Source organism: Tachypleus tridentatus, chromosome 7 (assembly GCF_004210375.1).
Source record: "Tachypleus tridentatus isolate NWPU-2018 chromosome 7, ASM421037v1, whole genome shotgun sequence".
In the NCBI taxonomy this organism is placed as follows: Eukaryota; Metazoa; Arthropoda; class Merostomata; order Xiphosura; family Limulidae; genus Tachypleus; species Tachypleus tridentatus.
The window spans coordinates 93,671,585-93,798,555 of record NC_134831.1 but is presented as its reverse complement, the minus strand read 5'-3'; the positions used below and the strand labels follow the sequence as shown (position 1 = coordinate 93,798,555).

Here is a 126,971-nt window from a genome sequence, read left to right as displayed (position 1 = left end):
CATAACCTGTCTAAAACAGTAAGCTAGCTAAACTCGAACACTAATAACACAAATATAGGAAAGTTCTGTCAATTAGGCCTAATCAGCGCACATTCATTAGACTAAAACATTTAATTTAAATATGACAAATTTAATTTTAATTGTAAATTAATGTCTTTTGTTAAGTTGCTCACAATAGGTTCAACACAGTAAGTTCTGTAAACTTAGACATGCCTTAATTTTAGTTTTTTGTTGACTTATTTTACACTTAAATGTAATTTTCTGAATAGATCAGTATGTTCCATAACATGTATCATTACTGCCGTTTGTATAGCACCTAAAAATTACCCTAAAATATTACCTAAATCAGTGATGTCGAGAAACCCCACTTGTAGAGAAAAATATATGTGTAAAAACAACGGTTTGACCTTCTTCGGTCATCGTCAGGTTCACAAACGAGCCGTTTTTACATATATATATTACCGAAATCAGTTTTTTTTTAATAAGATGGATCACAAGGATGCTCATAGTACATTTTATAGCTTTGACTTTATATTTTCACTGATGAAAAATGGTGCATATGACCCTGACTATCTTGAACACTAAAGTAATTTTTTGTTGTTATTCAAGACCTATATGTTCCACCATATTAAAGGAAGCTAACTCAAAGTGAACTTAGATTTTCAAATTCAGTTGAAAGTTCTGAAAATAGCAAAATCGTTAAAGTTTACTTAACAGAAGATATGTGTCAAAGTAGACATTTAGTAGCCAGCTTGTTTCAGACCGATACTTGAAGACACCTGGAATCTATATATTTGAATATATATAACTCACAAAAGAAACAAAAACTCTTATCACCAGGATGTTTTGAGAGGTCAACTGTTCTTCTTTCTGGACTATTGGTTTTAGTTTTATTTAACTTCGCAGTTTTCTTGAGCTTGAATGTTTACTGTGAGCAGAGAGATCGCAATACTTCCTATAAGTTCTGATTTACGGTGTGCGACCTGAAGGTCCTAGTACTTCCTACAAGTTATAAAGTGGTTTATAGTAAGTTGGCTGACGGTTCTAGTATTTCTTACGAGTTAGGAAGTGATTTATAGTAAGTAGGCTGAAGGCCCGAGCACTTCCCGTGAGTTCTGATGAAGTGATTTAGAGAGACTGATGAACGTTTCTGTGAAAGCCATTGCTACTTTCTCTGTCCTGACAGAAGACATCAAAGTGTCTTACATAGATTTTAGTCTCATACAGACTATTATGAGAGCCATTGAATGAACATAGAATATAATGGGTTTTATTCACCCAGCATTTGTAAAAGTTTCCCATTTCCATATATCTGTAAAGTAAAATAGGTTGATTGTTGCCTAAAGGGAAAAGAAGAGGTTACATCTCAAACCCAGATGAAGCAAACGGACGAACAGGATCACATTTTTTATACGTTGTTTTCATCGAGGAAGGTACTACAAAGATCCTAGACTCAATTTGATACTGGGAGATACTGTATCAATGGAGACAGAATAATACAAAACGGTACATACGTGGTAAATGGAGAGACAAAGAACAGAGTTCAGAGGTTGTGGTTGAATCCACACTAAACTTTAGTAGTACCAAAGATAGTTAAGTAATGCATGAAGAAGTCGTGAGATTTCAATATAATAGGTACTTTAGGAATCCTAGGCTACAATCTGTTAAACCTTCAGTAGGGTAGGTTAAAAGAGCCAATAGGAAAAGTCAACCAAACTATATTGTATAACATAAAAGTTGACGTCAAAGAAAGAGCAAACAAAATGGTATGAAAAATAAAAATTGAATATAGACGTAGGAGACACCAAAGAAGCTGACATAAAGTCCATCATAACTAGCGAGTAGCCGAAGATTTGTATTTGAAAGGTTAAGGTGAGTCAGAATGCCTTCGTAATGTTATTGTTTATTAATACAATGAACTTGATGGAAAAGTTACACACACATGGTGCAATATGACTACAACTTACTGTGACTTGTGGTGAAATAATTCTAGAACGATACTAGTGGCATATGGCAAAAACTTTGGTATGATTTTTATGCATATACCTGTGTGATACTAGTGACATGCAGTGAAAACTATTTATACGCATATATGTAGTATCATAGAAGTAGCAATATAGATAGCAAGCTACTGATAGATATGCTCCGTTTGTACCATTACAAATGGCTAAACAAAAAGCCGTGCAGATGTGTTGACTTATACGACTAGTTATGACAAAAAGACAGAAAGTTTTCGAAAAGTGCTAGTTTACACGACCAGGAATGACTACTGATAGAAAGCTTTTGAAATGTGCTGGTTTACAAGACTAGGAAAGACAATATAGACAGAAAGCTCTTAAAAGATGTTGGTTTACATGTCTAGGAATTACTATATACGTAGAAAGGTGTTAGTTTACAATAGGGATTACAATATATATACACTGCAGGCCAAAATCTTAAGGCCAAAGAACATAAAGAAAAAATATGCATTTTGCGTTGTAAGACTCAACCACTTATTTGAGTAGAGTTTCGAAAGATGAAAATAACAAAAGGGAAAATAAAAACAAAAACAAAACATTTTTGGCATTTAATAGGGAAAATGTGAACACTATGAAATTAGCCTAAATACTAGCTGGTCAGAAGTGTAAGACCATACTGAAGTGAAGCGTTAATCGGTAAATACGTAACAAAATTTAGTCATTTGTGTTCAAGCATTAGCGTTCTCAACGTCTCCCACTGACATCTCCTGTGTTACATTGAGTAAAAACATGGTAAAGGCTAAACAGTTGACAGAGTTTAAACGTGGCAGAATTGTCGAGCTGCAAAAGCAAGGTCTCTCTCAACGTGTCATCGCTGGTGAAATTGGGCATAGTAAAACTGCTGTTGCAAATTTCTTAAACGTCCCTGAGGGATACGGAACGAGAATTTTAAGTGGTCGGCCCAAGAAAATTTCACCGGCGTTGAGCAGGAGGATTCGACGGGTTGTCCGACAAGATACCAGCCGATTGTCGAAGCAGATTAAGGTCCTTACGGATGCAGAATGCAGCTGAAAAACAATAAGACGGCGGCGTCTATGAGAGAAAGGCTTTAAAAACCGTAAACGTCTTCAAAGGCCACGCTTCCTTCCACACCACGAAACAGCTCGGTTAAACGTTGCTGAAAAGCACCAGACATAAGACGTAGAAGAGTGGACGAAAAAATTTAACCTGAATGGTCCAGATGGCTTCCAACATCACTGGCAGAATAAGGATATCGCACCGAATACATTTTCTACATGACACAGTGGAGGAGGTTTCATTATGATCTGGGGTACTTTCTCCTTCCATGGAACAATGGAGCTTCAGGTTATACAGGGGCGTCAAACAGCAGCTGGTTACATTGGCATGTTGGAGAGAGCATCCTTATTGACTGAAGTCCCTCGCTTGTGTGGAAATGACTGGATCTTTGAGCAGGATAACGCTGTAATCCACAATACCCGCAGGACAAAGGACTTTTCATGGTGAATAACGTGATTCTTTGGGACCATCCAGCGTGTGCGCCCGAACTGAATCTCATTGAAAATGTTTGGGGGTGGATAGCAAGGGAAGTCTATAGAAATGGACGTCAATTCCAAACAGTGCATGATCTTTGTGAAGTCATCTTCACCACTTGGAATAACATTCCAGCCAGCCTTCTGCAAACGCTTATGTCAACCATGCAAAAGCGAATGTTTGAAGTTATTCGCAATGACGGCCGTGCAACTCACTACTGAGACCTCTTGTTGGGCATTTCCTACCCTGTTTAGGACTTCTTTTTAGTATGGTCTTAAACTTTTGACCAGCTAGTATTTAGGCTAATTTCATAGCGTTCACATTTTCCCTATTAAATTCTAAAAAAAAAAATATTTTCCCTTTTCTTATTTTCATCTTTCAAAGCTCCATTCAAATAAGTGGTTGAGTCTTACAACGCAAAATGCATATTTTTTCTTTATGTTCATTGGCCTTAAGATTTTGGTCAGCAGTGTATGTAAAAATATGTTGGTTTACACGACTAGTAAAGTTGATAAAGAGTGTTGGCTTACATGTTTAGACAATGGGTGACATGAATTAGTTATAGTTTGATGAAAAAAGAAGTTATTACCGGTTATTTGAAGGACAGATGTTTGTTGATTAGAAGTTTAGTTGTTGTGGTCGAGTTTCATACTAAATGAAATGACTTGCTTCCGGTAGAGTTACCATCAATTGAAATAATATGTTTCTAATATACTCTCCACTAATTGAAATAACAGTCGAGTGGAGACCCCATCAACAGGAATGACTTATCTCCGGTAAAGTCCCCACCGACTGGAATGGTTTGTATTGTTTGACGACGTGCTAAAATCGATAGAATTATCCAGATTTTCCGGAGTAGTTACAGTGTATTTGTAGCAGAACTTTACTTTTGGTCATACAGATAGCTAATGACGTCACAGATATTATGTCAAAGGGAACGTTAATTTTAATAAAGAATTTCGTGTTAGTCAGAAAACGTTCGTGAAATACTTAAATTTTGTATTTTATATATTGTGTTCGTTGAATACGATTTTTTTCTGACTCTGACATGTTATGAAATATATTTATGTTTGTGTAATAAGATGATATCTAACACATACTCTTAACTCGATGTGTTTTTATATAGTTTTTACTTTACTGTTTTAATTACCAGTAAACTGGTAAAGTAACCAACTTACCCTGTGAAATAGACTTTTCTAATTACCTCTATCTCTCATACGTAACAGCAATATGTTGTTATATTTTGAAAGATACAAAGCTTATATACAACTTGTAAAATTAACAAACTATACTGAACCCAATTTAATTACGTACATATGTAGGACATGCGATTTTAAACAAATTCGCCCTCAGTAACTTCTTGTCAAAACGAAGTTAACATCGTGTATGATAAGAGTAATTTGTCACACACAAGTTAAGAAAAACAATGAATAAAAAAACGACTAAGATAAATTTATGTTAAAATTCTAAACTAAGGTGTAAATAATCTAATGTACGATCACCAATCATTACCAATCAACTATAAATCCATATTATCCTTTGACAGCTGAACCAAATACTCTCAACTATAAATCCATATCATCCTTTGATAGCTGAACTAAATACTGTCAACTATAAATCCATATTATCCTTTGATAGCTGAACCAAATACTGTCAACTATAAATCTATATTATCCTTTGATAGTTGAACCGAATACTGTCAACTATAAATCCATATTATTCTTTGATAGCTGAACCAAATACTGTCAACTATAAATCCATATTATCCTTTGATAGCTGAACCAAATACTGTCAACTACAAATCCATATTAACCTTTGATAGCTGAACCGAATACTGTCAACTATAAATCCATATTATCCTTTGATAGCTAAACCGAATACTGTTAACTATAAATCCATATTATCCTTTGATAGCTGAACCGAATACTGTCAACTATAAATCCATATTATCCTTTGATAGCTGAACAGAATACTGTCAACTATAAATCCATATTAACCTTTGATAGCTGAACCGAATACTGTCAACTATAAATCTATATTAACCTTTGATAGCTGAACCGAATACTGCCAACTATAAATCTATATTAACCTTTGATAGCTGAACCGAATACTGTCAACTATAAATCCATATTATCCTTTGATAGCTGAACCGAATACTGTCAACTATAAATCCATATTATCCTTTGATAGCTGAACCGAATACTGTCAACTATAAATCCATATTATCCTTTGATAGCTGAACAGAATACTGTCAACTATAAATCCATATTATCCTTTGATAGCTGAACCGAATACTGTCAACTATAAATCTATATTAACCTTTGATAGCTGAACCGAATACTGCCAACTATAAATCTATATTAACCTTTGATAGCTGAACCGAATACTGTCAACTATAAATCCATATTATCCTTTGATAGCTGAACAGAATACTGTCAACTATAAATCCATATTAACCTTTGATAGCTGAACAGAATACTGTCAACTATAAATCCATATTAACCTTTGATCGCTGAACCGAATACTGTCAACTATAAATCTATATTAACCTTTGATAGCTGGACCGAATACTGTCAACTATAAATCCATATTATCCTTTGATAGCTGAACCGAATACTTGGTTCTTTGTTTAATAATTAAAATATTTCTTTTCGCAACAATTTTTGTTTCAGTAGAGTTTAAGAAACTAAATGAACAGTTTCAGTAAGTCAAGTAAACTAAGTTATTCTATTTAGGTGTAAGATTACCAAGAAAGAAACGTAGCTGTGATGAGTAAACTAAACAAACACCTGTTGATCATACAATAAACTATGTTATCAGTATTGTACAGTTATGTAAGGTAAAACCATATTGTTATAGTAGTATGATCTGTACTACTAAGTGTAAGTCCACGGATTCACAAAGGTAAAATCAGGGGTTCGATTCCCTTCAGTGGGCTCAGCAGATAATACGATGTGGCTTTGCTGTAAGAAAAACACGCCCAAACACACGCATAACAATATGGTAATGCCACGTACAGTAAAACCAGAAGTATATTTGATATGACAAGATTAACGATCACCTCGATTGAAACTAGTAGTCCAGGTGACCGTGTTTGGTTCTGATCATTTAACTGATACTAAATAACACAGTTTATCATAACGTCATGTGAGCTAGCATTGATGTAGTACCCATTTTCACTATAACAGCTCTAGCTAGAACGATACTAGTATCCTGTTCTCAGTAACAGTGAAAGACTTATTAATACAATACGCCACCAAGTGATCATATTTTCTCTTCAAGATAACTCTCCAAGTATTTATTACTATACATGTATCTGTATAGTTTGATCTTTATGCTCGCGTACCATAAATGACTTTTAGTAAATATTTTCAGGTATTTATTACTCTATATATATGTATGTAATTTTTAACCATCGTATTTTTCTTCAAGGCTAGATACATGAACAGTTCGATGACGCATAGTGACACGGTTTAGCTTGACACCTTATCTAACGAGTATCTTTATGCTTTCGTTATCAACGAAGGTTAAGGAAAAGGTTTCTCAAGACGGCTGGTATGGGTATTAAAACTTTTATTAAAATAAAGTAGAAAATAACGTTTCGACCTTCTTAGGTTATCTTCAGGGTAACAAAGACTCTACTTTATTTTAATACCAGCAGTCTTGAGATACATTTTCCTTCAAATGAAGTTTCTCGTTATTACGAAGGCTCAGGAAATGTTGAACTGAACTTAAATCTTTATATTATAGACATTTCTATGACACTTTTACATTTTTTTTAAACACACAAAGAAGTGGAAAACTTTCTGGCTTTTTTAAACATTAAGTTTACTGTTGAACATTAGGAAGGTAATAGTTAGGAAGGCAAAATTTGTTCGCTGTATTGTTCTATAATAAACCTACATTTAAAGGATTACACAATCGTTTTGCTTTACAAAGGAAGTCTGATTTAAATATTAGTCGTGTCTGTTAGTTAGCGAGCACTAGCGTATGGACTCACATTGAGTTGAATAGTATTAAATAACGACTTTGTAAATACGTTTTCTCTTTAAGTCTGTGTGAAAAGGTTACCCACAATTCCTTGGGAAAAAGTAATGACCGCTGTACTCTAATTTTCGATGCGCAAAAGAAGGTTACCGTGTTTCTTTAGCTTGTGGGTAAACTATCATATAACTCAGGAATGAAATTAATAAAATTTATTCATAGAAATTATCCCCAGTTATAAGTTAATTGCTTCTGTAAAACAAATTAAGATAAGTTATTCCATTAAGAATAGAACTTACTTCATGTAAAAGTCCTCTCTTAAGTTCCAACCTTGAGTACTTTGGGTTCCACCGCCAGGGGGCTTCATCTGAGATATAAACACAAGTCATCTTTAGTATATCGAAGTTCTCTAATACAATATTAATATACAGAAACACTAGTGTTTTTCAATGTTCTCTTACATATTATTAACGTAAATAAGCACAGGTGTTTTTCAGTGTTCTCTTACACAGTATTAACGTAAAGAAACACAGTTTTCAGTGTTCTCTTACACAGTATTAACGTAAAGAAACACATTTTTCAGTGTTCTCTTACACAGTATTAATATACAGAAACCCAAAAGTTTTTCAGTGTTCTTTTGCACAGTATTAACATACAGAAATATAAATTTTTTCAGAGTTCTCTTACACAGTATTAACATACAAAAACATTAGTGTTTTTCAATGTTCTCTAATACAGTAATAACGTCTGAAGTAGTCCAAATAAAAAAAAATGTTGCGTATTTCTTTATGAATATTCACCACGATTTATTAGTCTACATCTCCATATTAAGAAATACACAGCTTATGTCGCGCACGTTTTATTTGGTAAGCTTGCAAATCGTAAACCTTTAAAAAAAACGACTTAACTAATATTTCACGGTCGAGTAAAAGAAGAAATTGGAAAATACGAGTTGCACTAGTTTTCAAACAGCGTTACACAATATGTACCTTTTATCCGTTATTAAATTTACACATAGATGATCCAGAAAACGTAAAATATACAGGTTACGACACCGTCTTACAAGTTTGCAGAAATAAAAACGAAACAGTTATAAACGTAGGCCTAGCGTGTGTACAAAAGGTGGCTACGCCTTTTTTTTTTATTGTCACGCAAAAGTTTTCCCTATTCGACAGTTGTGCTATTGCAGCAATAAATTCGCAATTACTAATATTAATTTCGTAATTTATACATGTGATTTTAATAATCTGCTCAATCAGCCGTTAACTATTAACTATTAACTATCAGACCGCTAATTAGAAGTCAGAAGTTAACCAAAATGCTATTATTTTCATCCGAATGGTATTACTTTCATTTTGTTTTTTATAACTCAGGTCGCACACGTTTGTTTATCATTACAACCGAGTCCTATGCTTCGAATAAGATTAGTTGAAAAATAGAGGTTCAGAGGTTTAAAACCTAATCAACATAATTTTGTTTATTAATGATTGCTTATAATAATATTTTTAATGTAAGATATTTTAATGAATTAAGTACAAACATGGATGTACGGAGAAAATTACAATCATTTTTTTTCTAACTTCACATAAGTTATTTAGAAATTATGATTTAGCCTAACACTTACATGGCTGTTTAGCATCATCGTTAGTTTTCCATCATGTCTGGAACAACTTTCCTATTAACCAATGTGCACTGCGACGTAAGGCCTAGAACTAGAATGGTTAGAAAACTATTCTTACGGCCATCATTTCAATGAGTTACTTGGATATGAAATTATAGAAGCCTTATAACGCAAAATAATTCAATATATTATTATTTCATACGAAATTAGAAGCCTTATAACGCAAAATAATTCAATATATTATTATTTCATACGAACTCAGATATTGTTAATGAAAATATATGCAGTACTTATTCGTCAAAAATTTATATCATTTTTGTCAGCGAAGGACAAAATAACTGGTAGTAAGATTTTATGATCGAAAAATAAATCCTATATTTAGAACTAAATTTTTAAAATCCTGTATTTAAAACTTAACTCTCACTTAACTCGTTTCTAGTTTAACACGTAAAAAAAACAACAAAAACAACAACAAAAACTGTTAAAATTGAATGGAAAAAAGCTATAGTCTGTATTCAGTGTGAGTTAACCCTGATTTTTGGAGAATTAACTTAATTTAAAAAATATCAAGTAAACAGAAGAAACATGTTTAAGTGTAGTGAGACTCTATCTTTATAGAAGACAAATCTTACTTTTTAACTTCATTTATGATCCCTGACCTCAACGCCGTCGAACACCTCTGAGATGAATTGGAACGCCGACGGCGAGCCAGGCATTCTTGTCCGACCTTACTTATGCTCTTCTGGCTGAATGGGAGCAAATCCCTACAGCCATGTTCCAAAATCTAGTGAAAAGCCTTCCCAGAAGAGTGAAGACTATTGTAACAATAAAGGGGGAATCAACTACATATTAATACCCATGATTAGGGGACCAACTACATATTAATACTCATGATTAGGGGACCGACTACATATTAATACCCATGATTTTGTAATAAAGTGCTCAACAAGTACATACGTAGGGGTGTGATGGTCTGGTGTCTGTATACTTTTGGCCACGTAGCGTATATTATGTATAGGGTAAATTATACTTACCAAATGTGGTGTTAAATCTAACAATATCATGAGTTCAAAATGGCTAAAAGCTGGTCTGGCATGCCCAGGTGATTATGATGCGCGACGCGTAATTTAAGGGTCGCGGGGTCTAATCCTCGTCACACCAAACAAATTAGGAACGGCTAGCACAGATATCCCTTGTGTAACTTTATTCAAAACAAATAAACAAGCTTATAAAGTTTAAAAATACTGTACATTTTAACGTCATTTTAATTGACTTAAATGTATTTCTTCGGTTTGCTGATTCAAGTCAGTCGACGAAACTGCAGTGCACAGAAGAGGGTATACGCATTCAAGCAGTGTATTTAAACTTCTAGTCTACGTATCCATGTACGTATTTAAAGAAATGTCAAAGGAAAGTGCACTACATATAGCTTGTTTACTGCGTCAGTTAATAGTAGAACGCTAGTGTAACATTTGAATTTGTCAGTGAAGCATGAACTTTTCTGTAACGAAAAAATAACATTTTCGAAAAGTTGCAACGCGGACGACCGACAGATGTCAGTTTACACATGTTAGCTCTAGTTAATTAGGATTAATAAAATTATTTGAGAAGTGTTGAAATCTAGCATAAGTGTTTAGGCTCAATGTTCATAGTGGTGAGTTTGAATCTAATAAAATAACTGCACCTACCTCTGTTATTCGCATACCTCGTCAGCGTGTTTAAAGCGTAGGCTTAGTTTAAAAGGTGATTGTTTTAGAATACATTATCTAGAATTTCTATATGAGAGAAGCGAAACTAAAAGAAAACGTTCTAATGTGATGCATAATATAACACAGCAACGTCTCTGTTTCACTTTTTTCAATAAAACAACAGTTTCTCTTTCCCTAATATCTATGGGTCGTTTTGTCAATCTAAACAAAAATGGATAAATAAAAGGTCTGTTAACTAACAGTTTACATTTATAGTAACACGTTCTCACTTCTATATATCAGTTTTCATAAGCATATGCCATGATTTACCCTGTACTCTCCAATTACATGTATTATTACTCACCCTGTACTCTTTCATTACTTGTACCATTATCCACTCTGTACTCCAACATTACATGTACAACTGCCCACCCTGTCCTCCAATAATACATGTACTATTATTCACTCTGTACTCCCTTATTACATGTATCATTACCCACCCTGTACTCTCACATTACATTTACCATATCCACCCTGTACTCTCACATTACATGTATCATTATTCACCCTGTACTCTCACATTACATGTACAATTGTCCACCCTGTACTCTCACATTAGATGTACAACTATCCACCCTGTACTCTTACATTAGATGTACAACTATTCACCCTGTACTCTCACATTACATGTACAACTATTCATCCTGTACTCTCACATTACATGTACAACTATTCACCCTGTACTCTCACATTACATGTACAACTATTCACCCTGTACTCTCACATTACATGTACAACTATTCACCCTGTACTCTCACATTACATGTACAACTATTCACCCTGTACTCTCACATAACGTATCATTATCCATCCTGTACTCACATTACATGTACAATTGTCCACCCTGTACTCTCACGTTAGATGTACAACTATCCACCCTGTACTCTTACATTACATGTACAACTATTCACCCTGTACTCTTACATTAGATGTACAACTATTCACCCTGTACTCTCACATTACATTATTCACCCTGTACTATCACATTACATGTACATTATTCACCCTGTACTCTTACGTTGTGTACTCTCTCACATTACATGTACAACTATTCACCCTGTACTCTCACATTACATGTACAACTATTCACCCTGTACTCTCACATTACATGTACAACTATTCACCCTGTACTCTCACATTACATGTACAACTATTCACCCTGTACTCTCACATTACATGTATCATTATTCACCCTGTACTCTCACATTACATGTACAACTATTCACCCTGTACTCTCACATTACATGTACAACTATTCACCCTGTAATTTCTTACATTACATGTACAACTATTCACCCTGTACTCTCACGTTAGTGTACAACTATTCACCCTGTACTCTCACATTACGTGTACAACTATTATTCCCCTGTACTCTCACATTACATGTACAATTATTCACCCTGTGCTCTCACGTTACATGTACATGTTATTCGCCCTGTACTCTCACGTTATGTACAACTATTCACCCTGTACTCTCACGTTACATGTACAACTATTCACCCTGTACTCTCACATTACATGTACATTATTCACCCTGTAATCTTGCATGTTTCATTATTCATGTACATTGCGTGACGTCGACTATTCACCCTGTATCTCACATTACATGTACAACTATTCACCCTGTACTCTTACGTTACATGTACCTATTCACCCTGTACTCTTACATTACATGTACAACTATTCACCCTGTACTCTCACATTACATGTATCATTATTCACCCTGTACTCTCACATTACATGTATCATTATTCACCCTGTACTCTCACATTACATGTATCATTACTCACCCTTCACATTACATGTATCATTATTCACCCTGTTGCTCTCACGTTACGTGTACAACTATTCACCCTGTAATCTCTTACATGTATCACATTACATGTACAACTATTCGCCCTGTACTCTCACATTACATGTACAACTATTCACCCTGTACTCTCACATTACATGTACAACTATTCACCCTGTACTCTTACATTACATGTACAACTATTCACCCTGTACTCTCACATTACATGTATCATTATTCACCCTGTATCTCACACCCTGTACTCTCACATTACATGTATCATTATTCACCCTGTACTCTCACATTACATGTACAACTATTCACCCTGTACTCTCACATTACATGTATCATTATTCACCCTGTACTCACATTACATGTACAATTATCCACCCTGTACTCTCACGTTAGATGTACAACTATCCACCCTGTACTCTTACATTAGATGTACAACTATCCACCCTGTACTCTTACATTAGATGTACAACTATCCACCCTGTACTCTTACATTAGATGTACAACTATCCACCCTGTACTCTTACATTAGATGTACAACTATTCACCCTGTACTCTCACATTACATTTATCATTATTCACCCTGTACTCACATTACATGTACAATTATCCACCCTGTACTCTCACATTACATGTACCATTATCTACCTTGTACTCTCACATTTATCATTTATTTAAAAATAAATAGATCAGAATAACTACCTAGTCGTTGTTTTAACGTATTACCAATGTTTCATCTAAACTGTGCTTCATTGAAATATACATTTATTGAAAACAGAGTCACCAAAATGTTACGTTGCCGCAAAAACGAGCTCTGCACGTAGGGACTGAGAGTGTTGTATAGGAACAACAGTCATATCCAACCATTAGAGGAGACCAATGCTGATGACTAATTGACATCCCTTTGACCCTCTCAGTGGAAATCAGGAATGGCCATAAGGAATCCTCCATTGTGGTGATTTGGAAGATGTTGAAATAAAAAAGGGTAAATATGAGTTTCAACTATTTATGCCTTTGTCGATGTTTGTGTGATATGCGCCCAGTTCTTTGTTTAATTTCATTTCTTAACATTTTCAAAGCAAATAAAGACGAACATTTTTTAATTGAATAAAACTTAATACAGGAAAATATTGTATCAAAATTATCTCTAAAATCCGAAACAACTAAAGACACGTTTAAAAAGCATAAAATAAAAACATGAGTTTCGACAACAGTTGTAGGGATTATTAGTTGATGACACCATAATTTGTTGGCATTATCAACTGTTGGCGTCATCAACTGTTGACATTGTTAGTTGTGGACATCATTAGCTGTTGAAGAAACTAGTCAACACATGTTTTTATCAATAAGTGTTTTATGATTTATAACATCTGTTATTCCAATATTTAACAAAGAGCAACAAATGAAATGGTTTGTCCACCTCAGTAGAATGAGACAACGAGCGACAATATAACGAAACAACGGGTACAAGGCAAGGGGAAGACCAGGAATGAGGTGGGGTCAAGACATCATAGATAACATTAAACACCACAGAATCGCCTTTAGAGAAACTCTGGGTGTAACACATCAAAATTCGATGCTTTTCCCCTCTACAACTCACGGTAGACAGAGGAAGGAAAAGGAAGTTTAACACAATTGTCTTTAAAATAAATTGTAGTTTACTGTTATGAAAAAGCAGAAAAGGTATTAGATTTTGATTAAAACAGATAGAGTATTTTTATTACACTATTTATCCATTTGATATAAGGATGATTGACTCGCAATCTGAGAGTCGCGGGTTCGAATCCCCATCACTTCAAAATGCTTTCTCTCTCAGCTGTTGGAACGTTAAAATATTACGCTCAATCCCACTATTCGTTGGTAAAAGAGTAACCCAAGAGTTGGCGGTGGGTGGTGATGACTAGCTGCCTTCCACCTGGTCTTACACTGCTAAGTTAGGGATGGCTAGCGCAAATAGCCCTAATCAAACAAATAAACTAGCAATGTTATACCGCTTCTAAAACAGTAAAAACTAACATTAGTAAACTGTGGCAGTTCTCTTAGATGTCTCAGTGTTTTACATTCACCTTTTATCTTCTGATACCTACATGTGGAACACGTACACCAGATTCACCATTTCAATACGTAGTTGAGCAAACTCACGCTCCACTGGCAGTCGATTTTGGGTAACCAGTTATTGAAATAACTGTAAATCGAGTACCAACCACAGAGGCGAATGAACGAGGACAAAGCGTTATGGGTGGATAGATAATCCCCAGGGGGCTCAACACGCAACTATCATACTGTAGTCACGTGTCAAAGTCCTCAGAAGTGAGGTCTCTATTTGAGCCTGAGTAGCGATAACGAAGTAAAAAACCAAAATTAATGGATGATGTGAACAAAAACGACCTAATTATACGTTGTGGGTGTTTTAACGGCATATCCATCCTTACGTTTGTCAAGAAGAGAAACGAAGTTTGTCTTCTTTAGCTCAATTTCCAAGCAAAAATAAATGCATTCGCGCTGTCTCCTGTTGGTTCAATATATGTCTGGGAACACATTAGAGAGAATAATAAAGTTTCGATAGTTGCGGTGGGCATCACACAGACAAACCAATTCAAACAAAATGACAGTTTGAGTATATTATATTACAGTAATTTTGAATAACAAATCGACTAGTCACGTGTGGATCAGCTTGAGCCACCAGGACTTTCCAGAAAAAATAGCACTTTCTGCTACACACATATGCAGATCGTAAAGGTATATTCAAATTAAGGATATAAATCAGACAGCTTTGCTAACAAGGCAACAGGGAAAGTTCTATTCCCCCTGAGAACATAGTAGATAATGAAAAGTGGATTTATTTTAAAACATAGTTCACAAACAATTTATTGTAGTTCGTGTGTCCAGTGATCTCAGGATTTCTTAAAATTATTCTGTACTATATTATGCATTGACTGGATTTTTATACTGTTTAATATGTCCAGTTCATCCACTAGCAACTTCTTAACTATTAAACATAAATACAGACAGTACTGTTGACCTTTACAGAAGACATTGGTCACTGATCCAGTAACAGCTACTGAACAATTAAACATGAATACAGACAGTATTGTTGACCTTTACAAAAGACATTGTACACTGATTCAGTAACACCATTCGTAACTAGAAGAAACTATAAATATAGTGACAGTGTGGAGCAACTGGTTACGAATATAATAAACCCAACTTGAATAAACATCCTTGATCACGTATGTAACAAGCATCTTTAAACCAATAAAATGTCGATAGGTACGTCACGTGATCTGGTTCCCAGAAGAGATAAGCCTACTTATTTTTCTATATAAAAAGTTCATCGGTGCTTTAATATGAAATCAATTACATAAAGTCCAATGCCGTGCACTTTCCATCAATTGATAAATAACGTGTCCAGCGGAGCTGGTCAGTTCACGTACACATCATGGTCTTGGTAACTCGGAATTGCCACGCCTTTAGAATCGTCCATCAATCACGAAACTGCAATAAGTAGCTGTCACTCAATTCTTCTACCTGTCGCCTGACGGGAATGTTTAGCACTAGGTTCCTACTCTGTTGATAAATATATTTAGGCCAGTTTTCTTAATCTGTTAATAAAGTTAAAGTATTTAAATATCAAGATATTTTAAAAAGTTTCGATAAATTATTACTTTAAAAAACGTATTGCACATAAAAATATTGTTTCCACATTTTTCTTTTTATTTATTTCTCGAAATGGTTTGTTCAGTTTGACCAAGATAGTTTTCAGTCAATACAAGGAATGGTAACATTTTTGTTGTGTTTGTTTGTTTCTGTGTATATCATGATGTTTTTCATACAGAACTGTCTTCTTTAACTTGTAATTTGTTTATCATACAAGATTGACTTCCTTAACGTGTAGATTGTCTATCGTACAGGATTGACTTACTTAAGTTGTGTATTGTTTGTCATACAGGGTAGACTTGCTTAACTGGTAGCTTGTTTGTCATACAGGATTGACTTCCTTAACTTGTAGCTTGTTTGTCATACAGGATTGACTTGCTTAACTGATAGCTCTTTTATCATGCAGGATTAACTTCCTCGGCTTGTAGACCGTTTGTCTTACAGGACTGACTTCCTTAACTTACAGTTTATTTGTCATACAGAATTGACTTCCTTTCCTTGTAGACTGTTTGCCATACAGGGTTGACATCAGTCTTTGTGTCATAGTTTAAACAACACATGTCTCCATGATACTGTTCAGTTGATCTCACGTGTTATATGTTAAAATCGTATCTTGTATACAGAAAGCATACCTGTTTTTTAAAACTACACTAATGATCGTTGTTTTTTTCTCCATGAAACTTTTATCACTTAGATTTTCCCCCATAACTCAGTAGTAAACTTGCATGGACACTGCTACAACCTGGGGTTTGATTCTCTTTGTTGGACAGACCGTAGATAGTCCCCATGAATGTAAAACTAACAAACGTATAGATGTTTGGGGTAGCCCCAACAAAACGTGTTGTTAATCGTTTTGACTTTCGTATTTGTGAAGAACGATATGTCTCCAACGACATCTTTAATTTATTTATCTATATAATAGCAAAATAAACACATATAAACGATAGTATAATTTTACCAGTTCAGACTTTTGGTGTTTGTTTTTCACAATCGATGCTAAATAAGCTTACATGTTTAAATATTTTTTATATATTTATTTATGTAGATTGTTTGTTTTGTTTTTTTAATTTCGCACAAAGCTACTCGAGGGCTATCTGCGCTAGCCGTCCCTAATTTAGCAGTGTAAGACTAGAGGGAAGGCAGCTAGTCATCACCACCCACCGCCAACTCTTGGGCTACTCTTTTACCAACGAATAGTGGGATTGACCGTCACATTATAACACCCTCACGGCTGAAAGGGCAAGCATGTTTGGCGCGACTGGGATGCAAACCCGCGACCCTCGGATTACGAGTCGCACGCCTTAACACGCTTGGCCATGCTGGGCCTTTTTATGTAGATATATATATATATGTTATGTAGTATATATTGGTTTTATGTAAATATTTGAATGTTTGTATAACTTAAAACTTGGACCGGCATGGCCAGGTGGGTTAAGACATTCGACTCGTAATCTGAGGGTTGCGGTTTCGAATCTCCCTCACACCAAATATGCTCGCCCTTTCAGCCGTGAGGGCGTTATAATGTGACGGTCAATCCACTATTCTTTGATAAAAGAGTAGCCCAAGAGATGGCAGTGGGTGGTGATGACTAGCTGCCTTCCCTCTAGTCTTACACTGCTAAATTAGAGACGGCTAGCGCAGATAGCCCTCGAGTAGCTTTGCGCGAAACTTAAAAACAAAACAAACTTAAAACAGTCCATAACTTCTATATTTGTTTTGCGGTAAACTGATGACATAGTTGTATTATTTAATATGCCAAAATATCAAAGGTTAATTCAGCTTATGTTGTTAACAGTTGTGAAAAGTATCTAACAGTCAGAATTAGCTGAACAGGGTAGATATATTAGAACAGTAATTTACAACTGCCCATAAAATCTCTGGCTGACTAAATCAGAAGAGTCGTTGATTTCCCCATTGGTAAGAAATGTCAGGTTCTAGTGAGGAATGACTTACTCACAAGGCCTTGAGGGACGAGGTTCGGCCATTTTTACAGTGGATTAGCCAATACCAGGAGCAGCCAGTGCTGTGATTAATAAACTCCATAACCTGGTTTGTAAGAATAACTGGCGAACATACGTATTAAGGCATATGATGGGAATATACGCAATTTTTCTGTTATTTCTCGTTATGCGATCAGCTAACCAGCTCTGATTTCAGGTCCATACAGTAGATTATGGTGCGTATTTACATTGTAGCTCTTTTATCACGAGTGTCATTTGGCTCGTGGATGATTTTATTAAAAACCAGCACAAATCCTTCTGGATCCATCATTATCATTTTCAACTTCCTAGGCCAGAAAGTCATTATAATATGTCAATAGAACCATTTAGAAATCTATCCAATCACTAATGAGCCATGCCATCAAATTTAAATCCAGAAAGAATATATTTTCCCATCAGGAATCCGTGGAACTCCAACCGGAAAATAGAATTTTCCTGTAAAAATACATTTAACTAATAGAAAATTTTAAATGTTAAAGAAAATAGTACTTGGTATAAAAGGAAAAACAAGCTTAGTTAATTATAAGATATAAAGAGAGAATTTAATTAGGGAAAATAGTAAATTTTAACTTTAAACAAACATCTATATTTCTATCTTAATATTACTTATCGTATCTCTGTTGATATATCCATCTATGCGTTTATACAATGAAGTAAAATGTGTGTAATTTAAAGACGTTTGGGGTTTGGTTTTGTTGTCAATTAAAACAACAATACATCTGAAGTGTCACTCAAAATTTCCCGATACATTGAATACGTCTTATTAAAGAACCATTTTATTTAACTATTAAAAATGAATCTAACGTAAAACATATCTAATTCTCTGAAAAGATTTTTAGCTGTTTTTTTAAGACAACAAAAGTTGTTAACCTACATAACCTGGTGGTTAGGGCACCTGATTTCTAATCTGCGAGTCACTAAACTAAAACTCGTCACTTACATTAAACAAACAGTACTCAAGAACTATCTGACGACATCATTTTCACACTACACTATTAGACAGGACCTGACGACATCATTTTCACACTACACTATTAGACAGGACTTGACGAAATCATTTTCACACTACACTGTTAGACAGGACCTGACGACATCATTTTCACACTACACTGTTAGACAGGACCTGACGACATCATTTTCACACTACACTGTTAGACAGGACCTGACGACATCATTTTCACACTACACTATTAGACAGGACCTGACAACATCATTTTCACACTACACTATTAAACAGGACCTGACGACATCATTTTCACACTACACTGTTAGACAGGACCTGACAACATCATTTTCACACTACACTATTAGACAGGACCTGACGACATCATTTTCACACTACACTATTAGACAGAACCTGACGACATCATTTTCACACTACATTGTTAGACAGGACCTGACGACATCATTTTCACACTACACTGTTAGACAGGACCTGACGACATCATTTTCACACTACTCTGTTAGACAAAAACTGACGACATCATTTTCACACTACACTATTAGACAGGACCTGACGACATCATTTTCACTCTACACTGTTAGACAGGACCTGACGACATCATTTTCACACTACACTGTTAGACAGGACCTGACGACATCATTTTCACACTATACTATTAGACAGGACCTGACGATATCATTTTCACACTACACTATTAGACAGGACCTGGCGACATCATTTTCACACTACACTATTAGACAGGAACTGACGACATCATTTTCACACTACACTATTAGACAGGGTCTGACAACATCATTTTCACACTACACTATTAGACAGGACCTGACGACATCATTTTCACACTACAATATTAGACAGGACCTGACGACATCATTTTCACACTACACTATTAGACAGGAACTGACAACATCATTTTCACACTACAATATTAGACAGGACCTGACGACATCATTTTCACACTACACTATTAGACAGGAACTGACAACATCATTTTCACACTACACTATTAGACAGGACCTGACGACATCATTTTCACACTACAATATTAGACAGGACCTGACGACATCATTTTCACACTACACTATTAGACAGGAACTGACAACATCATTTCACACTACACTATTAGACAGGACCTGACGACATCATTTTCACACTACAATATTAGACAGGACCTGACGACATCATTTTCACACTACACTATTAGACAGGAACTGACAACATCATTTTCACACTATACTATTAGACAGGACCTGACAACATCATTTTCACACTACACTATTAGACAGGACCTGACGACATCATTTTCACACTACAATATTAGACAGGACCTGACGACATCATTTTCACACTACACTATTAGACAGAACCTGACGACATCATTTTCACACTACACTATTAAACAGGTTCTAAGAGGGTTTCAAGCTATATTTATTCCTACAAAAGACCATTTTAAGGGGGGACCTTTATCTAGTCAGTTTTAACTTTTTAGAGTAGGTAACACAAACTGGAGTATTTTCGACGTTTCGTAAATAAAATAAGTCCTATCTCCAACTTGATAACACTCTCATTTAATTTATTTTTCGACGTTTCGGTTTTGCAACTTTATCCAAGGTTATAGTTTCTTACGAGAACCAATCAGTCTAGTCAACAGCTGTGAACCTTGATAAAGGAGAACCGAGAGCAGTTTGTACTTAAACGAGTGAATGACCAGGCACGATCAAGTGGTTAGGGCGCTTGACTCGTGCGTTCGAACCCTCGTCACGCAATACATGTTCGCCCTATCAGCTGTAGGAGCATTATAATGTGGCTGTCAATCCCACTGCTTACGTTGGGCATTTAAGAGACACCTTTTAATGTCAGAACAGTTTGGAAAAAGAAGCCCAAGAGCTCGCGGTGGGTTGTGATGACCAGCTGCCTTCCCTCTAGTCTTACACTGCTAAATTAGGAACAGCTACTGCACATAGCCCTCATATAGTTTGGCGAAAAATTAAAAACAAACAAAGTTAAACGAGATGCAGATATGATTGGAAGGTATATTTTAAGTACTGTCTGTGAAAGTGTTGTATGTTTACGCATTTTGTGAATCGTTCTTCTGTTTATCACGGTTGAAGGTCTGTAGTTTTCGTATCTATTCTTGAGCTTATGAAATCAGTGATTACGTTCTTTCATTTTGTTATAATTTTTGTCCGAGTAACTTTAATACTTTATTAATATTCATGATTTATGAGATAAGGAATGAACAAACCTCATTAAAAGATTTGTTTCTTATAGAATTACAAATCTTAACTCGTGTTTGCTCAGAAATAGTTGGAGTATCCTATGCAGACGTTAATACGTTTATTTTCCTATAACAACTTAAAAACATATATTTTATAAATTAGTTTTGACGGCTTCATATATTCAAATTTCAAATTCCGCGCAACGTAAAGTTACTTCATTCTGCATTATATATACTTTAGAAACCTGTTGTTTTTTTATGTTTTTGTTTTTATACGAGATTACGTTGGTTGTATGTTGTCATCTAGCTTTCGCCATTGCTGGCGCCACTTTTAACTCTGACTATCGTGAACTTTAGCCATGGAGGACACCATATTTAGATTTGATCATAGTGGACTTTCGCTGTCGAGGACACCATTTCTAGTTTTGTTCATCGTGTTAATTTCTTAACTTTCTTTCTACGGAGAAAATAATACATTGGGCATTTAAGAGAAACCTTTTAATGTCAAAACAGTTTGGAATGTCTTTGGGAAGTTATGTTATTTATCATTAGATGGCAGAGCCGATTTAGTTATCACATCTGGGTTTGGTTAATGAGCATTGTTAACTTTTATCTGATGTGACTATTATGCCAGGAATAACTTAAAGATTTGCATACCCGGATGTAAAGCAATAGTCCAAGGTTCAGTATACCGATATGCAATCTTCGTATTATGTTTGTGACACCCAACCCTGTTTTTTGAGCAGTCATGTGGCATGTTGGGTACTACCAATTGGTTACCCTTCCTCTGGTCAGCACATTTTAATAGTTGTATCTAGACCTCAAGAGTTTCTGACCATTTAGTCAATATGTTCCATAAAGTTCTGACCAGGTTAGAAATTCTAGCATCATAGTAAGCATGTTTAAAGTTTAATAAAACAGTTACTCACTTTAACTATAAACGATTAATGTTACACGACAAATTCTTTGTACGAAATGATTTGTTTAATGTATCAGATATGATTTCAAAATCGTTTCCATACTAAAGTAGATGATACATGTCATCAGATTATTTCTGTATTTAATTATACATAAAACTATCATATAACACTGTCTTTAGTTAATAGCACACAAAGTCATGTTATATCACTATCTTTATTAGTACAGCATTAAACGTTTAACAGAAAGCCACGCCTGGCATAGCCAAGTGATTAGGGCGCTCGACTCGTAATGTGAGGGTCGTGGGTTCAAAATCCTCGTAACATCAAACATGTTCACCCTTTCAGGTGTGGGAGCGTTATAATGTTACGGTCAATCCCACTATTCGTCGGTAAAAGAATAACCCAAGAGTTAGCGGTGGGTGGTGATGACCATCTGCCTTCCTTTTAGTCTTACATTGCTAAATTAGGAAAAGCTATCGCAGATAGCCTTCATGTGTCTTGGCACAAGATACAAAACAAAAAAATTAACAGAAATCCACTATCCAAAGCCATTATATAAGACCATGTAAGCTTACATCGCTCAAATTGGTTACCGTGTTATAAATCACAAAATGTTAAGATACGACCAAACTAACACGATGGTCAGTAGGGGTTGAAAGGTGATGGGTCAAAACAAAACTCTTTTCTACAAACTTTACAGCAAAATATTTTCCTCACTTCGATATAACATCCCATTGAATCACTATACAATGTTGTCGATTAAGGACATGCAAATGTGGTAGTTTCTAGATCTAATGTATCATAACTTATTCTAAGAAGTTATTTTTTCAGTGATCATGTTTTTGAAATTTAAATGAAGGGTTAAATCTCATTACGTTTTCGGGTATGAAAATATCATAACGATACGTACAATAAAACTTTTGATTGGATGTAACACTCAATGGAATTCGTTCATCTTACGTCGTAAAATCAAATTTACATTACAGTTAAAAATAATGTTAACATGACATGTTAAAAAACAGTTGGTGTTAAAAAATTTCATGAATGTTTTATAATTAGTAGCACGTTACAAAATATATTTCTTTCACATAACACGCCTAAGAAACAGGATTAATATTTTTTATAACGCTGAACCTAAAAAAATAGAATCCATTTATTTTCTAACACGAGACTACAAAATAGAGCCTGTTTCGTTTGATACATATACATCAACAGTCTATAAAATAGTCTATTACATATGATGTCTATATAACACGAAACTAGCCAATGAACAAATCACGTGATCAGGATTTCACAAATGTTAAACGCGCTAAGTTTCCTATGCATATTAAATAAGAGATGAATCCACTGAGTAAAATCTGACTGTTGAATATTGTGCAGAAGTAATACAGTGAACTGGTCAATGGTTGAGACAGGTCTTGATAAGTGGATATCAAATAACCACGCATTTACAGTTATCGACTTATCACGTGCATCTGTCTCTCACTCTCTGTCATCATCAGACGCCTAATGGACATATTTTCCTTTATTATGACCGTAGAATTTGTTTGTTTACTTTTCAGTTTATAATGTTTTAAATTGGGTTTCGAGTTTTTAGTTCATCAGAGTTCTGCCAAGGCTACAGTTATACAATAAGAAATAGTTGGACGACAGTCAGTTTACTCAAGCAGTAAAAAATAATTGAGTAATAGCCTTTTTTACTCGTACAGGTGATAAGAAATTAACGATTGCTGACGGCTGAAAACCGAGTTGATATAATGTTCCAACATGAATGGTTCCTCTTTGGTAAGTAAGTTAAATGGCCAAGTCAAACACAGCTACGATATAGGGTTCGAAACCCTTTCAGCCGTAGAGTCGTCATAACGTGATAATCAATCCTATTTTCCGCTAGTGACAGAGTTGACAGTGGGTGGTCTGGAATTAGCTGTCTTACCTCTGGTCTATCACTTCTAAATGAGGAGTGGGGTGGTTAGTGTGAATAACCTTTGTGCAGCTTTGCACGAAATTCAACAAAACAAACATTCAGTCCTATGATTCATAGATATTTATATACATATATCCCCTATATTTTTGAACAACTATCAGAGGGATTTGTTTGTTTTTAGTCAAACACAAACCTACCCAATAGCCTATGTGTGCTGTGCCTTCCACAGGTATCAAAACCCGAATTCTAGCATGATACATCAACAGTCTTATCGCTGTGCTACTGAAAGGTTTATCAGAAGGAGGGTAGTCAGTCATCAGAGCCGATACCGCGAGCTTCGTTTATAAATACGTCATCCAAATAACGGGATTGACTGCCACTTTTATATTACACAGCTGAAAGTACGGGTCATGCCCAGTAATCGTAGCTTAAATCATGAATTTTCCAATACGTCATACCAAGCTTTTTAATCAAAGAAATGAAAGACTTTCACAATAGGTTGAAGGTATTTCATCTCTAAATTATGGTGTATGTGTTACGTACATAGAGTTAACCAGTTATTGGATTAGTTATAAGAATTGTTCTTCTTTTCATCATATTTATACACTGTTGTTTTTAATAATCAGAAATTTTGTATGACTGACCAAGAAATGATGGCGAAAAGCCATCTCCATAAGGGCTTTGTTTAGCCTCATTAACCGTATAACGGTCTATATATATATTTGTTTTGTTTGTTTGTTTTTGAATTTCGCACAAAGCTACTCAAGAGCTAACTGTGCTAGCCGTCCCTAATTTAGCAGTGTAAGACTAGAGGGAAGGCAGCTAGTCATCACCACCCACCGCCAACTCTTAGGCTACTCTTTTACCAACGAATAGTGGGATTGACCGTCACATTATAACATCCCCACGGCTGAAAGGGCGAGCATGTTTGGCGCAACGGGAATGCGAACCCGCGACCCTCAGATTACGAGTCGCACGCCTTAACACGATTGGCCATGCCGGGCCTACACATTCTGATGGGTTAATCATTAGGTCACAGCTTAATACGTGGGAGCCGGACCAAAACAAAGTTATTATTACAAATTCGTTCATTTATTTCCTGATACAGGTTTGTAGTTTATTTAAAACAAGTGCTTCTTCAGGCCAAGAAAAGTAAAAATTCTAATCCTAGCGTTAGAATATCATTAAGAGAAAAAAAAAAATCCTTCTCCATTTTCTACTGCCTTATTCCCGTCCCTGACAGCAGAGACATCTGGTGGCATAAAAAACAGTTGGTACGCGCTCTCCTGAAGTACTTTCTGGCGCGACTGATATTTCCTAAAATGTTGAATGCTGATGTGATGTTCTAAGTGTTTCTGTCATTGACCCTATACCCCCAATCTCTGTGGGTATGCTTCCATATTATTGACTTATTACTTATAAACCCTTCAATATGTCTCTATTAATTATAAGTATTAATATATAAGTAAAATTTCAAAACGTTTTTACACAAATCTAATTGGACATTCAGACCAGATGAAACTATTAGCATAAAATCCAGTTTGCCAGCATAGAAACAGTGTATTAACACAAATAGTTAACAAGTAACTTGAGTTTGTTTGTTTGTTTATTGAAATTCGCGCAAAGCTACTCAAGGGCTATCTGTGCTAGCCGTCCCTAATTTAGCAGTGTAAGACGAGAGGAAAGGCAGCTAGTCATCACCACTCACCGCCAACTCTTGGGTTACTCTTTTACCAACGACTAGTGGGGTTGACCGTCACATTATAACGCTCCAACTCCTAATCCGAGGGTTACGGGTTCGAATCTCTGTCACATCAAACGTGATCGCCCTTTTAGCCATGGGGCGTTATAATGTAACGTTCAATCCCACTGTTCGTTGGTAAAAAAGTAACAGAAGAGTTGGCGGTGGGTGGTGATGACTAACTGCCTTCCTTCTAGTCTTACGCTCTAAATTAGGGACGGCTAGCGCAGATAGCCCTCGTGTAGCTTTGTGCGAATTAAAAAAACAAAACAAAATCATTTGCAATCCATCACTCTCAGTTGAACAGCGGAAAGTCTACGAAATTCTACAATTTGAGTTTCAATTCATGTGGTGGGCAAAGCACAGATAGCCCACTGTGTAGCTTTTAATACAAACATCATTTCTAAATATTTCTAAATCGTAATTAGATTTTGAGTTATTTTCTATTTTATTTCTATTTATCTATAAATGTATAATTTTTTCTACAAATGTTGTAAATTGTTATAGATATCTGTATAATTGTGTTCCCCTTTTGGTACTCATTAACGCAATGTTAGCCGTAAGTGTTTACTTTTTCAATTAATATGATAATGTATGAAATAACTTCACGAAAGACGCTTCAAAATACAATTAATGATTAACTTGCATGCGATTCGTATCAGGAAATATCCCACCATAGAACGTGCAGTCATGCTTGCTGTCTCTCAGTACGTGGGTTACCTGGTTTCTAGTATTTTACGTCCACAGACGTACCTCTGCGCCATTAAGGGGCCTCAATACATGGGATTGGCATCAACTATCAACTAGAGACGATCAACTGTCAGAATGCGTTTCGCTTAATACTAGAATTCATTAGTTGGACTGGACGATACGAAACAAAAGAGAGAAACAGTTATTTATTCAGTATAATGTTATAAATGTTACAGTCTGAACTCATAAAGCTGACGAAGCATTAGAAACCAATAGGTCTAAGATTTGTACCAAAAAACGTAAAACTACATTTTTAAAACCCCACATTTCTCTTAATTTGTCCATTACAGTTTCTAAATCAAAGGCATGTAAAAATAATATGTCGTGTCTACCTTTTATTAAATACAAGTTATTGCCAACAGACCTTTAGTTCACAATCAGATAGTGTCTCTAAATGGTGCGTGTTTGTTTGTTTTTGAATTTCCCTCAAACATCTATGAGGATTATCTGCGTTAGCTGTCCGTAATTTAGCAGTGTAAGACCAGAGGAAAGGCAGCTAGTCATCATAATCCACCGCTAACTCTTGGGCTACTCTTTTACCAACGAATAGTGGGAGTAACCGTTACATTATAACGCCCCCATGATTGAAAGGGTGAGTATGTTTGGTGTGACGGGGATGCAAACCCGCGACCCTCAGATTACGAGTCGCACGCCCTAACACGCTTGGCCTTGCCGGGCCTACACAGTCTGATGGGTTAATCATTAGGTCACAGCTAATACGTGGGAGCCGAACCAAAACAAAGTTATTATTACAAATTCGTTCATTTATTTCCTGATACAGGTTTGTAGTTTATTTAAAACAAGTGCTTCTTCAGGCCAAGAAAAGTAAAAATTCTAACCCTAGCGTTAGAATATCATTGAGAGAAAAAAAAAATCCTTCTCCATTTTCTAGTGCCTTATTCCCGTCCCTGACAGCAGAAACATCTGGTGGCATGAAAAACAGTTGGCACGCGCTCTCCTGAAGTACTTTCTGGCGCGACTGATGTTTCATAAAATGCTGAATGCTGATGTGATGTTCTTGGTGTTTGTTTCTGTCATTGACCCTATACTCCCAATCTCTGTGGGTCTGCTGCCATATTATTGACTTATTACTTATAAACTCTTTAACATGTCTATATTAATTAGGTTTCTCAATATATAAGTAAAATTTCAAAACGTTTTTACACAAGTCTAATTGGACATTCAGACCAGATGAAACTATTAGCATAAAATCCAGTTTGTCAGCATAGAAACAATGTATTAACACAAATAGTTAACAAGTAACTTGTGTTTGTTTGTTTGTTTGTTTTTTTTTGAAATTCGCGCAAAGCTACTCGAGGGCTATCTGTGCAGCCGTCCTTAATTTAGCAGCGTAAGACTGGAGGGAAGGCAGCTAGTCATCACATTCACCGCCAACTCTTGGGCTACTCTTTTGCCAACGACTAGTGAGGTTGACCGTCACATTATAACGCTCCAACTCCTAATCCGAGAGTTACGGGTTCGAATCCCTGTCACATCAAATATGCTCGCCCCTTTTAGCCATGGGGCGTTATAATGTTACGTTCAATCCCACTGTTCGTTAGTAAAAGAGTAGCCGAAGAGTTGGCGGTGGGTGGTGATGACTAAGTGCTTTGTCCAGCAGCCCCCATCTGAGATGTAGCGACTTTGTCTCTTGAATTTTAAAATTATCTACATTACGACTTTCACTGACATGAAAGTGTTAATTTTTCTGTACCTTTAAATTAAATATTTGTTTTCATATGCCGTCACCCCTAACTACCCAAATACATGTCTACAAATAGAAAGAAATATAAAATATAGAAACACTATTGATAACAAAACACGATAGTTATGCTGAACGACAATACTCTATAACTAAATAGTAGATAAAACCTGTCACGTTTAAAAGGTATCAGCACAAAGTTTACATGGTAACAGTCTATTCGATAATAAACTTCAATACATGATTAAAATTATCTTTGGTGTTTCATGTTACACGCAATAAGGAAACCCAGAGATAAGTTAAAATCAATCTTCTATTTTAATTTAAGACTTACTAAAAACTATGCATTGATAAGTATATTGTAAAGACGTAATAAAATTACCTTTATCAAACTGAATAACATTTTGATAATAACGTGGATATAAATCACCTACAAGAAACTCTCAAGTTCATAAGATTTGCATAAAAATATATATCCTGCCACCTATTGAGAAAGTAAATAATTATTTTATATATTTTTAGGGAACTTAATATTTTATTTCATACTGAACTTATTCCCATGAACAATATCAAACGTAAATGTATAATGAGAATCACGGGCGTAGATCCTGAGGGGATGGGGGATACATCCCCTTTAATTTTAGGTGGGGGGTATGGTGCATACAATCACCCCCCGTACAGTTTGGTTTGCTGAATTGTTTTATAGTATCACAGGCCTACAAATTGTATGTATGTTCTTGTGATTACCGTGTTCTTACCAATCGAATTACATAATTAGGCCTAGATGTAGGCTTTTTCAGTAGCCGAAATGCACATCTTTAATATAGGCGTGCTTCTAAGCTTTTCGATCTAAGCGATAGTTCGTAAGTGTTAGTCAGTGGGCCTAAGTATACATGCAAGTATCGTGGCAACAAGATTACTCTGTGACTGCATGTTTACAGCTTTCAGGTTCACGTAATCAGAGACTACCAATTTGCAAATTGAACAGTTCACGTAAGTGGTTGGAAAAATCATCCCCTCCATCGGGTGTAAAAAATCTACACCCCTGATGAAAATATATCACCAGATTAAGTCATATACAGCGAAAATTAGAAATTCCTGTTTCTTTGCTTATCAGTGAAAGTGATAATGCCAGCCGTTCTGAGGACACAATATTATTTGGACGACAATAAAACCAAAAGAAAAAAAAAACTAGATGTTTCGATAGCTTTGCACTATTAACAGGAGGAATTAAAAAAAAAAAATTGGCCTAGCATGGCCAAACAGCGTAAGGCGTGCGACTCGTAATCCGCGGGTTCGCGCCCGCGTCACGCTAAACATGCTCGCCCTCCCATCCGTGGGGGTGTATATGTGACGGTCAATCCCACTATTCGTTGGTAAAAAGAGTAGCCCAAGAGTTGGCGGTGGGTGGTGATGACTAGCTGCCTTCCCTCTAGTCTTACACTGCTAAATTAGGGACGGCTAGCACAGATAGCCCTCGAGTAGCTTTGTGCGAAATTCCCAAACAAACAAACAAAACAAAAAGGAATAAAATTCTACATGTAGTTTTATAAAGAAAAGGTGAAATCAATGGGGGGTGATAGTAGTATATATACATAAGAAATCAATATTTCTTTCCAAAACTGCGCATTACCACCAGCTAACCCTATAACATTATTTAACAAATAATTATTTATTTACAATACAACATTTCTATTAATTATGTAATAGTCAATTCACTTTGAGTGACAGGTTTGTTTAAAATTACTAACATTTCTTGTGTAGTTCAGTTGTTAAATGGCTGTTCGTAAGTTTCCCTTAGAAAAATTCCAATAAAATATAATAACTTGATAAAAAAACAACAACAACGAACAGGGAGATTGATGTGTAATCTTGTCACCTGACTGTAATACCTTTCAGGTTTTGTATATTCTGTGTTTACGCTTTCCCTAAAATTCGTAAGTTAAACAATAGTTTTAGATTTATCGCGCGTTCGAATCTCCGTCACACCAAACATGCTTGCTCTCCCAGCCGTGGAGGCGTTATAATGTGACGGTCAATCCTACTGTTCGTTGGTAAAATAGTAGCTCAAGAATTGGCGGTAAGTGGTGATGACTAGCTGCCTTCCTTCTAGACTAAATTAGGGACGGCTAGCACAGATAGCCCTCGTATAGCTTTGGCTAATTTAAAAAGAAACCATACGGAGAAGTACACTAAGAGGGTGTTTTTTTTTTGTTTTTTTCTACAGCACTGATGAGTAGGCAACAAAACTAAAATTATTTTGTCAAGAAAGTCGGGTGAATTCTTAATATTAGCTCACCAGATTGCGTATCGAAACATCCGAAGTTCGAGACGTGATTCCACTAAACAAGGCATTTTAAGCTGTGGGTCTTTCACAGTAGTGAGTTCTAATCCTTTTATTATGTTCAAAGAGACGTCCCCCTCTGATACAGCGGTAAGTCTATGGATTTACAACGCTAAAGTCTGGGTTTCGATTCCCCTCGGTGGACTCAGCAGATAGCCTAATGCGATTTTGCTATAAGAAAACACACACACGTGTTCAAAGAGCTGACCAAAACCATCTTCTTGTGGGACAGCGACAAGTCTAAGGGTTCGATTCCTCGTAATGAATACAGCAAAAAATCCAGTGTGGCTTTAATATAAACACAGTAACAACTGTCTCACACAGATTAATAATTCAAAACTACGATTGGCTATGCCTGAACTTATCTCGTGATTTAATCCAAGCACATATAAGACGCCGTTTAGTTTAAAATTTCATTTTCAGTTCCAAGCCCTTTGATAATATTCAGTATTTATAAATGTGTTTTGTTCATTATTATTTTAATTTTGGTACAGTTTTCTGTACTCGGTTACAAATATTAGACGAACAGAATGTGCTCACTTTTGAACTGCGAACTGCACTACATGGCCAAAACTATGTGGATGTCCATTCTAACTAGTGGGTTCGGCTATTTCAACTACATCCATTGCTAACAGGTGCATAACATCAAGCATACAGTCATGCACCATAACCATCATGCACCATAACCACACATTGTCAGTCATGCTGCGACGTTGACTTTTCTTCTGCCGTTGCATCTTTACGGAGTTGTAACCGTTTTGCATCGTGTGCCGTTAATTTCGTGTTCTTTATTCGTGTGTAGTCAAGATTTTGTGCTTTGTAGTTGTTGTTTTTCTCTCTTATTTCTGTGCGTAACCAAACAGTAGGTCGCCATGGCTATGGCCATCCGGCCCTATTCTTCTCGGCCGCGGTCCATCCGCTTTGTGGTGCCCGCGGCCTCGCTACCCTCGGCAGTGATAGACGCCTTGAACACCGACTTGGGGGGTAGCCACGTGGAGTGTTTACAACACTTTGGAAACGGGCGTTACGTGACGACGCTGCTGTCGTCCACACATGCCCAAAGGGGATGGACAAAGGGGGCTTTCCCTTTGGAGACCAGCGTGTGACCATGGAACCAACAGGTCAAAACAATGGAGATGGTGCTTTTAAGGTGGTCCAGCCTTCCCTAGCTGGTGTGGATGTGGTTCAGGGCTCTGAGGGCGTTGTTGGTGTTGTGGGTAATCTGACTTTTTCCCCTGTCGGCGTTGTTGACCCCACCCCGACGATCTCCACCTAGCTCGCAAGATTACCTTGTTGTCTTTCCCAGTCTCCCTAGCCTTTCGGGACAGGGAAGGAGAGTGACTCTGCAGACCTTTGAATCTCCCAGACTTCACTCTGGGTGTATCTACTGGGCAGAGGCGGTGGACGGATTCTGGCAGCTACAGCTGCGAAGTGGGGTTGAAGTTGGGTGGTCTCAAGAGGCAGCCTGGTCCCCCCTGCACAGTCAGTTCAACTGAAGCAGCAGCGACACTGATTTCCCCTCATCTGAACTGGTCGATGGGTTTCTCTTGCATTACACTTAATATTCGGAGGATGCGTGGCGTTGCAAAGCAATCCTACGCAGTTTCCTTCTTCAACTGCTTTGCGGTTGATGCCATATTCTTGCAGGAGACCCATTTTGCCTCTAGGAGGGACAACTTTTCGTTTTCTTCCCTTTTTCCAGTCCGTGCTTTCTGGTCGTTTGGCATGACGCGTGCGCGTGGTGTGAGGACCCTTCTTCACCCTCAATTTAATGGTACCATCCTCGCATCACATAGTAATGCTGAACAGCAGGTTGTATGCGTTGATGTTATCACTGGGGATCGTAAGATTCGGCTTGTTAATGTCTATTGCCTGGTCAGCCTTCTTCTCGGGCTTAGACAGGTGTTTCAAAACGCAGGTAACTTCAACTATGTACTGGATCCTCACCTTGACAAGATTGCAGGCAGTCCTATTTCTGGTAATTAGTGTACAGGATCTCTGCACGCGGTGTTGTCGGATTACGAATTTTTCGATGTCTGGTGCACACTCTACGAGTCTGCTTTTGTGGGGTGGCCCGGCATGGCCAAGCGTGTTAAGGCGTGCGACTCGTAATCTGAGGGTCGCGGGTTCGCATCCCCGTCGCGCCAAACATGCTCGCCCTCCCATCCGTGGGGGCGTTATAATGTGACGGTCAATCCCACTTTTCGTTGGTAAAAGAGTAGTCCAAGAGTTGGCGGTGGGTGGTGATGACTAGCTGCCTTCCCTCTAGTCTTACACTGCTAAATTAGGGACGGCTAGCACAGATAGCCCTCGAGTAGCTTTGTGCGAAATTCCAAAACAAACAAACAAACAAACAAGCTTTTGTGGCGATGTTGACTGGTCAGGTAATTTCTTGTCGCCTAAACAGGTTTTATGATACACCTGGCCTTAAGCAGAGCCTTGACAGGGCTGCAGTTCACTAGGTTGGCGATTTTGTTTGTTTGTTTGTTTGTTTTGGAATTTCGCACAAAACTACTATCTGTGCTCGCTGTCCCTAATTTAGCAGTGTAAGACTAGAGGGGAGGCAGCTAGTCATCACTACCCACCGCCAACTCTTGGACTACTCTTTTACCAACGAATAGTGGGATTGACCGTCACATTATAACGCCCCCCACGGCTGAAAAGGCGAGCATGTTTGGCGCGACGGAGATGCAAATCCGCGACCCTCAGATTACGAGTCGCACGCCTCAACACGCTTGGCCATGCCGGGCCTCAGGTTGGTGATGTCTCGTTTTATTTGTCTGACCATCGGGCACTTAGTGCCACATTCCAGGACTTTGTCACTCTTTCTTAAGATCCTATAGTGTGAACGCTCTACGTCTTCCTCTTTACCGATAATGAGGTGGGATACAAATTGATTGCCTTGGTCCAGGAACTGTGTTCTGTTGACGGATCCTGTTTGGCGGGAAGTCTGTACCTCCTTGTTGGCAAACTGCCATGAGGCATCGTGATCTCGCTCCCTGGCCTTGCGAGGCAAGCAAAACATGACTTTACTGCATAAAAGACTGATGAATCACTGGGTCCTCGTGTACATTGAGAACCTTTGTAGAGAAATAGATTTGCAATATTCTAAACTATTCCATGCATCGAGCGTTTCTAATGTAATAGAATCTCTCGACCTCCGAAATGTTACTAGAGTTTCACTGTACAAGGCACAGGAGATGGTCAAGACCAGACACATCTCTAGTCTGTTGTTGGAGAACAGTCAATCATCTTCTGTGATCATGACGTTCTAGATGCGTGCCTCGGCTTTTAACGCCGTTTGTATTCGGCTTCACCAGTGGACGAGGGGTTGTGGCAGGACATCACTCGGCTTTTGCCTTCCCTCGATCCTTCTTTTCACTGTCAGATGGTGAAACCCATCAGCTTGTATGAATGTTGGTTAGCCATTCGATGTATGCTGCTTGGAAAGTGTCCTGGGCCGGATGGACTGCCACTGGAATTTTATCGCCAAGTGTAGCATTTTGTCAGACCCTTCTTTGTCAGACTTTTTAACAGTTGTTTGACTGGGAGATTTATGCTGCCTGGTACGCTGGATGGGCTCATTACACTTATATGGAAGGATCCCAAACAGTCTGAAGATCTTTCCTCCTGGCATCCCTATCTCTCTTGAATGTGAATACAAAGATTATTTCAAAAGCCCTCTGTTTCCATTTAGGTGCAGTTATGCCTCATTTCGTTCACTGTACTCAGATGTTTGGCGTGCAGGGTAAAAGCATACAACAAAATCTGGTGCTTCTCAGGGACCTGTTCCATTACATTATAGACAAGGATAACTCTGCTATATTTGCTATTCTCTATCAGAGCAAAGCCTTTGATCGTGTTTACCACAAATTTTTGTGGTTTTTTTGGAGAGATGTGGCTTTTCTTTTGTTTCTGTCCAGCATGTGCAAGCCTTGTACGCGACTGATTCGACCAAGCTTTTGATTAACATATGTCTGACAGCTTCCTTTCCAATCTTACAAGGGGTTCATCAGGGCTGTTCTTTGTTTCTTTCACTTTATGTGTTGGTGATCGAGTGCCTGCTCTTTTATCTGTATCACTCAGTGTTAGTACATGACCTCCATTTGCCGGTGGGTGTGGATGCCTAGTATGTTTCCCATGCAGATGATGTGAACCTGTTCCTTGATAATTCAACTTCCCTGGATTCAGTGCTGGCCATTGTCCATCGTTACTCTCAGTGCTGTCCGGATCAACTACGCCAATTTCGGGCTGGGTGTTTGGGCAAACGGGCCTCACTGCTGCCTCCCTGTTTGGACTGTATAGGACCTCTTCCCCAATCACTTGTTTTCGAATTTGTTTCCTTGCGAGTCCTGAAGTTGCCTGGGGGAGGTGGTGCATGATTACCGTTACTGCTGATTTGTTTGGCAAAGCAGAGATCGTGAGGAGGAGGATACTCCCCTTGGTCTGGTACCTTGGGCTATTCTTCCTTTAGATGATCGCACTGCATGGGCTATCGAGCGCCATGTCTTTACCTTCCTGTGGGATGGGAGGCCTAAGGCTGTATCTCGGCTTTCCTTGATCCTCTCACCCATGGGACCTTGCAGGGGCATCCTATGTGTCTGTAACCGATGTCTTTCTCTTTTACTATCGATCACCTTTTGCTGTTTGTCTTTTGGAGAGTTATCCCTGTTACCACCTCACTCGATTCTTGGTTGGCACAGGGCGCTGGTTCTTTGGTGTTCCGCCGAGCCTGCAAATAACAATGTGTTTTGACTCTCCTTCTTGGTATGTGGACGCTACTGCGGCGATTCGGCGATGCCGTGTTGCTTCTAATGATGTCTCAACGGACTTTTGTTCACTCTACAGCTTGCTGGTCCCTGAATATGTCCACAGAATTGAGCAATACTATCCTGCTCTTCCATGAGACGTTATATGGGGCCACATTGTGCTGCGTCATGTTGATAGCTGCGTCCAAGCTTTCAACTGGGGCCCAGCATGGCCAAGCGTGTTAAGGCGTGCGACTCGTAACACGAGGGTAGCGGGTTCGAATCCCGGTCGCACAAAACATACTCGCCATTTCAGTCGTGTGGGCATTATAATGTGATGGTCAATCCCACTAGTCGTTGGTAAAGGAGTAACCCAAGAGTTGGCGGTGGGTGGTGATGACTAGCTGCCTTCCCTCTAGTCTTAAACTACTAAATTAGGGACGGCTAGCACAGATAACCCTCGAGTAGCTTTGTGCGAAACTCAAAAAACAAAAAGACAAACAATCCTTCCAGTATACTCTAATAGTCTTCAAGTAGTCATCTGGATTGTTTGAAACTAATTTGCTTTCGAACGGGCACTGGTGTCGTACTTCAAGATTCTGAATGTGGCCAGGTATAGGCTGTTATTCCGTTTTGGGGCAGATTATCAGCTGCTGAGCCCTAAGGACTTTTACCATCGATGATGGCCAGACGTCTCGCCTCTCTGTGCGCTGGTGGGGTGTCGAGTCGAGGGCGGGTTCTGAGCCACCCTATCTCAACTTCTGCTTTCAGTTGTAGTGTTTGTTTTTGTATTTTGTAATCATTTTGTGTAATTTTATTATTTTGTTTCTTTCTGTTTTCTTTAATTATTAACAGCCGTGTATATATCTAGATATATGTTTTTAATTCTTGTGCCATGTTAATTTTGTATATATTAAATGTTTTTAGCTTGTTAAATTTGTATGTATTTGTATGTATGTATATATTTTCTACATTTATTTAGTATCACTGTTCCTTTTTGATTTTCTATTTTATTTTATTATGTTTGCATTATTTCCTTTTGTTTTAACTTCTTATACATGGTATATATATGTAACGTGTTTTTTCTCGCAGAGTAAATATGCAAGGTGTATTTTTAAAACTCGTCAATTTTTTTAATGTTATTATTGTTGTAAATAAATTCAAAATTGAAGAGCTCAGTGACTTTCAACGTGGCACTGTCACAGGATGACACCTTTCCCAAAAGTCAGTTCGTCAAATTTATGCCCTGCTGGAGATGCCCCGGTCAACTGCAAGTGCTGTTATTGTGAAATGGAAATGTCTATGTGCAACAACAGCTTAACCACGAAGCGGTAGGTCACTCGAGCTCGCAGCACGGGATCCCCAAGTGCTGAAGCGCGTAAAGCTCGTCTGTTCACAGTTGCAACACTCACTACCGAGTTCCAAACTGCCTCTGGAAGCAACGTCAGAACAAGAACTGTTCGTCAGGAGCTTCATGGCCAAGTAGCCGCACACATGCCTTAGATCACCGTGTGCAATGCCAAGCGTCGACTGGAGTGATGTAAAGCACATCAAAATTGGACTCTGGAGCAATTGAAGTGCATTCTCTGTAGTGATGAATTATGCATCACTATCTGGCAGTCTAACGGATGAATCTATGTTTGGCAGATGTCAGGAGAACACTACCTGCCTGAATGCATAGTGCCAACTGTAAAGTTTTGTGGAAGAGGAATAATGGTCTGGGGCTGTTTTTCATGGTTTAGGTTCTTTGGTTCCAGTGAAGGGAAATCTTAATACATCAGCATACATTGACATTCTAAAAAAAATTGTGTGCTTCCATCTTTTGTGGACAGTTTGGGGAAGGCCCTTTTCTTGTTTCACCATGACAATGCCTCCTTGCACAAAGCGAGGTCCATAAAGACATAGTTTGTCAAGGTTGGTCTGAAAAACCTTGACTGGCCAGCACAGAGCCCTGACATTAACCACATAGAACACCTTCGGGAAGAATTAGAACGCCTGACTGCGAGCCAAGCCTTCTCATCCAATATCAGAGCCTGATCTCGCTAATGTTCTTGTGGCTGAATAGGAGTAAATCCCCGCAGCCATGTTCCAAAATCTAGTGAAACGCCTTCTCAGAAGAGTAGAGGCTGTTATAGGAACAAAATGGGGACCAACTTCATGGTTTTGGTATGAGATGCTCAACAAGCACATATGGGTGTGATGGTCGGGGGGTCTACATACTTTTGGCCATGTAGTATATGTTAATTCTGATATTAGCTTTTACATATTTAAGATTATACTGCCAGCATAACCACCCTCTCTAAATCCACCTCTGGATAATATACTCACTCTTGAACTATGTTAATTTTGACTTTAGTTTGTCTTGATTCGAAACTTATTTGTGTTTTCATCTAATCGATTTCTTTTGAGTGATTCGTAAGCTGGTCTTAATGAGTTGTCTCTTCTATTAGGTAAATATGAAAAGAGAGAAGCGAATTTTTTTTGTTTTTGTTTTTGTTAATGAGATTTGACTGAATAACGTATACCATTTTGTTATAGGAAAGTTCTGGCGGCATTTGGAGCTGTAATATAATTCTTTCAATTACTTCTTTCGTGTTTCTTATGATTTGGTCTTTTCCTCGTTTGATGAAATTTTCTACTCATTATTCGATGAAAAATTCAAGTATTTGTAAGACTGAAATCCCAGTTCTGTGATCACTATAACAATGATAAGTTTGTAAACATAGTAAGTGGGTGGACAAGCATAGATATTTTGTTCTTAGTGCAACGATTTGTTTGTTGTTTCTTATTTTGCCCCAAGCTACTCAAGATCTATTTGCGCTAGCCGTCCCTAATTTAGCAGTGTAAAACTAAAGGGAAGGCAGCTAGTCATCACCATCTACTGCTCACTCTTGGGCTACTCTTTTACCAACGAATAGTGGGATTGACCGTCACATCTTAATGACCCCACGGCTGATAGGGCGAGCACATTTGGTGTGATGGGGATAACCCGTGACCCTCGGATTACGAGTCGAACGCCTTAACCCATCTGGTCATGCCAGGTTAGTGCAACGAACAAGACAAGATTCACTGCAAAGATGGGCAATGTAAATATATGTTATTAACAAAAATGCAGAGATCCGTGGGTCAAAAGTTGTTTATGGTAGTTAAGAGCTTTTTTTTTTTTTTAATATCGGCATTGGTTGTAACTAAGAAGGATCGAATTAAAATGTATTTGAGTAAAGTTAAACTGTATTTTAAAACAACTGTAAATAAAAAATACGTTTCCCGATAAACTGAATTTGAAGTTCAAAGTTAAAATGACAAAAGAGAGCTTGACACATTGTCAACTTAAAGAACATCAATTTTGCTGGGGAGAAAATAAACAAACATCACTGCTTGAAAGCACCTAAGCGCTCTTACGATCATCATGTTCTTTGTAGCTCAGCAGTTGCTAAATTGAATCAAAAGAATTCGAGTGTATATACCATTGTGAAAGTTAAAAGGCAACCTCATATTTGAGGCGGTATTGGTTACAATTCAATAATTCAATATGAACATAATATTTTTGACAGATTCATGCTACAAAGAATAACATCTAGAACAGAATTACCTACCACACGTTTTAGTTCGGATTTGGCAAGTTATGAACTGGAACTCCAGAATCAGTTACAATCTCTGTTCACTATATTTAGTATGTAATATAGGTGAGAGAGGCACACAGTATTTACATATCACACGAGTAGCCACCACAAGCTAGCTGAACTATAAAAGAAAAGTTGTTTGATAGTGTTTTTATATCATGCAACTTTTGTGTCCCATTGTTGTTAAATAAAGCATTGTTTTTATGTATAACTTATGTTCTACTTCCCATTTCAAATTATTAATTACACTCTGCTTGAACACACCACAAGATGTGACCTTAAGAACAATCCTTATGCGGTGATTAAATATTTGTTTTTCTCAGGCTGACTTTTTACACAAAAGTTTATTGTTTGTGTCTCATTGCGGAAAAATTTCTTCCAACACTTTGCGATCGTGAATACGCTGTAAAAGTGTAGGTCAAATCAGACTATTCTGATAAAAAAAAACAAAAAAACAAATACATATTGTTGTCTACATGTCTTTCTAACATTTCTAAAACAGAAACGTTTTGTAGAAATAGCTCGTGTGTATCTTTGCGTGAAAATTCTAAAATCGCTGAATAAAATTATTGTAAATCCTATGTTTGAATTTTTTTTTACCTGAAAACTAACGTTTAAAATAATGAAAGACTTGTGATGGAAGAAGAGTGCACCAGAATGCAGCAGTGGTTAGAAAAGTTGCAATAGACTCGAAGTCCTAACAGGTAGAAAAATTGACACTCGAAATGACTAGAAAATATAGAATACTTTGGGTAGAGGCGGTGTAGCTGTTTCACAAAGATTATTGTCATTAAGAAAACTAATATAATTTCACTGTTTACCAATTCAAATAAAAAAAGGGTTAGAAATACGTTCTGAAATGCGGTGTTGTTTTGAGTTTCTCAAAATAAACATTATTTAACTTGGAAGCCGGAATTTTATTTGGAATTACCTGATTTTGAATATCCCTTGTGAAATTATAGACTTACATTGCTTTAAATAGAAAAAAAATATTTTTATTACTATAATATGACAGGTTGTTAATTTTCTATTGCAGTGAAAACATTACAGTTAAATTTGTAAAATTCTACTTATCGTGTAGTAATTTCTAAACGTTCCCTTCATAGGTTTGTTTTTACTGTGGTTAGGCGTGAGGGAATCATAAACATTAGTTTATATAAACTACATAAAATTAAATTCATTTTAATTATAAATGTTTAATTTATCATTATTTTCTTTAAATTTAATGTTGCCCTAATATTAATTAAATTTGTAAGTTTGTAGTTGGCATTTATGAAGAAGACGGGCAGTAGATGTCAAAGTAAGTGTTTTAATGAAAAAATTCAGGACTAAGTTGTAAAGTCATTGTATCAGTTTTTTTTTTTAATTTTGGTAATTGCACACAGTGAAAACTTGAATCGTCAAGGACAATCGCTTACCTATTTCCAAAAGGTTGTGTTTGAGAAAAAAAAAAAAAAAAGTCCATTTTCACATTAATTACATGAATCAAGTCACGTTTGTTTATAGCGCTATATGTTGACGTTAATTAGGTGACTATTTGATTAATACAAGTACTCGAATCGTCAATTCACGATTGAATTTCAAGAGAATACAAATTTCAGTTGTGAAGTGCACTGTGCAGCTGTAGAAAGGTGTGATATTGTTGATATGATAAACAGATTTGAATCATTGTACATAATATATTATTCTTCTAGTTAGATTAATAACACTACTCGTACCCTTCAGATTATGTGATGAGTGCCCTAACCACCCGGTCAAACAATGTTAAATTAAGAACTTTGACCGTAAGTTCTAATTTCTAACGTTCTGATACATGACTACTACATTTATTTAGAATGTTTAGATGTAAAAGTAATAGATATCAATTATTTTTCTCAATTTTATATTTATGGATTTTATTTTAATTCTTTATGTAAAAAGAAAGAGCAAATTTTGAACACAAAGAATATGAATTTATTCAAAATGAGAAATGATTTTCAAAGAATGTGTTACAGAAGATTTGACAAATAAATATGTAAACATCACTGAAACTATTAATAATAACTAATAAAGTATAAAACAATTATAACAATAAACAAGGTTTTAAACCCTCAAATCAGTATTAAATAAAATAACTTTTATACTTTCTCTCCAAACTTTTGTATTTAATTTCTGTTTCAATTTTTCTAGTAACACAATGTTTTTCAATTATTTTGAATATTAATTGTGATCCCAGTTGGTTCAACTGTCCATCATTCTTTGTGTGTGTGTGTAAATATATATATATATATAATTTTAATCATTTTGAACTGTCATAAAGGAAAAAATATTTATTTTGGATAATTATTAATTTTAATTCTAGTTGGGTTAAATTCACCATTATTTGGATGTCATTTTAATTCTTTTAGACTATATTACATAAAGAGTTTTTCTGCACAAAGTGTCAACATTTTGATCAATAATTCAGATACTGGTATACGTAAGTGTTTGTACAATTTTGCTCTTATAATCAAATTCCTTCAATATAATAGTTCTTAGAAAGATAAAGTTTGGGGTAATTTTCCAGAAACGTGACTGAAGGCTGTCTGGAATGGTCACCTGTTTTAACCACTCGCACAACGACAAAGTAGCATGTTAACTTCTAAAACAAGGAATAAAAATTTATTATTCTTAATTTTGGTTTTGTATACTATTGTGACAGAAATTTTTGTGTGATCTTGCAGAAATACATCTAGTGTCATTAGAATTGTTGTATTTATACTTTTAACTGTATACGATCGACATGTTTTATTTTTTCCACTAAGCCTACGAGTTACTTTATCATCATATTATACTATATCTTGTAATTAACTAATATGGATGTGTGTCTGCACTTTATTCAACCCTAGTGGTTTTCCTATAATTTTGTTGTTCCATACTTAAAAGTTAGTTATCGATAGCTTCTCTCTTTATAATATTTGGTTAACATTAGTATTTTCAAATTAATTATTTTGTCTTAGATTGACTGTAGTGTTGCTCAGTACTCAGTGACTTAGCAAGCCATAAGACTATGTGGGCAAGTTTGTCAATTGTTCATTAGAATAATTAACTGTAATTAAAAATGTGTAAACAGCACTAAGTCAAGTATTAAAAATGTAGAAAACAATCTAAAATGTGAGATTACAAGCTGTTTTGAGTTTAAGAAATTAGAAAAATAGAACTTAGCAAGTTGTACAGACAACAAGGAGACCATTTGGTTTTCATGGCTGTAACTGTATTTCTTGGCACCCTCCTCTTAAACTCTTATAAGATGGCTCTTAGTTAATCATTCTGTTACCAAAATAAGATTCTCTTAATATGTGTCTGAAATGTTTTACTGATCTTAAAAATGTGAACTATTGTTTTACAAATAAATGTAATTTAAGGACAATGAAAGATCTGTTGGTTCATCTCTATCTCACCTACTAAATTAAATTTTAAAATAAAAACACTTTGAACCAGCACTTGTCATTCATGTATTTATCAAACCCTTAAACTCTCTTAAATTAACTACAGTACAAAATGTGAAGACAATCCATTCCAAAGGCCAACCACCCTTTTTTAGAAAAATAAAGCAGTCTTAGTTGAAGATAACTCCTACCCTTGTGCCATCTGTATTTGTGTCCCATAGTTCTGAAATTCTTACCATGAAATAGGAAAGATAGATAACACTATAAAATATCTTTCTAACCAATCTAAGCTTCGAAACGAGACTGGCTGCATGATGAAAAATTATAATGATAGTTTTGTGATATTATGTTTATAAAATACAATATCAGTTTCAGTGATCTTTCTGTTAGTTTACAGTAATAATCAAATTGGTTAGTGAAACATCTTAGTATGCACATAGTAAATTAATTGATTGTGGAAGCTTAATCTTCATGTATGATGTGTGTGTGTATGTATTTACTATAGCTCGCCTTGAAATCTCTCATGAATGTTGTCTTTCTTATTAACTTGTGTGTCTGGTTGAAAAAGGTTTAATTTTGATATCTTCAAATGCATTTATAGTTTTTTACCTGCTGTACTGGGTATTTTAATTATCCAAAAGAAATATTGAAATTTATTATGTCAATTTTAGCAAAAAGATCAGTTTTTTAAGTCTACTTTTAGAATGAAACATAAAATGATTTTTAAATATTACATGTATTACTGCCCTTATATTTGTCATATAACTTGGAACACTCTCTATGTATAGAAGTGTTTCTGTATGAACACTTGTTTATTTTAATAAACTTGCAGTGAAGGCTACTCCATAGAAACAAAGAAAAATAAAACATGATGAAATTATTATTTCATTCTGAAGTATGAATGTTATCACTGTTAATCTGTGAGTACAATAACTATATCAATAATCTATTTAGAACCAACATTAAGAAGGTAACTATTTATATCTTTTATTGTAGACATTGTTCACTGTATTAATGATGAATGTCTGGTTGTGTATGTTGTAAATAATGACATAGGTAGTGTGTAGACCATTGATGTCTCTGTTATATTCCAATCGACACCCTAAAAAGCCCTAATATTCAGCAAAAGATATCAACTCTGGATGTAGTGGATACAGTGTAGCTGAAATGTTATTACACTTTGTATCTCAGGTTGGCTCGTATGGATATTGACACTTTTACTAATAAAGCAGAGAACAACTTCTGACCTTCTTATGTCAACCTCAGGTTAACAAGATCGAAATGTTGCTCTCTGCTTTATTAGTAAAAATGTTAAACCCATACTGGCCATCCTAAGATACACTTTTACTTTGAGTGGGTTTCTCATCATCACGAGTTATTACACTTTCAGGCACAAGTTCTTATAAGGTACACAGTATGTAAGTTGTTCTTTTAATTTTATTTACACTACAGTGACCTGTGTAACTATAAAACAGATGTCACTATGAAACAACAAGAGAAACCAAGTCTTAGTACATCAGATGAAGATGAAAATGTCAAAGGTGATTGGAGGAGAGAAAAGTTCTTGGAACAGGAGGGTTGGTGTGGATCTGTGGAGAAATCAGGTTAGTTCAGAATTAAACATTCATTTGTTCCATTTGATTTGTGTTTTAACAATCACGAATAATAGGAATAAATAAAACATACTTATTACATTTTGAATGTAAATATGCAGTCTGTTATTTTTGAAATAAACATCACTTTTCTGTTTAAACTCATGTGTTAATCAAATCTTGTATCTATAGCAAGACAAAACCACCGTTACAAATGATGGATATCTGTCCAAAGATTGGACCATCTGTTAAAAGCTGCAACTGTTACAGAACAGGTGATTAACAATAGACCTTAGAATATTGCTGTATTTTTTAGATGTCAAAGAAATGCATTCTGTACACAGTGTAGCAAAAAAAAAAGCTAGTAATTGTGTTAAAATCACACCCAGTATACTTGAAGTTGTATAAAAGACATATAATAACGTAGAAGAAGAAGAAGCTAGAATCATATCCAACATGCATTTACATAGAGAAACATAATACACTGAGGACGGTACAGTATGGACATTTGTGACAATGGTGAACTTTGCACTTTACAGAACAGATTCATTAAGTGTAGACCAATGATTCCATGTAATGTCTCACTACTTATCATTCCTATAAAATGTAGGGTTTTATATTGCTGGCTGTTATGTTCCTCAACTTGCAGTTCAAATCCTCATCACTAAACATGGTTGACCTTTCATTCTTGGGGGGTGTCATAATGTGACAGTGTTACTATTTACAGGTAAAAGAGTAGCCCAAGAGTTGGTGGGTGGAGTTGACTATCTACTTTCTTTCTGAAATTAGAGATGGCTGCCAAAGATAGCCATCAAGTAACTTTGTTTTGTTTCAAATTTCACTTAAACTACAAAATGTAAGCACATTGTGTGACTGACAGCACTTAGTTTTTTAAGTTTTAAATAATATCTAAGACTTACTGTAAACCAGTAGAGAAAAATAAAAAAACTGGACTATTAATAATAATAAACTAAGGTTTAACATTGTTTTTTGTAATAGTGTGTATTACCAGCTGTCTTTTATGTCACAGAAGACAAATGAACCAATTGCTATAAAAGAATGTCGCTGGGGAAATGATGCCATGATGACTCCAAAACATCGACAAAGGTGGAAGCTAGAAGTTGAAATCATGAGGAAATTAAAACATCCAAATGTTATCACTGCTCTCGAGGTTCCTTCAGCTTTGGACACCAGTAGTTCCAACCTTCCTCTCCTTGCTATGGAGTACTGTGCTGGTGGTGATTTGAGAAAAGTAAGGTTTGTCCAATTCCATTAAAACTGTGCTATTAAACAATAATGCTAAGCAATTAATTTTTATTTTGTAGAACATTTTGTGAATAAAAAAGCTTTTTATAAAAATATACTCTGTTTTTTTTCTAATAAAGTTCAGAAAATATGAACAACTGTGAAACGTTTTCACTGTTAAGTTACTGTGTAGTTTTATTGTTGTTATCATAAGTCTTCCCCTCTCTTTTTTAAACATGTCACCAGTAACCCTATGCAATACTCTTGTATCTTTTTAATTATATCCTCACTGACCCTAACTTCTTATTGCAGGACTGTTCTAAGTTTTCATAGTAAGGTTAAGATTTTTAGATTATGTTATTAGTATAACATTTGATGCATTTAAGCTCCTGGATTATTTGTCTCTAGGTTTCTGTAGTCATGCTTTGCCTCACTCCTTTGAATACTATTACAGTCCCTATTACTTTCTGTAACACCATGAATTCAGCATTGTTCATTTTACTAGAAGGTGGTGAATTCTTGCCTGTGTTGTACTCCATTCCTATTGTTGTTCTAAGAAAATCTTGAAGTTAGAAACTTGTCTCTAGAGCTAACTAATCTGGTGGTTTCATGTCAAGGTAATGGGCACTTCAGACTTCAGCTAATTTGTAATATGTCTTGTGACATTCAGGATACTTAACTTTATTCTTTGCCCAACACAGATTTATATTTTCATTTAAGTTACATTGAAGGTTGGGTTAGCACTAAACTGGTGTTACAACACCAGAGGTCTCAGCTTTCTCTTTCCAACCACACCTATTTTACAACACAAAAGAGGGGCTGTTTACAGCTAACTTTTGTTTATATCACAAATTTTTTAACAATAGCAAAAACTTAGTCTGAAGTGAACAAACAAAAGCAAACTCTTAAAATATTAGCACCATTGTTCATAGTTTATTTGTAGTCTGTATTTGTGTGATGGAATCAGGTTGGATTTTTGAAATATCTGTAACACTGTGTGGTATGTTTATAAGCATTAGAATACGTTATGGACAAGGGACTTTTGGAATGTTAATAAAATATTTTAGGATCGTTGGAATAATTTTTGTCTGAGCTAAATTTTTTGCCATTATTATTATTTTACAGTGTTAATTTTATGATTATAAAAAAATACTAAAATAAAGTAAAATAGAAATAACAAATATTAAAATAGTTACTTGTAGACTTTGCAGTGTGATAGAAGATAGAGAGTGTGTGTGTGTGTGACAGACTGAAGTGCAAAGTTAGACTTACAAGAATGTTTCTTAGAATTCCAATTAAAATTAAAATTCCAGTTAAATTATTTCCAGGTTTTCAAAACCTTGAGCTTTGGTTGGGCATTCATAAGTATTTATTTTAATTTCCAATCAGAGTGAACTATGAACTTAAAGCAAAACTTCAAATGAATCTGGTTAATTAATCATACTTTTTAAAGCATTGTTCCAACATGTATTTACCTCCCCTTACACTACAGGTACTACCAAACTGCTAGGGTTTCTTTTCCTTTATTCATCTAAATGTTGGTTTGATATTTTTTTCACTTGCTCTAGTCTTTTATACCTCACTTAATTGACCTTGGCGGTGTGTCTCATGACACTCTCTACTTGTGTCAATGTCTCCTCTATCTTGTACTATATAAGCACCTCCTTCAGATAATGTTCTCACTTTTACTCAACAAAGTTTTCACCAATGGGTTTCTCTGTAGTATGACCATTGGAGATACTTTTGAGTGTTATTTGTGTTGCCTGTGTGTTGTAACAAGATAAAAAAAAAAAAATCCCTTTCATTTGTGAAGCCAGCTTATGACAAACTTTCGGATTAACATATCTAGCACAGAGGTAACTCAAGTTTCTCGTTTCCTACCCCTGGTATTTAGTGTTGCTCACAACTGGGTTCAGGCTATCCATGATCTTATCTGTGGTGAGATGGAGAAATAACATGAAATCAAGAGGCAACATTTGCAGACAATCCTGGACATTCAGGAGAGTATTCAGATTCACTTTTTCTAGTGGCTTCCTCCACTCATTTGACTTCTCATGAGGCCATTTGTATATTGATGCATGATGTTTTGGGTCTTTCCCAGGTTGGTTTTGAGTGTGTACCTTCCTTAATGGTGGAATGGTATGAGACAAAATCCTTAGTTTTCCTTCTATCATCAGGTATTGCAGTTCATGCAGGGAGGTTTATTGCTCAGTTACATGACGGAAGAGTTGTGCCTTGTTTGTTATATTTGTCAGAACAACATGTTTTCATCTACCATCACTAGATGGAAGCACATTAAGTCTCTCAGAAAATAGACTTGCATCTGGAAATGTGGAGTTTCAGAATAGAGTCTGTGGTCAATTTGAAGAGATCACAGTTTTTGAGTATTTGTTTAACCCTATCTACAGTGCTGTGGTATTTGTAATCCCTCCATCTTATTATTGAAAGCCTCTCAGTGATCCCCATATTACTTTGATTATGATATAGGACTATTGTTAATAACCACCTTGGTTTGATTGTTAGATTCTGCACTTTCCCTAGTTTCTTGGCTGGTGTGTTGTTGGGATTTGTTGTATAGAAATGAGTTGTTGGAAGATGTTTATCTACCTGCTACCACCCTCGGTGAGCTACTCGAGGTCTTTTCTTCAACCCTTGATGATTTTTGCACCCATTCCAGACTCTTTGGATTTGAGGATCGATGTTGCCTATCTATTTTCATCCCTGTTGACGTTGGCTTCAAGAATTTCCTTGGCTCCTTCAGGGAGGGTCATAGTTCCTTCTCTGTTTGAGTGTACCAACCCTTAACATCAACCCCTTAGCCTGTTGGAGCCCATAATACATTCCACTCATATACAGAAGGTTTCTCTATTAATTTGTAATGATGCTAGTGATGGTGGTGGCTCACTGTATGCTTTTGGGATCTGTGGAGACTCGAATCTGAGAATCTATAGATATATGGGAAACCTTTGCCATAGAGTTATAGGTACTATAGGTCCTTGCATCAAGAGTAATCATTTATTTCACATCTCCATCACCACTATACTCCTAATGTATTGGATTTCCACCTCCATGCAGATCCTTGGATTTTGAAATTTCCTTCCATGGGTATTGGAGACTTGTTGGTCAAGGGAGCAGTGGATAAAGTTGTTTCAGTTCCTCCTGGGTTTTATTCCTTTCTATTTGTTGTGCCCATGAAGACTGGCATTGGCATCTGGTCATCAACCAGTCTTGTCTAAATCAATTCCTCCAAAGTTCACAGTGAAGTCTTTCCTCAATCTGTGTTGGTATTTTTTTGCCAGGACTGTGGATGACCAAGTTGGATATTGCCATTGTCTTTCTGCATGCTATCATAGCAGAGTTGTTCTGCTATTATCTACATTTTGTGCACAAGGATCTGGTGCTGCAGTTCAAGGCTCAGCCCTTCAGACTAACATCAGCTCTATATGTGTTCTACTAAATCATAACCTTTTTTTATCCCTGTTCTTTGGACCTGTGCACGCTGCTATTTCATGGTCATGTGGCTATTGCTAGCACCATCTCATCAGTTATTAGAAGGTCACACCCAGATACTGCTTTCCAAAACAACCAAGGCATGGTTTTTTTATCAGAGCTGAGACATCTCTTATTACTCTAAAACAATATACTCCATTTAGGTGTATTTCTCAATGTGTATCTGAGTCAGGCTCAGCCAACTCTCATGTTGTTCCACACTATGAATAGGCAGTCATGGTTTTTTCTCTTTTGTGGATATGGGCATCACTCAAATCTCTTGCCCCCCCACTAGTACAGCGGTAAGTCTCCGGATTTACAATGCTAAAATCAGGGGTACGATTCCCCTCGGTGGGCTCAGCAGATAGCCCAATGTGGCTTTGCTGTAAGAAAACACACTCAAATCTCTTATTCCTTTGGGATGAGCACATACAAGATTCCTTTAGGGGTTTATACATGACCAATGGATCATGAAGAGTGATCCACTGGATTCTACAATCTCTTTATTCAGGGTGGAGATCTTCGATCTTGAATCAAGCTAGACCAGAACAATACTATGATTGGCATTCCTCTGCCTCCACCTCATCCAGAGATCCTTTTTTTCATGGATGCCCTGCTTCAAAGATGGGGCTGCATATCTTAACAGTCAGGAATTCCAGGATCTTTAAATGGATGACAAGACTTCTTTCTACATCAATATTTTAGAGCTTCTTGCTGTTGAAAGGAAAATGTTTCAGTGTTTGAAATTTTTGAGGGGAAAAGTCATCATGCTTTACTCCAACAATTCTATAGTCATGTCTTACACTTCTCATCGAGAGGAAATTGGGTCCAGGTTTCTTTGTTACCAAAACTTGGATCTTCTGTATTTGGTCCACTTCCACCATATCATCCTACTAGTTTGCTGTGTTGTGGAGGATGGGAAATTTAGTTGCAATTCAGTTGTCTAAACCTAACTGGATTCTTCCAACAGAATAGATGCTTTAACTATGGACTTTTATTAGGACTTGCTCTTTGTTTGGAACACAGATAATCAATGCATTTGCCACTCATTGGCATTTTGGTCTCCAGCATCTTATTACTGTTAAGCATTGACAATAGATGCATTCAGTCAGGACATAATTGGAGTGCACTTACGTGCCCATCAATCTATTGATCTTCAACCCAGAGTCCTAACAATCATTCATTCAACTCTTGGTCCCATTCTATTGGTAGCACTGAATTCTGCAACTTATGTCAGGTTTCCACTTCTGTGGTCTTTTTAGGAGTGACCAGTGCTTTAGATGTCTGTTGAGGCAGTCACAATCCAGCATCTTACACTCATCCTTTATGGAGCTCAAGTTTGATGCATGGAGGGTGTGCAGTTGGGGTTTATTCAGTTTCTGTGTCATCCCACAAGTAGCATTTACTGATACAAATGGTACACATATCAACAATGGTAGACTGCAGGGAGGCTAAGCATGCTTCATTCATACGTGCAAACCACGGCCACATTTCTGACCTGGCTTTTCAACAGGGATTTCATGTATTCCACAACCACTTTCTTTAGATGCTTCCTTCAGATGCTGAAAGAGACAAATATTTTATTGAGTCCCCAGTGCTCTCTTGTCTCCTCCAATCATTCTAGGCTCTCTTTATCCAAATTAGTTAGATGAAACCATCGTTTGGGACAAAGGTGGTGTTACATGCTCTTTTTCAACATCTGTTTGAGCCCTTAGCCTCATGGTCTGTGTCAACTTTCCCTTAAAATTTATTTTTTGTTATTTCCAGCCTGTGGACTTCACTAGTCAGAGTTGTTTGTGCAGCATGTGCACAGAATGCTTTATCATTCGATCTATGTCCTTCTATACCCAGACTGGTCTCTCTTACCTATAACACTGGCAGCCAGTTATGTTCAGTGAAAGCTTTGAAGTGTTGCTCACATTAAAGCTTTTAGAGGTGCTAAACAATGGTTTTTTTATTAAATGAGAAACTTCTGTTTCCCTGGATTTATCCCCAGTTATTCTGACAGGATGAGTGCAAAAACTGATCCATATTGCTTATTTTGGGCTCTCTTTGGAAGAAAGGAGGTTTCTGGAAGTCGGGTATCATTAGCTTTATCACTTTCTGTGTTCTTAGCAGCCTGGTTGAATTTTCCACTGAAAGATGTGTATGGGCTGGTGTGTGGAATCATAACACTTTTATTTCACATTATTTGCATTATCTGGCAGTATCTTCCTTTCAGGATTTTCATCTACCCCTTGTAGCTGTCTTAATCATGGCTGCTAGATTATAAGGAGATGTATGTTCATTGCTAATATTGTTTTTCTGTCCTTTCCAGGGTAATACTGGTGCAGATTAGATGCTCTGCTGTACACAGGAGGGAGTCTGTTGTCTTTTCATAAATCTGAATGCAGTGTGATTGCTCCTTCCTGGGTCCTTGGATGAGCACTGATTGTTTTGCATTTCTCCCGTCATTTCGGGGGTAAGTGGAGCTTACTTTGTCCACATGTTTGGGGTATTAGGATGTATGTTCATAATTCCAGACTAGATAAGTTCTGTTTCCTCAAATTGAATATGGTAAATGGGATTCCATCATTTCTAGTATGGGGCATTTAGGACTTGAAGAGAGGATTTACTCACGTTGATATTGCTTGGCTTCTTTTTATGATTCTGGTGGATTGGAATGAATCACTCTATAACTAAAAAGTTGGTATCCACATCCACACACACACACATATACTGTAGTTCAAATTCCCAAGCTGCCAACATTGTATTTAAGAACTGTAGCCCTATAATTACAACCCCGAGCAAAGGTACCTCAGCTGTCTGGTCGGTGTCTGGCTGATAGTGAGGATAAATCATGTGGAATTCCACATGTGGTTTTTGAATCATTTTCCAGGTGAAGAACGTGCATGCTCTGGATTTAGTGCAGTTTTCCCACTAGGGTGCCAATCTTCTGTTGAGATACCCATGATCTATGTAGATGCATTCTATAGGAAAAATAGATAATGCCCTCATTGGCTGTTCCATCTTATCAATGTTGGATTGTAGCTGTAGTGTGAGACGAGTGTGTGTTTTGTAAGTTAACATTTTCTTAAACTGAAAATGTACTTCCAATAATATTTACCTCCTAACACACTCCTACCCTTCCTACCCACTAAGAGCTGGTGTTAGAGACTCTAGATTGGGTCAGTCTTGAAAAAGTGACAATAGTAACTAAAGAAGGTGCTTATAGACAGTGTTAGCATAGAGAGTGCATTCATGTAGGTGTAGAGTGTCATGAGACCAATATTGTCATGAGCACGTAAGTGGGGAATAAAGGGCTGGAACAAGCAAGAAAGATGGGCAAAGTAAGAAATCCTAGCAGTTTACTAATAGTTGTAATATGTAATATTTTGATTTCAGAAAACACTAACTTTCATCATTTGAAGGCATTGCCTGTTTTAATGATGTCTTAGGCCATTTTCCCTCTTGTGTTATTTTGTTAACACATGTTTTATACTTATAGATTGTATAGTCTGTTTACAGTAAATTTCTTCAAACTATGTACAGATTTCTTTTTAGAAATAGAAGCATTAACTCAGTGATGAAGAGAAAACCCACTTGAAGAGAAAAATATACATGTAAAAACGGCTCGTTTGGGGTTTGCTCCTCTAAGTAAGAAATGTTCTCAACCCAAACGAGCCGTTTTTACAGAAGCATTAACTATGTTTTAGTAGAAAACTTTTAAAATAATTTTTGTTTGCTAATCTTCATCAGAAATTTGGAAAGCCAGAAAACTGTTGTGGTCTACCAGAAAAGAATGTGAGGATATTTCTCCACCAAATTGCCTCAGCAGTGGAATACCTACACAAGAGACGTATAATTCATCGTGATCTGAAACCAGAAAATATTCTGTTACAAGAAAATGATGGAAAAGTGAGTCACTAATTTATCACATTATTTTAAGAAAAGTGGGTCACTAGTTTATCACATTATTTTAAGAAAAGTGGGTCACTAATTTATCACATTATTTTAAGAAAAGTGGGTCACTAATTTATCACATTATTTTAAGAAAAGTGGGTCACTAATTTATCACATTATTTTAAGAAAAGTGAGTCAGTAATTTATCACATTATTTTAAGAAAAGTGGGTCACTAGTTTATCACATTATTTTAAGACAAGTGGGTCACTAGTTTATCACATTATTTTAAGACAAGTGGGTCACTAGTTTATCACATTATTTTAAGACAAGTGGGTCATTAATTTATCACATTATTTTAAGGAAAGTGAGTCACTAATTTATCACATTATTTTAAGAAAAGTGAGTCACTAATTTATCACATTATTTTAAGAAAAGTGAGTGACTAATTTATCACATTATTTTAATGTTAATGTAAGTTAATAAAAAATATTGAGGTTGAAAAAGACTACAAAAGTTTATAATAATTTATATTGTGACAAATATTTGTATTATAATATCAATAATTCTATCAAAAATTTTTATCTTTTGTACAAGAAAAAAAATGTTTTTTCATTTGATGGTTATGCCTAAAAATACTGTGATTTCCCACTATATTTCAACAGTTGCAGTACAAACTGATTGATCTAGGTTATGCCAAAGAATTGGACCAAGGGAGCATTTGCACATCATTTGTGGGAACTTTACAATATTTGGTAAGTTTTATATAATTTAATTTAAAACAAGCTACTTATAAGATTGTTTATAATGAAGAGTTATCAGACATCTTATTAAATCCTTTTTATCTTTTTGTATTTTTATTTTAGGTGTTTATTTTCTGATGGAAATAATTTTTTGTGGAAGTACTTTATCTTAGAAGTTTTCATTTCACTGTCAGTTTAGAACACTAACACAAAAAATTTCCTTTTTTTATGCATATAATTTAGGAGTGAATCAGTTATATATATATACATAAACTGTTATTATTCTGTTACTTCCACAGTGTATGCAGGTTGTAGTTTAGTCTATGGAGGGAAAGATGATGAGGTAGTTTTCTTGAAGACATTCTAGATTATTTGTTTCTGTTTTGGTGATGTTAAAGTGCTTCCTATAATAATCTTTCTAATTCTTCAAAATACCTAGTATTGAGTAAAAGTTTTCTGTACAGGTTCTTGTTTGTACTTTGTGCAAGAGTTTTTTGAATGATTTTATCTAAAGGTACTCTTACCATTCAGATTTCAAGCTTGTATTGATAAAAAATATCAACAGCTACTATACCACTTGTAAACATTGAGTTTTTATTATAAAGGGTTTACGATAAGTGTGTGTCACAAGAGAACACTGTAGATGTAAAATGAGAACTTTACTCATTCCATGTGACTAGGTGAATAATTGGTTTTCATGCAGTAAAAGGGGTCTCCCATCACATTCCTAAATCCAGAACTGATAGTTGAAAGATTTTCAATTTGAATTTCAAACACTTCTCATACTAGCTATTTCTGATCTCTTATTTTGTAAAAATACTCAATGATTTAAAAAACTGGTTGAATTATGTAATAGCAAATTTTAAATCTAATATAATATTTTTGAAAAGTTAATAAAAAGAGATGGTCAGATTAGAACTATTAAATTTGGTGTTTGAATGTCAGCAGGTACAAAAAGAATTTCTCAAATATTGTTTTCATCATACTTTGCATTAAGTCTTATGTCTGTGTTCTGTGCATTACAGGCCCCTGAACTGTTCCACAGTAAAAGGTATTCCTATACTGTTGACTACTGGAGTCTGGGTCTTGTTACGCATGAGATAATTGTTGGGTATCGCCCCTTTCTTCCCTCTCTGTCACCAGCACAGTGGTAAGTTTCTTTCTCCTTTTCTGTTATTGGGGAGAATCCATAGTTACATCATCAGTGCTTGTCAGCCAATCAGCGCTCGCATAGATGGGTATTTTTCGTTTTCAAAGCGGCATAGAAACACCAATGCGATCGTTTACACGATGGAAAAAAAGAGGCCTCGTTCACCAGATTGTCTTGTTTCTGGCAAATCTAAAAGGACTAAAACTTTGAATCAAAAATTTAGGAAAGAGTATAGTGCAAAATATCCAGTCATTGCATCAAAACTCAGTGACAGTCATGCGTTTTGTACAGTTTGTCACATCGATTTTTCTGTGGTGCATGGCAGGATAAACGATTGTTCCAGACATACAAAATCAGCATATCACCAAGAAAAGGCTGAGGTGAAGACAAAAATGATGCAGATAACGACATTTATGAGTAAGAATTCAGAATATGAAACCATAAATGCAGAAGTGATGTTCACGCAATTCGTCATTGCTCATAATTTACCCCTAGCTGTAGCCGATCATTCAGGACATCTATTCAGAAAAATGTTCCCAGACTCTGATATAGTGAAAAAATATGGCTGTGCTAGAACCAAAACTACAACCATTGTACAAATGTTGGGTTGTGAAGTTGACAAAATGATTTCAAGCATACTTACTAACAGTGTTTACAGTTTAGCCACAGATGGATCCACAGACATGGATGACTCAAAACAGTATCCAGTGGTTGTACGATATCTGTAGGGGCTCTGTCTACAATCATTGTGCTTAGTCATTTGAAATAGTTGGCATCTCTGCAATAAGAACCTTCTATTTTTTCTATTTGCTGAGATATGGCCACATTTATTGAATCACAGTAGCTCAACCCACCATTTTTCATTTTTGGAAATACTTTCTTATGTACGCCTACTTTTTTCTGTAATGTGTTAATAACCAGATGAAAATTTGTATTGTCCCCCACATGGTTTTCTGAGCCTTTGCAAAATATTTATACAGGAAACCCTTTCTTTCCATGTTACATTCCAAGTGGTAAGATAAGAAATTATTGAGGTAAAAAAAATCATATATTCAATGATCCAAGTACAACTTAGGTACTAAGCCTGGTAAATTATAGTGTAATCTCTTGGTATTGACAGCTTAGGTACTAAACCAGGTAAATTATAGTGTAATCTCTTGGTATTGACAACTTAGTTACTAAGCCTGGTAAATTATAGTGTAATCTCTTGGTATTGACAACTTAGTTACTAAGTCTGGTAAATTATACTGTAATCTCTTGGTATTGACAACTTAGTTACTAAGCCAGGTAAATTATAGTGTAATATCTTGGTATTGATAAATTAGTTACTAAGCCTGGTAAATTATAGTGTAATCTCTTGGTATTGACGACTTAGTTACTAAGCCAGGTAAATTATAGTGTAATATCTTGGTATTGATAACTTAGTTACTAAGCCTGGTAAATTATAGTGTAATCTCTTGGTATTGACAACTTAGGTACTAAGCCAGGTAAATTATAGTGTAATATTTTGGTATTGACAACTTAGGTACTAAGCCAGGTAAATTATAGTGTAATCTCTTGGTATTGACAACTTAGGTACTAAGCCTGGTAAATTATAGTGTAATATCTTGGTATTGACAACTTAGTTACTAAACCAGGTAAATTATAGTGTAATCTCTTGGTATTGACAACTTAGGTACTAAGCCAGGTAAATTATAGTGTAATCTCTTGGTATTGATAACTTAGGTACTAAGCCAGGTAAATTATAGTGTAATCTCTTGGTATTGACAACTTAGGTACTAAGCCAGGTAAATTATAGTGTAATCTCTTGGTATTGACAACTTAGTTACTAAGCCTGGTAAATTGTAGTGTAATCTCTTGGTATTGACAACTTAGGTACTAAGCCAGGTAAATTGTAGTGTAATCTCTTGGTATTGACAACTTAGGTGCTAAGCCAGGTAAATTGTAGTGTAATCTCTTGGTATTGACAACTGAGGTACTAAGCCAGGTAAATTATAGTGTAATATTTTGGTATTGACAACTTAGGTACTAAGCCAGGTAAATTATAGTGTAATCTCTTGGTATTGACAACTTAGGTACTAAGCCTGGTAAATTATAGTGTCATATCTTGGTATTGACAACTTAGGTACTAAGCCAGGTAAATTATAGTGTAATCTCTTGGTATTGACAACTTAGGTACTAAGCCAGGTAAATTATAGTGTAATTTCTTGGTATTGACAACTTAGGTACTAAGCCAGGTAAATTATAGTGTAATCTCTTGGTATTGACAACTTAGTTACTAAGCCTGGTAAATTGTAGTGTAATCTCTTGGTATTGACAACTTAGTTACTAAGCCAGGTAAATTATAGTGTAATATCTTGGTATTGACAACTTAGTTACTAAGCCAGGTAAATTATAGTGTAATATCTTGGTATTGACAACTTAGTTACTAAACCAGGTAAATTATAGTGTAATCTCTTGGTATTGACAACTTAGGTACTAAGCCAGGTAAATTATAGTGTAATCTCTTGGTATTGATAACTTAGGTACTAAGCCAGGTAAATTATAGTGTAATATCTTGGTATTGATGACTTAGTTACTAAGCCAGGTAAATTATAGTGTAATCTCTTGGTATTGACAACTTAGGTACTAAGCCTGGTAAATTATAGTGTAATATCTTGGTATTGACAACTGAGGTACTAACCCAGGTAAATTATAGTGTAATCTCTTGGTATTGACAACTTAGGTACTAAGCCAGGTAAATTATAGTGTAATTTCTTGGTATTGACAACTTAGGTACTAAGCCAGGTAAATTATAGTGTAATCTCTTGGTATTGACAACTTAGTTACTAAGCCTGGTAAATTGTAGTGTAATCTCTTGGTATTGACAACTTAGTTACTAAGCCAGGTAAATTATAGTGTAATATCTTGGTATTGACAACTTAGTTACTAAGCCAGGTAAATTATAGTGTAATCTCTTGGTATTAACAACTTAGGTACTAAGCCTGGTAAATTATAGTGTAATATCTTGGTATTGACAACTTAGTTACTAAACCAGGTAAATTATAGTGTAATCTCTTGGTATTGACAACTCAGGTACTAAGCCTGGTAAATTATAGTGTAATCTCTTGGTATTGACAACTTAGTTACTAAGCCAGGTAAATTATAGTGTAATCTCTTGGTATTGACAACTTAGTTACTAAGCCTGGTAAATTGTAGTGTAATCTCTTGGTATTGACAACTTAGTTACTAAGCCTGGTAAATTATAGTGTAATCTCTTGGTATTGACAACTTAGTTACTAAGCCAGGTAAATTATAGTGTAATATCTTGGTATTGATAAATTAATTACTAAGCCTGGTAAATTATAGTGTAATCTCTTGGTATTGACAACTTAGTTACTATGCCAGGTAAATTATAGTGTAATATCTTGGTATTGATAAATTAGTTACTAAGCCTGGTAAATTATAGTGTAATCTCTTGGTATTGACGACTTAGTTACTAAGCCAGGTAAATTATAGTGTAATATCTTGGTATTGATAACTTAGTTACTAAGCCTGGTAAATTATAGTGTAATCTCTTGGTATTGACAACTTAGGTACTAAGCCAGGTAAATTATAGTGTAATATTTTGGTATTGACAACTTAGGTACTAAGCCAGGTAAATTATAGTGTAATCTCTTGGTATTGACAACTTAGTTACTAAGCCAGGTAAATTATAGTGTAATATCTTGGTATTGATAAATTAGTTACTAAGCCTGGTAAATTATAGTGTAATCTCTTGGTATTGACAACTTAGTTACTATGCCAGGTAAATTATAGTGTAATATCTTGGTATTGATAAATTAGTTACTAAGCCTGGTAAATTATAGTGTAATCTCTTGGTATTGACGACTTAGTTACTAAGCCAGGTAAATTATAGTGTAATATCTTGGTATTGATAACTTAGTTACTAAGCCTGGTAAATTATAGTGTAATCTCTTGGTATTGACAACTTAGGTACTAAGCCAGGTAAATTATAGTGTAATATTTTGGTATTGACAACTTAGGTACTAAGCCAGGTAAATTATAGTGTAATCTCTTGGTATTGACAACTTAGGTACAAAGCCTGGTAAATTATAGTGTAATATCTTGGTATTGATGACTTAGTTACTAAGCCAGGTAAATTATAGTGTAATATCTTGGTATTGATAACTTAGTTACTAAGCCTGGTAAATTATAGTGTAATCTCTTGGTATTGACAACTTAGGAACTAAGCCAGGTAAATTATAGTGTAATATTTTGGTATTGACAACTTAGGTACTAAGCCAGGTAAATTATAGTGTAATCTCTTGGTATTGACAACTTAGGTACTAAGCTAGGTAAATTGTAGTGTAATTTCTTGGTATTGACAACTTAGGTACTAAGCCAGGTAAATTATAGTGTAATCTCTTGGTATTGACAACTTAGTTACTAAGCCTGGTAAATTGTAGTGTAATCTCTTGGTATTTACAACTTAGTTACCAAGCCAGGTAAATTATAGTGTAATATCTTGGTATTGACAACTTAGTTACTAAGCCAGGTAAATTATAGTGTAATCTCTTGGTATTGACAACTTAGTTACTAAGCCAGGTAAATTATAGTGTAATATCTTGGTATTGTGAACTTAGTTACTAAACCAGGTAAATTATAGTGTAATCTCTTGGTATTGACAACTTAGGTACTAAGCCAGGTAAATTATAGTGTAATCTCTTGGTATTGATAACTTAGGTACTAAGCCAGGTAAATTATAGTGTAATCTCTTGGTATTGACAACTTAGTTACTAAGCCAGGTAAATTATAGTGTAATCTCTTGGTATTGACAACTTAGTTACTAAGCCTGGTAAATTGTAGTGTAATCTCTTGGTATTGACAACTTAGTTACTAAGCCTGGTAAATTATAGTGTAATCTCTTGGTATTGACAACTTAGTTACTAAGCCAGGTAAATTATAGTGTAATATCTTGGTATTGATAAATTAATTACTAAGCCTGGTAAATTATAGTGTAATCTCTTGGTATTGACAACTTAGTTACTATGCCAGGTAAATTATAGTGTAATATCTTGGTATTGATAAATTAGTTACTAAGCCTGGTAAATTATAGTGTAATCTCTTGGTATTGACGACTTAGTTACTAAGCCAGGTAAATTATAGTGTAATATCTTGGTATTGATAACTTAGTTACTAAGCCTGGTAAATTATAGTGTAATCTCTTGGTATTGACAACTTAGGTACTAAGCCAGGTAAATTATAGTGTAATATCTTGGTATTGATAACTTAGTTACTAAGCCTGGTAAATTATAGTGTAATCTCTTGGTATTGACAACTTAGGTACTAAGCCAGGTAAATTATAGTGTAATATTTTGGTATTGACAACTTAGGTACTAAGCCAGGTAAATTATAGTGTAATCTCTTGGTATTGACAACTTAGTTACTAAGCCAGGTAAATTATAGTGTAATATCTTGGTATTGATAAATTAGTTACTAAGCCTGGTATATTATAGTGTAATCTCTTGGTATTGACGACTTAGTTACTAAGCCAGGTAAATTATAGTGTAATATCTTGGTATTGATAACTTAGTTACTAAGCCTGGTAAATTATAGTGTAATCTCTTGGTATTGACAACTTAGGTACTAAGCCAGGTAAATTATAGTGTAATATTTTGGTATTGACAACTTAGGTACTAAGCCAAGTAAATTATAGTGTAATCTCTTGGTATTGACAACTTAGGTACAAAGCCTGGTAAATTATAGTGTAATATCTTGGTATTGATGACTTAGTTACTAAGCCAGGTAAATTATAGTGTAATATCTTGGTATTGATAACTTAGTTACTAAGCCTGGTAAATTATAGTGTAATCTCTTGGTATTGACAACTTAGGAACTAAGCCAGGTAAATTATAGTGTAATATTTTGGTATTGACAACTTAGGTACTAAGCCAGGTAAATTATAGTGTAATCTCTTGGTATTGACAACTTAGGTACTAAGCCTGGTAAATTATAGTGTAATATCTTGGTTTTGACAACTTAGTTACTAAACCAGGTAAATTATAGTGTAATCTCTTGGTATTGACAACTTAGGTACTAAGCTAGGTAAATTGTAGTGTAATTTCTTGGTATTGACAACTTAGGTACTAAGCCAGGTAAATTATAGTGTAATCTCTTGGTATTGACAACTTAGTTACTAAGCCTGGTAAATTGTAGTGTAATCTCTTGGTATTTACAACTTAGTTACCAAGCCAGGTAAATTATAGTGTAATATCTTGGTATTGACAACTTAGTTACTAAGCCAGGTAAATTATAGTGTAATATCTTGGTATTGACAACTTAGTTACCAAGCCAGGTAAATTATAGTGTAATATCTTGGTATTGACAACTTAGGTACTAAGCCAGGTAAATTATAGTGTAATCTCTTGGTATTGTGAACTTAGTTACTAAACCAGGTAAATTATAGTGTAATCTCTTGGTATTGACAACTTAGGTACTAAGCCAGGTAAATTATAGTGTAATCTCTTGGTATTGATAACTTAGGTACTAAGCCAGGTAAATTATAGTGTAATCTCTTGGTATTGACAACTTAGTTACTAAGCCTGGTAAATTGTAGTGTAATCTCTTGGTATTGACAACTTAGGTACTAAGCCAGGTAAATTGTAGTGTAATCTCTTGGTATTGACAACTTAGTTACTAAGCCAGGTAAATTATAGTGTAATCTCTTGGTATTGACAACTTAGGTACTAAGCCTGGTAAATTATAGTGTAATCTCTTGGTATTGACAACTTAGTTACTAAGCCAGGTAAATTATAGTGTAATCTCTTGGTATTGACAACTTAGTTACTAAGCCAGGTAAATTATAGTGTAATTTCTTGGTATTGATACAGTAATTTATTGATTTTTATTATTTCAAAATGCATATATGAAACCTCAAAAAGTTATTTTGTGTTACATTCTCCATATGTAAAATTTGGCAAGGTATAACAACTCACGGCTAGCAGCAAACAAATAGAAAGTTCATGAATGGAAAGTGTGATTGTTTTTTGTGTTTTAATAAAATTAACTGAAAGTTAAGAACTTGTTTGAAAAACTAACAATGCATGTACATATATTCTATTATAACTGAAATGTGACTATTTCACAAAATACTGCTTCACTAGAAAAAACCAGAGACATATCACTTCCTAAAGGCTGATTTTCTACTATTGGATATGGTTACAAGAGTGCACGTGTGCTGTGTCATTCAATTTCAGTGATGTTTGTCAAATTCTACTCAAAGGACAATAACATAAGTTTCATGTATTTCCTTTGTTTTCTTCCTACAAATTTTTGCAAAGCTGTTCTAATAAAACTACTGTATTTTTGTTGATGAAAACAAGCATTATTTGGTAGCATTGATTGTAAGTCAGAAAAATACTAAACATTACATTATCAAGTTTTATAGGATGTTAACCTTGTACATGCTTCTGTAAGAGTTTATGCCAGTGTAATAAGAGAAGCTTCATGATCAATGAGATTCAATAAGGCTTAGGAAAGAGTTTTGATTTATTTTGGATATTTATTGCTAAAAAAACTTAATTATTTGTTAAAAATCATTGTTAAAAAAGTAATTGTGATATTTAACGTATTCCTAAGTAAAATAATTAATTGTGAAAATAATTGTCTCTAAATTTCATAAGAATAAAGTAATTTATCTATGTGATAGAATTAGTACAAATTCTTGTCACAGTGTGCAGTAGGTAATATATAATTCAATGGAAACACATTTAATCCAATTTTATACGAACAAAGATGATACAACTTAACTATTTTATTTAGAAAAAAAAAATGTGATTATACTAAATGATCTTAAAATATTTTAAAATGATATATAAGGTGGAATTCAAAGTTTTATAAGCAATGTTAAAAATGTAGTAGTATCAGAAGTTATTTAGAAACTGTTTTGAAATCTAATTCCATCATCACGTTGAAAAACATAAGAAATGATTTCAACTTTATATGTTTGAAAATGTAAGATTTGAAGTTAGAAATTTGGAAAAGAAATATGTAAAAATCATTAGTGTAATTACACTTTACAGTATAGGCTAGAATAAATTAGAAATGCGCGTACATTATGATAAATCAATAACTCGGACAACTTACTGTACTAGGGTGTGTTTAAATACCACATAATGATAGCCAGACTTTTATTAACCCTATTCAGTAATTCCTATTTACCTAGAGGTAGATATAATGAAACAGGAGGCCTGCTCATTTGAGTAGGTTCGTGACATAACATATTCTTAGACTGTTATTAGTCAGTGCATAGTAAATTCTTACAGGGTCTAATGGTTAGGGAGCTCGACTTACAATCTGCATGTCATGGGTTCAAATTCCCTTTGCTAAACATGCTCTCACTTTCAGCTCTGTGAGTGTTGTAATGGCCAATCCCACTATTCACTGGTAATAAAGTAGTCCAATAGTTTACAGGGGTGATGTTAATTAGCTCCCTTCCTTCTAGTCTATCACTGCCAAATTAGGGACAGCTAATGTAACTGCCCACTGTTTTGTGTGTTGTATTCTGATCCAGTAACTCAACCCGAGTGCTGTATTACTGATCTTTTTATTAAATAGTAAGTGTTGAGTAATAAGCAACCGTTAACTATGATGAATAAAAATAACAAAATACACAATATGACAAAATGGTTCAGTAGCATGATACACGACTTGATCTGATTAGCAAGAACAACATATCTTTCTATAGCTGGTATATGAAACACATAAAGGCCACATAAAACATATCGAAGTGCAGTATACATAAATGCAGAATTGAACTGAAAACATGCCAATGTATGAAGAATTCTGAATAGCATTGACACATAATCGCTCAGATTACAGTTCATTGAACACAAAAGTATTGTGTACGAACAAAATTGCAAATTCTGTTATTAGATCCAAACATGCATGGTGAATTGGGAACTTCCCACAAAAAATCAATATTTTATTTATGATCAACAAAACTTAAACAGTTACTTACCAACTTTGGGGCAACTACAGTTGTAGTTTGAATACAAAAAACAATCCAAATCTTGAAAGTGTCTCGTGTCTGCTTTGTGATAATGACAATATTTCTTGTAACAGTCTCAATCTTACATGGATCTGATCCAGTGTATGGACCCTCACCTCCTTTATACAATACTGTATCACTATGTGCACCATTTGAATCAATTTACAATTGGGATCTAACACTCATACATAAAAATACATTCAAAGGATTATATCATTGATTAAAGAGTAAACCATAGAACATGCACTAGTTATATATACATATGGAAAATGTTTTAAAAAAGCATATCAGTATATAATAATATATTATAAAAGTTTCAAAATAAGAGCTGTGGTCTAGTAAACCAGGATTTTTGTGGTTTTGTGTAAACTAATCATTCCAGTATATTTTATGTTTAATACAATAATATTTCGAATAGTTACTACAAGAGAAGAAGTGAATATGAAAGTTTAATAATTTGTTTCTTTTGTCATGAAATATTATTTTCAATGTGCATACAGTTCAAAGTCTTGAGATTTATGTATTACTAACTGATGTATATAACCATAAATTTTAAAGCCAAAACAAAACACATTAAACTTAACAAAATATTCTGCATTTTATAAAAAAGATCCCAGGGTACAAGTTACAATGTGTGATTATAAAATGTATCCTAGGTTTTGGAGGTGACTGAAAAAGGAGGACCCACAATGTGGTGGGGATACACCTCATTCTGGGTCCTGCTTTTCAGTTACCTCCAAAACCTAGGATACATTTGAAGTCAAGTATTATTTGAAGTCAAAAGTTTAGTATTTCAGAAACACTAACTTTTAAATAACACAGCACTCTCTATCACTAAAAGCTAAAAATTAGTCCCTGTAATTTCAAAGCAGATATTCTAATAAAATATCTAACTTAAATGAAATGAATGATTTTTATTTCTCCTTACAAAAATGAGTTTTAAGTATTAAATGATTATATTTCTAAGCTAATGTAGTTTAACATTTTATAGGATACCATTTGCTGAAAAGAAGTCATCATCAACTATCACAATGTACTTAGACAATGAAGGAAAAATCCACTGCTCAGAAGAAATGTCTCCATATAATAATATTTCAAGGTAAGTAGATTGAATTGTGTTGTAATTGTGGGATACATATGTTTTTAATTGCAGTATTTTTTACATGTAATGAGAAAAACACTTCCAGTATCTGGCTATAATTTAATGTTCAGGGTGTTTGTTGTTACAAAACTCAGATCTGCTTGACTTTTTAATGTTGCTGTTGTGATTAAATTAATATGGTTAACTTATGTAGAAATATTATTCATGTTTCATACCTGGTTTAATGATAGAGAGAGAGTTTGAAATTTTTTATTCTCTATAGTAGGTAATGTCTATTCATGCCTGAGATGGTATTGCAGGGATACAGAACTTGGGTCGAAAAGATTATCACTGTAATATCTTTGCTGGTTGGTTGGTGGTGTTCTCAACCAAAGCTGTGAGAGAACAGAGGTCACAAGGTGACATTGTCAACTGTTTAAAGAAACTGGGTTTACTTGTTGAGTTCAACTGCTTTCTTAGCTTTCTGCTACTTGGTTTTCATCATGACTAGTTTGGCAGAGAGATGGAAAGTTGACAAACAAGTCAGTGATCCATTAGAGGTGATTGTGCATTTGTTTGTGTAGTTACATACATACAGTTTGGTTATTTTGTTCTGTCTAAATAAAGACTGTTTTCACTGTCCCTTAAACATGCCCAGTCTGTTTGTTTTGTATGTGACTTAAATCTCAGTTAAGTTATCAACTACAGAACACTCCCACTATTTCCTGCCCAAGTCTACTGTTATTTGTGGGTTTGTCTATCTGACACTAGAAGGGAAAAATTGCTTTTGGCTGAAATTGATACAGTATAAGTATTTAAAATGTTATTAATGGCTCAAACTCGTTAGGTTAACAGTTTGTATGAGAGATTAACAGGTTTAGCTGTGTTATTTGTTTTAAGTTTGAATCAATATTGAAATTTGTTGCTATTCAACTATTAGATGGATGAGGGCAATCAAAACCAATTTAATACTTAGTAGGGATAGTTTTAGTTTATTAAATAAAATACACTTTTCTATTTATATTTTTAATCATCTAAAAATTGATTAACTGACAAACAAATATTTTATTTTCCGTAGTGTTAAAAAGGAAAATGTTTCTACTGGTAACATATTGTAACTAACAAAACTACATTTTTATTATACCTAGTGTGAGCAATTATTTATGTTATGGTAACATACTCTCTACTTTTAATGACTAAAGTTGCTATTTTTGTAACTATAAATGCACTTTAAGGAACGTTAGGCTCAAGCAACATAAAACTGAAACTACTCTAAAGTAACTAAATGTGCTTTAAGAAATATTATGCCTAAGCAACATGAAACTGAAACTGCTCAAAAGTGACTAAATGTTCTTTAATGAACATTAGGCTTAAGCAACATGAAACTGACACGACTTTGAAGTTACCTTAAAGGAAGTGAAATGAATTACAGGAAGTTTTATATAGATCTTCTGTGAGTTTATCATTTTTGCTGTTATTCTATTCCTAATCTCTTTGTAAATAGTTATTAAAATGGCTGAAGAATGAGATGTTATAGGAGTATTGTCAGTTATGACCAAATATCTTCCCTCTTTCTCTGCTGAGTTAGAAATGGCTAGTGAAGATATCCCACATGTTAGAATGTCTTCCCTTTTTATTCTTTATACTGAAAGTACAGAAAATGTATTTCACAGGAAAATCTACTTTGTGAATTATTTTAAATTTGATACACTGGTAGATCTTTACAACCAACAATTATGTGTCAGATGTAGTTTGAATATAAACCACATGTGTAATGTCATTCAACAAGAAATGCTCAATTTTGGCCAGAAGTTTTGTGCAAGGCTACTCAAAAAGTCATGTGAGCTGTTGTTCTGAAATGTTTACTATAGCTTTACTTAACAGTAAAAGTGGACAGTTTTTAGTTCTATTTTATTCTTTGGATTAAAGATGGCTGATTTGTAGCAGCACAACTGTAATGTGAAAGGATGTGCAGGTACATAAGTATTGGTTAGGCCAAGCAAACTAAATTAACAGTTCCAGCTAAAGTTTTCAAAGGAATCATATGAGTGGATGGTTATTATTTATTATTCATTGTACAAATTTACTAGTTTATAAAATTATCCAAATTAAAGAGGGTTTAGTGTCATGCAATATTAGTTTAAGCAATTGGCATAAATAATGATGATTGATACAGCTGTACAGATTGCATGTGGACAATGACAAGAATCTGTTAATCTAAATTCCATGGTGTTAGTATAAAGGAAGCTATTAACACTGTTTTGAGGAGGAAAACTACCACCACCATAACTATTCTCCTGGCTGTCTTCAACCAGATATGGCAGGAGAATGTCTTACCTGGTGCTTGGTGCCAAGCTATTGTACTCCTTATTCTTAAACCTGGGAAAGATCCAAAGATTCCTTCAAATTACTGTCCCATTGCTTTGACAAGCTGTCTCAGTAAGATCTTAAAGAGGATGATTAATGCTTATCTCGTTTGGTTACTTGAATCAAGCAACCTTCTCTCACCCACTCAGTTTGGGTTCCGAATACAATGCTCCACGATAGACCATTTAATTCGCCTTGAAACATAAGTCAGAGAAGCCTTTTTGAAGCAACAACATCTTGTTTCTATTTGTGTTTTTATTTAGAGAAAGCTTATGATACAACATGGAGATATGGCATCTTGTGAGACTTTCACTCATATGGATTGCATGGCAATTTGCCACTTTTTATTAAGCATTTTTTAATGAACTGCCGATTCCAGGTCTGGGTGGGCTCAACACTTTCCTGTTTTTTTCCACAAGAACTTAGAGTTCCTCAGGGCTGTGTTCTGAGTGTCACACTTTTCATTATCAAGATTAATGCCATTAATGAACAGCTACTCCCTACAGCTGCAAATGGTCTTTTTGTTGATGACTTTCACATGTCAGTCATCAAACATGAGGGTTATTGAACAGCAACTACAAACTGCAATCAATCATATACTTAAGTGGACCACAGCAAATGGTTTTCAACTTTCTCTCTCTAAAACTGTGTACATTTATGCTGCCAACGGATGATTCATCCAGACCTAGAACTTCGTATTGATGATGCTGTACTACCTGTCATTCCTGAGGCTAAGTTCGTAGGTCTTATATTTGTAAATTAAACTTTACTTCTCATATCAAGCAACTTTGTGTCAAATGTATAAGAGCATTGAACATTCTCTGTGTTTTCTCTTCCACTTCATGGGGAGCAGTTCGATGCTTGATGCTTAAAATTTATCTTGCCCTTATCAGATCCAAACTTGACTATGGATCTATGGTTTATGGTTCTGCCAGAATCTTAGCATTGAAAATGCTGGATACTATCCACCATCAGGGGCTTTGGCTTTGCACTGGGGCCTTTTGTACTTCTCCAGTCCAAAGTTTCTATGTGGAGTCCCATGAATCCCCTCTGTATATTTGCCATTTGCAACTGTCTCTTATGTGTGCTTCCAAACTTTGCTCTTTTCCACAGCATTCTACTTGGGGCTGTGTTTTCCATCCTCAGTGGGTTACACTTTTCTATAATAGTAAATCTGCCATTGTGACTTTTAGCCTTCATATTCTGGTGCAATCAGAAAAATTAGATATATCTTTGAATAGCATAGCAGTATCAACAGTTCGGTCACATCCACCATGGCTAATTACTATGCCCAACTGTGACCTATCTTTGAGTCATCTGAGGAAGGTCGGTACTCATGATTGGAAATATTGCTCTTTGTTTTCTGAACATCTTTCAAAAAATCCTTCTTTTCCCATGTATATGGATGGTTCATAATCAGGGTGATTCTCTAGGTTCTGCCATGGTTTGTTACAGTTTGGTTGTAGCACACAGAATACCCTTTACAGTTTCTGTGTTCATTTCTGAATTGCATGCTGTTTCTCTTGCCCTGAATCATATTGAAACTATGCAATATATGAATTGTTCAATCTATACTCAGCTGTCTATTGGCTCTAACACCATTCCATGTTATTTACCATCTTATTCTTATCAATATCCAAAACAAACTGACCCATCTCTCTCTGTCCAGGTTTTTTGGATACCAGGTCATCTTGGTATTTGTGGGAATGAGCTAGTTGATAGAGCGGCAAAGTCCATTTGCTCTGGCCCTGTCACCACCATCCATGTTCCATACATGGTCTGTGGTCCGGTTATCAAAACCTGACTATACATCAGTTGGCAGTTGACCTGGAGTGAGCAATGAAATAATAAGCTTTCTCAAATCAAGCCTTCTTTAGCTCTTTGTCCACCTTGTTTCTGTAAAGATCGAAGGGAGGAAGTTGTTTTGGCTACACATTGGTCACAGTTTTTTAATTAACCACTTCCTTTTATCTAGTACTGATGCACCAATGTGTGGTCTGTGTTGCACTCAGGTCATAATCATACATATTTTATTATCATGCCATTGTTACAACCAAGAAAGACAATGCCAATTTAAACATATTTTTAAGGTAGGTTTGCCTTTGACCTTAGCCAATGTCTTAGATGATACTGGCCACCTCACTCATGTTTTTACATTTTTAAGAGTCATTGGTCTTTTAAACTTAATTTAAGGTTTTTATTGGACTATACACTGTTTTAGCATGATTTCTTTCACACATTTTCATTTTGTTTTGACCTGAACCCAGGACTGGAAAGGTCAACTTCAGGTGACTGACAGCAAGATTGAACTTAATGCTTCAGTCTTCCTGGCAGGTCTTAATTTTACATATTTTTACCTTCATTTCCATATACCATTATAGTATACTACATTTTGTTTGGCACAGATTGCTTAGTAGCTTTGTGCCAATAAACATGAAATACCTACCTACCTACCACCACCATATATTTTAAAGAATCTGATTGGTTCTGTAAAGTAAAGGTCTGTTCTGAATATTATGATTACAATCCTAAAGCTGATATTAGTTACTCTTGAGTATCACTTTTTTTACTTGCTGTAGTTTTTGGTGTGTATTGACACAATTTCATGATATCAAAAACACCTTAGGTGTGGTTTAGAAAAGGATTGAGAGTGGTACTTAAAGGAATAAAATCAAATAGGTGGCCAAACTGCACCATGATTTTCAAGAACTTTTTGTGATAAAATTACTATCAATGCTATAATTGTAGCTACCATTTTGTTGACCAATACTGATTTCATTACTTTAAGTTGCAAGATCAGTCATTTTATGGCTGTACCTTTTTATCACATCTAAATTGTTTCTGGTTAGATGAACTTTATACTGTCCAGCTAAAGTTTGTTCCTCCCCAAATTTTCAACTAACCCTTTTACAATAGGTAGTTTAGAGTCTGCATGTCACAGTATTTTACAGAGTTCTATTTAAATTTCAAACTATGTTACTATCAGTGATTCCAAGTAAACTTGACATTAGAAACATAGTTAATAAATCTAATGTTAATATTATATATGTTTTAAGTTTTTAATTTTATAAGGATTTATTAACAAATCCTCACTTTCCAGTAGTATGAGGATTGTAACATTTGCTCTTGAGGATTTTTCTCTTCTCTCATTTATTTACTGCCCTTACAAAAAGAATGAAATTATCATAAACTGTTGATTATAATATAGATATTACTTAGGCAAAGCATAATTTTTATATCCTTTAATTTTGTTTGTTTGTGGAAACCTAAACTACAAAATCAACCCACTATCCACACCCACATATTCTCTTTCAGAAATTGCCAATAATTGTCAATGTTTTATAGTATTTTATTCATGACCAATAAATAGCCAATTTTAACCTATCAAATGATGTATTATACTGTGTTGTTTTCTGTTTAGGGCATGATCTATTTCATAATTCAATTTCAACTTTGTTCTCACAAGAATTGCTTTAATGAGCTTAGCTGAATTTTTGAAGATTCTTATCACACAGTCTGGAAGCCAGAAAACATATAATTATGTGGCATTGTTTGTATTATGCATATTATTATTCTGTGTGTTTCGATGCATAATTTAATTAAACAATATTTAATGTGATAGTATCATTAGTATGAGAAATGTAGGTTTCATTTTATCCATAGTCAACAGAAAAAAATAAGAATTTAACTAACTACAATTTTTTTGTTATTCATGTGTACTCATTCTTTATTATTATAAAATGACTAAAATGTGAAAATTAGAAACTTATCAGACTAGATTAGTTAAGGTAATGGAAAAAAAAATATTGATAAAATTTCTTCCTGAGGTATACTTACCAGCAGCTTGTGCATTATGTAATTTGATAGAGTAATACTAGATGCATGTTTACTGAGTGATTTACAACGTGTGATGGGATTATTAGTTAGATATTGTTTAAAGGCCAAGAAAGCAGTAAAATTAGGTATCAATAGAATTATGAGGTTTAAGTTATTTAGAATAAACAAATGTAGTCTCTTCTTCGAATTTGCAGCTTTTTTAGAAAGAGCAAATGGTAATTTAGATTTATTTGCTAATTTTTATGGTGGTTACTAGGTTGGTCAAATTGACCAATCTTGTATGTAGAGTTGTGGTAGAGAAAACAACAGTTAAAATATAAAGCTTTTTAGAAAATAAAAATTTCATGTTTATTTAGGAGGTTTTAAATATTACACATATGAAATTTGAAAATTCTCAAGTGAAAAAAAAGTATTTTTAATCTTAACATGAAAATCACTTTGTATTCAAAGCATTCAAGAGTCCAACTTCATCTATTTACTGACAAAATTTTAGTAAAAACGATTAATTAATAGTTTTGACTTTTTGTATGTAAAAGACTTAATGTTTACTAAAAACTTTCCAAATTTTGTGAAGATGTATCAAGTATCATTGAGCTTCAGAATTATAGGATATATATCTTCATGGCTATCTGGTGGTCACAAAGTTGAGTAAAATACACAAGACTGTTGCAAAAGAGTTAAGGAACTGGCTAGAGTAATCATGATGTATTGAATGCACATCGTTTTCTGTCATTAATGAGAACTTAGTTTTGGAGGTAAAGATACAGATATTGTGGCCTGTAATAGTTAAAGTAACTCATTAACCACACTACTATTGGACAGTAAACATTCCTTTTTCTGTGATTATTGTTTAGGAATAGGTTTTGTGTGTTAAATGATAACACAAGAAGTCATGTTTAAAGGATTTCTTGCCTTCTGGAAGTACTGGGTTGAATTACTAGTCTAAAAATATAAGTCTTAGTATTATTGTTACCATTATATTAGGGTTTTCCAGAAGTACTTGGAAGACTGGCTTCAAATAATGTTAGAATGGGATCCACATACTAGAGGACACCGAAATGGAAGAAAAGCATTTGATATACTAAAAGATATTCTGGATAAAAAGGTACCTTCTGTCTAACTTATTTATTTTTCTGTGAATTAATAGAGAAGTGTTAAGCTAACTGCTACTGAAAACCAGTACACTAAATAGAGAAGTGTTAAACTGAGTGTTACCGAAAACCAGTACACTAAATAGAGAAATGTTAAACTGAGTTCTACTGAAAACCAGTACACTAAATAGAGAAGTGTTAAACTGAGTGCTACCAAAACCCAGTACACTAAATAGAGAAGTGTTAAACTGAGTGCTACCAAAACCCAGTACACTAAATAGAGAAGTGTTAAACTGAGTGCTACCAAAACCCAGTACACTAAATAGAGAAGTGTTAAACTGAGTGCTACCGAAAACCAGTACACTAAATAGAGAAATGTTAAACTGTGTGTTACCGAAAACCAGTACACTAAATAGAGAAATGTTAAACTGAGTGTTACCGAAAACCAGTACACTAAATAGAGAAGTGTTAAACTGAGTGCTACCGAAAACCAGTACACTAAATAGAGAATTGTTATACTGAAAACATGTACACTAAATAGAGAAGTGTTATACTGAAAACCAGTACACTAAATAGAGAAGTGTTATACTGAAAACCAGTACACTAAATAGAGAAGTGTTATACTGAAAACCAGTACACTAAATAGAGAAGTGTTACACTGAAAACCAGTACACTAAATAGAGAAGTGTTACACTGAAAACCAGTACACTAAATAGAGAAGTGTTATACTGAAAACCAGTACACTAAATAGAGAAGTGTTACACTGAAAACCAGTACACTAAATAGAGAAGTGTTAAACTGAAAACCAGTACACTAAATAGAGAAGTGTTATACTGAAAACCAGTACACTAAATAGAGAAGTGTTATACTGAAAACCAGTACACTAAATAGAGAAGTGTTAAACTGAGTGTTACCGAAAACCAGTACACTAAATAGAGAAATGTTAAACTGAGTTCTACTGAAAACCAGTACACTAAATAGAGAAGTGTTAAACTGAGTGCTACCAAAACCCAGTACACTAAATAGAGAAGTGTTAAACTGAGTGCTACCAAAACCCAGTACACTAAATAGAGAAGTGTTAAACTGAGTGCTACCGAAAACCAGTACACTAAATAGAGAAATGTTAAACTGAGTGTTACCGAAAACCAGTACACTAAATAGAGAAATGTTAAACTGAGTGTTACCGAAAACCAGTACACTAAATAGAGAAGTGTTAAACTGAGTGCTACCGAAAACCAGTACACTAAATAGAGAATTGTTATACTGAAAACATGTACACTAAATAGAGAAGTGTTATACTGAAAACCAGTACACTAAATAGAGAAGTGTTACACTGAAAACCAGTACACTAAATAGAGAAGTGTTACACTGAAAACCAGTACACTAAATAGAGAAGTGTTACACTGAAAACCAGTACACTAAATAGAGAAGTGTTACACTGAAAACCAGTACACTAAATAGAGAAGTGTTATACTGAAAACCAGTACACTAAATAGAGAAGTGTTACACTGAAAACCAGTACACTAAATAGAGAAGTGTTAAACTGAAAACCAGTACACTAAATAGAGAAGTGTTATACTGAAAACCAGTACACTAAATAGAGAAGTGTTATACTGAAAACCAGTACACTAAATAGAGAAGTGTTATACTGAAAACCAGTACACTAAATAGAGAAGTGTTATACTGAAAACCAGTACACTAAATAGAGAAGTGTTATACTGAAAACCAGTACACTAAATAGAGAAGTGTTATACTGAAAACCAGTACACTAAATAGAGAAGTGTTATACTGAAAACCAGTACACTAAATAGAGAATCATGTTTTTGAAAGGTTTTATTCTCAGACGTATCTTTACATAATAAAAAAACATTATGCCCACAGAAAAAAACAAACAAAACATTATGCCCACATAATATAAATTGGTTTGTCAGAAAACTAACTATTAAAAAAATAACAAGTTTTGATGTTTTAGTTTCTAGTGTGTAGTGTTGGGAAGGTGTTACACAGTTTCCCATATGTAGTGTTGGGAAGGTGTTATTCAGTTTCCCATATGTAGTGTTGGGAAGGTGTTATACAGTTTCCCATATGTAGTGTTTGGAAGGTGTTATACAGTTTCCCATATGTAGTGTTGGGAAGGTGTTATACAGTTTCCCATATGTAGTGTTGGGAAGATGTTATACAGTTTCCCATATGTAGTGTTGGGAAGATGTTATACAGTTTCCCATATGTAGTGTTGGGAAGGTGTTATACAGTTTCCCATATGTTGTGTTGGGTAGGTGTTATAGCTAAGAATACCATCAAGAAATGAAAAGATATATGAGCAGTGTCATCCATACAGTTCTCATCTTCAGATAAATAAAGTGTTTGACTCCAAGAGAATCCAGTCTGTGGAAAGTATTCTGGAAAATAATAATAATAATTTCTGTACTTCCATCGTATTACAAATTCACATGACCAACAACTTAATTTTCATTTTTAAAAAGAAATATAAGAAAATAAATTTAGTTCTTAAGAACCAGCTAACAACATGTATGAGTTGGGGCAAAACTCCTTCATCACAGTATGTTAATAAACATCAAGCTGCCAGTGTCATAATTAGTGGAAAGTTATTTGAAACAATGATAAGAGATCATTGTGTGAAGAAAAGCAATCTATGACCTGAGATGTAGAGTTCCGTGCCAATAATAGTGATATTCATGAGTGATATAACTTGTTATCAGAAACTGGTGAATTAGAAGTTTAAGTCTTCTGATGTCATTCACTTTTGTTTTCTAGCCTTCAATATTATCAACTGTTAAATATGTGATATATGGTGACTGAAGCATTAGATTCTTTTTTATGTTAATTTTTCTTTTCATTGCTATCTCCCAAATCAAGTGAAAGCTCCTTCATATTGATCGTTATTTCTTCTAGTATATATATCTCTGGATAATTGAGTTATTTTAATCTTACAATGGATTGGGCTCAAACTTTTTTATTCTTGTTCATATGAAAAATTATGATTCCACGAAGGTTAAATGTTATCTCATTTGTTCAGGTAATAGAAGTATTTGTGGTGAAGACTTGTAAGACGTTATCTTACGAAGTGGATGATACTACCAAACTGTTTCATCTTCAGCAGTGGATCGAAGAAGACACTCAAATTCCTGTGTCAGAGCAAGAACTGCTCTTACCGCAAGGTGTTGCCCTTGACCCAGACAAAAGTATCTGTCAGTACTGGTCTAATCAAGTAAGTATATGTGATATAAAGAGACTATATCTTAATGTTATTTAGTGTGATACTGGTCTAATTGTGTAAGTATACATATTAAGAGACTATATCTTAATGTTATTTAGTGTGATACTGGTCTAATCATGTAGGTATATGTGATATAAAGAGACTATATCTTAATGTCATTTAGTTTGATACTGGTCTAATCAAGTAAGTATATGTGATATAAAGAGACTATATCTTAATGCTGTTTAGTGTGATACTGGTCTAATCATGTAAGTATATGTGATATAAAGAGACTATATCTTAATGTTATTTAGTGTGATACTGGTCTAATCGTGTAAGTATACATATAAAGAGACTAGGGCAGGAATGGTGAATCTTTTTGAGAGTGTGTGCCCAAATTGGGGATAATCATCTGAAAAATTCTCTCATGTGCCCATTGTAATTTTTAGCATCAGATTATCATTTATCATTATTCTGAATTATTTTAAATATAACAGCATTAAGAGTTACATCTTATTAATACCTATAGTAATTGACAAGAAATAAAATTGATAAATTGGTAACAATAATTAGAAGGATTCCTCTATAAATGTTCTCTGTTAAGCTTTAGTTCATATTATGTGACATAAAAAAAATAAAGAAAGGAAGGAAAATAGGCACATTTTACTTTTAGTGAGACTTTTGCTGCTGCACCAATGGGAACAGATATTTTACATCAGACTTGTGTTTTGTTGTTTAGAGAGCTATGCATGCAGCACTACTTTCATCAACAAGTTTATTCATATAATTACGCATTACAAAGTTCATCACTAAAAATAGTGATTCACATAAATATGTTGATGAAAATACTGTTAATACTGTCATTGTGACATTTTTCAGTCAAAAGTTTAATAGAATTTCAGAGTTTCAGAACCTCGTTTTCTGTGTTATTTCAGTCACTGACCAATCTCTTTCAATATTTTCTAGTTCGGTCCCTATGTTGACAAATTTTTGCCTCCAAATTAAGCTGCTTTGTAAATCAGTCAAGTTACATCTTGGAATTATCGAAGTCAATCCACTGCAACTTTTCCAATTCAGTTTGTCTAATGTTACACTGTCTGTGTACTTTATGAATTTTGCAGTTTCTTTAATTGACCTGAACTTATCAAACCTTAAAGAAAAGTCTTCAAAAGTTGAATTAATGATGCTTGAAAATTGCATATGCAAGCTCTAAATGTATATTTTCTTGTGAATTTCAGAATTTGTCATGTTTTTTATAGGTTTGGGAAATATTTAAAAGTACCATTGTAAACACCATGTTTAAAAATTTTCATTTGATAAAATTAATTATCTTAGTTACACTTTCTATCACTTTTTTCAAGCTTCTTGTTTGTAATACAATGAAAGCCTACCAGAGGATTTCCAACATATTTTCCAGACAGATTTACAAAACCTGCTTCTTTACCAATCATGCTGGGTGCACCATCAGTTGTCATAGAAACTTTTTTGAAAGTCAATTTGCCAATTGGATAATACATTTACTACTGCTTTATGTATTTCTGCCCCATATTTCATCACCCCTACAAAACTGAGAAATAATGTCTAGCCTACCTGATGATGTAACATCAGTGCTCTTATCAAGATAAATAGAAAGGAACTTACATGAATCGATATCTTTTGTTAGCTGTTCTGTTATGTTTGTTTCCATCTTTAATATTGTGTCTTTTACTGTGTATCTACTCACTGGCATTTCCTTAATGCACTGAATAATTTTTTCTTTTTCTGAAAAACCATTAAAAAAGAAATAAGCACATCCTAGCAATAAATCTTTAATATACTCCCCATTACCAAGTGGTTTTCCATGTTGAAGAATAATCTTTGAAATCTCAAAAGTAGCAGCAACTACATTGGAACTACCTGTAACAAATGTCATCAAAACACTTGACTGCATGTTGCTCTTACTGACTTCATGAGAAATGGGTTCTTTTTGTTCTTGCTCACTCTTATCACAAAACCATTTATGAACAGTTTCATAATGCCACTTTACAGAAGTCCTGCACACCACTGTTCCATAACATAAGATACATAATGCTTTATCACCGTGTTTGATCATGACAAATCTTCTAGTCCATGATTATTGTAAATCTCTGTTGCTGCTCCTTCCATCTGAACGGTTTTGTTTCTTTGCTGGTTAAGCTGACATTCTGATAAGCTGAAAAGGGTAAATACAGTTTAAAAAATATCTTGCCAATTAACTTAAATATGATAATTTCACTTACTGCAACATAACAGCAGCTGAAAATTTATGTCATTGATATAAAAATAAATCTATAATTAACTAACTGATAAAAAATATATGCATGCCACGCCAAATAACTTAATTTTAACAATATAATTCATATATTTACTGCAAAAAATAAATGCATATTTATCATTATTATCACTAAATATCCAGTATTCACTCACAAACAAAAGAAAAATATAAGCAGAGTAAAACCAATACCAACAGTTTACTTCTATTTTTACTCAAATACTGATGTGTTTACTGGGTCTGTGAAGAATCAAAATGTGTTATCAATGTCGTAACCTCAAGGCTGGCACCAAGAGGTGGGATGTTTCCTGTGAACGTTGCTCACTGCTCCCAGGTTGGATAAAGTCATTCACTGCTGCATTTGGCAATAATGATAATCATTATATATTTATTATGGATTAACGTTAGGATTTAAATAATCAAGAGATGGCAATACATGCCACATGCCAGCAAAATTTTTTCATGTGACACTTTGGGCACCCGTGCCATAAGTTTGCTATCTTTGGACTAGAACTTGATGTCATTCAGTCTGATACTGGTCTAATCATGTAAGTGTATATATAGACTAGAACGTAATGTCATTCAATCTGATACTGGTCTAATCATGTAAGTGTATGTATAGAGACTAGAACTTAATGTCATTCAGTGAGATACTGGTCTAGTCATGTAAGTGTATGTATAGAGACTAGAACTTAATGTCATTCAGTACGATACTGGTCTAATCATGTAAGTGTATGTATAGAGACGAGAACTTAATGTCATTCAGTGTGATACTGGTCTAACTCTGAAAGTGTCAATGTCCTAGTTAACCTGATCTCTCACATCCCATACACACAATAAATTGTCAGGACACATGAGATTTGATCCCCTGCATACTAAATATGCACCCAAAGATATTGCATGTGCAAGGCGCAGTTATTTAGCTTGGAACTTTGAGCCATAACAAACTCAACAGCATACAGTTAGCACATAGCTCTCCGCATTCAACTTCTAATGGATTTCATCAGTGATGATAAATTTCACAAAAGTAAGAACTAGGTGAAAGAACTGCTGGATTAACCCTTTCACCTTAGGCAGGTCAAAGTGTGCATGTCACAACCTTTTACAGTTATTTTTAAAATTTAATTTAAACTATGTTATTATCAATGTATATGAATAAACTCTGCACCAAAATATAGATAATCAAAGTTTAGTGTTATTTATAAGGAAATATACAAAAATAGTCAATCTCTCCCCAGTATGAGAACTTTGGCATTTCTCATCTTTGCATCTTCTCTAATGTTTTGATTATACCTTCAACAAGTATAGAATTTAATGTCAATTACTAGTTATAATGTTTTCCTCACTCAATCAAAGCATAATTTTATTAATCTTTAATCTTATCTAATTACATAAAATAAAAAATAATTTTCACATCTTCTCTTTTGCAAATTACCAGTAGTTTTCTCTGAACATTTAAAACTATGTTTATAACTGATAGAAAGGTTTTAATTTACTCCAGTGACTTGTTAAATTAAATTGGTGGCTGCACAGATAATTCCAGTTAAAATGTTGTTCCCCAGGAAGCATGTTGATGAACCTAGCTGAATTTTTAATGGCTTTTGTCACAACCTTAGACAGTCAGACATATTCTTTCCTTTTTCTCATTATTATTATTATTATACTTTCTTTGGTGCATTGTTTAATTAAATATAAATTATTTAAAGCAGTAGTACAGTGAGTATAAAAATATAGGGTTAAATTTCATTAACAGTTGTGAGCCAAAAGAAAATGATCCAATTAATTAGGTTATTAATTAATGTTACAGCTCTAAGCTACTCAGGGCAAACAATTGTGATTGGTTCTAACAACCTGCAGGCCTTCCAGAAAGAAATTTATAACTATTTCTTAATTTTTTATGCGAGTTATGAAGTTAGAGTAAAGAAAAATAACATAAATTATAGAATATTTCTAAAAAAAGAAATTTATGAAGTTTTAGGGTTATAAAAAATTTTTAACCATAAAATTTTTTTTTACTCATAAAGAGATGAAACATGCAGCATGTATTGTAAATATAGTATTTCTTTGAACATTTACATGCCCTCTTCCACTTGTAGAAGGTGAACATGTAGTGTAGATTGTAAAGTTTTTTTTTGTTTGAGTTTATTACATTGTACGTATGGAACCTGTGAAGATTTCACTGTATTCTTGCAAAAAAAATGAGATTCTGGGACAGTTCACTGTGGAACTGTAGTAAGAACCATGATACGAGATATCAAGAGACTAGACTTTGATATCATTCAAACGGTATGCTTGGAAAGATTAGTCACAAGGTTAATACTATTTGTATCAACATCATTGTCAGACTATGTTAACATCACAATGTTTAAATCATGTTGAAATGTAAGAATAACAGTACTTGAAGTATAACAGTTAGTAATGTAGATTGTTTACATTTCAGGTCTGTAGTTAACTTATTATTTTTAGCAAAAGCAACTATATTCAGTTTATCTTTATTGTAGGAAGGAGAAGAGTTGCTGTTATACATGTTTGACAGAAGACCCCAGTTTGCAGATGAAGAAGTGAATTTTAATTATCATCCTATGGTAGAGACAATGATGAGGAACCCCAAAACTCCTGTTTCTTATGAGGACCAAAAAAAGAGTTGGGCGTATGCTGTCTATCTTTGTCAACAAGAAAAATTATGTTGTAGAAGGTTAATTAACAGCTACAGAATTCGGCTGTAAGTTTGTACACGTCTGTTTCTGTACCTTTCATCTAGTTTTGATCCATCTCACTTCTGTTTCTGTACCTTTCATCTAGTTTTGATCCATCTCACTTCTGTTTCTGTACCTTTCATCTAGTTTTGATTTATCTCACTTCTGTTTCTGTACCTCTCATCTAGTTTTGATTTATCTCACTTCTGTTTCTGTACCTCTCATCTAGTTTTGATTTATCTCACTTCTGTTTCTGTACCTTTCATTTAGTTTTGATTTATCTCACTTTTGTTTCTGTACCTTTCATCTAGTTTTGATCCATCTCACTTCTGTTTCTGTACCTTTCATTTAGTTTTGATTTATCTCACTTTTGTTTCTGTACCTTTCATTTAGTTTTGATTTATCTCACTTCTGTTTCTGTACCTTTCATTTAGTTTTGATTTATCTCACTTTTGTTTCTGTACCTTTCATCTAGTTTTGATCCATCTCACTTCTGTTTCTGTACCTCTCATCTAGTTTTGATTTATCTCACTTCTGTTTCTGTACCTTTCATCTAGTTTTGATCTATTTCACTTGATGTAAACGAGACTTTTATTTATTTTTCAGAATGTATATGATGTCCAAAACCTCAAAAATTCACAAAAAGAACATGAAAATGATGACAGAAATGTGTAGGTTGTCAGCAGTGGCAGAGTTTTTCCAGTCAAGGTTAGTTAAAGTATCTTAAGTCTTTGTGTTATTTTTATAATTCCAAAGTATGGTTCATAGTATATCAATATGGCACTGAAATTATATAAATATCTATAAATGGTTTGATCTTTCTGATTAGTTAAAGGATTTATTATTTTATAAGAAGGTGATGTTAAAAGTAAGGCAAACATTAGCTTTCAGTTTCTTTTATAGTGTTCAGCAGGACCTAAGAAGATACGAAGAACAAGTTAAAAGTGCTGGTCTGTGTAAGTTGAATAAATATTTTGTATGATTGTGCATAATTGCTGTTACATCAGTTTCGAATATACACGTGGGTTACAACCTTTGAATAGTTAAATGTTGTTGTTTGATAAGTTTGAAATTAAACTATTAATAGACTCTCATATTGACTGTTTGTTTTTTTCTAAAACTTTGCTGTTATAACAAACTAATACAGTAAAACTTTACTGTTATAACAAACTAATACAGTACTTCCCTGAACATTAGCTTTTCTCGTTCATTGCTGCCCCTATTTGCAAACATTTTATTTATGCTATAAGCCTTCTGCTTCCCCCTATTGGAATCAAGTCATTCCAACATGCTTCTCGTGTCACCTCTCAACAAACAGGAGCACAGTGCATGGGACTTCCTGTATACACCTCTACAAAACTATCACTTCTCATTTGACAGTGCTTGTACTCAGAAGTAATCTTCATTCTATTATAACTTACAGAAGTTATGGGGATGTTAATTTGCTTTCATTTTATTCCAGTCATATTCCAAAGCTAATGTTAGCACTTTGGGGAGTACTCTGCCACACTAGCACTATCTCCCAGGTGATTGAACATTAAACAGATTTACCACTTTCTTCACCCTCTGTAGATGTTGACCCTGTATAGAGATTTTATGTTCTTTTCCCTTGTTTATAATGGCTTTCATTCATATCCCTACATTAACAGTTTCCATTTTATTTCATTGAAAGTTTTATTGTCTACTGTCCAAGCTACTGTCAGACCTCACTTTAGGGTCCATCATTTGCCATACAATCTGTCGACTTTGGAGAAACAACATATTTTACAGTTTTATTAATATTATTTTTTGTCATTTGAATTTTGTAACATAAGCTTATTTAATTTGTTAATACTAAATTATGTTACGATTTGTAATTAATCTTCATTGTTTTTCTCATATACCATTTGATTAGGCTTAACATGGTGTGTCTTCGGTTAGTTTAACCATGTTATTACCTTACTTTTATTTCATTTTTTATTTTATCTCATTAATAATCTTCTTGTTTTGGGTGGAACCTCTGATCTAGGGCCCACTCAGACTTCCCCCACAACTGTGCCTATTTATTGTTCAGTTTTTCTCTTCATTCTTAGATTATCCTTTGTTTAGTACTGTTTGCTTAGGCGTAACTAGTTTTGCTCTTTTTGATTTTGCTGTAGTTCTAATTTAGACTCCCATGTTACTTCTGTTCACTATCTTGTTTTATTTGGATTCATTATTATTTATTGGTTTACATGTGGTTTTATTAATGAGTTAATATTTACTCTACTTCCAGTTTTTCTTCAATACTATATCATATGTGATTTATTCCCTACATAATTTTTCTCATTTTAACATAAAACAAGAATTAAGTCAATAATTTTATAGAAATTCCAGGTTTTTCTACAATAAACAATTTTACAATGTTGTTAATATTGGGTATATCTCAACTGATCCTTTTGTTCAATTTTGTTTTAATTTTTTCATGATATTCTCATGAACAAGTCAGTGAAATTTTGTGAAATTGTTCAGAATATTTTGTCTTGCAAGAATCAGTTTTTAGGTTTTGCTTGTTTTAATTGATATCTTTCAGTTTGATCTTAACATTTTATCATTTTTTGTTTCTCTCTGTGGGTCAGTTTGATGTGGTTTGGTTTTAATTTTGTGTAAAGATACACAAAGGCTATCTGCATTAGCTGCCCCTAATTTAACAGTGAAAGACTAGAGGGAAAACAACTAGTCATTATCACCCACTGCCAACTTTTGGGCTTTTCTTTTACCAACGATTAGTGTGATTAACTGTCACAGTGTTATGTCCTCATGGCTGAAAGGGGGAGCATGTTTGGTGGGATAGGAAACCAAACCCACAACTTACAACTTGCGAGTCAAGCGCCCTAATCTCCTGGACATGCTGACCAAGAGGTACATTTATGGACTTGCAGCACCAAGTTTTGGGGGTTTGATTCTCTGTGGTGAATAGAGTGCAGTTAACTCAATTTGAAGTATTGTGTCAAATCAATAATTACATCATCTTGTAGTTAAAGTACATTATTTGTAAGAGATTGTGGTTTTACTGCTCATGGTATTACCTTTTGAATTCAGGTTTTTAACCCACATGTGTGATAGCTCTATTTTTTTAGATTGTACAGTTATGCTTATAAGAATTATGTCAGTTGTAGCTAATGAGTTAAAGCAAGCTATGCTGTAAGAAAATTTACCAGAACCTATAGACTGTGAGCCAAGAATTAATGGTGTACATTATGTTGTAACAAAAATGTGTTCAGAACCTTCAGTAATGGCTTGATGCTCACCATTCAACCATGCAAAATTAGCCTCAGTGTCAGAAGTAGTTGCTACTCTATAATGTTTCATTTCAGAATTAATGTTTACTTATAGCCTTTTGTGTGGCTTTAAACAAAACTTCTGAAACAAAAATTTATAAATCAAGAAACATCAAACTAATTCACCAAATTAAAACAGTTTGGATAAAAGATTTTAAAGGAAGGTTTTACTTGATACCAATTAATTTTCTTTCTGTTTCAAAGTTTTAATATATATATATATATATGTGTGTGTGTGTGTGTATATTTTAATAACTACTACTTTGTATTGATTAAGTTGTTTTTATGTAGCATGCAATAGATTAAAGGAAAGTTGGAAACAAAACATTGAAATTGTGGAGAAAAATATCCACCACTTAGTAAGTGTTCCTTATAACATAGTGTGCTTGAAGTTAGAGTAGACATGTGTTTGTTGTGGATAACAATAGCAGTTTTATATCATACAAACTGTATAAAATGTTGTAGCTTTCTATCACTAGAGACTAGAATTGTCCACATGAACTTATTGATGGTCTATGTTAAAGATAATTACTGTTAGAGTAAATGGTCAGATGATCTTTGTGTTAAGTATGGTTAGTCTGTTATCACAATCCATTAAACCAAGATATTATATAAACAAATTAGCCTGAAATATTTTAAGTATAAACAGTAACCCTGTTCATGTTGGTGACAGTGAGAGATAATTTGCAAGAGACTTTAATACATTGTGTGATTGTTGTTTAACACTTGTTGATATTTGTAACAGTTATTTTGTATCTATATGTAGCTAAATTTCAAAGTTAAAAGAACTCTCGCATTTAACATTTACTATAACATTACAGCTAAGACATGTTGATGTTACCCTGTAGTCACTTTTGTCAACTGTGCAATGCCATGATATATACATATACATTGCAAATTGTGATACACATACACGATGCAGTATCATGATGTACATACTTGTTGAAACATCACGATGTATACCCACAAATATGCATTATTTAAGAAAACTTAATATTATATTTTTATGACAGAAAAAGTTAGAGTTTGTTACAGATATACTATCTCAAAGAGACTACTTAAACAGGGCATTTTAAAGATAGCTTGTGTGATAAATACAACTTGAAAAATTGGAAGTAAGATGTTAAATATAACAATAATTAAATACATATTATATTAACACAGTTGTCAAGAAACTTTCATTCATTTACTTTTCTACTGTTTACATTTCATAGATTTTTGTCATATTCTAGATTAGCAGATTGTTTGCTGATACTAAAATATTTTTTACGTGTAGAATATTTACATTGGCTTTTTTATTTAGTTTATTGATATTATGTACATTATTATTTTAACAGTTCATTATTCAATCGTTTTCTGAGTTGATTTATAATTACTAGATTTTAATTTAAGTTTCAGTGTATCAAAAATCTTGCATAAGGAACTGAATAAATAAAATAACATAAAAACAAACAGAGTAACATAAATGAAGTATTTCTGAGTTTATTAGATTCTTCAGGAACTGTAAATCATAGGAAATTAAGATACTGTTTGTATACTTGTAAAAGTATATTCTAAATTTCACATGTATCGTGATTTGTTTTTACAGCAAGCAACAGTTGGTTCTTTGGAGTCAAGGTCCAGTACTATTAACACAAAAAGCATTGATCTTCAGAGAAGTCCATATGCAAAAGCAAAACAGGTTAATCCACTTGAAGAAGTGTGAGTATAATGTTTAATGCTTTCTACAACAAGTATGTAAACTACTTAATGCAATATGTGTATATAGTGCAGCTACACCACTAGACATTCTGAAGCATGCAAGATAGAAATTACTTTGTAGAATTTGTTTAGCATTGTATAACTCAGACTGGAGGGGTAAGTCTGAAAAACTCCAATATTTATTAGTTTTCTGTGCTTTAGCTATGATATCAACCCTGTCCTACCTTTATAGTAGTTAATTAAGATAGCAGTGTGTTGATGATGTATTAGCTTTAGTTCTCTAGTGTATAGTAACTAAATGTGTGGTTTCTGTTTGTCTGGTAACAATGTGTTGATGTTTTAGCTTTCTGTTTGCCTGGTAAGGGTATGCTAATGCTTTAGCTTTCTGTTTGCCTGGTAATAATGCTCTGATGTTTTCTTATGCTGTAGTTTTCTAGTGCTCTGGTAACAATGTGCTAATGTTTAAACTTTCTGGAAGTGTGGTAACAGTATGCTGATGTTTTAGTTTTCTGGTGCTCTGGTAACAATGTTCTGATGTTTTAGCTTTTTGGTAGTTTAATAACAGTGTGTTAATGTTTTAGCCTTGTGATTATCTGTCAGCAGTGTGATAATGCTTTAACTTTCTCATGGTCTAGTAACAGCATTTGTCATGGCTTAATTAAGTCTTTAAAATAAGCTAGCTGTGTGCTTGCCCACATCAATATAAGAATAAAAGAAAACCTGTTTAACACTCATTTCAATGTTTCCAGGACTCAGAGCGTGATGACTGCTTATGATAGACTAAAAAGAAGGCCTAAAGGTAATTTCACTTTGAATACCTAGGTTTCGTAATGATTCAGAAGTTTTAGTTGAAATCAGAAATGTCATAGATTAATTCATTACTTATTTTTGTTACATAACACTTTGTTTCCCAAAATTCTCCTCTTGTAAGGATAACATTGTGTATTTTTCTTTCACTTCAGTTTTTAAATCTATTGAGAGAGGTAATGTGTCAAAGAATCATTTGTTTTGGAAGTAGCATTATTACATTATCGAAAACTGTTGTGTTGACTCATAACACTTTACTTCTATACAAGTGACTTGTTATGTTCTGTGGTGTTGACTCATAACATCTTCCTTATTGTACAAGTGATTTTTTGTGTTCTTTAAATGTGATTTCTAACAATGAGAAACTCACTTGAAGTAAAATGTATTCTAAATATGGCTGGTATGGGTATTAAAACTTTAACTAACAATACAGAACACGGTTTTCATCATCTTAATAAAGACAGTTTGTTAACTTGAATATGACCTAAAAAGATCAAAACATTGTTTTGTATTTTAATTAAAGTTTTAATACCCATATCAGCCATCTTTAGAATACATTTAAATATGACTATCAAAGTAGAATTGGAGTATGATAGAGTTTATTCTGCTGTATAAACATGTATTTCTCAGGAACTGCTTTTTATGAAATGTCCTTTAAATATATATTGTTTACATTACATGTATAGCAAAACACATTAGAAAATACTTGAAAGAAAAACAGTCCATCCTATTTCCTGCTTATCTTTTAATCCTAAAATAGTGGTCTAGTTACATCTCTGTTTAATACTTTATAGCTTCAGTTAACTCACCAACAGTATTTGAAAACTGGTACTAGAAGTTTTAGATCTCTACACAAAAACAGCTCAGCATGGCTAGGTGGTTAGGACACTTGACTTGTAGTCTGAGGGCTGTGGGTTCAAATCTCCATCCTATGAAACTTGTTTGCCCTTTTAGCTGTGAGGGTGTTGTAATATATTACAGTCAATCCCACTATTCATTGGTAAAATAGTAGCCCAGTAGTTGGCAGTTGGTGGTGATGACCAGTTGCCTTCCCTCTCATCTTTCACTGTGAAATTAGGGATGGCTAATGCAGGTTATCTCATACAGCTTTGCATAGAATTCAAAACAAACAAACTCAATGTAAAGGAATGTATTTGACCTCTTTACCCGGTTGTGCTATACAAGCAGTATGTTTCTTATTGGTTTGAATGTCTTTTTTTTCACCCGTCAAGTGTTGATAATATTAGGAACACCATGTTTATATCTGTACACATTTGATCATTAAATTTTTTTTAGTCCATTTTTACATAAAACTCTCTCCAGGTTTAGTGAAACTAAGGCTCAAGATTTCCTGGACTTATGGATTTCTATTTTTGTATCCATTACCTTTAAAAACTAGTTGCTGTGCATATAAAGGGTCATTGCAAGCTCATAGTACGTCAAATCACATTACTGAATACTATGTAATGTACCCTGAAGCTAAATACATTAATAAAAAAGCCAAAAAATAATTGATTTGCATGCTTTTCAACGAAGATAATCCGTAATTAAATTCTCCTCTGAAGAAAAAACAAAAACATTGTGTATGATGGTTCCACAAACTCATACAGTTACTTAAAGAAATAAGTAACCAGAAAGTTAATGTTAAACAATGAATAAGTAACTATCAGTTTTAAAATAAGTTGTTTGTAAGATCATTTCTCAAATGAGTTGAATCGAAAAGAACCATTGAAGGATCAAGAAGTTTAAACATAATTTATATATTGATGTATTTTTGAGTTCCTTAAAGATATCCATGTGATGTCAATTGTCAAATTAGGCTTAGCTTAGCAACTTTAAATAGACAGAATATTTTTATTTTTGTTTCATTAGACTCATATTCTGAAAATGAGAAAACTCAACATATAAATGTACACATATAAACCACAGCTGCAAAAGTTGACTCTCAAAACCTCAGAAAACATAAAGATAGAAAATAGCTGAGGAAAGTGTGCCAATGGAGTTCTAAAACATACAAACCAACTCACTAGAATAATACACATGCAGAAAAATTATGTTTCCATTTCTTCTTTCTACTTGAAAGTATTGTTGGAAGTTCACTTAGTGACATTTATAAAAAATAATGTATCTGAATATATATAATACATATAATAATATCTCTGTCCTAAAATTTACCTTCGTTTCATGTAGGAACCTAAATGTTAAGTTAAACATTCCAAGTTATTTCTATCCTTTGTTTATCATTGACATTGTCGTATATTCAGGTTTGTAATAGACAGAATACTGATATTCAGTCTTTATTTTTATGATCATCTGTGGTACTACATACAGGTACATTATAGTGACAGTTCGATATTCAGGTTTGTAATAGACAGAATACTGATATTCAGTCTTTATTTTTATGATCACCTGTGGTACTACATACAGGTACATTATAGTGACAGTTCTATATTCAGGTTTGTAATGGACAGAATACTGATATTCAGTCTTTATTTTTATGATCACCTGTGGTACTACATACAGGTACATTATAGTGACAGTTCTATATTCAAGTTTGTAATGGACAGAATACTGATATTCAGTCTTTATTTTTATGATCACCTGTGGTACTACATACAGGTACATAATAGTGACAGTTCTATATTCAGGTTTGTAATGGACAGAATACTGATATTCAGTCTTTATTTTGATGATCATCTGTGGTACTACATAGAGGTACATTATAGTGACAGTTCTATATTGAGGTTTATACTGATATTCAGTCTTTATTTTTATGATCACCTGTGGTACTACATACAGGTACATAATAGTGACAGTTTTATATTCAGGTTTGTAATAGACAGAATACTGATATTTACTCTATTTTTAAGATCACCTATGGTACTACATACAGGTACATTATAGTGACAGTTCTATATTCAGGTTTGTAATAGACAGAATACTTATATTCAGTCTTTATTTTTATGATCACCTGTGGTACTACATAGAGGTACATTATAGTGACAGTTTTATATTCAGGTTTGTAATAGACAGAATACTGATATTTACTCTTTATTTTTAAGATCACCTATGGTACTACATACAGGTACATTATAGTGACAGTTCTATATTCAGGTTTGTAATAGACAGAATACTTATATTCAGTCTTTATTTTTATGATCACCTATGGTACTACATACAGGTACATTATAGTGACAGTTCTATATTGAGGTTTGTAATAGACAGAATACTGATATTCAGTCTTTATTTTTATGATCATCTGTGGTACTACATAGAGGTACATTATAGTGACAGTTCTATATTCGGTTTGTAATGGACAGAGTACTGATATTTACTCTTTATTTTTATGATCACCTGTGGTACTACATACAGGTACATTATAGTGACAGTTCTATATTGAGGTTTGTAATGGACAGAATACTGATATTTACTCTTTATTTTTATGATCATCTGTGGTACTACATAGAGGTACATTATAGTGACAGTTCTATATTGAGGTTTGTAATGGACAGAATACTGATATTTACTCTTTATTTTTATGATCACCAGTGGTACTACATACAGGTGCATTATAGTAACAGTTCTATATTCAGGTTTGTAATAGACAGAACACTGATATTCAGTCTTTATTTTTATGATCACCTGTGGTACTACATACAGGTACATTATAGTGACAGTTTTATATTGAGGTTTGTAATAGATGGAATACTGATATTCAGTCTTTATTTTTATGAACACCTGTGGTACTACATGCAGGTACATTATAGTGACAGTTCTATATTCAGGTTTGTAATAGACAGAATACTGATATTTACTCTTTATTTTTATGATCACCAGTGGTACTACATACAGGTGCATTATAGTGACAGTTCTATATTCAGGTTTGTAATAGACAGAATACTGATATTCAGTCTTTATTTTTATGATCACCCGTGGTACTACATACAGGTACATTATAGTGACAGTTCTATATTCAGGTTTGTAATGGACAGAATACTGATATTTACTCTTTATTTTTATGATCACCAGTAGTACTACATACAGGTACATTATAGTGACAGTTCTATATTCAGGTTTGTAATGGACAGAATACTGATATTTACTCTTTATTTTTATGATCACCAGTGGTACTACATACAGGTGCATTATAGTGACAGTTCTATATTCAGGTTTGTACTAGACAGAATACTGATATTCAGTCTTTATTTTTATGATCACCTGTGGTACTACATACAGGTACATTATAGTGACAGTTCTATATTCAGGTTTGTAATGGACAGAATACTGATATTTACTCTTTATTTTTATGATCATCTGTGGTACTACATAGAGGTACATTATAGTGACAGTTCTATATTGAGGTTTGTAATGGACAGAGTACTGATATTTACTCTTTATTTTTATGATCACCTATGGTACTACATACAGGTACATTATAGTGACAGTTCTATATTGAGGTTTGTAATAGACAGAATACTGATATTCAGTCTTTATTTTTATGATCATCTGTGGTACTACATAGAGGTACATTATAGTGACAGTTCTATATTCAGGTTTGTAATGGACAGAGTACTGATATTTACTCTTTATTTTTATGATCACCAGTGGTACTACATACAGGTGCATTATAGTAACAGTTCTATATTCAGGTTTGTAATAGACAGAACACTGATATTCAGTCTTTATTTTTATGATCACCTGTGGTACTACATACAGGTACATTATAGTGACAGTTCTATATTGAGGTTTGTAATAGATGGAATACTGATATTCAGTCTTTATTTTTATGAACACCTGTGGTACTACATGCAGGTACATTATAGTGACAGTTCTATATTCAGGTTTGTAACAGACAGAATACTGATATTTACTCTTTATTTTTATGATCACCAGTGGTACTGCATACAGGTGCATTATAGTGACAGTTCTATATTCAGGTTTGTAATAGACAGAATACTGATATTCAGTCTTTATTTTTATGATCACCTGTGGTACTACATACAGGTACATTATAGTGACAGTTCTATATTCAGGTTTGTAATGGACAGAATACTGATATTTACTCTTTATTTTTATGATCACCAGTGGTACTACATACAGGTACATTATAGTGACAGTTCTATATTCAGGTTTGTAATGGACAGAATACTGATATTTACTCTTTATTTTTATGATCACCAGTGGTACTACATACAGGTGCATTATAGTGACAGTTCCATATTCAGGTTTGTACTAGACAGAATACTGATATTCAGTCTTTATTTTTATGATCACCTGTGGTACTACATACAGGTACATTATAGTGACAGTTCTATATTGAGGTTTGTAATGGACAGAATACTGATATTTACTCTTTATTTTTATGATCACCAGTGGTACTACATACAGGTGCATTATAGTGACAGTTCTATATTCAGGTTTGTACTAGACAGAATACTGATATTCAGTCTTTATTTTTATGATCACCTGTGGTACTACATACAGGTACATTATAGTGACAGTTCTATATTGAGGTTTGTAATGGACAGAATACTGATATTTACTCTTTATTTTTATGATCACCAGTGGTACTATATACAGGTGCATTATAGTGACAGTTCTATATTGAGGTTTGTAATGGACAGAGTACTGATATTTACTCTTTATTTTTATGATCACCTATGGTACTACATACAGGTACATTATAGTGACAGTTCTATATTGAGGTTTGTAATAGACAGAATACTGATATTCAGTCTTTATTTTTATGATCATCTGTGGTACTACATAGAGGTACATTATAGTGACAGTTCTATATTCAGGTTTGTAATGGACAGAGTACTGATATTTACTCTTTATTTTTATGATCACCTGTGGTACTACATACAGGTACATTATAGTGACAGTTCTATATTGAGGTTTGTAATGGACAGAATACTTATATTCAGTCTTTATTTTTATGATCACCTGTGGTACTACATAGAGGTACATTATAGTGACAGTTTTATATTCAGGTTTGTAATAGACAGAATACTGATATTTACTCTATTTTTAAGATCACCTATGGTACTACATACAGGTACATTATAGTGACAGTTCTATATTCAGGTTTGTAATAGACAGAATACTTATATTCAGTCTTTATTTTTATGATCACCTGTGGTACTACATAGAGGTACATTATAGTGACAGTTTTATATTCAGGTTTGTAATAGACAGAATACTGATATTTACTCTTTATTTTTAAGATCACCTATGGTACTACATACAGGTACATTATAGTGACAGTTCTATATTCAGGTTTGTAATAGACAGAATACTTATATTCAGTCTTTATTTTTATGACCACCTATGGTACTACATACAGGTACATTATAGTGACAGTTCTATATTGAGGTTTGTAATAGACAGAATACTGATATTCAGTCTTTATTTTTATGATCATCTGTGGTACTACATAGAGGTACATTATAGTGACAGTTCTATATTCGGGTTTGTAATGGACAGAGTACTGATATTTACTCTTTATTTTTATGATCACCTGTGGTACTACATACAGGTACATTATAGTGACAGTTCTATATTGAGGTTTGTAATGGACAGAATACTGATATTCACTCTTTATTTTTATGATCATCTGTGGTACTACATAGAGGTACATTATAGTGACAGTTCTATATTGAGGTTTGTAATGGACAGAATACTGATATTTACTCTTTATATTTATGATCACCAGTGGTACTACATACAGGTGCATTATAGTAACAGTTCTATATTCAGGTTTGTAATAGACAGAACACTGATATTTACTCTTTATTTTTATGATCACCAGTGGTACTACATACAGGTACATTATAGTGACAGTTCTATATTCAGGTTTGTAATGGACAGAATACTGATATTTACTCTTTATTTTTATGATCACCAGTGCTACTACATACAGGTGCATTATAGTGACAGTTCTATATTCAGGTTTGTAATGGACAGAATACTGATATTTACTCTTTATTTTTATGATCACCAGTGGTACTACATACAGGTACATTATAGTGACAGTTCTATATTCAGGTTTGTAATGGACAGAATACTGATATTCAGTCTTTATTTTTATGATCACCAGTGGTACTACATACAGGTGCATTATAGTGACAGTTCTATATTCAGGTTTGTACTAGACAGAATACTGATATTCAGTCTTTATTTTTATGATCACCTGTGGTACTACATACAGGTACATTATAGTGACAGTTCTATATTGAGGTTTGTAATGGACAGAATACTGATATTTACTCTTTATTTTTATGATCACCAGTGGTACTACATACAGGTGCATTATGGTGACAGTTCTATATTCAGGTTTGTACTAGACAGAATACTGATATTCAGTCTTTATTTTTATGATCACCTGTGGTACTACATACAGGTACATTATAGTGACAGTTCTATATTGAGGTTTGTAACGGACAGAATACTGATATTTACTCTTTATTTTTATGATCACCAGTGGTACTACATACAGGTGCATTATAGTGACAGTTCTATATTGAGGTTTGTAATGGACAGAGTACTGATATTTACTCTTTATTTTTATGATCACCTATGGTACTACATACAGGTACATTATAGTGACAGTTCTATATTGAGGTTTGTAATAGACAGAATACTGATATTCAGTCTTTATTTTTATGATCATCTGTGGTACTACATAGAGGTACATTATAGTGACAGTTCTATATTCAGGTTTGTAATGGACAGAGTACTGATATTTACTCTTTATTTTTATGATCACCTGTGGTACTACATACAGGTACATTATAGTGACAGTTCTATATTGAGGTTTGTAATGGACAGAGTACTGATATTTACTCTTTATTTTTATGATCACCTATGGTACTACATACAGGTACATTATAGTGACAGTTCTATATTGAGGTTTGTAATAGATGGAATACTGATATTCAGTCTTTATTTTTATGATCACCTGTGGTACTATATGCAGGTACATTATAGTGACAGTTCTATATTCAGGTTTGTAACAGACAGAATACTGATATTTACTCTTTATTTTTATGATCACCAGTGGTACTACATACAGGTGCATTATAGTGACAGTTCTATATTCAGGTTTGTAATAGACAGAATACTGATATTCAGTCTTTATTTTTATGATCACCCGTGGTACTACATACAGGTACATTATAGTGACAGTTCTATATTCAGGTTTGTAATGGACAGAATACTGATATTTACTCTTTATTTTTATGATCACCAGTGGTACTACATACAGGTACATTATAGTGACAGTTCTATATTCAGGTTTGTAATGGACAGAATACTGATATTTACTCTTTATTTTTATGATCACCAGTGGTACTACATACAGGTGCATTATAGTGACAGTTCTATATTCAGGTTTGTACTAGACAGAATACTGATATTCAGTCTTTATTTTTATGATCACCTGTGGTACTACATACAGGTACATTATAGTGACAGTTCTATATTGAGGTTTGTAATGGACAGAATACTGATATTTACTCTTTATTTTTATGATCACCAGTGGTACTACATACAGGTGCATTATAGTGACAGTTCTATATTCAGGTTTGTACTAGACAGAATACTGATATTCAGTCTTTATTTTTATGATCACCTGTGGTACTACATACAGGTACATTATAGTGACAGTTCTATATTGAGGTTTGTAATGGACAGAATACTGATATTTACTCTTTATTTTTATGATCACCAGTGGTACTACATACAGGTGCATTATAGTGACAGTTCTATATTCAGGTTTGTACTAGACAGAATACTGATATTCAGTCTTTATTTTTATGAACACCTGTGGTACTACATACATGTACATAATAGTGACAGTTCTATATTGAGGTTTGTAGTAGACCGAATACTGATATTCAGTCTTTAATTTTATGATCACCTGTGGTACTACATACAGGTACATTATAGTGACAGTTCTATATTCAGGTTTGTAGTAGACAGAATACTGACATTCAGACTTTTGTTTTTTTATTGCTTACACCTGATTGGTATGAAAAATTGATTGGTGTTCCACATAAAACGTCTTTAGTATCGGTGCGTAAGACTGGTGATATTAGTTGATAGTTTTTGTAGAAAAACTACCTAAAACTCTATATGTTCTTTACTCTGAAAGAAGTAACATTAATACACATGGTGGACACTAATGTAAGTTCACTTTTGTTATTAATTTTTAAAAAACATTTTTATGTTAAACTTGAGTTCTATTTTCACAGAGCACCGGAGTATCCATGCTGACAATACTGATATGGTTAGACTCTTATGCCAGTGTCTACAGTGCAGAAAATTAACATATAAGGATATCTTTTGCCATTTAAGGTATTTTTCTTTGGAAAGTAAACTAATTATTATCCTGATACATGTTTATTGAATAATTTTTATGTTTTTTAATTGAGACTGTATGATGTTTCTGTCAGCTTTTTGATGAAGAATGAAAAATATGAATTTGGTAAGAGTATTATATAAATGTGTTCAGAAGAAATAAAAAAGAAAAGTATGTATACAGGGCCATACCAGTCATTGATAGCAACCTGTTAGAAATACAACTTCCATGTTTCAGAAAAGGTAATTTAATCTTTTTTTTAAAAAAAACAAACAAACTGAAATCCCTTATGGATGAGCATGCTACACAGGTACACCATTTCTTACACAGTTTTCAAAAAACTGTGCTTGTAAGATGAACAACACTGAGGCATGAACATATTAGTTTCATGGTGTAATTTCTTCTTTATTCAACTATGTGGCTAGAGATGTAATCAAAAGATTCATGGTGTAATTTCTTCTTTATTCAACTATGTGGCTAGAGATGTAATCAAAAGATTCATGGTGTAATTTCTTCTTTATTCAACTATTAGACTAGAGATGTAATCAAACGATTCGTGGTGTAATTCCTTCTTTATTCAACCACGTGACTAGTGATGTAATCAAAAGATTCGTGGTGTAATTCCTTCTTTATTTAACTAAGTGACTAGTGATGTAATCAAAAGATTCTTGGTGTAATTCCTTCTTTATTCAACTACGTGACTTGAGATGTAATCAAAAGATTCGTGGTGTAATTCCATCTTTATTCAACTAAGTGACTAGTCATGTAATCAAAAGATTTGTGGTGTAATTCCTTCTTTATTCAACAACGTGACTAGTGATGTAATCAAAAGTTTTGTGGTGTAATTTCTTCTTTATTCAACTAAGCGACTAGTGATGTACTCAATAGGTTTGTGGTGAAATTCCTTCTTTAGCAACTAAGTGACTAGTGATGTAATCAAAAGATTTGTGGTGTAATTCCTTCTTTGTTTAACTAAGTGACTAGTGATGTAATCAAAAGTTTTGTAATGTAATTCCTTCTTTATTCAACTAAGCGACTAGTGATGTAATCAAAAGGTTTGTGGTGTAATTCCTTCTTTAGCAACTAAGTGACTAGTGATGTAATCAAAAGATTTGTGGTGTAATTCCTTCTTTATTCAACTAAGTGACTAGTGATGTAATCAAAAGATTTGTAGTGTAATTCCTTCTTTATTCAACTTCGTGACTAGTGATGTAATCAAAAGTGTCATGATGTAATTCCTTCTTTATTCAATTACATGTGTAGTGATGTAATCAGAAGATTCATGGTGTAATTTCTTCTTTCTTCAACTACATGACTAGTGATGCAGTCAAAAGTGTTTTGTTGTAATTACGTTTTTATTCAACTACATGAATAGTGATGCAGTCAAAAGATTCGTGGTGTAATTCCTTCTTTATTCAACTTCGTGACTAGTGATGTAATCAATATATTCATGCTGTAATTCCTTTATTTAACTAAGTGACTAGTGATGTAATCAATATATTCATGCTGTAATTCCTTTATTTAACTAAGTGACTAGTGATGTAATCCAAAGATTCATGGTGTAATTCCTTCTTTATTCAACTACATGAGTAGTGCTGTAATCATAAGATTCATGATTTGATTACTTGTTTACATGTAACTACTGAGGGTGCTCAGTAGAAGACCATGAACTTGACAAGGAACTGCTTCTACTTCCTGGGTTTTGGTATTTTGTGATTGTTATTTAAAACTCTGCTAGTTTCATTTTTAACCAGTTTAGTTGTCTCTTATCTACCAGACACAAGGTAGTTATCATTCTGTATAGAATTTCAGGAACTTGACAACTTTTGAGAAACTAGCAATGAAACAGATCAACTGATAAGTTGCAAAATGTGGTATAATGCCATGTTTCCTCTGTTACAAGTTTTGGTCATTTGTAGAATTAAGTGTAGAATACTTGTAATTAACAGAATTGCATAATATTGTATTTAGAAAATCTCTGTTGATCATTTCTGTTAACCTTTTAGAAAAATCAGTCATTTACTATCTTTGGTGTTCAGTAACTATTCAGCTGGTTACTTCACTACATACTGAACCTATAAAGCAATTACTTTAGTTTCAATGTTGAATGTTTACTGTAGGAAAAGAAAATATATTTTAGCAACATTGGCTGTAGTTAAAAAGATATTTTTATCTGTGTTTGACTTTTTTGACTTTCTTACTTTTAAAAGTCTTAAAATAAAGTTGATGTATTTTACTTGTAGGAAGTTAAACGATGCTAAAAAAGATGTTGAATTGATAGAGCCTGAATTAGATGATGCGCGGTCTAGCCTTCAAGAATTCCACACAAAGATTGCAGATTTACAAGCTAATCACCAGTTGGAATTATGGAAAACCATTAAAACTTTGGTAAGATAATAAATCATAGTATCCATTCACCAGAAATATTTTTATTAATTTTTGCTCCTGTATATTTGTTATTACTAATAAAAGATGAACAAATTCAGATTATATTTCATTTCATGTTGATCTATTTTTATAGACTGGCATGACAAGTGCATTTCAATCAAACCTTCTGGTTACTTTCACAGAGAAATAGCTAACTTTAGCCGTAACTATTTCACTATAAGTTTTGTATTTTTAAATAAAAACAGTACCAGTGCATATAAGTGCATTTTGGAATTTTTTTTCCTGCACAGTTTCTGAATTTTGCAGATGGGGGACACACATGTCACAACAGCTGTATTTATGGAAACATTTCAAGTATACATTCTCAGAAGAAAGTAGTACTAGAACAATTACAATGAAAATATTTTTTCCCACAAATCTTCCCCAGACAAATACTAAGACAAACAGAACATTCCTGAATGGGTTGATGTGAAATAATTACTGTTGTGTTAGTTCTTTATCAACTATTAAGTAACAACTTAAAATACTATCCTTAAGAACTCCAGTATTAAAATGATTCAATTCTTACTTGAGAGTAGTGCAAGGTAGGATGACTTTAATTTTATGCTGTGAAGGATTATTTTTACTGGGGTTATCTTTAGTTTAGGAATAAAAAAATCAACATCACTTAACTCAAAGTGTGAAATAACTTATATTTAACTTAAGGTGTGAAATAAATTGTTTAACTCAAAATGTGAAATAAATTAAGTTTAACTCAAGGTCCTAAAATAAATAATTCATAAAATTTTAATGGGACAAAAAGGAACTTATGAACCCATCAAGGATGTCCAGCTGTAACCACCCCTTACTGCTCATGTATTCATCTAATCTATTCTTGAACACGGTTACATTTTCTGCCTCCATCACCCTTAAAACCAACTCATTCTGAAAGCCAACCACCCTGTTTGAAATGTGATACTGTCTAAACTGCAGAATGACTTGTACACTGCCAAAATTTGATTTATGACCTCTTGTCTTATTGTTTCCACTGCCAAACATAAAAATGTTCAATTCCATATTATCAATACCATCAGTAAACACATTAATCAAATCCCCTCTGACCTTTCTCTTCTGTTTAATTTAAGGTGTAAAAATAATAATTTTAAACTCAACATATGAAATAAATAATGCATAAAAATTATTTATGAATGTCTAAGAACCACTTTAGTGCTGGATAAGTACAAATCTGGAAAAGTGCTGTAATAGATTTAGAATAGTTATAGAAAATATATCTTGTAAAGTTTTATAATACATGGTACTTTAAGTGAACATATGAAAGTAAGAAATATAAAATATTAAAGAGTGAGAGTATAATAAGGTCAAAGGAAAACGTTTTGTATGTTGTTGAATGACTCAGTATGATACCAACCCATAGGCTGTAGATAAAAACTGTGCTTGGAAATACCAAAGAAGAATAAATTTTATATAGCTGAAAATTAGAGATTTTTGAGACATCTGTTATCAACCAATGTTTGATCCTATTGGTAATATCCATGAGTGAATAATTTATCTACTTAGATATTGATAAATTTGATATTTAAAAAAATGGCTTAGCTTAGATAACACCCATGTTAATGTCCAGTTAGTGTATCATTACCCATCACCATACCTTACAAACATGCATTCATGACGAATGTCACCATAAAAACACAATAACACTAATTGTAAATTAAGATTTCACAGTTTAAAACATTATTGTTTTAAGTTCTTGTATGTATAATTTTTATAAAAGTTCAAACTTTGCATTTACTATCCACAATAATTGGTAGTGAGAACAGAAGTGTATGTGGGAAAATAAACAATGGTATTGATAGCAGGTGAAAGATTGCATATTTTGTGGTGTAATAAAAAAACACTCAGTAGAAGCAAAAATGGATAAGTTTCAGTTTTAATTGGGAGTGTTTTTTTAAATCCAAGAAACAAAGAATACATCACAGAAGATTTCTAGTGTTAAATAAGTGGTTTGTGATAAATATTTTGACAACATGGAGAAGCCCATGCTGTACAGCCACAAGGGTGGAAAAAAGATACATCTGTGTCTGACTTTGTGGGTGAGGTGAAAAATAAAACTCTTGGGGCAAATGTTTTTGGGGGATTTCTTAGTAAATGGGTCATTTTACATAATACACAGTCCCATGTCACTTTAACAACTTTTGATTGTATAAATTAATCCTGGAAAATTACTAGAATTCTTTTCCATGAAAAGTGTACAAACTTTGTTAATGTAATAAATCACAACTTTAATTTACAAGAAATCAAACATGACATCCTGTGTATGCTACTAAATTTTCTGATGTAGTTCATTCCTACATGTGATTATAAAGCTTCTCTAGTGTAATGTGGGAAACTTAACTTACAGTGTGTGTATTTTTCACAGAATTTAGCTGGCTTCATCCTATTCATGACAGTCAACAGAATGTAGACCCATATACTGCTAAAAACCAGCAGTGTACGTCTGGGTAGTTCGTCTGCCTCATATTTTTGTTTGTATCTCTCTACATCCACATGGCAAATAGACTAATTCGGAGCTTTTGATATTTCTATTCAAAATCTCTTCAAAGAGACAGAATTGATTGTACAGATGTTTTCTCCCATCTCATGTTAAACTTACTGCTTGCCTTGGTGTGAAAGTACTCACCCCTGAACTGAATCATTGAACTGATTTTGCTTTATGACACTGGCAATTAGCCATTGTGTTTTATCTTTATGAACTTTTGATACTTAATATTTTCAAACTGCCTTTTGCAGCAAATGGGCTAAACAAAGATGTCTGAGTGCCCGAGGTTCAGGCATAGTCATCCCTAATTTAGAACCACTGCCCATGTGGAGGGTAAACATTCAAAAGATATTATTTTTTAATTATACAGTAAAATTCACTGTTGCTGAATCCACAACTGAAAATATTTCTGGTTTGAACCTTTTGATCAGCATCCTGTAACATTAATCATGTCTGACAGCTAACTGTTGAATGTACTCTACCACTATTGGTCGTCTTCTTTGATAAAATGTGTACTATAACTACAGTTGTATTAACTGTACAAATAACATCTACATCAAGTCTAAATTACTAAAATAGTTAATATTTTGGGACTTTTATATTAAATCTGTGGATAACCTTTTTAGCTTATTGTAGCAAGTAAGTGAATGAACATTATCGTGTGTTACTGTTGTAAATTATGATAAATTGAAACATTTCTTATTATATGTATCAATAGATATATTGTGATATTTTATGTTCACAGTAATTCATGAGTAGTTTTGTAACTATTTGTTACAAGTTTGGCTGATAGTTGATGCTGTTTGTGTAGTAACTGAATGACAAATATGATGATGGGGTAAAGTTTAAGAAAACAAACATTCTGTGTGTGTGCGTGTGTGTGTCAGGGAAAGTGTGTGTTCGTGACTAGCTTTGCTGAATGAAGAAAGATTCCTTGTGGATGAAAAATAAAATTACTGCTTCAGTGTCAAATAATCATAGAACTTGCAGCCAGTGAATTTATTCAGTAAGTTTCTTTGTATTTTTACACTCAATATTTTTATTGTACAAATCAAATAATGTGCTTCAAGTGAAAAATAAATTTTAGTTTTAGTATTTTCAACCTGCATTTTTAAATATTACTAATTATTTTCAGGCACATCAACTACGATCCACTAAATCTGATGTTAAAGAAGCCGTTGAATCGAACAACAATACATCATTCCAATCTAATTATTCTCCCATAACATCCTCAACTAATTCTGTAGCTACCAAAAGTATTCCATCAGATGACCAATCTCTGATCCCTAGCCAAGAAGAGGACATGGGCAAAGCTGAATATTTGCCGAAGAGAAGTGACACCAGTATTTCCCAGGCATGCACCTCACAGATGTCTGGCAAAAGCACACCAGTGAGCTCTTTAGCAAATCATTCCCTTAGTACCATACTGGCAGTGAATTCTGAGCAAAATAAAGTATTGAAGAATGAAAACCAAGCTTGCTATAATAAGTAAGTATGCTTTGATATATTTGTTTCAGTTAGTGTTAATAATGCGATCACCATTACAACAAAAGAAAATACAATGTTGAAAAGCCATCAAGAATGTATAGTGTTGTACCAGCTGTGAATGATTTATGTTGTAACAATTTTAATACAGTTATGTTTCAGCCAGGCAAAACTTTCCAAGTTTAGTGTGATGGGTTAACCCTTTTTTTTTCTTTTCTTCAATCGCACAGTTGTCAAAGTATTATTAACATCAAAACTCGTAAGTGTCTCTGTGTATAATCCAATTCACAAAGACTTAGATCTTGTTGGTATAAAGTGTAATCTGCTAGGCAGCAACTGTCACTTGTTGGTATAAAGTGTAATCTGCTAGGCAGCAACTGTCACTTGTTGGTATAAAGTGTAATCTGCTAGGCAGCAACTGTCACTTGTTGGTATAAAGTGTAATCTGCTAGGCAGCAACTGTCACTTGTTGGTATAAAGTGTAATCTGCTAGGCAGCAACTGTCACTTGTTGGTATAAAGTGTAATCTGCTAGGCAGCAACTGTCACTTGTTGGTATAAAGTGTAATCTGCTAGGCAGCAACTGTCACTTGTTGGTATAAAGTGTAATCTGCTAGGCAGCAACCGTCACTTGTTGGTATACAGTGTAATCTGCTAGGCAGCAACTGTCACTTGTTGGTATAAAGTGTAATCTGCTAGGCAGCAACTGTCACTTGTTGGTATAAAGTGTAATCTGCTAGGCAGCAACTGTCACTTGTTGGTATAAAGTGTAATCTGCTAGGCAGCAACCGTCACTTGTTGGTATAAAGTGTAATCTGTTCGGCAGTGACTGTCACTTGTTGGTATAAAGTGTAATCTGCTGGGCAGTGACTGTCACTTGTTGGTATAAAGTGTAATATGCTAGGCAGCAACTGTCACTTGGTATAAAGTGTAATCTGCTGGGCAGCAACTATCACTTGTTGGTATCAAGTGTAATCTGCTAGGCAGTGACTGTCACTTCTTGGTATAAAGTGTAATCTGCTAGGCAGCAACTGTCACTTGGTATAAAGTGTAATCTGCTAGGAAGAACTGTCACTTGTTGGTATAAAGTGTAATCTGCTAGGCAGTGACTGTCACTTGTTGGTATAAAGTGTAATCTGCTAGGCAGCAACTGTTACTTGTTGGTATAAAGTGTAATCTGCTAGGCAGCAACTGTCACTTGTTGGTATAAAGTGTAATATGCTAGGCAGCAACTGTCACTTGGTATAAAGTGTAATCTGCTGGGCAGCAACTATCACTTGTTGGTATAAAGTGTAATCTGCTAGGCAGTGACTGTCACTTCTTGGTATAAAGTGTAATCTGCTAGGCAGTGACTGTCACTTCTTGGTATAAAGTGTAATCTGCTAGGCAGCAACTGTCACTTGTTGGTATAAAGTGTAATCTGCTAGGAAGAACTGTCACTTGGTATAAAGTGTAATATGCTAGGCAGCAACTGTCACTTGTTGGTATAAAGTGTAATCTGCTAGAAAGAACTGTCACTTGTTGGTATAAAGTGTAATATGCTAGGCAGCAACTGTCACTTGGTATAAAGTGTAATCTGCTGGGCAGCAACTATCACTTGTTGGTATAAAGTGTAATCTGCTAGGCAGTGACTGTCACTTCTTGGTATAAAGTGTAATCTGCTAGGCAGCAACTGTCACTTGTTGGTATAAAGTGTAATCTGCTTGGAAGAACTGTCACTTGTTGGTATAAAGTGTAATCTGCTAGGCAGTGACTGTCACTTGTTGGTATAAAGTGTAATCTGCTAGGCAGCAACTGTCACTTGTTGGTATAAAGTGTAATCTGCTAGGCAGCAACTGTCACTTGGTATAAAGTGTAATCTGCTGGGCAGCAACTGTCACTTGTTGGTATAAAGTGTAATCTGCTAGGCAGTGACTGTCACTTGTTGGTATAAAGTGTAATCTGCTAGGCAGTGACTGTCACTTGTTGGTATAAAGTGTAATCTGCTAGGCAGCAACTGTCACTTGTTGGTATAAAGTGTAATCTGCTAAGAAGAACTGTCACTTGGGTATAAAGTGTAATCTGCTGGGCAGCAACTGTCACTTGTTGGTATAAAGTGTAATCTGCTTGGCAGCAACTGTCACTTGTTGGTATAAAGTGTAATCTGCTAGGCAGCAACTGTCACTTGTTGGTATAAAGTGTAATCTGCTAGGCAGCGACTGTCACTTGTTGGTATAAAGTGTAATCTGCTAGGCAGCGACTGTCACTTGTTGGTATAAAGTGTAATCTGCTAGGCAGCAACTGTCACTTGTTGGTATAAAGTGTAATCTGCTAGGCAGCAACTGTCACTTGTTGGTATAAAGTGTAATCTGCTAGGCAGCAACTGTCACTTGTTGGTATAAAGTGTAATCTGCTAGGCAGCAACTGTCACTTGTTGGTATAAAGTGTAATCTGCTAGGCAGCAACTGTCACTTGTTGGTATAAAGTGTAATCTGCTAGGCAACAACTGTCACTTGTTGGTATAAAGTGTAATCTGCTAGGCAGTGACTGTCACTTGTTGGTATAAAGTGTAATCTGCTAGGCAGTGACTGTCACTTGTTGGTATAAAGTGTAATCTGCTAGGCAGCAACTGTCACTTGTTGGTATAAAGTGTAATATGCTTGGAAGAACTGTCACTTGTTGGTATAAAGTGTAATCTGCTAGGCAGTGACTGTCACTTGTTGGTATGAAGTGTAATCTGCTAGGCAGCAACTGTCACTTGTTGGTATAAAGTGTAATATGCTAGGCAGCAACTGTCACTTGGTATAAAGTGTAATCTGCTGGGCAGCAACTATCACATGTTGGTATAAAGTGTAATCTGCTAGGCAGTGACTGTCACTTGTTGGTATAAAGTGTAATCTGCTAGGCAGCAACTGTCACTTGTTGGTATAAAGTGTAATCTGCTAGGAAGAACTGTCACTTGGTATAAAGTGTAATCTGCTGGGCAGCAACTGTCACTTGTTGGTATAAAGTGTAATCTGCTTGGCAGCAACTGTCACTTGTTGGTATAAAGTGTAATCTGCTAGGCAGCAACTGTCACTTGTTGGTATAAAGTGTAATCTGCTAGGCAGCGACTGTCACTTGTTGGTATAAAGTGTAATCTGCTAGGCAGCGACTGTCACTTGTTGGTATAAAGTGTAATCTGCTAGGCAGCGACTGTCACTTGTTGGTATAAAGTGTAATCTGCTAGGCAGCGACTGTCACTTGTTGGTATAAAGTGTAATCTGCCAGGCAGCGACTGTCACTTGTTGGTATAAAGTGTAATCTACTAGACAGCAACTGTCACTTCTTGGTATAAAGTGTAATCTACTAGGCAGCAACTGTCACTTCTTGGTATAAAGTGTAATCTGCTAGGCAACAACTGTCACTTGTTGGTATAAAGTGTAATCTGCTAGGCAGTGACTGTCACTTGTTGGTATAAAGTGTAATCTGCTAGGCAGTGACTGTCACTTGTTGGTATAAAGTGTAATCTGCTAGGCAGCAACTGTCACTTGTTGGTATAAAGTGTAATATGCTTGGAAGAACTGTCACTTGTTGGTATAAAGTGTAATCTGCTAGGCAGTGACTGTCACTTGTTGGTATAAAGTGTAATCTGCTGCAGCAACTGCAGCAACTGTCACTTGTTGGTATAAAGTGTAATATGCTAGGCAGCAACTGTCACTTGGTATAAAGTGTAATCTGCTGGGCAGCAACTATCACATGTTGGTATAAAGTGTAATCTGCTAGGCAGTGACTGTCACTTCTTGGTATAAAGTGTAATCTGCTAGGCAGCAACTGTCACTTGTTGGTATAAAGTGTAATCTGCTAAGAAGAACTGTCACTTGGTATAAAGTGTAATCTGCTGGGCAGCAACTGTCACTTGTTGGTATAAAGTGTAATCTGCTTGCCAGCAACTGTCACTTGTTGGTATAAAGTGTAATCTGCTAGGCAGCAACTGTCACTTGTTGGTATAAAGTGTAATCTGCTAGGCAGCGACTGTCACTTGTTGGTATAAAGTGTAATCTGCTAGGCAGCGACTGTCACTTGTTGGTATAAAGTGTAATCTGCTAGGCAGCGACTGTCACTTGTTGGTATAAAGTGTAATCTGCTAGGCAGCGACTGTCACTTGTTGGTATAAAGTGTAATCTGCTAGGCAGCGACTGTTACTTGTTGGTATAAAGTGTAATCTACTAGGCAGCAACTGTCACTTCTTGGTATAAAGTGTAATCTACTAGGCAGCAACTGTCACTTCTTGGTATAAAGTGTAATCTGCTAGGCAACAACTGTCACTTGTTGGTATAAAGTGTAATCTGCTAGGCAGTGACTGTCACTTGTTGGTATAAAGTGTAATCTGCTAGGCAGTGACTGTCACTTGTTGGTATAAAGTGTAATCTGCTAGGCAGCAACTGTCACTTGTTGGTATAAAGTGTAATATGCTTGGAAGAACTGTCACTTGTTGGTATAAAGTGTAATCTGCTAGGCAGTGACTGTCACTTGTTGGTATGAAGTGTAATCTGCTAGGCAGCAACTGTCACTTGTTGGTATAAAGTGTAATATGCTAGGCAGCAACTGTCACTTGGTATAAAGTGTAATCTGCTGGGCAGCAACTATCACTTGTTGGTATAAAGTGTAATCTGCTAGGCAGTGACTGTCACTTCTTGGTATAAAGTGTAATCTGCTAGGCAGCAACTGTCACTTGTTGGTATAAAGTGTAATCTGCTAAGAAGAACTGTCACTTGGTATAAAGTGTAATCTGCTGGGCAGCAACTGTCACTTGTTGGTATAAAGTGTAATCTGCTTGCCAGCAACTGTCACTTGTTGGTATAAAGTGTAATCTGCTAGGCAGCAACTGTCACTTGTTGGTATAAAGTGTAATCTGCTAGGCAGCGACTGTCACTTGTTGGTATAAAGTGTAATCTGCTAGGCAGCGACTGTCACTTGTTGGTATAAAGTGTAATCTGCTAGGCAGCGACTGTCACTTGTTGGTATAAAGTGTAATCTGCTAGGCAGCGACTGTCACTTGTTGGTATAAAGTGTAATCTGCTAGGCAGCGACTGTCACTTGTTGGTATAAAGTGTAATCTGCTAGGCAGCAACTGTCACTTGTTGGTATAAAGTGTAATCTACTAGGCAGCAACTGTCACTTGTTGGTATAAAGTGTAATCTACTAGGCAGCAACTGTCACTTCTTGGTATAAAGTGTAATCTGCTAGGCAACAACTGTCACTTGTTGGTATAAAGTGTAATCTGCTAGGCAGTGACTGTCACTTGTTGGTATAAAGTGTAATCTGCTAGGCAGTGACTGTCACTTGTTGGTATAAAGTGTAATCTGCTAGGCAGCAACTGTCACTTGTTGGCATAAAGTGTAATATGCTTGGAAGAACTGTCACTTGTTGGTATAAAGTGTAATCTGCTAGGCAGTGACTGTCACTTGTTGGTATAAAGTGTAATCTGCTAGGCAGCAACTGTCACTTGTTGGTATAAAGTGTAATATGCTAGGCAGCAACTGTCACTTGGTATAAAGTGTAATCTGCTGGGCAGCAACTATCACTTGTTGGTATAAAGTGTAATCTGCTAGGCAGTGACTGTCACTTCTTGGTATAAAGTGTAATCTGCTAGGCAGCAACTGTCACTTGTTGGTATAAAGTGTAATCTGCTAAGAAGAACTGTCACTTGGTATAAAGTGTAATCTGCTGGGCAGCAACTGTCACTTGTTGGTATAAAGTGTAATCTGCTAGGCAGCAACTGTCACTTGTTGGTATAAAGTGTAATCTGCTAGGCAGCAACTGTCACTTGTTGGTATAAAGTGTAATCTGCTAGGCAGCGACTGTCACTTGTTGGTATAAAGTGTAATCTGCTAGGCAGCGACTGTCACTTGTTGGTATAAAGTGTAATCTGCTAGGCAGCGGCTGTCACTTGTTGGTATAAAGTGTAATCTGCTAGGCAGCGACTGTCACTTGGTATAAAGTGTAATCTACTAGGCAGCAACTGTCACTTCTTGGTATAAAGTGTAATCTACTAGGCAGCAACTGTCACTTGTTGGTATAAAGTGTAATCTGCTAGGCAACAACTGTCACTTGTTGGTATAAAGTGTAATCTGCTAGGCAGTGACTGTCACTTGTTGGTATAAAGTGTAATCTGCTAGGCAGTGACTGTCACTTGTTGGTATAAAGTGTAATCTGCTAGGCAGCAACTGTCACTTGTTGGTATAAAGTGTAATATGCTAGGCAGCAACTGTCACTTGGTATAAAGTGTAATCTGCTGGGCAGCAACTATCACTTGTTGGTATAAAGTGTAATCTGCTAGGCAGTGACTGTCACTTGTTGGTATAAAGTGTAATCTGCTAGGCAGTGACTGTCACTTGTTGGTATAAAGTGTAATCTGCTAGGCAGCAACTGTCACTTGTTGGTATAAAGTGTAATCTGCTAGGCAGCAACTGTCACTTGTTGGTATAAAGTGTAATCTGCTAGGCAGCAACTGTCACTTGTTGGTATAAAGTGTAATCTGCTAAGAAGAACTGTCACTTGGTATAAAGTGTAATCTGCTGGGCAGCAACTGTCACTTGTTGGTATAAAGTGTAATCTGCTTGCCAGCAACTGTCACTTGTTGGTATAAAGTGTAATATGCTAGGCAGCAACTGTCACTTGGTATAAAGTGTAATCTGCTGGGCAGCAACTATCACTTGTTGGTATAAAGTGTAATCTGCTAGGCAGTGACTGTCACTTCTTGGTATAAAGTGTAATCTGCTAGGCAGTGACTGTCACTTGTTGGTATAAAGTGTAATCTGCTAGGCAGCAACTGTCACTTGTTGGTATAAAGTGTAATCTGCTAGGCAGCAACTGTCACTTGTTGGTATAAAGTGTAATCTGTTAGGCAGTGACTGTCACTTGTTAGTATAAAGTGTAATCTGCTAGGCAGCAACTGTCACTTGTTGGTTTAAAGTGTAATCTGCTAGGCAGCAACTGTCACTTGTTGGTATAAAGTGTAATCTGCTAGGAAGAACTGTCACTTGTTGGTATAAAGTGTAATCTGCTGGGCAGTGACTGTCACTTGTTGGTATAAAGTGTAATCTGCTGGGCAGTGACTGTCACTTGTTGGTATAAAGTGTAATCCACTAGGCAGTGACTGTCACTTTTTATTGAGATGAAATTATAACCAGAAGTAGTTAAAGTTTCAGATGTGTTAATGAAAATAAATCAAGTTAATTTAACTGGATATTTATTTCTGATCAAAATGTATTATCTAGGAAGAAAATAGTTTTGTTGTTTTTTTTTCAACAGAATTTTTGGAATTTTAGAATGTGAAAAGTAATGGAAGTACCAAATCAAGTTAAAAATTTTATTTCACCATAAAACTACTTACTACTAACATAGTTTATGCTGAGTGCCGTGCAGTTTGGTTTAGTTTTCCCGTTTTGATGAGGAAAACAATTGAGGAATGTCAGTTGCATTCCCAGTAAAGTATTAGCCATCAACGTGACTGACACATCTGTAAAACCTAATTAGCCATCCATAACCAACACATGAATGAAATGTCATTAGCCATCTGTGTGACTGATGTGTGAAATGTGATAAGCCATCCACATGACTGACACATCTGTAAAGCCTAATTAGCCATCCATAACCAATACATGAATGAAATGTCATTAGCCATCTGTGTGACTGATGTGTGAAATGTAATAAGCCATCCACGTGACTAACATTTGTTGGCAGAATCTAATTATTTGAAGAAATAACTAACACTATAAAATAAGTATGAATGGCTATACTTATACAATGTTTAAAATCAAATGAATAATTAAAATTCAACATAAATAACTCAATAAAGACAACTTGTAATGGCTGAAAATATGACACGTAGATTGTTTTTAATTGGCAGTCACTAGCAGTTGTAATAAACTTTTGTGTAAATATGACATATTTCCTTTTAGTTGTTTATTTGACACTATCATATTATAGTTAACCATTGACAAACCATCTGTGATGATCTATGTAAATGTGTAATTTGTGGTCTCGTTTATTTCACAGATAGTTTTATAAACTAAATCTGTTGTTTTTGTAATCTCAGTATTTTGTCATTACTTGTTTTATGAATCATTCATGTAGGTAAATATCATTGAGTCCCTTGTTTATTAAGGAAGTTGCTTGTCCTCTAAGGAATTTGTCTGTCCTCTTATCGTATGTTTAGTTCAAAGACAAATACTTTCCACACAGGTTGAACAGCATGCTGAGTGCCTTCGAGCAACAACATCGGGAGTTACTGACATCTGTTACAGACTTTGACTTCACCTATTTGAAGAAGGATAGCGAACCTGGTGTAAAAGATAAAACCCAGAATTGTTTAGATTGACTGTTTTTAAAACATAGTATATTTCAATACTGCCCTGGGGGTTTATGAATACTGTATTATAAGGTCTATAAACAAAAGGTTTAATGAGATTTAAAGTTTATATTCTTGATTTATATTACATAATAAATTGTCTGAAAATCATGTTTATGTAAGTTATTTATTCTCCATGATTTTAATGTTTGTTTTTTACTGTTTTGGTTAGTATTTTCTTTTAATACTATGTTATATGTAAGTATATATCTGTGGTAGAATGAGGATCTCATGACCATAGTTATGAAATAATGCAACAAAATACAAATATATATTTCAAGAACTAATTAAGAAAGGTTGTTGTTGTTGTGAGGTTTATATCTGTTTAAGAGGGTTTCAATTAAATATTTCTTTACATTTTATGTGCCACATTCTTAATAATTTTAGTTTGGATTTTCTCTTTTGAAAATAGAGAATATAGAATAATTATATTAAAATTGAGTACATTTAAATAAACATAATTTTGTGGATATGAAGCTTTTAATTTCAAAGTGAAATAGTAATATACTACTTCATGTTGTCTGGAAAATAAATTATTTTGAAATTTGTGTATTATTCTGTTTTCTATGTGTAACCTGTTCAGTAACATTAAATTGTGGTAAGACTTGAAACAAATCTGTGTGATACTGAGTTTTGATTAATAAGTTTATTTATGTAATATTTACTTGTGGTATGTGTTATTAAGTTGTATTACTATATGAATTTGATAAGATCAGAGAAGGAAGTAACAAAAAACAGGGAAAAAATTATACAGAAAATATTTGTAGGTTTTTACATACATGGTGAGTAAGTACATGGTTTTGTACAAATAATGGAGAGAAATGTGTTTTGAAAAACATTTTGATCTTTAAAAATAGCCAATTACATTTTCCTTGGAAGTGTTGTATATACATGCTTTAGGGAAGCATGATGTGCTGGTTGATTCTTCTGCCCAGGGATGTTTGCACTAAGTTAAATGTGTGCTTTAAGGAAGTCTGATATTGACTGGAAAGGGACATATATTTATATATCTTCTGAACTGTTGCACCTGTTAGATATAGAATATAATTTACATTCCCAAAAATTCTTGTATGCAAATTTTCTTTATATTTGGCATCTTTTAAAGAGAGTGCTGTACTTGCTAGAGAGGACATCTGTGGAACCGAAGTACACATTTCTTACATTGTCTTTTATGGAGGTTTTGTGCATTTTATGTGGCATGATCATTCTTGTCCTCCAGAAGAACTCGTGGTGGAAACAAAGTCACCGTTAATCTTCAATGAAAGATGACAAGGAAAGGGGTTCATTACCGTGGAAATTCTAATGCAAGAAAATGTGTTTCACTGAATATCTAAAGAAAAAGATCACAGAATGTGGAGGTTTCATTGCAAAAGTTCTACTGTTTGATAACAGTAAAATGGGTTGGAAGGTTCTCCACTTGTGAAGGAAAAGGTTAGATGATGGAAGGTTTTAGTGCACGTGGAGTGAAGTAGTGATGTACCAATAGAGGCTGGTACAAGGTGACAGTTTACTGTTCTCGTGATGCTCATTAATTAGAGGATTAATCAGAATGTGGTAAAATGTTTTACTCATGTTGCAGATACTATTAATGTTGTTAAGCAGAAGTAAAGAAAATGCTGTGTTCTTATTTTATTGTTGACTGCATTGTTTGATGAGGTGTGTGTTTGTACCTACTATTGTTGACCTACTTTTATTTGACCAATGACACCTCTCAAGGATTTTTAAAATATTTTTCTTTTCAAAACTTCTTTTGCTGTTTGATACTTTTTGATTTTATTAAAATCATTTTGATGTTAATACATATATAACTGTACTCAATGAACTGGTGGAAATTGTATTATTGTGGTAGTTGATGCTAGCAAGTTAGCCCTAAACAGTCAACTGTTACATGTATTGTTAATTGATGTTAATTAATTAACCCTAAATAGTCAACTGTTACATGTATTACTTGTATTGTTAACTGATGTTAGCCTATTAACCTTAAATAGTCAACTCTTACATTATGTTGGTAGTTGATATTAACCAGTTAGCCCTAAACAGCCAACTGTTACATTATATTGTTAATCGATGTTACCTAGTTAGCCACTGACACCTAATTGTTACATTGTATTTTTACTTGTTGTTAGTTAGCCCTTAACAGCCATAGATTACATGACCATTTTAACTGAATTAGAGATTAAAATGAGATTTGTTAGTAGTTTGTTACAGCTGATTTCAAGTATGAATTTCCCAAGAGAACTACAATTAAGCAGTTAAGAAGCTCAGTTGAGGAAGTTATGTTAACATGTAAGTCTGTTAAGGGACTTACCACAGAACATTTTTAAAATGAGGTAAAAATGGAACAAAGTGGGAAGTTCCACTCAGAAGGGAATGGTACAGTGTTGAATATGTTATAACTGGTGATAACACTGAGGTTTGAGAACATGAAACATTAGGTGATGTTAAATTGATGATAATTTTGATAGAAAAATATACTTACTCACTAAAACCATGTTATATGATGCAAGTTATGTATATACCAAGAGTTGTTTTGGTATTGTGTGTAAGACATAAGAGTGGTGGTTTAATAGACTTTGATATCTCTAGAAACAAGATATTCTATGTTATTTATTACAGTGAAGAAATGTATGCTAAACTTTAACTCAGACAAACAACACTTGCCGAGCAGGACATCAACTTGCTACCTTGTGTTATGCCATGAGTCATTGTGTTTATGTCAGCTACACCTGATGTTGTTATCAACAAACAAAATAGTTTCCAGTTAGGTTTTCTTCTATGAAAATACCACTTAATTTTGGTTTTTCTAAGTTAGAGGAATAGAACACTATTTATCATACACTGAACATCATATCTCCTATGATCATAACTACTTCTTGGGTAGGGTGGAGAATTTTTTAAATAAAAATTCATAGTTATTACAAACTAGTTAATATTTATATTTATTTTTTTAGAATTAAAAATTTCCTAGGGTTAATAGTTATCTTAAGTACTTGTATCTATAATGTTTGAAATTTTGTTCTCACCTTTTCTTACCTAGGTCGGTGTCTTCTAATACTCTGTTGTATATGAAATATTAACACAGTATTAATAAGTTTAATTACCTGACGTCGTTAGGTGTAAACGTGGTAAACAATAATGCTGTGACACTTTGTATGGCATTCTTGTAAAACTGTAATATAACCACGTGTAGTGTTCTTTCTCCGTCTCCTGTAGACGTGACAAATATATGTTATAACGGCCTCTCTCTGCAATTCAGTCTATGTATTTCACCAAACTTTGTATAAATCCGTTGGTCGACTTTGTGTGTGACGTTTGAAGTATTTTATTTCAAGGTAAATGATACAAGACACATCGAGTTTAAATCAGACAATTAATAAATTTCTATTTTCCTTAAATATTTTTGTTAGGAAGAAATTATTGTTACGTCCTCTTGTTTTTATTACTTAAAGTAATTTGTTTTTCTGCATAAAAAACGTAATGATTTATTTTTATGGACAATGATCAAACTCTCACAAGAATCAAACTAATTTTAATTTGTGGATTTTTTTTTTCACTTTTCCCAAGGTTTGAAACAGCAAGACCCGAAGACTAACCTTTTTACACATTTATACAATAATTATTTCACCCGTATTGATTTTAGATGCTCATAGCAATTGTTAGAAGTTAGAACTTTACTGTTAAACTAAGATATGTTTTAGACCAACAGCAAATACTTCAATATAACATTTGTAATCAAACGTATTAAAACAACTATCAAACAGGCCTAAATGATCAATACACCTCTATCGACTGTTTTACGTAATATATTTGTATAACGCGCGAAAACAATTAATGTAAATTAATTAATCTGAGGTAATAAAACGAAATTTACTTGTGTGGGCGAACAAATAATATGATGAATTACAAAAATTGTGGGTACTATAAAAGTCCTAATGTTGGTGATCAAAAGGTTAAACATACTTCATGTAGTTTAGGCACTCGAAACCCGTAGGTTTTCGCCCACGTGGCTGACGAAAGTCTTCAAGGACGGGTATGGGCGCTTTATTTTACATTTATTAGTTGTTTGTATGGGACAGTGTAAGGTGGCGTTTCAAGACGATCAAATTATATAGTATAATAGTGAAGCGATTCTCTGATGGTTATTAAATGCATTATTACATCGTGGAATTTTGATCAAAGTGCACGAGGGTTATAAGAGCTTCTCATTTCAATTATTTGTTTAGCACGAAGATCGTTTTACTGTATTTAATCTGTGCCATCAGAATTTGGAACTCGAGCTATCATGCAGTAAAGACAGTCAACGTTACTACGTGCACACATTTCCTATTCGCTATAGTTACTTTGTTAAATAACAAATAGGTGGTTCTTAATCGGTGACACGTATTTCAACTTCTCTTTGTTTTGTTTTTACAATGTATTTAATTGTCAAGTATCATCCCGATTTTCCCTCTTCCGGTAAATATCGGTAAAATATTTTGAAAAGTTATTTGATTTCTATGTTTAATCAGCTATTTCCTGTGTGGTTGACCAACAAAGCGACTACGGTGAATTTATTATAATATTTAATTACCAGTAATCGAATGACCTAATAATTATCGTACCAATAGCGGTTAATTTAGGGGCTTATAGCGCTAGAAATCGAGTTTTGATACTCCTGTCGGGCACAACAAAAATAGCCCCTTGTGTTCAGTAAACAGGGTAAGATCAGTAGAAAACGAGCGTGGAAAGTTTTTTTTAAATAACGTCAGATACTTGGTTAAAAGCATACTTTACGTAGCATTAATTTCTATTGTACTTTTGCTTAGGATTAAAGGTATTATGTTATCATAGTATTAATTAAGTTAGAGTTTCCTCCATTACTGTTTGTTCCTGCTAACCTAGTCCTTAAAATGAACTTTCCAGACATTTTGAATTTTATTGTAGTTATTAAGGACGTAAGAATTGCGTTAACACTCCTACGAAAAGTGAGGCCTAATAGGCCCCAGAGCAACTTGAAAGGTTATTAATATTAGGCTAATAATTTTGTATTTAAATGAAATTGCCATTTAAATCCATTAATGAATGGATAAACGAGATTACCACTGTCCCTATCTACTATCTAGCGAAACCACAGCCAGGGGAACGGGCTTGGAGAAATCAGGACTAGAAACGTCTTTTCGTAGGAGTGTTAATAGAAAATAGTTACCTAGATGTAGTTTTGTAAGATTAATGTTTTTCGAAATAATGTATCAATTTACAAAATAAATAGTTTTATTGCAACAAAGGTTTATATTTTCAGTTCCAACATTTGTTTAAAGTCTCGAAGCAGGAAGAAATAAGTGGGCGTATGGCAAGTCCCCATATGGTGGGCTGAGAAGTACCAGGACACTCTGAGACGTGTTGGTATTAATAGCTTTTGATTTTAAGAGCAGGGAGTGTATCATAACTTTCATTTCTTACTTGAGCATTGTTCATACCAGTTTTATTTATTTTGAGACTTAAAGAATAATTTATATATAAGATATTGTTTCTATAAAAATTGTTTTAAAACTTTCTCCGCCAATGTAGATACGGAGTACCAAAGGTATTACAATTTTCCTATACGGAAAGTGTGTTTCCATAACGCGCTTCCCTCCTCGCATAATATGAGCTATTCTTTTTCATTGCTTATCCCTATATGCGAGCGAACTTTTTTTATTTACGTATGCCACAAGTTTTCTTCTCCCCTTGGTTGAAATCAAGTTATTCCAACATGTGTTTCATGTATATCATCATGTGTCACCTTTCCACAAATAGGAGCATAGTACACTCACGTGGCGCATGTAACTTCCTCTATACGCCTCTACCAAACTATCTCTTCCAAGATTGGCAGAAAACGGAAGTACCGGAAGCGTGTATGTGGAGGAAATGTGAGAGGAAAGACGTATAGTGAAAGTACAACTTCCGATACGGTATTTTCCTTATTTCACAAGATTAGCTAGAATCTCACCTTGATTAGGAAGAGGGATTGTTAAAAATGAAGAACAGACGTATCCCACCCCCACAAAGCGTTCTAAAAAATACCTCTGTGGATGAGAAAGAGTCAGATCTGAAGAGAACTGCATCACTTCGAAGCGAGGTATAATTCCCTTCCTGTGTTGAATGTGTGAAATATTAGAACAGAAAATGAGTGAAGCATATTCGAGTGGGAATGATTGTGGTACGAAAGTGATCCTGACCAGAGAAAGATGTAACTCCATCCCAAAATGAGAAAAGTAGGTAAGAAAGGATGCGCCCCTGAGTATAGAGTGGCTAGTGCAGTGAACCATACTCTATCTACTACAGTTAACTACATCCAACACCTTCTCGCGAGGTACCGACGGTCACGCAAGTGTAGGATGAGAATCATACTGTTTTCATTTTCAACCCAAGAACGGGGGTATTGACAACTACTCAGACTCCCAGGTATGACACGAGGATTATCGATTTGGGAACTTTACATCCATTATCGAAGGAACGTTTGTCACATGCAATGAACCCCAAGAAGCCAGGACCTTCCAAATGGCAGTAATATCCCTGTAAGAAAAGAGAATGAGTGATAGTCAGGGATAAAACTGAAATAATCTCGCATTGTGACTCACAACATAGATGGAAGAAACTAAGGGAGGAAGATCGACAACCTGAAACTTGTGTGAGGACTTCTGTTGATTGGTTAGTTCTGACTCTGGCATCAGGCCGCAGGGTACATACATATTTGCAGCAGTAGAATGAGAGCTCCCAATTAAAGAGGTGAACTGCGTTTTTTTACGGCTCAATGCCAGTGGTTGTGGAAATGGTATTAGTAGACCACGACCTGTAGCAAAATGATAGTGTAATTCCTCTGGAGATCACGTCTCGTCTGCATCATTGGAACACTACTGCTGTACTCTCTATTGAATGATTATAGCCATGTTTTCGTAGAACTCATTCACTCACAATCAACCACCCCTGCAGCTTGGAACCGGAAAGTGGTAAGGACTTCCACACTCCAGTAGAAGAAAGGAGGATGTCATCACTGGAGACGATACAATGAGTGATCAGGAAAACCTGTTTTGAAAAGCAAACCATGCAGTCCATGGGTGGTATGATCCAGAATGGACATGTTAATGAAGTAAAAACATTGTGAAGTTATTCACCTTCTTGTGATACTGTAGAACATCCCATCTCACTGATGAGCATTGCAAAGTCGTGGAAGAGATGAGAATTCAACATCGCTGCACAGTGCGTATTTCAAATGAAGGATACCTGTTCAGGTACTGCTTGCCACAAAGCAGATTCTAAATACTAAATAATGAAGCAAGGGCCCGTGAAAGGAAAGAAATAATGAATAGTAACCACATTACACTTTGGATAAGGGGAGATGAATGAATTAGGTGAAGTTCTCATGATCGAATGTAGGAGTTACCCCAATGGCCAAGAAAGACGAGTTACCAGGGAAAAAGTAAAGACGTCGAACCTGATGAGAATATATTTGAAACAAAGTTTAAAAAGAAGACGACAAAGGTGAGTAGGGAAAAAAATAAGATGACAAAGGTGAGTAGGGAAAAAACTGAACACATTAGTGAGAGCAGAAGGAGAAAGATCAGGACAAGAGCAAAAGTGTCTGGTAATAAAGAAATGGGAACAGGCACCACGGGAATAAGCGTGCTGACAATAGAAAACAAAGTGCACATACCATATATAAGAGGGATCTGGATCAGGGGGAGGATAAAAAAGAGAATTGGACAAAAAAAGAAGAGTTATCTCTCCTAGCCGCCAGTATTTTGGGTAGAATGGAAGCATCCAGATAAACGAATGGGAAAAAATTACGAGAAGGAATATGACAAACAAATTCGACCTCAGATGTACACAGGCATAGATGAGAAAGAATGATGTTTGAAGGGAAGATGAAACGAGGAAAGTGGGGCAAACAAAGTTAAAGTGAGTGGATAAAGGATCACATGAATATTCCGAATCAGAATTGTAGTGCAGTCAGGGAGAATGATTAATCTGGAAGAAACGTAAGAACATAATTAGGATGGGTGAAAACTCCACGGTTTCGAAAAAAAACAAAAAGATATGGGATAAGGCTGTCCAATAATCCAAAATGTAGAGAACTGAAGACTCGCAGTCGAAACCCCAACAGGTTCGGTCTGCGAGAAATTCCTACGATGTAGATTAACTGCAGAACGCTTTTCATTTATGGCAATAAACATTCACTGATGAAGAGTGAATAGAACAAGCTGAAAGAAAGATGCCAGTGGGTATAAACCCGATTTCCCCACTAAGAATTAAATGAGAGCCAAGCTTGAAGACAGACGATGTGAATGTCTGGATAGAGTACTGGTGAATGAAGTGGACAAAGATGGGCATGAGACAAAATAAGAAGTAGTGGAAGTAAAAGTTGGAGTCGCAGAAGTCGTGGAAATCATGGTAGAATTTGCCATTTATGAGGAGTTAGAAGGATCTAAAATAGAATGGTAGAGATGAGGGAAATTATCTATGGAAGTAAGAGCATCAGGGGGATGAGCATGTAGGATTAATCCTAATCGAAGACATCAACAGTCCTAGCTAGAGGAGGAGGTACCAGATACCAAATAGAGGGATATACGTGGGGAGGATTTTGATGGAAGTCAAAGCTACATGAAAACGAGAGAACAGAGACATCATTCTGTTAGATGGAATGTATTGGGATGAGAAAAAACTACGATTTGAGAGAGAGTATTTGAACATGACATTCGAGGAAATGAATATTGTGTGAGGGGCCCAGAAGAGAATATGTAACATCTGAAAAGAGAGGGACTGTCAGCAGGTGCAATACAAAGGAGCAATGCCCCAAAAACTGGGACAAGAGAATAAATGGAACAGGCAGTAAAACCCTATTAATTTGGACAAGAAAAACGAATAGCAGTATCACACTTAGTACTAACCCAAAAGGCTCGGCATAACCAGGTGATTAAGGCACTCGACTCCTAATCCGAGCTTTGCGGGTTCAAATCCCCGTCACACCAGACATGCTCGCCCTTTCAGCCGTGGAAGCGTTTTAATGTGATGGTCAATCCTACTATTCGTTGGTAAAAAGAGTAGCCCAAGTGTTGGCGATGGGTGGTGATGACTAGCTGCCTTCCTTTAGCCTTTCGCTGCAAAATTAGGAACGGCTAGTGCAGATAGGTTTCGTATAGCTTTGCGCGAAATTCAAAACAAACCAAACCAAACTAGCCCAAAAATAAAAACGCCAGGCGAGGAGGGAATGAACTGAAGATCGCAAAAACCCCAACATCGAAGGAAGAAAGAAGATTGACAAACCCGACATGTAAACAAAACGTAATATAACTAATATAAAGGGAAACATTAAATGTATGGGGGAGAGACAAATTCAGAAAAAATCCTTCCTGAAGTTAAACTATTGTAAAATTGAAAGCATGTAGAAGGTAAGGTTTGTATGTACCCAAACACAAGAGTTTCTGAAGGAGGTCTAGAAAATACTTTAATAGAAGTATGGAAGGGCATTGCATGATAAGTTCAGGGAAAACTGACAATGTTAGGAAGGACAACGGTTTCAGCTGTTAGATAAGGATGGTAATAGGAGATACGGCAGACCCAGCCTCCTAAGGACCAATACATTAATTTAAATTACTGGTAAGAATTATAAAGTAGAGATCAAATAAAAATGAAAGTAATTGTAAAAAGTATTAACAATGAAGAAAAAAACAAATGAAATAATTAACGTAGTGAAAAACTGGTCAAAACTACTATACGGAATGATGATGTTGAATAGAAATCGGGAACCATAGTAGAGATGAACCTCTTCATAAAACTATGGAACACCAATAAACTAATTAATAGTAAGAAGGATAAATCATAAGCCAAATGAAATTAATTGTAAAAATAGTAGTTGAATTGTACTTATGAAGTAAAGATTGAAAAAAGTAACTGTAAAAGGATAAACATTATACAGAAAACATGAATTAGTCAAAATATTAAAACAACGTAAGGAATGATTCAGCAGTGGTGAATAAAAACTGGAACTAACCTAGATAACCCTTGAATAAAACTACTGGTAAACCGATAAATAATACGGTAATGAAGCTGAATGAAAGAAGATGGTGAACAGAAGTAACAAGGAAATCTAAATTAGAACAAAAGTAGTTGTACCTGATCAAACAGTACACAACAAAGGATAACATATGAACGATTGGTTGTTTGTTTGATGGGTGGTTTACGGTACAATAACAAGGCTATCTTCACCAAACTAGTTGTAAAAATAGAAGATAAAAATAAATCAAATTTAAAACCAAATTGTGTTTCAAAAGCAGGTAAAACTTAAATAGAATAAAATCGGCCAGTGGCCCATAATTTTAAAACACAAGTTAGACGTTGTTACCATCGCAAATGTTTGGGGTAAGTCCGTGGAAAATAAAATGGTGTTATTGTTCTGAGTCATAACGGTACGGCATTAAAATATAAGCTATTGTAACCTCACTGTCACAAATGGCACACATTGGTTTATCAGTCCCCAATAAAAGAAAACGATGGGTTTAAAACTGACCAATGCGTAGCCTAGCTAGGACAACTTTCTCCTTCAGATCCTTATGGAAACAGGATGGCTAAAAACGAACAGATGGTTTGAGCTAAAAAAGTTTATTATTACGTTGCTCAGTTCAAGTCGATTGTCATTTGGCACGAAGCAGAGCCTTAAATACAGGACTGTAGTCCCTATATTAGACAGGCATGCATGACGGTGACAGGAATACAGTAGACAGACCTAGATGCAATGTCAGCGAGCTTCTTCCCGCAAATATCGACATCGTCTAGTGTCCAGAAAAACTGGACAAAAACAGAAAATAAAGAAAAATGGGACAATCGTTTCTGAATATCGATAAGAAAAAGGTGAAAACTGATGTGAAGCGATTCTAGTTAATAGAGCTGGTATAAGTGGCACCAATCTGTGTACTGCATAGCTTCTACATGACCTAGGGCAAGAGAAATGTCTTACAACTAGACAGTGAACACAGACACTGTAGAGAGGATTCTGTGAGCAACCGGGTTTCAAAACATTTGTTTAAACGGGAATAGAATAATTATACGAAAGATGTTCAGCAAATAGAAGACAATCTTTTCAATCGGGAGTATCTGCTTTCCTCAGACAACGAAAAGACACAGGTAGGAATAATAATCAGTGGTGACGAGAAAACCCACTTGTAGAAAAAATAGATGTATATAAAAACGGCTGGTTTGGATTGAGAAAATATTTTATGTAGAGGAGCGAACAACGTTTCGGCCTTTTTCGGTCATCGTCAGGTTCACAAAGAAAGAAAGAGATAACTGACCAATAGCTGACCACATGTTTGAAGGGGGTTGTGTAACTGAGTGTAGGAATGTAGAGAGCGTTGTTTAGATGTTTGAATATATAATTTTATGTTATTTATTTTATTATTATTATTTATTATATTATTTTTAATATAGGTATAAAGGTGTTCCTTTGTATTGGTTTATTTTGGGCCCGAGTTGTTGTATAAGTAAGGCTTCTTTAATTTTGCATTTGTTTGTTTGTTTCTTTATTTAGTATTTGAGTGTTTTCTATGGTTATGTTGTGTTTATTGACTTGCAGTGTTCGAAAACGTGTGAAGGTGACTTCTTTGAATCTGGTTTCCATTTTTCGACTTGTTTCTCCAACATAGAAGTCGTGGCAGTTATCCCATTGTATTTTACAAATAATGTTGGTGTGGTGTTTGTCAGTGTAGGTTTTACACAGTATAGACCTTAGTTTTGTGCTTGGTTTTTAAATAAATTTGGTATTAACTGGAATATCATATTTTGTTACTAGTTTTTGTCAAATGTTGGTTATTTTTCTGCTGATGTTGGGAATATATGGTATACAGCAGTATATGGTTTCGTGATTTTTTGATTCGTGAGGGCCCGGCATGGGCAAGCGTCTTAAGGCGTGCGACTCGTAATGTGAGGGTCACGGGTTCGCATCCCGGTTGCGCCAAACATGCTCGCCCTTTCAGCGGTGGGGGCGTTATAATGTGACGGTCAATCCCACTATTCGTTGGTAAAAGAGTAGCCCAAGAGTTGGCGTTGGGTCGTGATGACTAGCTGCCTTCCCTCTAGTCTTACACTGCTAAATTAGGGACGGCTAGCACAGATAGCCCTCAAGTAGCTTTGTGCGAAATTCCAAAACAAACAAACAAACAATGATTCGTGAGATATATTTACTTTTGTTGGTTGATTTTGCTTTCTGTCTAGGTGTGTGTGTATAATATTTTCTACGGTTTTTTGAGAAAATTTATTGATGCTGTTGAAGTATCATTTTATTTTGCATAATTCATCGTTAATTTTATCTGGTGAACATAGTTTTATGGCTGTATTTATTTGTTTCTTAGCATGTTGAGTTTTTGTTTTGTTTCGTGTGCTGTGTCCCGAGAATGTATAGTCCAGTATGGGTGATTTTTCGGTGGATTTCTGTATTAAATTGTGTGTCGGTTCTTGTAATTTTGAGGTTAAGAAATGATATGTGATTTCTTACTTCCTGTTCACATGTGAAGTTAATGTTGGGATGTATAGAGTTAATGTCATTGAAAAAATTAAGTGTGTGTTCTGTAGATGTGAATTCCGCAACCGTGTCATCTACATATCTGTACCAGTATAGTGGTGGATGTAATACTGTGTTAATTGCTTGTGTTTTAACTTGTGTCATAAAAATATTGGCTAGAACTGGTGATACTTGGTTACCCATGCGTAGGCCATTTGTTTGTATACAGTTGTGGTTGTTGAACATGAAGTTTGTCTTCATCGTGGTGAATTATATGAGGGTTGGTAATTGGATGCTGGGAATGTCTATTGATGGGTTAGGGTCTCGGATATAGAGTTCCAAGGGTATCTTGCAGACTTCTGTAACGAAGGATATAACATGGAAACTGGCCATTAAGGCTTTATGATAAAGTTGATTGAGGTTAGATTTGAAATTATAAGAGTCTTTGGTGAATGAGCTGGCTGATTTTACATATTCGGAGAATGCCCATGCTATGTATTTACCAAGATTGTAATTAAACAATTCATATGTGGATATTATTGGTCGTAATGGACAATCTGATTTATGAGGTTTGGGGATGCCGTATATTTGTGGTGTACGTGAGTCGGTCTTGCGTAAGTAGGAATAAAGCGTTTTGAAATTGTGTTGGCTTTTACATTTTTAGTAGTATTTTGTTTAGTTGCGTGTCATGTGTCTTTGTTGGATTTGCGTTCTCTTTTAGCGTCTTACTTGCAACAGGGCCACTGGAGAGCTTTACGTCTAAGATGAATGGCTTTCGTCAATTTGAAAGTTTGTTTGTTTTTTAATCTGCGCTAGCTGTCCCTGTAAGACTTGAGGGAAAGCATACAGTCATCATCACACATTGCCAACTCTTGGGGTACTTTTTAACCAACGAATAGTGGGGTCGACCGTCATATTATAACGCCCCCACGGCTGAAAGGACGAGCATGTTTGGTGGGACGGGGATTCGAACTCGCGACCCTCAGACTACGAGTCGAACGCCTTAACCCACCTGGCCATGCCGGGCCTCAGTTTGGAAGTTAATACTTTAAATAAATATTTGTGCATTTCTCAAGTTACGTTTACCATTATAACAATATTAAAAAGTTTTCCACCTCCAGTTAATAAATTATTACCGGTGTACTTAATTTTGAGCTTACCGAAGTGGTTGAGTGAAATGTACTTTACGCTATACTGAGAGAAACATTTGTTTGATCTCACAGTTTTTGAAACTCATAAACATATGTCTACTAGTGATTTTATTTTCAAATAAAATTTACTTCGACTTGATTGTCGTATATTTCTCCATTTTAATTTTATAACTTGATTATACAGCGTATATTCAAACATAATCATAGTCGACCTTATTTATTTGTTTTAAAACAACGCCACATTGGACTATTGGCTGCTGTGTCTGTCCTGTATTTTAGCATTATTGTTTCGTTGCTTAACATAAAAGGCCAATCACAGTGTATTACATCTCAGTTTGGAAGGCAGTAGTAAAATAAAACACTATCTATAATTAAACTGTTTGAAAATACATTACCTTATTTGTTACTAAAGTGAGATACAGCGAAAGAAATATGGTGCTTATAAATATAGATCATGTATACGTTCATTTATTTGATATGTTAATGCTACAATTTATAGATGTCGCTAATTTATGTCAAAACGTCATCAATTTGTCTCCGTGGCAACGATGGGTTAAGTGTTAGACATCAGAAGATCGTTGATTCGTTGAATGATAACAACGTGTTAATGTTAGGACTTGTGCATTATTTGCACTTCTAGTGTTATTTCTGACGTCTGTTGCCCGTTGTAGCAGGTTTTCATTCAGCAAACCACGTCTTTATTAGACTTTAGTGAATGAATATCTGTATTAACATGTCCAACGCTAAAAAAATGAAGACAACAGCATCAACGGTAGGTTTTCGTTATGCTTTTGTTGAAAAATTTTTTTAGAAATCTGATTAGATTCTTTAAAGAACATTGACGATTACCATCGGCATTAACATTTAAATTCAAACTCAAAGGTGTAGTTTAACTTGATGCAAGTTGCGGTGTGTGATATACGAACAAGTAAGTTTCTGTGGCTATTTGGTCTGTCTTTCAAGTTCAAGCTAATACTATAGTAGTAGTAACAGTAGTATTAGAATTTAGAAGTGACCATTATTTCTACTTCAAATATGCCTTTATATATCTAAACTCGAAAAAAGAAAAATTAAAACCCATTCTCAAGTCTTTCATGAAATCGCCAATCTTCTCATAATTTAAATTCACGTAAGTTGTTGTGTAATTAAGGAAAGTGCTGGCCTCCACAACTGCTGACCTCGGTTCATTCCTTAATTGGAGTAAACTAATCAAGCTGTTGAAAAATTAAAATTGTTTTAATAATAGAAGTCAGTCCTGAACTTTTTCAAATCTGATGTTTGAACAATCTATGTTCAATTTGACACAAGTTGTAGCCTAAGTTCTCAAACAGCGTTTCAGCAGAAATTCATTACAAATAATCTTGGTTGTGGAATTTCTTTGTTAATAATTTTACTAATTTAATAGGTGTGATAACTCTCAGTACAAACACTGAAATGAATCACTTGATAAATACATTCTCAAATTATCATTGAATATCTGCTCACCGATAGTTTATTTTTATAATATTCTTTTATGTCTGCAAATTCCATGAAAGTTTTAAGTTACAAAATCATTATCAACTTTCAAGTGTTTGAAGGTTACTTTTATGAATTTATAAATCTGACACCCTCATAATGAGAAGCGTTCTCTAGCAAACAACTAAATTATAAAATTCTTCACTAGGTGTGAAGGTGAAAGCCTATTTAGTAGTTTCAAGCTTAAAAGTTGTAAAACTTACAATAGAGAAAATTTTCTTTTTTTTTTTTCTATCTCTTTTATTTTATGTGCATTTATCCCAATATTAATTTTAGATATTAAATGTAGAAAAATATTGATCAATGTAATTACAATTTTTTACATGCACACATATTTCAATATGGTAATAGGAAATAGATTTGGAACAATTTTGCCTGTAAAAATAATTTTAAAAAAATTAGATAGAAAATTCACTAAAATGATTAGGCTATTTTAACAAGATTTGGGCCTAAAATCTTCATGTGATATAGTGTTTAAAAATTATAGCCAGGGGTCTACATACTGCAATTTGTCTATACAATAAAAAACATTTATTGCAAATTTTGTTAATGAAAACAAAAAGAAATATTAAACTTCAATAAATCCTAAAATTGGTTTTATGGAACAAATATTTTAACCAAATTATGTGTTGAGAGGTACAGATAAGGTGACAAAACCTGGGTATTGCACTTATAATTTGAGAGTGCACTTTACTTTCAGTGTTATTAAAAATTGCTCTCAGTGTGTAGCACATTTACAATATTTACATATAGATTTCTGTTGATGGGGAGGCTGAAACTTAGAAATAGCCACGTTTCAATAACATTCGCATTTGTAAGGAAAATTCGTAATTTTCCAAATCCAAAATCCATCTGAAATCTGACAAAGATTGGTCAATTGAGAAAATTTGTGTTGACCTTGTATAAAGGTTTGTTTATTTGTTTGAATTTCATGCAAAACTACACGAGGGATATCTGTGCTAGCCATCTCTAATTTAGTAGTATAAAACTAGAGAGATGATAGCTAGTCATCAGTGCCCACTGCTAGCTCTTGGGATACTCTTTTACCAATGAATAGTGGGATTGGCCATCACATTATAACACTCCCATGGCTGAGAGGATGAGCATATTTGGTGCGACAGGGATTCGAACCTGCAACCCTCAGATAACAAGCGAAATGCCTTAACCCACTTGGCCATGCTAGCCCATGACCTTCTATAAAGAAGTGCAAACTAATTTTTACATTATATTACATGAAAATTACAATTATATGGAGTAATATAATTTAAAAATGCTTATTACAAGACTTGCAAAGCCTGTAAGTTATCACTTTATATAAATGTAGCTACAAACACATAAGGCAAAGATAATAATAGTTAGATTTCATATATTTGAAACTTTGAATATCATGTTGATGAAACCAGAACTTTTTCAAAAAAATAAACATCTGATAACAACAATATTCAGCATATAACTGAGTTATATTATTGCA

General features: G+C 34.5%; 1 protein-coding gene across 4 annotated transcripts; it reads left to right on the top strand.

Annotated features, from left to right (window-relative positions):
- The first annotated feature begins 40,291 nt into the window (after window positions 1-40,291).
- LOC143256209 (inhibitor of nuclear factor kappa-B kinase subunit alpha-like) lies at window positions 40,292-110,938 on the top strand. Of its 4 annotated transcripts, none has more exons than XM_076513094.1 (19): window positions 40,292-40,557; window positions 44,140-44,268; window positions 45,287-45,508; window positions 52,729-52,887; window positions 53,536-53,625; window positions 54,639-54,763; window positions 64,786-64,893; window positions 72,064-72,184; window positions 75,208-75,399; window positions 80,179-80,399; window positions 80,980-81,081; window positions 81,277-81,329; window positions 83,964-84,031; window positions 85,261-85,373; window positions 86,123-86,172; window positions 95,435-95,537; window positions 97,785-97,929; window positions 101,601-101,953; window positions 110,158-110,938. In XM_076513094.1, exons 2-19 carry the CDS (start codon window positions 44,185-44,187, stop codon window positions 110,291-110,293), a joined length of 2,445 nt encoding a protein of 814 aa, XP_076369209.1. In that variant the 5' UTR covers window positions 40,292-40,557; window positions 44,140-44,184; the 3' UTR covers window positions 110,294-110,938. The 4 variants fall into 4 exon arrangements, with proteins under 4 accessions (XP_076369209.1, XP_076369208.1, XP_076369206.1 ...); XM_076513093.1 differs by having other exon boundaries at window positions 40,340-40,557; window positions 44,117-44,268; XM_076513091.1 differs by lacking the exon at window positions 40,292-40,557 and adding an exon at window positions 40,732-40,888.
- Window positions 110,939-126,971: the final 16,033 nt, after the last annotated feature.

Coding starts and splice junctions, on each gene's coding strand:
- LOC143256209 (XM_076513094.1), top strand. CDS start 44,185: ATGAAGATGAAAATGTCAAAGGTGATTGGAGGAGAGAAAAGTTCTTGG. Junction 86,173..95,434: donor ACTAAAAAGAAGGCCTAAAG/GTAATTTCACTT, acceptor CTATTTTCACAG/AGCACCGGAGTATCCATGCT. Junction 97,930..101,600: donor GGAAAACCATTAAAACTTTG/GTAAGATAATAA, acceptor AATTATTTTCAG/GCACATCAACTACGATCCAC.